At 36.6% G+C, this 141020-nt stretch overlaps 15 protein-coding genes, 3 long non-coding RNA genes, 1 other non-coding gene and 3 pseudogenes across 22 annotated transcripts; 13 read left to right on the top strand and 9 right to left on the bottom strand.

Moving 5' to 3' along the window:
* Positions 1-3212: 3212 nt before the first annotated feature.
* LOC106384306 lies at positions 3213-6820 on the top strand (annotated as a pseudogene).
* A 2725-nt stretch (positions 6821-9545) lies between these two features.
* Positions 9546-12081, bottom strand: LOC106428632. Its single transcript, XM_048754205.1, has 6 exons — positions 11697-12081; positions 10978-11369; positions 10756-10882; positions 10358-10663; positions 10027-10242; positions 9546-9952 (listed from the first exon to the last, which is right to left on the bottom strand). The coding sequence occupies exons 2-6, from the start codon at positions 11367-11369 to the stop codon at positions 9644-9646; spliced, it is 1350 nt and encodes a 449-aa protein (XP_048610162.1). The 5' UTR covers positions 11697-12081; the 3' UTR covers positions 9546-9643.
* A 1316-nt stretch (positions 12082-13397) lies between these two features.
* On the bottom strand, positions 13398-17864 carry LOC106384308. Its single transcript, XM_048754206.1, has 3 exons — positions 14989-17864; positions 14365-14902; positions 13398-14267 (listed from the first exon to the last, which is right to left on the bottom strand). The coding sequence occupies exons 1-3, from the start codon at positions 17147-17149 to the stop codon at positions 14096-14098; spliced, it is 2871 nt and encodes a 956-aa protein (XP_048610163.1). The 5' UTR covers positions 17150-17864; the 3' UTR covers positions 13398-14095.
* Positions 17865-20754: 2890 nt separating this feature from the next.
* Positions 20755-24679, bottom strand: LOC106387093. Its single transcript, XM_013826901.3, has 3 exons — positions 24272-24679; positions 23149-24186; positions 20755-23059 (listed from the first exon to the last, which is right to left on the bottom strand). The coding sequence occupies exons 2-3, from the start codon at positions 23362-23364 to the stop codon at positions 22775-22777; spliced, it is 501 nt and encodes a 166-aa protein (XP_013682355.2). The 5' UTR covers positions 23365-24186; positions 24272-24679; the 3' UTR covers positions 20755-22774.
* Positions 21566-22578, top strand: LOC106385913 (ADP,ATP carrier protein ER-ANT1-like). The gene is made up of 3 exons (XM_048755850.1): positions 21566-21770; positions 21877-22220; positions 22294-22578. Exons 1-3 carry the CDS (start codon positions 21566-21568, stop codon positions 22576-22578), a joined length of 834 nt encoding a protein of 277 aa, XP_048611807.1.
* A 1439-nt stretch (positions 24680-26118) lies between the features above and the next one.
* On the top strand, positions 26119-27863 carry LOC106384310 (late embryogenesis abundant protein At3g53040-like). Its single transcript, XM_013824298.3, has 3 exons — positions 26119-27139; positions 27207-27364; positions 27440-27863. The coding sequence occupies exons 1-3, from the start codon at positions 26216-26218 to the stop codon at positions 27714-27716; spliced, it is 1359 nt and encodes a 452-aa protein (XP_013679752.2). The 5' UTR covers positions 26119-26215; the 3' UTR covers positions 27717-27863.
* Positions 27864-27900: 37 nt separating this feature from the next.
* Positions 27901-31591, bottom strand: LOC106384311 (annotated as a pseudogene).
* A 5492-nt stretch (positions 31592-37083) lies between these two features.
* On the top strand, positions 37084-38587 carry LOC106389137 (60S ribosomal protein L24-2). The gene is made up of 5 exons (XM_013829329.3): positions 37084-37265; positions 37643-37718; positions 37803-37904; positions 38005-38153; positions 38243-38587. The coding sequence occupies exons 1-5, from the start codon at positions 37255-37257 to the stop codon at positions 38391-38393; spliced, it is 489 nt and encodes a 162-aa protein (XP_013684783.1). The 5' UTR covers positions 37084-37254; the 3' UTR covers positions 38394-38587.
* Positions 38588-42254: 3667 nt separating this feature from the next.
* On the top strand, positions 42255-44336 carry LOC106385778 (probable carbohydrate esterase At4g34215). The gene is made up of 2 exons (XM_013825680.3): positions 42255-43036; positions 43987-44336. The coding sequence occupies exons 1-2, from the start codon at positions 42440-42442 to the stop codon at positions 44194-44196; spliced, it is 807 nt and encodes a 268-aa protein (XP_013681134.1). The 5' UTR covers positions 42255-42439; the 3' UTR covers positions 44197-44336.
* Positions 44337-45799: 1463 nt separating this feature from the next.
* On the bottom strand, positions 45800-49524 carry LOC106389138 (pyruvate kinase 1, cytosolic). The gene is made up of 15 exons (XM_013829331.3): positions 49313-49524; positions 49042-49236; positions 48801-48956; positions 48620-48697; positions 48393-48524; positions 48202-48282; positions 48008-48079; positions 47811-47900; positions 47577-47721; positions 47365-47453; positions 47180-47275; positions 47019-47086; positions 46826-46925; positions 46448-46507; positions 45800-46201 (listed from the first exon to the last, which is right to left on the bottom strand). The coding sequence occupies exons 1-15, from the start codon at positions 49379-49381 to the stop codon at positions 46049-46051; spliced, it is 1584 nt and encodes a 527-aa protein (XP_013684785.1). The 5' UTR covers positions 49382-49524; the 3' UTR covers positions 45800-46048.
* A 9428-nt stretch (positions 49525-58952) lies between these two features.
* LOC106385779 lies at positions 58953-61188 on the top strand. Of its 2 annotated transcripts, XR_001277270.3 has the most exons (3): positions 58964-60505; positions 60660-60750; positions 60831-61188. It is a non-coding gene; the product is annotated as an uncharacterized LOC106385779 (long non-coding RNA). The 2 variants fall into 2 exon arrangements; XR_002657804.2 differs by having other exon boundaries at positions 58953-60505; positions 60660-61188.
* Positions 61189-61266: 78 nt separating this feature from the next.
* On the bottom strand, positions 61267-64395 carry LOC125585326. The gene is made up of 2 exons (XR_007322245.1): positions 62449-64395; positions 61267-62338 (listed from the first exon to the last, which is right to left on the bottom strand). It is a non-coding gene; the product is annotated as an uncharacterized LOC125585326 (long non-coding RNA).
* Positions 64396-64883: 488 nt separating this feature from the next.
* LOC106389139 (cytochrome P450 76A1) lies at positions 64884-75649 on the top strand. The gene is made up of 3 exons (XM_013829332.3): positions 64884-65559; positions 74233-74645; positions 74771-75649. Exons 1-3 carry the CDS (start codon positions 65049-65051, stop codon positions 75395-75397), a joined length of 1551 nt encoding a protein of 516 aa, XP_013684786.1. The 5' UTR covers positions 64884-65048; the 3' UTR covers positions 75398-75649.
* A 518-nt stretch (positions 75650-76167) lies between these two features.
* On the bottom strand, positions 76168-76967 carry LOC106385780 (peroxiredoxin-2E, chloroplastic). Its single transcript, XM_013825681.3, has one exon. It carries the CDS (start codon positions 76806-76808, stop codon positions 76314-76316), a length of 495 nt encoding a protein of 164 aa, XP_013681135.1. The 5' UTR covers positions 76809-76967; the 3' UTR covers positions 76168-76313.
* A 287-nt stretch (positions 76968-77254) lies between these two features.
* On the top strand, positions 77255-79667 carry LOC106385781 (annotated as a pseudogene).
* On the top strand, positions 79089-79161 carry TRNAF-GAA. Its single transcript has one exon. It is a non-coding gene; the product is annotated as a tRNA-Phe (tRNA).
* A 436-nt stretch (positions 79668-80103) lies between the features above and the next one.
* LOC106389140 (delta(14)-sterol reductase-like) lies at positions 80104-82946 on the top strand. The gene is made up of 13 exons (XM_013829333.3): positions 80104-80294; positions 80405-80522; positions 80598-80668; positions 80786-80842; positions 80917-81008; positions 81373-81420; positions 81556-81676; positions 81764-81810; positions 81936-82017; positions 82102-82178; positions 82255-82374; positions 82507-82581; positions 82661-82946. Exons 1-13 carry the CDS (start codon positions 80121-80123, stop codon positions 82812-82814), a joined length of 1236 nt encoding a protein of 411 aa, XP_013684787.2. The 5' UTR covers positions 80104-80120; the 3' UTR covers positions 82815-82946.
* Positions 82947-87272: 4326 nt separating this feature from the next.
* On the top strand, positions 87273-89204 carry LOC106389141 (fructose-bisphosphate aldolase 8, cytosolic). Its single transcript, XM_013829335.3, has 3 exons — positions 87273-87457; positions 87852-88079; positions 88160-89204. The coding sequence occupies exons 1-3, from the start codon at positions 87430-87432 to the stop codon at positions 88978-88980; spliced, it is 1077 nt and encodes a 358-aa protein (XP_013684789.1). The 5' UTR covers positions 87273-87429; the 3' UTR covers positions 88981-89204.
* Positions 89205-89419: 215 nt separating this feature from the next.
* Positions 89420-94887, top strand: LOC106386272 (growth-regulating factor 4-like). The gene is made up of 4 exons (XM_013826141.3): positions 89420-92597; positions 92693-92884; positions 93135-93429; positions 94140-94887. The coding sequence occupies exons 1-4, from the start codon at positions 92387-92389 to the stop codon at positions 94567-94569; spliced, it is 1128 nt and encodes a 375-aa protein (XP_013681595.1). The 5' UTR covers positions 89420-92386; the 3' UTR covers positions 94570-94887.
* A 175-nt stretch (positions 94888-95062) lies between these two features.
* LOC106385782 (putative pre-16S rRNA nuclease) lies at positions 95063-96824 on the top strand. 3 transcript variants are annotated; one of them, XM_022700963.2, is made up of 7 exons: positions 95063-95367; positions 95445-95596; positions 95693-95750; positions 96009-96077; positions 96168-96263; positions 96395-96444; positions 96539-96824. In XM_022700963.2, the coding sequence occupies exons 2-6, from the start codon at positions 95448-95450 to the stop codon at positions 96431-96433; spliced, it is 411 nt and encodes a 136-aa protein (XP_022556684.1). In that variant the 5' UTR covers positions 95063-95367; positions 95445-95447; the 3' UTR covers positions 96434-96444; positions 96539-96824. The 3 variants fall into 3 exon arrangements, with proteins under 3 accessions (XP_022556684.1, XP_048610164.1, XP_013681136.1); XM_048754207.1 differs by having other exon boundaries at positions 95189-95315; positions 96355-96444; XM_013825682.3 differs by having other exon boundaries at positions 95193-95367; positions 96355-96444.
* Positions 96825-98197: 1373 nt separating this feature from the next.
* On the bottom strand, positions 98198-100287 carry LOC106389143. Its single transcript, XR_001277976.3, has 2 exons — positions 98808-100287; positions 98198-98592 (listed from the first exon to the last, which is right to left on the bottom strand). It is a non-coding gene; the product is annotated as an uncharacterized LOC106389143 (long non-coding RNA).
* A 15002-nt stretch (positions 100288-115289) lies between these two features.
* On the bottom strand, positions 115290-116653 carry LOC111205323 (serine/threonine-protein kinase KIPK1-like). Its single transcript, XM_048755851.1, has 2 exons — positions 115615-116653; positions 115290-115573 (listed from the first exon to the last, which is right to left on the bottom strand). Exons 1-2 carry the CDS (start codon positions 116651-116653, stop codon positions 115290-115292), a joined length of 1323 nt encoding a protein of 440 aa, XP_048611808.1.
* Positions 116654-141020: the final 24367 nt, after the last annotated feature.

The raw sequence follows: 141020 nt of genomic DNA on the forward strand, positions 1-141020 counted from the left end.
CCACATTCCTAGTACCACATTTAATATTAAGTAGTTTATATTTTGTATATTTCAATATTTGATACAATAACTGAGAGTTTTTTATTATCAATCAAACATTTAGAGTTTTATATTTTTAGTTTAGGGTAAAGTAGACTTACAATAAAGTCTACTTCATTTTAGACTTTTTTTAGTCTACTATAATTGATTATTACAAAAATATCATTCTTTTTAAAATTAAATTTAGATCTTTATGAATAAAAATGTGAAATCATATATTATAACTATTAAAAATTAAAAAAAGAAAATCAGTGAATCATATATTATTATTAAAACAATATAGGAAAAAAGAACAAAAAAAATAAAAATCATTGTAGACTTACAAAGAAGTCTATGCACTCGTAGCAATTAAACATAACAGGATTTAACTAAGTTAATTTTAACCTACCGAATTTAAACCAAACTTTTTAACCTAACCAGAAAACTTACACATTCTATGAATACAATGTTATTTACCAAATTAAATAAAATTTATATTGAGCGATTTGCAAGTAAAATATAGAAAGATTCAATACTTTGCGCGCATGGAAAAACTGGTAGCCCAAACGCTAGGCCAGCTTCTTCCAGTGAGAAAATAATTTGATGCCCCTATACCTTCTTTCTTTAATGTTACGAAGTGGGGGTTGAGTAATGATTACATTCATGTAATCATGAGTAAAGCTATACACACACAACCGTTTGAATTTGTGTATCTTTAACACATTCTTGTTTATCTCTTTCTTCTTTGCATGTCCAATTCTCAGCCTTTTTTTTGTAAAAGAAATTCAATAAAATCCAAAAAAATTTGTCTCTCCTCGAAGTGTCCACATTCGTAGTACGAAAACTAGTTTTTTTTTCTAATGGATCACATGCACGAAGGACATGTTAGTTTTGAATGTGTTTGCACGGCGGCGCGTATGTGGACTCGTCTTTGGAAAAAGCGGGTGAGCCATTTCTGTTTCCACATGCAAGGGCTGTTCCCAAGAGAAACAATCAATGATCGCTTGGGATCATGAACTTAGAACCCGTTGTCTCTTCCACTGCTCTCCATCAGATTTTTTTAGGTTTATGGTAAAACAAAACTCTTTCTCACTTCATGTTCCAACAAATGCTTACTTTCTAACCATCACCATCCATCGCCGCCTCCGCTACATTACTGTCCCCAAGTACCATCTCCGGTGGGTCAGTTCAGAAGACAGAGTTGGTTAAGGGTAAAGTACTCGAGTCGTGTTCTTCTTCTTAGTTGTTACCGTAGTTACTGAAAAAAAATCACTTTTCATGTAATTTGTGAAATTACTGGTTAATGGATTTTACTTATCATTTTTTGTTATAGTTAGCCGGTTGCGAAAACACACATGAAATATCATAATACCAAATGCAATGTATTTATTTGGCTACATTGTATACCTAACTTATAATGTATACCGGTTATCTCAAGTAGTTGCTGGTTATTTAAGTTAGTAGTCGGTTATCTTTTGTCTCCAATAATATAACACATATGTGTCTCTATTGATATATCTATAAACATACAATTATTCGGTTATTTTCAATAGTTGCTGGTTATTTAAGTTAGTAGTCGGTTAATTCTAATAGTTGATGGTTATTTAAGTTAGTGGTTGGTTATCTTTTATTTGTAATAATATAACATGTATTTGTCTCTATTGATATGACACATGTGTATTTATAATAGTTGTAGTTATCTAATGATTGTTGGTTATTATCCGGTTATCCCAGATAACATACGTATTGGACGATCACTATTAAATTATACTTGAATGATATAACATGTATGTTTCACAAAATCATGTTGTTCATACCCAATAAGTTAGGTAGTATATACTAATTATCTGGATATCAATACTCTTAGCTAGTGTTTTAATCAATGGCTGGTTAACACTATAAACCCAAAACAAAAGATTTTTCGAGTAATTAATGTAGTGTTTATTGCTTCACTCAAATAAAAAAAATACATTTAGCGCAATATAGTTATCCGGCTATAATCATATATCAAACACAAAATTAATTACTTTTCCGATTATAGTTATTCGGCTACATATGGTTTCTCGACTATAGTTATCCGTTCACATATGTTTTTCGATATAGTAAACAGACAGACCATTCGTCCGTCGTCGTCTCCGGGAACCTCATTTCTTCTCTTCTTCCTCTTCATACTCTCTCATCTTTTTATTTTTTTTCTCTCATCTTTTTCTTCTTCTTCCTATATAGTATCCTATATCATTCCTCACCAGACTGAAATAAAGGCGAGCTGTTGCAAACGTGAGGTGACGGCGTGACGGTGAGCCTGAGAAGAGGAGAGGTAATTATATTGTGACAGCGAGCTTGAGCAGATGTAGTGGTGTGACGGCGTGACGATGTAACGGTGAGATGGTGCGACGGTGTGACGGCAATAGAAAAGAAGGGAACTTGAAAATTTTGAAGTGAAAAAGAGAGGAGAGATCAAGAGATATAAAAAAATTTAAGAAACTTTAAAGAAAGAGATAAAATGAGAGAAGTGGGATCTGTGGACATAGTAGAAAGAGATAAGAGAGGAGAAAAGAAAGAGGAGGGAGAGAGATGGGATAGAAGGGAGATAAGCTTTAGGTTGTAGTATTCGAAGAATAGGGGTAGAAGAGTGATTAAAAAAACACATAAGCAGAAAAAGCAAAAGTACATAAATGCAAATTACGTAGTTGTTTGTATATGGACTGCAATTTCTCTTTTGTTAACTTTATGAGAATACATAACATTAGGTGTGGGCATCATAACCCAAACCCGAACCGAAGTAAACAGTTCGGTTCGGGTTGTGACAAATATCTGATCGGTTATCATTTTTACCATTTTCGGATAACCAAACCCGATAGATTATTACCCGATAACCGAACCCACCAGAACATAACCAAAACTATATTAGCCTAAGACCACGTCCAACGGAGGGGCTTAAAGGAGGCTCTTAAAAAACCCAAAATAAATAAATGAAAAGAGGAAAAATCAAGAGAACGGGTGTCATACATGTCCTCTTTCTATTGGTCATCTCTCTCTCTTTGTTGGTTTTGTTTTTCTGTCCGAGAACTCGTTGTCGTCGTTGCTCTCGTTCTCCCAAATCCGTCCGTGAAATCACCTTGAAGCCTCGTCACCGTCTCTGTTTCTTTCTGATGACGGCGCCGTTAAATTCCGTTAGGCGATCGTCGGAGAATATGGAAGGTACCGCAAGCTGGGACGTGATCGAATGGAGTAAACTCGGTGTAATGCTCTTTTAACTTTCGCCTTGGGTCCCCAAAATTTTTGAAAATTTTTATATGTAAATAGGCCCCCAATTTGTAAAAAAAGAATTTTTAAGCCCCCAAATTTTTGAAGTCTTTAGTAAATGGTCTTGGGCCTCCAAACTCTCAAGGCCGGCCCTGTCGAATGGAGTAAACTCGGTGTAATGCTCTTTTAACTTGTCAAATTCTAGCTTCTCTACCGCGTATTTCTTTACCGAATTGAGCAATTAACATGATAACATCTTCTTTGTTGTTGTTCTTGTTTGTTATTGGGTAAATCGATTGAAGCCTAATGATATACTATTCTCTGTTTTTGTTGGAGGATCAGCCAGCTTCTTGGTCAAGTTATTTTTCAAACCTGGATTGCTTGCTGGAATCTGAGAGTATCACATTCGAGACATGTGACTTTGGTCTTGTAAACGATGTAGGTGACCAATGATATATTCACCAAAGAGGACAGTGAGTTTCTGGTGAAGCATGGGGCTCTTCGATCAGGGCTGTTGAAACCGGTGGATGTCCACACGCTGCCATACGTGAAGACATCAGTATCAATCTAGGTCCTCTTGAGGAGTTATCAAACTTATTCAAGACTGATTTGCTTCTTTGTGAATCGGGTGGAGGTGCGGTTCAGATTTATATCCCATAGGTTTCTGTTTTCTGAAGGATCAAATGAGATTGAATAGATTTAGTGTTGTGTGTTGCAGATAACTTAGCTGCTAATTTCAGCAGAGAGCTAGCTGACTATATCATCTACATCATCGATGTATCTGCTGGTGATAAAATACCACGTAAAGGTGGTCCTGGCATCACTCAAGCTGATCTTCTGGTAAAATTTATGTCTGTTTAGACTCTTTGCTTGCAGTGATGAAGTCTATATAGTAAGGTGATATAAGCTCTCTTGTGGATTTTTGAAACTGCAGGTGATAAACAAGACAGACCTTGCAGCAGCTGTTGGGGCTGACTTATCTGTCATGGAAAGGGATGCACTACGCATGCGTGATGGAGGGCCATTCGTCTTTGCTCAGGTAGTATGTTTACATCACTTACATAACCCATAGCTTAGTGTTAACAAAAGGAGCCTTTTGTCTGATTACTAAACTATTTTTCCCGGTGAAGCATGGTCGTGGGGTCGAGGAAATTGTCAACCATGTCATGAACTCGTGGGAACAAGCAACCAGGAACAAGCGCCACTAATGGGTTCTTAAGACCCAAAAACTGAATAAAACTCTTAATTACTTATCTCGAACTCGGTTTATGTTATGAAGCTTATGTATCTGTTTGTTGTTGTTGTACTCAAAAGACAGTAAGAGAAATAAGTGTTTTAGAGCATGTGAGACTCATTACATTGTGGTTTTATCACTTTCTTTAGAATCTTTTAGTCTTTTCTTCTGATCTGGGTTTTCTTCTCTCTGTTAACTTTAGCTGTTTGGTTGCAGAAACTCTATATTGCTTAATGTTGAGTTTGGATGTTAATGGTTAATGCTTCTGCTTTTGCTGTCTCTATATTGCTTAATGTTGAGTTTGGATGTTATTGGTTAATGGTTAATGCTTCTGTTGTTTTCTTGGTCTGCCCCTGCAAGCAAGCAAATGTGTGTTTGAAGTCTTTGTTGGTCTTGGTTTGTTGTCTTTGTGTCTGATCTTTTTTTTTTGCAGGTGGAAGAAGAATACATGTGAGACAAGAAGACATGAGAGTAGACACAAGAAGATATGGGAGTAGACACAAGAAGACATGTGACTACTGATCAGTACTCTGATTTGTTTGAAATTTGAATCATGCACAACGCCTTTGTATAACTGTATATCGTAAGTTGTGATTGCATTATATGAGTACACTTGTGACACAAGAAGACGCAAATAAATGTATGTATCCGAACCTTAATCATTATGAATGCAAATACAAGTCTTCCAGTAATGCAAATACAAGTCTACATATGTGATTACACAAGAAGACACTTGTGATTCAAATACAAGTACAAATAGTTTTCGCACAACCGGAATCAAACCAAAGTTTACAAGTGGATTTTACGTTTCGTACAGATATGCCTTCAAATTTCGGCAATATGATGAGCATTCGGAAACGAGTTCGTGATAAAACAAAACATCAACAATTGAAAGCTGATTTGGTTGTGAATATATGACAAAAAATTGGAACAAACCAAGATTTCAACTAATCGGTTTTTTCTTGTTTACGATTTGTATTTGTATTTTTTAATATGTTGTTATGTCTTTTTTATTTAAATTTTTATGTTCTTTCATGTTATGAAATTCAATCATTCAACTTAAAAAAAAAAAAAAAATTAAGAACCTCAATGAAGTTCTCCAATTGAACAATGAGAAATTAAAGTAGACTAACAAAGGTTCTAAAACTTCCAAATCACTAAATTTATCCCCTAATGTTTTATCCCCTTTCCTTTCTTAAAATCATCAAATCTGGAAACCCTATATACTCTGCCCTTTTCAACAAGAAGGCAATCACAGGTAAATTTCAACTTTTTTTTTTAATTTATCTGTTTGATAAAGTTTTTTTTTGAAAACCGTTTTATTGTTCAGTTTGATTCTCAATTTTTTTTTTATTTCTTAAGTTAGCTTATGTTTGTACGATGATTAGAAGTTAAAGTTAGGGAGATTCGATGGTAAACACTAAACAAGTTAAAGTTAGAGTTAGATAATTCAATGCTAAACAAGTTAAAGTTAGTGTACAGTGTCGAAGATTGAGTTCCATGTTTCGATGATTATCATGTCCATGTTGATTTACTTGTGATATCGATGAGCAGAGAAGTTAATATGATTTCTTTCTTCCTTGCTTTGATCCATCATCACAAGTTTGTTTTTGTAACCACGTTTTTGGTTCTCGATGAACAGATGGGTTCATCATCAACTCCCAATGAAGAAAAAGTTAACCGAGTCACATGAAAATGAAGATGAGTTCATGACTCATGATAGTGATCAAAGAGGCAAAAGGAAACAGAGTGGTTCAGCTGACACTATGTCTTCCGAGGTGAGCCCATGAAAATGAAACCCATCTCTTTCCATATGTATTGTAAAATCCCATGGTAATTAATTATTTTGTCCTCTCTTTTTTATGTGTGGTTGACTCAGTACACTGTTTGTGTTGTGGAGGGTACGTAAACGAGATAGTCCAAAGACAGGTACAAGTATGGGTAGTTTTACCTTTGCTCAATGAAGTCAAAGCCTTTAAGATTGGTGTAAGATCAGTGCTCGGTTCTGAGGATCAGGGCCATGTTTGCATCGATCTGATGTTCCCAGTGATATTGAATGGGGAATCATATTGGGATAAGTATAGGTAAAGCCTTTGGATTTGCCATATTGGTCGATACTCTGCTGGTGTTTTAAAAAAAGAATAATGTGTTACTTGGCTGACTGTTTTTCTTTACATGTGTATATTATCTGTATATGGACATAGAGCTCGACTCATCCTAGCTTTGTATTTTACATATAAATGATCATTGTGTGTGTATGTGAATGCTGTTGTTTCGTAATCTTTTATTTGCGAGTATGATATATCAGTTAAAGTTTTTTTAGTTAAGACCGACCAGTGATGCGTGTGTGTGTTTGTAAGGCTACCGACACCTTTGTTATTGATCATTTTATCTTATTTGTTTGGATTCACATTGTGAATCAGAACGTGAAACAAAATAGCATATCAACGTAAATATCAATACCACAAATTCTCAAGGATTCTGCTAATGAGAAACCATGCTAAATATGAACATGAGTCTCATTCAAATATTTCTGATGTTTTTCTCAGGGTACCTAGAAACAATTTTATCTATCACTCTTCCATAAACTTCTTAACATTTTTCAGATGTCTATATCCATTAGCTAACAACATAGTCAAATCAAATTTTGATAGTTGCATAATTATAACAAATTATATTTTTAAAATCATTCCAGATCATTAGAATTAATGGATCTTGAAAAAACTTAATGAATAATATACAAAATTACTTTTAATAGATTTTTCTACATAGACTCTATATTCATTCTACAAAATAGTAGACTTCCTTTTCAATTTATATATGTAAACTATTATATAGATCTACACTTTGAGTTTAGCTTAGCAATTGCAAAATTCATGGGTTAGTTTCTGTATTTTAAATAGTTTTGATTTTATACGTGTGGACTTCTTTTATAATCTATAGTTTGAAAATTTTAGTATTGCAATTGACCCTAATTGACACAGGATTTGACTTTCAAAAGTAAACTTCAAATACAGTCTACATTTTTAGATTTTTTTTTGGAAGAGATTAGTTTTGCAATTGACCCGAATTGACCAAAGATTTGGCTTTCAAAAGTAGACTTCAAATGCAGTCTACATTTTTAGATTTCTTTTTTGAATAATTTAGTTTTGTAATTAACCAAGTTTGACTTTATACGAGTAGATTTAAATGGAGGTCTATGAATTGGTACAAGTCTACTATCAAATCTGATGGGTTAGTTTTGTGTTTGACCAAAATAAAATAGTAAACTTCATATACCGTTTACTTTTTTTCTTCTAAGATTAGTAGACTGCATATGAAATCTACCGGTCTTTTACATTTTAGTCAAACACAAAAGTAACCTATTCAACGAAGTCAAAGTTTTGGTCAAATGAAAATCTTGCATTTTGTAGACTTCCCGGGAAATTTACATAATGTAAACTTCCGATGAAGTCTACTATAAAAAGTCAAAAGTTCGGTCAAATGAAAAATTTACCTCTTTTACGTAGACTTCTTAGTAAGTCTACCTAATTTTTTTTTCTGTTTTCAAAGATAAAGACGTAGACTTCTAGGAAAGTCTGCGTTACAAAAAAAATAAGTTTGGTCTATTGGAAAACTAAGATGTGTGTGACAAGTAGACCACATCGTAAGTCTATACATATGCGTAGACATACAAACAGTGTACTATTGCGACACAGATCTGAAAAATTACGAAAACCATGTAAATAGTTTTTTCCGGTGTAAAGCTTGTTTTCAATCTTTTCCACCGTCCAAACTCCAAATATGAACAAAAAGAAGCACCTTTGACGGTTTTTTATTGAAAAAACTTGAAAATATGAAGTTTGTGTTTATGAAAATGAAAGTTATAATAGTTTTTAGATAAATACTATTACACAAGTACGATTCTTATCAATGCATTTCAAATCTAATTCGTTAACTAGCTAAATTAACTAAACAATGAAATAATTAATAACAATGTAAAAGAACAATTATGAACGTATGGTAATGACATTGAGTTTTCTGAAAACAATAAAGACCATATATCATTACAAATATTTGGGTAAGCTAATTTTTGTTAAACAAAATCAAAATTTTGTTTCTCATGAAACAGGAGCTGTGTACAAGATTACACGATCATCAGTAATGTTAAAGTTAGTTGTCGCAAGATGAGTTGGAAAGCTACGTCGAAGGTAAACATTCATATCTTGAGTTTTGTTGGATATTGAGACTTATATTTACTTATACTAACCTAAAATACAAGTAATCGAATTCATTCATAACAGAACACTGAAACAAAATTAATACTCGTTTGTGTAAATTTTGTATCGACCTATCTCTTCTTAACTTTTCTTCTTTTTAACTTTCTTGATATGTACATGGTGTTTAGGTAACTTAGTATACAGTAATTTAAATCGGAGTCTGTAATTTAACAATTTGAATTATATTAAAATTATATCATTTTCAATATAATTTTTGACTTAGACTTCAATTGCAGTTTACATTTCACTACAAGAAAACACGTCATTTGCAAGGGAAAAATGCATTGCAATTCCGTTGCAAATCGTCATTTGCGAGCTATTTGCGAGGAAACACATTCCCTTGCAAATCCTTAGTCGCAAATTGAATTCGCTTGCAAAACGCTCGCAAATTTGCAACGGAATGACTTTCGTCGCAAATTTGCAACGAAAAAATAATCGTCGCACTTTGCAACGGAAACGACGTCGCTTGCAAAACACGCGCAAATTTGCGAGGAAATGTTTCCATTGCAGATTTGCAACGGAACCTTTTCCTCGCTAATTTGCGAGCGTTTTGTTTTCATCGCAAATTTGCAAGCAATATTTTCGTTGCAAATTTGCAACGGTATTCCTTTCCTCGCAAATTTGCAAGCAATATTTTCGTTGCAAATTTGCAACGGTATTTTGTTTCCTTGCAAATTTGCGTGTTCTTTTCCGTTGCACTTTTGCAAGCGTTTTGCGAGTATTTGTTTTTTCTAGCAAAATCTAAAACAATTTTTTTTTTAGAAAAAATTATAAAAAAAATTATTAAATTATCGAAAATATTACTGAAATAGAAAAAATTCAAGATTCGATACAAAGAAATACAAACACACAAAGTTTTAACATTCATAACAAAGATAGCAACAAACTAAATAGCATCAGATTCATCATCTCTAGAGTCATGAGACATGCCCTCGGAGTTGTGGGAAGAAGGCACATCTTCGGACTGAAGAATGTTCGCCAAGGTAGAATCTTTGGTAGCTAGATAACGAACAGCAGCACTCAGCCTCCCGATTTCATTTCCCTGGCTCTGAATCACAAGAGCTTGTTCCTTGATGATCTTCTTCAAAGACTGGTCCTCAGAACTGCTAGAAGAAGGAAAAGATGCAGAAACGGATCCTACAGATTGATTTAGAGAACCCACTCCATAAATTCGTCCCTTTTTGCGGGGAGCAAGCTACATAATAAAATCAGAGATCAATATCAAAGAAGACTTAAAAAAAATTGAGATTGACAGCAATAAAAAATTACCTCACAATAAATCTTGTTCTTTTCTGCTGGAGTGAGACCAACAGAACCGGTGCTCTCGGGATCAGCACTAGCTGCCTGAGATAACTCCTGAAATTTAGATGTCACGTCATTGTAGAGCTGCTCAGATTTGCCGTCAACGAAAGACCCATCCGGCTTTCGTTTAGTGATCTCGAGAACCCCAAGCAAATCAGGAATAGACTCTCCTGTTTCTTCAGCCTAAAATTAAAAAGATTAAGTCAAATCATTAAAAATTGAGATCACAACTTAAGAGATAATAGGCAACTTCACATCGCAACTTAAATGAACCAAGAAAAAAAAAGGGAGAACTTACAATAATTCGCGCACGGGCCTTGTAAGAAGTCTGACCTGAACGATGCTTAGACGGCCCATGTCCATCGGGGTCAGAGTAACGGGCTGCCCGACTATTGCAACTCCGGACTTCAGTGCCTGGATCTAGCCAATAAGTGACGAGACCAGCCCAAACATTTGGGTCAAACCAAACAGGCATAGCTGCATCACCTTTTACCCGCCACACTTTCTTTCTCCGACAAATTTGGCGATTCATTTGGACTTTCAATTTGGCCTCGAAAGAATCGCGAACCAGGCTAGTGAAACCAGAATCCCAATGATACATTTGCTGACATAAAAAAAAAATTAATAGACATTAGTAGTGAACATAAAAAGATTATTTTACAGAATTTTAAACTTTGAAAAAATTAAATGAATTACCGCAAAGGATTCAAACCAACGTCTCACGACATTCCCAGGGGTTTGCTTCCAACTAGCATGCGGTTCTTTGAAATCTCTTTCAAAGATTTGACGAACCGATGCAGCAACGCTCCCATCTTCATCAAACCTATCACAGAAAATTAAAGGCAATTGAGAGAATTAAATTATAAAAGTGAAAATATTATAATTAATTACAATGAAATATAATTAAAAAAAACTTACCAAACCGTATTTGGAGGGCGATTTGGATGCAGGTGAGGAAGAAGATGATGTCCAGGACTAGCCAGAATCATATTGATTGCCGCTAAATCTTCCAACGTCATTGCGGCAGCATTGGGAGCTGGAGGTGGAGGAGCTTGAGCAGGAGCGGGAGCTGGAGGAGCTTGAGAGGGAGCGGGAGCTGGAGGAGCTTGAGCAGGAGCAGGAGCAGGAGGGGAAGCTTGAGCGGGAGCTGGAGGGGAAGGTTGTGTCTGGCTGTTAGGTACAGCCGAGCTCTCAGCCATCTGAGAATTAGAAGAACTTCCCGGATTGCTACGACGGGATGAACTCTTCTTACTGCCATAACTCTTCCTACTACCAGCAGACAGATATCGGGTATAATCATTTCCTGACATCTGCAAAGAAATAAATATAAAGATTAATACAATAATTTAAAATTTTTAGTAACTGTAATTAATCAAAAAAATTAAATTCTAACAAGGACAGAATCAACACAAAAAAACAATAACCTAAAGTGATAACCAAAAACCACAAAAATACTTAGCATAACACTAAATAATCAAACCCTAACCACAGAATCACAATGTAAATAATTCAAACCCTAACCACAGAATCATAACCTAAAAAATTGAAAACCCTAACCACAGAATCATCATCACAAATCCATAACCTAAACTATAATTAAAACCTAAAAAAATAATAATGAAGTCAGATAGAGCAACCTTGAGGAGAGAGATCCGGCAAGGCTGAGGCGAAGATCCGGCGAGGCAGCGGCGAGAAGGAGAGGCGGAGAGAGAGAATACACGGCGAGGGAGAGGCGGAGGAGAGAGGGCACGGCAAGGGAGAGGCAGGGAGGAGCGACCACGGGGAGAAGGAGAGGCGGGGAGAGGCGGGGAGCGGCGGAGAGAGAGAATACACGGCGAGGGAGAGGCGGAGGAGAGAGGACACGGCAAGGGAGAGGCGGAGGGGAGAGACCACGGGAAGAAGGAGAGGCGGGGAGAGGGCGGAGAGAGGCTGGACACGGCGAGGGAGAGGCGGAGAGGAGAGACCACAGGGAGAAAGAGAGGAGAGGCGGGAGACAGAGAGGAGATCGGATCAGAGAGGTTTTCTTTTTATTTTTTCTTTGACGGCAGAGTGAAATGGAGAGGAAAGGTTAAGTGTGTTTATATATTAACCTAATTTCCGTCACAAAATCCTTGCAATTTGCAAGCGAATTGCAACGGTTATCCCTTGCAAAATTGCAAGTGTTTTGCGAGAGACTTATCGTGTTTCATCGCAAATCCGTTGCAAAATCTTTTTTTAATGTCTTTAGGTTTCGTTTGAGGTTTAGACAGGGGTTTCGAAGTGTTCTCGCAAGTTCCTTGCAATATTGCGAGGCTTTTGCGATGAAACCCTTGCAAATCCCTTGCAAAAAGTTTAATTTAGTGGGTTTTAGGGATTCATTTAGGGTTTGGCAAGTGTTCCGGAGAGTTTAACGCATATCCTATATTCTGATATTGAAAATTGTTAACGGAAATACTATATCTAATTTTTTTTATCAGATATTGTTAACGTATTTCGTAAATTTAGTTTCGATATTAAGTGTTTCAAATGTTAATGGTATATGTTTTCCATAATATTAGTTCAAATCTCCGAAATTGGGATTTTATAGATTTACTCTTTTATATACTTTCTCGAGTAAATCTATAAAATTATTTGTCGTACTACATTTAAAATGTCTAATGTTTCTATTAAGAGTGTTATATAACACTAAAAAGTTGATGAAACCCTAAAAAGCTAACACCGTTGCAAATTGCAACGACATTGCGAGCAAATAAGTGCGTACCGTTGCAAAGTCGTTGCAAATTGCAATGCTATTGCGAGGACTCACTTTCACACCATTGCAAAACCGTTGCAATAACTATATCTATCTTTTTTTGTATCGGATTATTATTAACGTATTTCGTAAGTTTAGTTTTGATATTAAGTGTTTCCAATGTTAATGGTATATGTTTTCCGTATCATTAGTTCAAATCTCCGAAATTGGGATTTTATATACTTTCTCAAGTAAATCTATTAAATTATTTGTCGTACTACATTTAAAATATCTAATGTTTCTATTAAAAGTGTTATATAACACTAAAAGGTTGATGAAACCCTACAAAGCTAAAACCGTTGCAAAAAACCGTTGCACATTGCAACGACCTTGCGAGCAAATAAGTGGATACCGTTGCAAAGTCGTTGCAAATTGCAGTGCAATTGCGAGGACTCACTTTCATACCATTGCAAAACCGTTGCACATTTGCGAGCACTTTGCGAGATTTTATGTTTTTTCTTGCATTTCGCTCGCAATTCCGTTGCAAAATCATATTCTAAAGAAAAAAAATATATAAGAAATTACAGCATACATGCGACATTTTATTTAATCAGACTCAAATTCCAGATACATTTTCACTATCACTAGTTTCAGCCTCATCGTTTGTGGTGTCATCTTCCTCAGTTTCAGCATCAAACTCATCTTCTTCCGAAACAGACCCTTCTGTGGAATCATCAACAATGACTTCTACTTCTTGGTTGTTTGGATCAATGTGTATGATATTCTCTGTTGATTCAGTTGGGACGGACATTTCAACAACTCTTTCGCCCTGCATTGCGACATCTTCAATTTCTCCGACAAATATACGTCCACGCGGATTCACTTTAATCACTGATAACCACATTTCACGTCTTTCTCTAATCCTAGGATATTGAAGAAAACACACTTGATTTGCTTGTGATGCAAGGCAATAGGGTTCGAATTTTGCATAGCTTCTATTTGCATTGACATCGATCACCCCAAGGTTATTTGTTCGGACTCCTCGGCCATTCGCTGGATCATACCAATCACACTTAAATAATACGCATTTTAAGTTGATGGTTCCCGGATAAGTGATTTCTATGATCTGTTGCAATACACCGTAGAAGTCAGTTTCACCTTGGACTTGGATTCCAAAATTTGCCGTTGATCTCTTCGAGCCGTGTGTGGAAGTATGAAAAGTGTATCCACGAGTAAAGTACATTGGAGCAGTAGTGATCTTAGCAACCGGTTCGTCAACAAATTCATACAACCATCGTGGAATTGGTTTGTCATGACATCCATTTTTCACCTGCTCAAAATATATAAATATTTTAAATAATTTATCTTAATATTTAAAAGACTAAAGGTTGTACGTACATAGTATTGTAACCACCTAGGATAATCTCGTTCGTTCAACTGCTCATAATCCTTTTCTTCTAAATCAGGATAGTGTTCTCGAATTTGTAAGTTGAATATACTGCAAATAAGAATGGTTATTTGTTAGGCGTATATGTAAATATAAAACCAAAGTAACCAACAACATATATATATATATGTTCAATTTGTATAAGTACCTTTCAAACTCATGCAAGTAGTCAATGTTTCGCATAATATAAACATGAGCCGCACGAGCATGTGCATGATCTTCCCACCAAACTTCTTTCATTTTGCCACCAAGTCTTCCAATCTGACAAAATATGTCAGGAATGTCTTTAACAAGATATGAAGGTGCAACTCCTCCATCGTCGTATCGTCTAGGAGCGGTCTTCTTCGTTATAACGGTTGGGCTAAAGTAGTAGGATGTGAAGTGTGAAGTTTCCACCGTAAGACTTCCTGCAACTATCGAACCCTCGACTCTGGCAAGATTTTTGGCAAACTTTTTGAGAAATCCCATGAATCTTTCAAATACATACATCCATCGGAATTGTACAGGACCCCCAAGAGCCGCTTCAAGAGGTAGATGAATCATGAGATGTACCATAACGTCAAATAGAGATGGGGGGAAGACTTTTTCCAGATTGCAAAGCAAAACAGGAATATTCTTGGCTAACAAATCGATCCCATCCTTTGTTAATGTTCGGGTGCATAGATCCCTGAAAAATGCTCCAATTCCTACAAATTCATCATCAAACAAAAATATTATTTCAATTAACACATACAATAAATTTATATACAATTTTAAAAGTCACTTTTATTACCCGCTATTGCTTCATGGACGTGTTTTAGTAATAGCTCCGTCATTGCGAATGGTAGGAGTCGTTGCATGAAAACGTGACAATCGTGACTCTTCATACCAGAAAATTTTTGTCCATTCTCGATGCATCTCGAGAATTTTGACACATAACCATCTGGGAATTTCACATCTGAATTTACCCATTCGAACAACTTTTGCTTTGCCACCCCAGACAATCTAAAATCCGGAACTGGTAATTTTCCTTCTCTTGTCACATGCAGCTCTGGTCTTGCACATAAATCCGGCAAATCTAACCTCGATTTCAAATTATCTTTACTCTTTCCCTTCACATTCAAAAGAGTGTTCATGATACTCTCAAAAACATTCTTCTCTATGTGCATCACATCAAGATTGTGCCTTAAGAGATGATCTTTCCAATATGGAAGTTGCCAAAATATGCTCTTCTTATGCCAATTATGAGATGTCGTATACCCGTCTGGCATGTTAGCTGGAATGTGCCAATTTCCCCCAACTTTACATGTCTCGTTAGCACCATAATAGTCAATTTCCTCTAACAAAGATGCTCCTGATTGCATTATTGGGGGAGGAGCATGGACCACCTTGTTTTTCCTAAACAATTTCTTGTTCTTACGATATGTATGATGCGGCGGAAGAAACCTACGGTGACAATCAAACCAACATGACTTCCTCCCATTTTTCAGCTGAAAAGCATCTGTCTTCTCCATACAATATGGACATGATAATCTTCCATGTGTGGTCCAACCCGATAACATTCCATATGCGGGGAAGTCACTTATGGTCCACATAAGCACTGCACGCATATTGAAGTTCTGCTGCTGCGAATAATCCCATGTCTCCTCGCCAAAATGCCACAACAGCTTCAGCTCATGGATCAAAGGTTGCAAAAATACATCAAGTGCTCGCTTTGGATGTTTTGGACCAGGCACTAGAATACTCAAGAACAAAAATTCTCTTTGCATGCACATATCCGGAGGGAGATTGTATGGCGTCAAGATGACAGGCCATAAAGAGTATTGCCTTCCAGACATACCAAATGGACTAAATCCATCCGTGCATAGACCAAGATAAACGTTTCTACACTCACTCGCAAAGTCGGGATATACGGTTTGAAAGTGTTTCCATGCCTTAGCATCTGAGGGATGTGTAATCTCGCCATCTTTCACCGAATGTTGGGCATGCCATCTCATCCACGCGGCTGTCCTTTCTGAGTGATATAAACGCTTCAATCTATCTGTGATCGGTAAGTACCACATACGTTTGTAAGGCACACAATTCCTTCCTGTGGTTTCTTGATATCTTGGCTTTTTACAAAATCGGCATCCCTCCAGATTTTCATCATCTTTCCAGAAAATCATGCAGTTGTCAACGCACACATCAATTGTTTCAGATGGTAGACCAAGACCCGCAACTAGCTTCTGAATTTCATAAAAATTATCGGCAGCAAGATTACCTTCCGGTAAATACTCATTAATGAGTTGAGCCCACGAATCCATGCACTTCTCATTTAGAGAATGATCACTTTTAATTGTCATCATCCTAGATGCTAGTGATAATCTAGAAAGCCCTTCTCTACATCCTTCGTAGATAGGTTCATTGGCAGCATCTAACATATTATAAAACCTTTGTGCGTCTATGTTAGGTTCTTCCCTACTACTATCAGGAATAGCAGCTTCATGCAATGCATCTGTAACCATATTGTGATATCTATTTCCATGTTGCTCATACCTATCTCCCGCATTATTTTCAAACATATTTTGCTCATACCCATCACCCGCATTATTTCCAAACATATTTGACTCACGAGGATCATAATAATTAGCATTATAACTTGGTAGTTCAAATCCCTGACCCGTACTACTACTTGATGCACCTTTCCCATGCAAAAACCATATGTAGTACTGTGGTCTAAATCCTCTATTATATAGATGCTTCTTCACAGTATCAATTTCTAAATATGGTTCGTTCTTGCATTTTACACAGGGACAGAATATTTTACCATTTTCCCTTGCAAATGGTTGGTTAGTTGCCTGTTGTAAGAAACCCCGTAGCCCCGCCCGATATTCTCTCGTCACTTCACCGGTATCCGGATCTCTATGATTGTACGTCCATGCCCGTAACGCATATATATCATTTCTGGACGCCATTTTTCTCTCAATTTTTTTTCTTTTTTCTTTCTTAATATATTTTTCTCTCAACTCTTTTTTTTTTTTTTTTTTAAATTCCTTCTTTGTACAACTTTTTTTTGTTTTTTTTTCTTCTATGTTTTACTAACTGATCACAGCTGCTATATATAGACATTTAAAAGATAATTGCAAGGTTTTTGCAAGGGATTTGCGAGTGAATTGCAACAGATATTGCAACGGTTTTGCAATGCTTAACAAATTTGCAAGGGATTAGCGAGGGAATTCTAACAACTTTGCAAGGGATTAACGTGGGCATTCTTTCCCTTGCAAAAATTAGTTACACATATAGAAAACGTATATCACCAACTTATCCGTTTTGCGACGGAATTTGCGAGGTTAATAAATTAGTTACACGAAAAAAAAAACGTGTATTATAAAACCTATCTGTTTTGCAACGAAATTGCAAGGAGAATAATTTGAAATGCACTTCGAATGCAAAATCCTCGCAAATTTGCAACGGTTTTGCGACAAGACTTTTCATCGCAAATTTGCGTCGGCTTTGCGTCGGTTTGTCATATTTCCCTCGCAAACTGGTCGCAAATTTGCGAGGAACTTATTTCGTTGCAAATTTGCAAGCGTTTTGCGAGGGTATTGTTTCTCGTCGCTATTCACTCGTAGTTCCGTTGCAATTTTGCGAGGGAATATTTCTGTTGCAAATTTCTGTTGCAATAGGCATGTTTTCTTGTAGTGTTTATAGATTGTCAGAAAAGTCTACACTTATTAGCTAACAACATAGTCAAACCAAAAATTTGATAATTCCATAATTACACATCTTATCTTTTGGTACTTATTCAAGACAATTATGATTACTTAACACACACTATGTAACAATAAAATCGTAAAAAACCTTAATGAATAGTACACAAATTCACTTTTAATAGAATTTTCTATGTAGACTTCATATGAAGTATACAACATAGTAGACTTTCGTTTCAATCTACTTATGTAGACCATAGACGTCTAATCTTTGGGTTGGTTTTTGCAATGACAAAATTCGCAAATTATTTTTTGCAATGACGTCTAATCTTTGGGTTATTTGAAAAAAGTTGTGATTTATACAAGTAGACTTTATAGGCAGTCTACTTCATAGACAATCTTCATTCTAAAAACGGTTAGTTTTGCAATTGCTAGAATTCACCCAGTATTTGACTTTCAATAGTAGATTTCATATGCAGTGTACATTTTAAATTTTTTAAAAAGTTCAGTTTTGCAATTGACCAAATTTGACTTTCGACGAGTAGATTTCAATGGAAGTCTATCAAGTTTACTCTCCAATTTGGCGGCTTATTTTTGTGTTTGACTAAAATAAAATAGTAGACTTCATATACAGTTTACATTTTTTCCTAAGAATAGTAGAAACATTTATTAATTTTTGGTCAAATTTTTATAATTTTAGTCAAAAACAAAACATGCTTTTGTAGAGTAGGCTTCATAAGAAGTCTAATAAAAGAGTCAAAGTTTTGGTCAAATGCAAAATTGACCTCTTGCAGATTTCCAGTGCAGCCTGCTTGATGCAGACTTTTAAGACTTTCGTTGAAGTCAACTATTAAAAGTCAAAAGTTCGGTCAAATGCAAATCTAACCTCTTAGTTTTTCGTAAGTCTGCCAAAAATAAATTTTGTTCTCAAAGATAAAGACGTAGACTTCTAGTGAAGCTTGCGTCACAAACAATATAAATTTTGTCAATTGCAAAACTAACATATTCGTTGAAAATTAGACCACATAATAAGTCTACACATATACGTAGACATACAAAATAGTCTACTATCGCGAGATCTGAATACTGACGAAAAACTGTTTAAATAGTTACCCTTTTCGGTGTAAGCTCGTTTCCAACCTTTTCCACCGTCCAAATTCCAAATTTGAGCAAAAGAAGTTGTTTTCACCATTCTTTACTGAAGAATCCCGAAATATGAATTTTGTGTCTATGAAAATGAAAGTTATGAAAGTTTTTAGATGAAAGTGGAGAGGAAATGAAGATTTGTTGGTGTAGAATGAGAAAAAAGTAGATAGAAAATGAATGCTTGAACTTTAAGACCTCAAACATAGTTTTTCATGGTGGTTGGAAAAAATTGATAAGAGTGCCATTGTTGTAAATAAGAAGAAATTTTTAGAGTTTTTTTGGTTTTTTTTCGAAAATAAAAGGAATTAAATTATAATAGCATTTTTGTAAATATTGAGAAAAGTTAAGGAGGGCATGGGAAGGTTGTGGTAAATATTGTTGACATTAAAATGATGTTAGTTTTGCATTTGACTTCAATTTTGGGTCATTTTTGTAAAATCACCTTATTTTTAATTCTAATCATATAACTTTTAATCATAAATTCTATAAAATTTCCTTATATATATATATATGTGAATGAATGTACGCGTCCAACACATACCAGCTTCCTAATTTTTTTTTAAAAATCTTGCTTTTGAGCTTCCATTCATTATGATTTCGCGTACCCGCTTTCGATTCCATGTAATTCTTGAAAACACCCTTGAAAACACGGCCAAGACTCTAAAGCATGTATTGCATAACTTACAACTATCTAAGAATTAGCTAACCTAATAAACCAAAACTTTGAATAATTACTAAGTATATATAAATATATATATATATATATATATAGCCAGAGTAATGAAATTTTGCAATATTTTCGCCGTACTCACTTGAATATATGCATGCATTCAATTGGTGAACCAATCATGAGAATGGAACAAAGTTTAGTAAATATAGTACAATGTTGACACAGAAATTGGATCGCTAATGCGCTGCAGCAATTTTTTGTTCAGGTTCTTCTTTCTGTTGAACTTAACCTCAACTACACTTCTGAATCTCTATAAACACCCCGTTATGCCACACGTGCCTGATGCTAATTGATCTAGAACAATCCAGAAAAAGATCTTGGTGCCGTTGGATATATCTCTCTCATATTTCACGTACATCTAGCTTTGTTAAATATATAAGTATATTCTGAGAGCTATTCATGTTTCAATTTGAGAGGTTGAATCAGTCCAGGAGGAAAAATTGTTTTCCAAATTTGTGTTTCATTTTCGGGAAACAGTTTTCTGAGGTGATTTTTTGGCAAACCAGAGAGAACTAGATATCTTGTAAGGTGTTTTTAGAAATGAGAACTAGATACTCCTTCCGTTTCTGAATAAGTGTCACTTTGATATTTTTCACACAGACTAATAAATTAATGAAAATATATGTAAGTTGTCATTAATTACATCTTTCTCACCAATAGTATTTGAGATAAATAAAATTATTTATAAAACCAATGCAGTTTACAATTAATTTTTAGCTGAAAGTAAGTATAATTTGCATTGAAATTGTAAAGTGACATTTTTTGTGTAACAAAAAAAAACTAGAATGACACTTATTATGAAACAGAGGGAGTATCTAGTAAGCTGTTTTTAGAAATAATATATTGCAGTGAACTAATTGAAACAACGGTTTTTTATTATAATTTATGAGTTTCAAGATGGGGTTTTGGGAGAGAGTTTGGAGTTAGTCTGTGATAATTGATTGTTCTAGAAAACACTAAATGCAAGGATACGCTGGATTAAACATCACTGCAGTCAAAGATTAGTTAAGAATCCGAATGCACATTATTTTTTATTACTTGGATAATTCTTACAAATTCAATGATACAAAATGAAAAAAAAAAGGTGAAAGTATTTATAGACTCCAGAATATAAAAAAATTTCTCAAATATTTTAATCATAATTAGCTAGACAATTCTATAAAATATATAGATTTTTTACCTTAAAGAAATATAAGATTTCTGGTGCACAGAAAAAAAAAAAAAAAAAAAAAAAGGAAATAGAAGATTTCTTTAGAAATTGGCTTAAGTTTGGACCAACACATGATTTTAAGTTTGGACCAACACATGATTACTGAATTGTTAACCCAATAATGTTATCCAAATCAAATTTACTTTTCAACAGTGTTCTTATAGAGTAAAAGTCGTCTTGATGTCTAGTTACTCTGGTTATTATGCGTTAATTATTAGCGCTAGTTACTCTATTTATGATGTGACACAGCCTTTGACTTCTTCTTTCTTTCACTTATTCTCCTTCAGTCAAAAGATACAATTCTAAAATCTTAAAAAACTCAAGTGGTTAAGAGCATGAGAGCATGATTATTGCAGTTTCTTAAGAGGGTTTTTAAACAAATGACATCATTTAATTAAATCAAAATTAAATGAAACTGCAATAACCGATCCTTAATATGGGTTTTTGGTGACCGATCATTAAGCTTTGAAAGATCACACGTGTCATTTAACCATCAATTTTATTTTTTTTTTTTTTTTTTTTTCTCTCTCTTTTCTTTTTCTCGGTTATTGTTCGTCTTCTCGTCTTCTTCAGAATCTTCTCTACGGATTTCATGATGGGAGGTTCTGCAGCCATTGTCGCCAAATCCGCAGCTGCTCCAATCGAAAGGGTGAAGATTTTACTCCAAAACCAAGGCGAAATGATCAAAACAGGACATCTCACAAGATCCTACACCGGTCTAGGTAACTGCTTCGTCAGAATCGTCAGAGAAGAAGGTGTTTTATCCTTCTGGAGAGGACATCTCACAAGACCCTACACAGGTTTGATTAAAAGAGAGAGCTTAATCTTTAGACACTTTTGAGTATTGTTTTGTGTGTTAAGAGACTCTTTTAAATTCCTCTTAGACTTCCAACTTTTCCTTTAAAGGTTACTTCAAGACCCGTCTCAGATGTTCTAAAGAGAAGGACGGCTACTTGAAGTGGTTCGCTGGAAACGTAGCCTCTGGAAGCGCTGCTGGAGCTACAACGTCGTTGTTTTTGTATCATCTTGATTACGCAAGGACTCGTTTAGGCACTGATGCGAAAGAATGTTCAGTTAGCGGCAGGAGACAGTTTAAAGGGATGCTCGATGTGTACCGCAAAACTCTCTCAAGTGACGGTGTTAAAGGCCTTTGCTTTGGCGTGTCGATACTAGGGATCACTCTTTACCGGGGGATGTATTTTGGAATGTATGATACTATCAAACCCATTGTTTTAGTTGGTTCCTTAGAGGTATGTTATCATTGCTTAATCTAAGAGTAAGAGTAAACAGTGGTTATAAATGGTTGCTTTGAGTTTGTGACAGGAAAACTTCTTGGCTAGCTTTTTGTTAGGTTGGAGCATTACTACCTCTGCAGGCGTCATTGCTTACCCTTTTGACACAATTAGGAGGAGAATGATGCTTACATCAGGACAGCCTGTTAAATACAGGAATGCCATTCACGCATTGAGAGAGATAATGAAGTATGAAGGGCTCTTTGCGCTGTATAGAGGAGTTACTGCCAACATGCTTCTTGGTGTAGCAGGAGCAAGAGTGCTTGCGGGGTATGATCAGCTTCACCGTATTTCTTATAAGCATTGGCTTCAGTAGTCTCACTTGCATTCCAATGTGTTGTGTTTATTAACAGAATCATTTTTAAACAATTGAGGATAGGGAAAAATTGTTGGTAATTCTTGTGCAGATACATTTGTTATTTTAATAATCCATTGAAGAATGAGAATTTATTTCAAAGATTTTGATGATACAAACACAAAATAAAGGATGAAAAGCTTGCAGGTTGGTGTTCTTAAGCGAGAAGCCAGAAGTTTTTGTGGCGTTTGGTGGTGATTAAGTAACCACCATGCTTGCGCTTCTTTGGTTTAACAGCTATGGTCATGCAAGAAGCGTTTTCGAGACAGTATTTGAGAACACCGGCATGTCCACGGCGTCTCTTCCAAGCCCATCTCTTCAGTAGCCTCCATACAGGAGGTTTCTTCTCTTGTCCAACTACTAAAAGAGTCACTTGTTGTTTCTTTGCTTCTTCAACGATCTTTGCTCCTTTCTTTTTGTCTTTTCCTTCTAGCCTCCTTATCTGCACTTCTATTCTGTCATTATATACACAAATCTAACACTATCTCTAACTCCTCATATATATAACAAACAATGGAGAGTGAAACTCACCCCTGTTCGTTTTGTTTGGGACAGTTTCTTCAGAGTGTGGACTAGTTCATCAGTTTTCACCTCGCGTTTTCGGTTCTTCCTTTTGCCTAAAACCAAAAATTTAATAAGCCAAAACAAACGAACATTAAACAAGAAGATGAATATAAGAAGAAGAAGAAGAACCTGTCCCAAACAAGATAAAGTCAAAATTGAGAAGATTATTAGAGCATGTATCATACTCCATAATATGATAGTAGAAGACGAACGAGTTGGATACACTCAATTTGATGTTTCCGAGTTCCAACAAGGAGAAGACAACGGAAGTTCAGATGTGGATCTCACTTATTCTACAAATATCTCTACAAACATCGTCAATATGATGGGTGTTCGAATTAGAATTTGTGATAGACAAATGCATCAACAACTGAAAGCTTATTTGGTTGAACATATATGGCGTAAATTTGGACGTGATGAAGACAACAACTGAGCTCGGATGCTTCTTTCAAATTATTCTCGTTTATTTTATTAATCTTTGTTTTAATTTTTTTATTTTAAAATCTATTTTGAAAATGTTATCTTTTAATATGTTTTATTTAATAAATAAATTTTATCTTTAATAAAACAATGTTTAATACTTTTTTTTAAGAACCCTTTATTAAGAAACTACCATTAGAGCAAAAAATCTAATAGTTTCTTAACTAGAGTTCTCAAGTACATTTATTTACTTAAATAAACATCAAGAAACCCTAATAAGGTTTCTTGGGTTAATCATGCTCGTTTACGCTGGGTGCATCGACGTCAATAGGTGTTGCAAAATAACAAATAGAATAGATAACTTATGTCGGACATTCCTTTAATAATCAACAAGAGCTTGATCATTACAAGAAAATAAACCATGCAACCATTTTCTTAAAGACCTTATTAATTAAGGAGCAACTAAGAAACTTAAGCTTTTGTACAAGTGACTTGAACAAAGAACTTAGCCTCTTTTTTGCAGTGACTTGTACCAAACATCTCGTCCGACACCTTAAACACACACTGGTGTTTTCCAAGACAATTCTGCATAAATTATATTTCACATTAATGTTCATTGCGATATTTACTGTTCACTGATCCACAAAATATATCGTTAATTTTTGCTAACCTTTTTGGCGACTTCCATAGTAGTTTTTGCACCGCAATTTCCGTGTCTATAATGTTCACACTTACCCGAAGGATTTCCATAATCAGCAAAATTGATCCTTGTAAAAACTTCTTTAGATTTATTGCAAGAAATCATCCATGGAATGTCCATATTAGATTCTGTACACATAATATATTTGTTGCCCATGTCTGTGCCCCATTCAGTGGAAGTACTTTGAGATTCAAAGAAACTGTCGGTTTTGTTGCCGCTTGTATCATTAGAAATACTCATATTGGAAGCTAAACCAAACGCAGAGGAATAAGATAGAACCAGAAGCAAGATGTAGCCTCGACGACAGCTGTGTGTAGTATCCATTTTGTTGTCTTCGTAATCAAAAGTAAAAAAAGAATGTATTAAGCACTACTTATGAAAGTAGTTATATATAGTTTAACTTGGATTAATTTGCAACGGGAAATTCGTCTGTTGGTGTGGCCATGCAGATTTCTCTCAGTTTACCGCTCTATTTTCAATTCTCTTTTTTTTTTCTTTGTTTTTGGGGGTGGGGAATAACATTCCTTTGACTTTTCCACGGTGACTTGGTAATAGATTTTTTATTTTGGGTGAAAAAATATTTTAGGTCCATTTTAAATTTATAAAATCACATTTAAAACGCATATATGTTTATTGAAAGCCAAAATATTTAAATTAAAGTTTAATTCTAGAAACTAGTTTACATAATGTTTTAATTCAAATAATATCATCTACCTATAGATATAATCCAAATGTCAACCCTAATTTTGGCAATTTTGCACTTTCTAGTCTGGGTTGGTGAAAGTCATAAATTTTAGAATTTTTGTGAGATTAAGGTTTTGTGAAGTGTGGTAACAAAATGATCATTTGTACTACAGGTTTCGTGCTCTAGAACCACATACAGGATAACACATGCACATGATGAGGTAAATAACAAAAAAAAAATCAATGAAGGTGAGCTTTAACCTTATAATCATTTCTTTTATATTAATGTAAAGGTATTTCAAACCAATGTAAGAATCCAAACTAATCTTTAAATAGAGGTGGAACTCATGGATAGACTCTATTCATCACACAATTCAACTTGGTACACAAATAATAGTTAACTAGCTAAATTAACTAAACAACGAAACAATAAATAACAATGTAAAAGAACAATTATGAACGTATGGTAATGAAATTAAGTTTTCTGAAAACAAAAAGACCATATATTATTACAAAAATTTGGGTAAGCTAATTTTTGTTAAACAAAATCAAAATCTTGTTTCTCTTGAAAACAGGAGCTGTGAACAAAGATTACTCGGATCATGAGTATTGCTAAAGTTAGTTGTCGCAAGATGAGTTGGAAAGCTACGTCGAAAGTAAACATTGTGTTGGATATTGACACTTATATTTACTTATATTAAACTATAAAAATACAAGTAATCGAATTCATTCATAACAAAACACTGAAACAAAACTACTCGTTTGTGCGAAGATTGTATCGAGCTCTCTTAACTTTCCTGATTAAATTGGTACACATAGTAATTTTAATTGGAGTCTGTGATTTAACAATTTGAATTAGTATTGTTGTTGTTATTATTTTATAACCGACCACAACTACTTGCTTATACGTTAAGTCAAAAGGCGCCGTTGCATGAAGAGATCACGTGGCATGGTTCCTGAGTTCAGCTATCTTCTCAGATACGTGTCGCCGCACAAGGCTACTTGTAAGATAAAAAAGGCAAAAAATGAGATCAGTAAACTACACGTGGCAGTTATAAATCTACGGAGAGCATTGCATGGCATCTCAATAGAACCAAGCTGCTTGCTATAAAACCAACGAAGCAGCTCTAAGTAGACAATTAACAAGATAAATAAATTGAAAGAAAAGCAAGCATTCATCATAAGCTTTCTTGTGTTTCAAGCAAAAAAAAAAAAAAAACCAAACAAATCATGGCGTCAGGACAACGAGAGGCAGAGAAAGCAGCCAAGGCGGAGAGAGCTGAGGCCGCGGCGAGGCTCGCGGCTGACGACTTGAGAGACGTCAACGAAGGAGGTGTAACGTATAAGGTGACTGAGAAGACAACAACAACTGAGCATCCTTCGGCGGTGGTGGAGGAAACTGAAAGACCCGGGATTATAGGCTCAGTGATGAAGGCGGTGCAGGGAACTAAAGATGCGGTGATTGGTAAAAGCCACGATGCTGCAGAGTCGACGAAGGAGGGATCCGAGGTTGCATCGGGGAAGGCAGGGGAGGTGAAAGACGCCACCGCAGAAAAGGCCGGAGAGGTTAAAGATAGGACTGCTAATAAGACAAAGGAGACAGCAGATTACACTGCTGAGAAGGCGAAAGAGGCTAAGGACAAGACAGCTGAGAAGGTGGGGGAGTATAAAGACTACACCGCAGAGAAGGCTAAAGAGGCCAAGGATAGAACAGCTGAGAAGACAAAGGAAACTGCGGATTACACCGCAGATAAAGCAAAGGAAGCAAAAGACAAGACCGCTGAGAAGGTGGGCGAGTATAAAGACTACACGGCAGATAAGGCGAGAGAGGCGGCTGAGAAGGTAGGCGAGTATAAAGACTACACTGCGGAGAAGGCTAAAGAAGCCAAAGATAAAACAGCTGAGAAGACAAAGGAAACAGCGGGTTACACGGCAGATAAGGCAAAAGAAGCAAAAGATAAGACGCCTGAGAAATTGGGCGAGTATAAGGACTATACGGCGGAGAAGGCAACAGAAGGTAAAGATGCTGGAGTGAGCAAGATTGGTGAACTGAAGGATAGTGCTGTGGATACGGCGAAGAGGGCCATGGGATTCTTGTCGGGCAAGACAGAGGAAACAAAACAAAAAACCGTTGAGACTAAAGAAACCGCCAAGGTAATTAGCTTAGCTCTTTCTATGTCCAAGATATATACTAAAAAAATATTTTGGTGTTGATTAATAGGAGAAAATGAACGAGGCAGGAGAAGAAGCTAGGCGTAAAATGGAAGAGATGAGACTTGAGGGTAAAGAACTTGAAGAGGAGGCTTCTAAGAAGACCCAAGAGAGAACCGAATCAGCCGCTGATAAAGCTCGTGAGACTAAAGACTCAGTCTCTCAAAGGTATGGAGATTGCAAGGACGGAATGGTCTTAATATATAGTGGCGGAAGCCTTCATTTTTTTTAATTGTTTTGTAGAGGTGAAGAAGGGAGAGGGACGATAATGGGTGCATTAGGGAACATGACAGGAGCGATAAAGAGCAAGCTGACAGGTACGACACCCTCTGGTGATGACGATCTCTCGGGGAAGACGACTGTGACAGTTGACGTAGTAGAAGACACGAGGCCTGGACAAGTTGCGACGAAGCTGAAAGCAGCGGATCAGATGACTGGTCAAACTTTTAACGACGTTGGAGAGATGGATGAAGAGGATAGGAAGGTTAATGTCACGGTGGGAGATAAAGGGAAGCTGTAATAAAGCAAAACAGGAAGAAAAGCTCTGCGGTTTATACCTTTATGCTTTGAACTTTGTTTTTCTTTGTGTTCTGGTCAATGTCTTCAAGTCTTGTCTTGTAAAATAATAAACAGCTTCTGTTTCTTATAAGTACACAAACGGTATATCAATCTGCACATGTGAAGTAGTCGAGAGCTCACTATAATTACGGTTTGGATTCTGAGGATGATATGGCAACGTTTCTCATTTTAATTTCCACAGTTTCTTGCTCCTCGTTCTCTCTCTTATTTCTCTCTGTATCGAGCTTTGCTTCAGGTTTGGGTGAAGGAGAAGGTTGTAGAGAGCGATGACCAGAGTTGATCCAGGAATGTAAGAGACACTGAGCTCATAGGCCAGAAACGGAGTCTTCTGATGTGTCCAAGATCACCGTGCCTGTTGAATAGATCTCTGGAGTAACGGCCTCCTAAAGCTATCTGCAAGACACAACAGAGAAAGAGTTGGAGTTTAGACGGTCTAGAATGGTTGGAAGTAGTTCAACAAAAGCCTGCTAATGATTCTATTACCTTGCGTGGCATCATTCCTAGAAGCTCCATCATCAAAGGCAAGTGCTCCTGTTAGACGCAACAAGTGAATTAGCTCACAAGCAACAGCATATAGCTACAATAATGTATTCAAAAATACGGTCTACGACGGCAGCTAACCGTACTGTTTATTCAAAAATACGGTCTACGACACTGTTTTTATATTATACAGTGTTTTATGCGGATTTATATAATTTTGACGAATAATAGCGTTTAGGCGGATATTACGCGGACTCCTAGGTGGATTTTAAACATTAATATTTTAAAAAATAAACTATTAATATTATTATTATATTTTATTAATGTTATTATTTATATTATTTTTACTTATTTTATGTATTTATATGATTGTAGATATTAGTATAATTGTTGCAAAATAATTTAAATTTATCATTTTTATATATTTAAAATGGCTTTAATTTTTATAATTTAAAACTATTTATATATGTTAAACTATATACTTATACATAAAAGTGGAATTGAAATATATTTATATTTAGTTTTTTCAAAAATAATATATATATATATATATATATGTTAATCTTATACTTATATTTCGTGTAAAAGTATATATCCGTATATACCTTGTTTAGGCGTCCGCCTATACGGCTAGACACTATACAGTCATCTAACGCGTAATGAACGCCTAGTGTATTTTAAAACACTGGAATCAAGAAACCAAACCACAGTTACCTCATCTCTATCATAGTTGTCTCCGCTATGGGGATCGAACAGTACATCTCCAGTGGCAAGTTCAAAACATATACACGTAAACGACCAGAATCAGCCGATGTGGTATACTTAGATCCAGTGTTCTAAAACGCGATAGGCATTCATTACGCGTGAGATGACTGTATAGCACATAGCCGTATAGGCGGACGCCTAAACGAGTTATATACGGATATATACTTTTACATGAAATATAAGTATACGATTAATATATATACATTATTTCTGAAAAAACTGAACATAAATATATTTTAAATCCACTTTTATGTATAACTATATAGTTTTACATATATAAATAGTTTTAAATTATAAAAATTAAAGCCATTTTAAATATATAAATATGATAAATTTAAAATTATTTTGTAACAATTATACTAATATCTACAATCATATAAATACATAAAATAAGTAAAAGTAATATAAATAATAACATTAATAAAATAAAATAATAATATTAACATTTTATTTTTTCTGAATATTAATGATTAAAATCCGCTTAAGCGTCCGCGTAGACCGCATAATGTCCGCCTAAACGCTATTATTCGCTCGAATTATATAAATTCGCATAAAACACTGTATAATATAAAAACAGTACGGTTGGCTACTGTATAGCGTCTAAACGCCGCCTAGGCGGACACCTATACCGTATTTTAGAACACTGCTTAGATCCAAGGATTACTTACGGACCCCTCTACTGTCTCGCTTGAATGTTGCTTGTGAACTGTTTGTAAGTCCAACACGCGTTTCCAAAGTCAACAAGTTTACACTTCTACTCGATCAAATGCCACACGGTCACTTCTACTCGATCGACTCCCTTTCTTACCTCCTTGCTTCACTTCTAATCCACTAGATGCAGAAGTAGAAGGACAGTCTTCTTCACTCGAGTTTAGTGGTTTTCCATTAACAGCTGATCCCACTCCATGAGCTTTGTCATATTCAATAATGCTCTTCGCACATCTTTCTTTTGATTCTTGACGAAGTCTCCATTGGAGTCAACTGTTTTATCCTTATTACTAGGGAGAACAAGAGTCACACCTGACTTCCTAGGAACTTTAGATGGACCAATCATTGATGGTACCAAAACATTCTCAGGCTTCAGATCAGAGTGTACAACAGAAAGCTCTCTTTGCAAGTAGTCTAACCAAAACCAACATGTGATAACAAATCTCCTTAACCATATGAATATCCAAGCCACGGTAGTCAGAATGGAATACTTAATGAGAATCAACAAATTATCCCCCAAGTATTCGAAAACCATACATATATGCTGCCCTTCAGCACCAGTAGAGGGTGGTATTTTAATTGACGGGAAATTTAGCAAAAATGAACAAAACAACTATACTCTTGACTCCTTAGAATTAAAACCAAAATCATTGTTCATATAGTATAAACAATAATGAAAATTCAGTTTTGTCTTTTTCTTTAAAATACAGTTAATAAAATTAACATTTTACTTTAATGAAATAAAAAATAAAAACTAAAAACTAAGAAGTAAAAAAAAAAACAGAACTCTATCTTCGTCTCCTACTCTTCTTTCTCAAACAGACGGACCTATTTCTCTGGCCCGTCTAAGTTCGTCTGAAAGCTTCAACTCGTTGTGTCACATCTCTCTGTCGTCCTCCTTCTTTTATTTTTCCTCTTTGAAAACCACCGATTACAATCACTTTGTAATCTCCGCCGATTATAATCGGAGTTGTTCAATCTTCTTAGTTCTTTCTTAGGGTTTTGATTTGGGGGATATTTAGGTTTGAGCTTCGATTTGTCTTGACTATCTGTTTCTGTGTCTAGGGTTTTGATTTTGGCCATTACCTTGCAAGACGAAAAATGGAAGCAAGAAAGGACAAGGAGACCGACACTTGGACACGGTTGAAAAACATAAGAAACTCAGTGACCGATTCAAACTTCTTATGCCCACAGAGAAAGACACCACATGACAGGAGTAAAGAAAAATTGGTGCCTGATACACTGCCTTCTGCAAAAATAAACAACAAAGCAAGGCACCACGGAAAAGAGGTAAGGAGCTTCGAAGACTAGCGAGGATCCGACCCCACACAAACTTCATTTCTAAGAACTAGAGAGTGGTCCATTTAACACTACGATAGAAAACCAAGTGGTGGTAGCCTAGTGGCAATTTTTTGGGGCTTGGTGTGTACCCACATCAGTCCTGAGTTCGATTCCCCCCTGGGAACTAAATTATCATCACTTGGCCAGTTTGAGCTTGGGCTTCGGCCCAAGTGGTTTACATGGTAGATCGTAACAGATGATCGGTTCACCTATTGGCATTAGTCGGAAGGTATTTCAAACTCGGGTTAGGCAGTGTGGTAGCCAGTCTACTTTGTAGCACTAAGTGTGTTCCTCCCGAGGCCGACCGGATCAGCCGATAGAGTTTATCAAAAAAAAAAACACTACCATAGAAGAAGCTGGTGACAGATCGGAGCCGCAAACGAGTTAAAACAAACCCGTGAAGAACACAAACCAATACATGCGCAAGTCCGGTTTGAGTTCACCATACGCCAGAGCCATAGAACGGAGGAGACAAGGAACGGAGAGGATGAACGGAGCTGATGACCCCGGAGCATTATACATCTCCACACGCCAGACCAAAACCGGAGATCCTCATGCGCCAATGAGGAGTTGTACTTGTTTGTAACCAGTAATATGAAACTCTTAATCTTTTTCTATGGAAAACAAAGAAAATATTGACTTTTAAGTTATAGCCACCACAAACCACATACTCTTCACACGTGAAATTTTTTAACTTCAAAGGTCATTCTCACCAACAATTCAGTCTCATCTATTTGAACTCAGACAAAGAAAATTATAAAAATAAAGCGTGACCTGCGAGTTAAAGATAAAGGCCGATACGTGTGAACAAATTGGCCAAGAGCACCATCATGTGGCGGAGGGAGAGAAGGAGGAAGGGGGGCAGCTGCCACCTATGAAATATTCAAATCATTTTTATTTTCATTAGGTGATTTTCTCGTGCTTATGCACGGATATAAATATTTCTAAAATAAATATATTATAATAATTAATTGCTACTTACTTTTAATTTCAAATTAATTTATAATTTATATGCATCATTTATATTAATAATATTATATTACTTTAATTATACATATGATTTTATATATGTTATATCTAATCAGTTTTGTTTTTTTTTCAGCCAATTTGGTTATCATTCGGGTAAATTGGATTGCATCTATGAATTCAATTGTAATATTTTTTATTGTATATATTAAAACTTTGATTAATTTCTTATTTGCATTTAGGTAGTTGTTGTCTTAGATATGTAAATATATTTTATGAAGATTATGTATAACTTAAAATATATTGTGATTAGAATAAAATATAAAATAAACTAAAATGTCTGATTCCAAATTAAATAAATTAATATAACGAAAAGATAATGTTCTGAAGTCTCATGCATATATATAAATTTTACAAAATAACTAAATTGTAACAATTGGTTAATATTTTATTTTCATTTTTAATATGTTTTGAGTTGTCCTATGATTTATATTTATAAAATAAATTACAATTTTTATAAAATTATATATTCTTATCGTAGTTAATCTATGATTTTAGATATAAAATTATATATTCTTTCAAATTCAAAATGAAGTATTATTATTTTTTATTATAATTAAGTCAAATGTGCATGTATTTTCATAATATTTATCAAATTATATGTTGATATTTTTTTAAAAAATATTAGAAAATAAAGTGATGATCAATAGGAAGTTACATGCGTAAGTAGCTGATACATTTTTGAAAGCTTATGAATACATATCAATATTTACAATAATTAAAATATTTTATAAATTATAAATAACTTTATACCTTTGATTTATTGAATGGAAACTAAAATTTATTTTAAATAATCTTAAAAATGAGAATTCAGATTGGCTTTGGTATTTTGATTATGGTTCTATTAAGTTCCACAAACATAAAAACATAAAATTTAAAAGCAAATTTAATATTAAGAAAAAAATAACTTTAATAATGATAAAATATAATATATCTACCTCAATTAAACTATTTTGTAACTATTTGATCAAGCGATGTTTATTTAATTTTTTTTTTAATATCTTTTAAAAATAAGCAGTAAAAAAATTGTGATTGTATTTAAAAATAATATTATATACGTAAAATATAATTTATCGATATTTTTTGCTGTAATTGAAAGATATTATAGTCAACTAAATATATGAAAAATAAATAAAACATTTCAATATTACTAATTATAAACTATTTTTAGACAATTAAACATATATAAGTTTATGTTACTTAATTATTTTATGTAATCATCTAAGAAAATATATAGATATATAAAATTATTTTTATTACTTTGAATTTTTTTGTATTTTTTAAAATTATGTTTTAAAAGAAATAATATTTCTTTTTCTAATATAAAGATTATCTGTGTAAATTGTTTTTAATGAAATCACATTATATAGAAAATTATAATTTTCATCTAAGATAATACAGATATAAAGAAATTATTTTTTTACTTCAAAATTGTATTTTATGTTATTTAAAATAATTTTTTTAATGTAATATTACTATTTTGTGAACTTTCCCTTTTTTATGAAATAATATTATATATACATATATTTTCGTTTTTAAATTCTTTTTTTAACTCTATAAAAAAATTCCTTTTTTATTATATCTGTATATTTTTCAGAAATTTTTTAAAAGGAAACTGAATAAAAAAATAAATAATAGTATTTTAAATGTAAATTAATTCATTAGAGGTATCAGTATAATCAACCATCGTGAGAGTTAGCGTGATAGCGACACATAGGAAACTGACTTCTCAAATCATATTATAGAGATTGATTATTTGAGAATTCTGTGATTTAAGTGGTAAAATTCTTCACATGCCCCCTATGGATTTAACTTGAAATATTACATTGCCCTGGGTTATAATGTGTGTCAACTAAATGGAGTTCCCCTTTTTCCCCTGGATATGCATATGTATAGTTGATCAATATTAGGTAAAATATATAAACCTCCCGGTCAAACTACCACCATTGCAATACATCAAATGCCTCCTCTTCCACTAATCCTTCGCCAGTCACTTAATCGCGGTCCAACTTTTACAAGTTACAATAACATTGCACATTCTTTAATCCAAATGATAGTTCATCAAATAAACAACAACAATATTATCCCATAACAAGTACATAATCATAAAAAACCAACCAAATAAACAATCACTTGCAGTTATAGATAATACTTGAACTCAAATAGTGAGATCACACGTCTGAAACAAAAAAATAATACATAAATACTTATATTCTATAACAAATATAAAATATTAGACTTAACAAATACCAAACATCTCGCGCCACCACTGATTTATAAATAAATTGTAAAAAAAATTACTTTCTGGTACGTTTAAAATTGTTTGTTATTCTAGTTAAAACATTATTTAATACTCTTGAATTATGTGCCGAACCTTCTCATCCACTAAAAACATATATAAACTCCAAATCAAAGTTACATATAGCTAACGTATTTTATGATATTGCTCCTTTCATTTACAATAACTTGTCACCTCACATCCAACTACTTCTGCAAGTCTATGTGTACCGTCTAGTGTCCCCACACAATTCTGAGATAAATCCAGAAGAAATGTTAATTAGATACGTGACAACGTGGAGAGATATGAGTTACAAATAAAAATCAGAGAAATAGACTCATAAATGCATTTATTCTTTACATTTTTACAATACATTTTCCATTAAATATTTTTGAAATAACATTATTACAAAATCTACCAAATACTGAATTATACTAGAATTTAAAATAACTAGAAAATTGATTACAAATATTTAATTCAATAACCCAAAATTTAAAAGAATAGATGGAATACACAATTGACTAACAGTAGAATTTAGTGAAATCTATAATTCTTTCAAATTCCATCAACTTCTAAATTAGAACCTCTATAAATTAATACTCGATAAATTAATAATCTCTATAAATTAATAAATGACACCGGTCCCAATTTGGACCGGTTCAAACTTTGACACGAATCGATAAAATAATAAGATAATAATTTTTTAGAAAATTCTATATAAATAGATGGTCCCGCTAAAATTATAAATTAAGAATTATATGTATACATATTTTAAATAAGAACCTATTGTTATATTGTTTGTTTTATATTCACAATTGAATTATCTTTATATTTTCTTGACATTTAATATTTTTTATGAGATTTAGTAATATTATATCTAAAACCACATTTAAGTTCTATTCAATATATATTATATGCACCAAATAATATAATAAAATTAATATAAATTTCAAATTTCAAAAATTAACAATTAATGTCTATACACTAAAATCAAATATTTTTCTTATCTTAAAATACATATATCTTTAAAAAAAATCTAAATAAGGAAACTTTTGTAAACTAATATCCTTATAAATTAATAAAATTTTAAAGTCCCAACATTATTAATTTACAGAAGTTTTACTGTAGATCTAATACATCCACCTATAGGAAATTGAAATTCTGGGCCGAGAGTTTAAATAAATTTAAAGTGTGGGCTAACAAATTTAAATATATATATATATACACAACTACTTGCAAGGACAAGACAAGTATCAAGTATCGTTTTATTTTTTGGTACTCGTCTCCTTACTCGTTACTTGTTACTCGTTCTATAAAATACTTGTTACTTGCTAAATAATACTTGCTACTTGCAAAAAAAATTTGGAACATCGAAATAAAATAGAAGAACAAAATGGAGGAACATTGAGTTTCATATGGTCTTTCGATATTTTGAACGCTTATTTTCATTTTTGTCTATTTTTTTGAAAATTAATGTGACTTTTGGATGTTAAAAATTTAGAATATGTATCTTTTTGTATGTAATCAAGACACAATTACTTGGTTTAACAAGTAATAAGGCAAGACAAATTACTTGCAAGTATCAATTTTTTTTCCAAGTACTTGATAAAACAAGTACTGGTTTCAAGCAAGTCAAGTATCGAGTCGTAAAAAAAATGAACAAAACTTAGGTTCACCCCTTATGGTGAACCTTTAAATTCACTCCACCCTTTATGACCAATCAAAGTGACACATATATTATTAATTAAAAAAATTTAAATTAAATAAAAAATAACTACAAAAAATAAAAACGCTAATTTTAACGACGCTAACGCTTCCAGCGAAACCCTAAATCTTAAATTCTAAACTCTATACCCTAAATTCTAAACCCAAATCCAAACCCCTAAACCCAAACCCTATACCCTAAACCCTAATCCTAGACCCTAAACCCAAATTATATACCTTAAACCCAAAAATAGACTATAAACCTAAACCCTATACCCTAAACCCAAGTCTTAGACCCTAAACCCAAACCGTAAACTTTAACCCAAATCCTATAGCATCTAAGTTTGGGGTTTGGGTTTAGGGTTTACCGTTTGAGTTTTAGGTCTAGGATTTGGGTTTAGGGTATAGGTTTTGGGTTTAGGATTTACGGTTTGGACTTATGGTTAAGGTTTTGGGTTTAGGGTATATAATTTGGGTTTAAGGTTTACGATTTGGATTTAGGGTCTAGGACTTGGGTTTAGGGTATAAAGTTTAGGTTTATAATCTAGTTTTTGGGTTTACGGTATATAATTTGGGTTTAGGGTCTAGGATTAGGATATAGGGTTTGGGTTCAGGAGTTTGGATTTGGGTTTAAAATTGAGGGTATAAGATTTAGAATTTAAGATTCAGGGTTTAAGATTTAGGTGGAAGCGTTAGCGTCGTTAAAATTAGCGTTTTTATTTTTTGTAACTATTTTTTATTTAATTTAATATTTTTTAATTAATAATCTATGTGTCACTTTGATCAGTGCTAAAGGATGGCGTGAATTTTAAAAAAAGATTATTCGGATAAGCAAGTCAAATAGCAGGTAGCAAGTAAAGATTCACCACCTGAGTTCCGTCCAAAAAAAGATTATTCGGATAAGCAAGTCAAATAGCAGGTAACAAAAAATCAGCAAGTGCGTGCCCACCCCTGGTATCGATTGGATTAGGGTGATTGAGGAGAAGCTGCTGTCGATAAAAATGTATGGGCCGAAAAACAATGGGCTTTAAAGTGTGGGCTAATAAAATTAACAATATTGACACGAAAATGTCTTTTGCAATCTCGTTGTAGCCTCTTATATAAACAAAACGATTGAACTAGGGTTTCGGCAGCAGCTTAAGGAGGAAGAAGAGGAGCAGGAGCAGCAACAGCAACCATGGTTCTCAAGTAAATCAAATCTCCCAGTTCTCTCTTGATCTGTGCCTTGTTTTTTCATCTAATTGATTCGTTATTTCATTATCGTAGCGATAGATTTAGTAAAACTGGGATGTTAGTCGCATTTTGTGATTGTTCTTTGCTGTCTCGTTAGTTTGGTAGTAAAAAAAATCTGGATACTTTATGCACGAGGATGGTGTGATTATGTTAAGCTGTAAATAGATCTGGTTCTGCTACCATGTCTCTCTGATGCTTCTGTAATGAGTTGCGTTGTGTGAGTCTCAAAACATATATGTTAGTGGTCTCAATTTGGTACTGGATGACTCATTTCTAGCATGTTAGTCTTAGATGTTTCAACCCTAAGCTGTGTCTCATTCTTTGGGATGCAGGACGGAGCTTTGTCGTTTCAGTGGCCACAAGATTTACCCAGGAAGGGGTATCAGATTCATCCGATCTGACTCTCAGGTATTTATTAATCTTTTAGAGCTGCTCAAATTGATGTTTTTAGTCTCTAACCTTATGTCTGATACCGTTTCCATGATTCATAAGGTGTTCTTGTTCATCAACTCTAAGTGCAAGCACTACTTTCACAATAAACTGAAGCCTTCCAAGCTCGCATGGACTACCATGTACAGGAAGCAGCACAAGAAGGTACCAAAATAATCTTTAGTTTGGTTATATAGTTTTTGTGAAAGTCCATATGCCTTGGATTATTACAGTGGCCTTGTTTTGAAAATTATGTTCTTTATAGGACGCAGCTCAAGAAGCTGTTAAGAAGAGGAGACGTGCTACCAAGAAGCCCTACTCAAGGTCTATTGTTGGTGCTACCTTGGAGGTGATTCAGAAGAAGAGAGCTGAGAAGCCCGAAGTTCGTGACGCCGCTAGAGAAGCTGCTCTTCGGTCAGTCTATCAATCTCGATTCATTCAATTATAACAACTTTTTAAGATTTCAAATAAGAGTACAGATTGAATTTGTGAATTTCCTACAGTGATATCAAGGAGAGAATCAAGAAGACCAAGGATGAGAAGAAGGCAAAGAAAGCTGAATTTGCCTCAAAGCAACAGAAGATTCAGGCTAAGATCCCCAAGGCTGCTGCCAAGGGTGGTCCTAAGTTGGGAGGTGGTGGTGGCAAACGCTGAAGAGCCCAAAACCATTTCTTCTCACTCTCTGTTCTCTGCTAGTGGGGGTCTACTTTTGTTAGTTAATGTTGAACTCGGAATATTCTGCAGAACGTAAAACTTTTGTTATTGCCGTTTGTCTTCTTTTACCTTTTGCAACTTTCTATATCTCAGACTTAAGAATTTTGGTGCTCATCAACTTCATTTCACTAAAAGTCTCCTCATCTGTCTAAACGTGAGTGTATAGTATGTTTGCTCAAACCTTATCACTGTGATTTGTCTATAGGCACTGATTTTGAATAAGTACACTTGGTACGAGTGCAGCTCTGTTTTCGTGTTGAATTTTTGTTGTGGAGGATATGGTGATTGCAATTCACATCAACACGAGAATGGATATTAAAATGTTACGGAATGCATCATAGTTTCAGTGTGAGGACATGATCCTCCATACCTCAAGAACATCCTTCCATGCAGTCGTTAGAAACTTTATGTTCCTTTTTGTTGTACGATAGTGTAAAATAAAACAATAAAGAAACAAAAACAAGATAGTTGGCCATGCAGTTTGTTTGAATTTAATCAAAATAATATAAATTAAAAAATGAGAAATACTATCAAATAGCACTAAAACAACATTTTATCTCAAACTTCATATAATGGGGAAGTTTTCCTAAATAACACTTGTTAAAAGTTATAAAAAGAACTTTTTATATTATTATATTAGGTTTAGAGTTTAGGATTCAATACTTAAATGGTGGGTGGGATTAGGGTTTATAAGTTAGAGTAATTAAGATTTTTCTTGTCAAATGAGTAATATTTTGAAGAAAATTATCATTGATTGATATTTTTGGAATACATATTTAAAAATACTATTTCGAGATTTGCCATAAAAACAATTTTAGTTGATTTAGTTTATTTTTATTTATTTTTTTTTTTGATCAAATAGTTGATTTAGTTTATTATGAAACATTATATAAAGGAAGGAAAGAAGAAGATGTAGAGAGAAAATAAGTCTTACCGCATTACCATTACTTTCTTGATTTCTCTTCCTCTTTGTATTCTCCATCAACTAATGGACTTCGCAAACTTTCTATTGTATCTCAATAGAGTGGTGAGATTTCCAAAATTCTCTCTGTTCTTTTGAGATCATGGGAAGCATTTTTTCTAAAATCAAAATTCGAAGTGTACCTACCTATCAGAGGTTCATGTGGGAGTTGCAATTACTTAATATAATGCCTCCGTCTGACAAACAACCTTTGAGTGTCGATTTTCTTTTAGAACTCAATGAAGTAAACAAGAGCCAAGGAATTTTTCTTCTAAAACTATAAAGGCTGTCTTGAATGGATTCATTACTCTCTTTATTTACTTCTTCTAGCAACTAAAATATTAACCCATGTTACAAAAGAACTAACATATTAGCCCTAACATCCCCAACTAATGCTTTCTCTATTGTTCAGGGGTTTGTAAACTCTTTATCTTTGGCATATAAATGCTCATCATCTTTTGATCAAAAAAAAAAAATTTTGATCAAAAAAAAATAATGCTCATCATCTTTTTCTCAAAATAATTATTTTTCTCATTTAGACACCTACAATACTTTAATTTGATCAAGTATGTGGGGACCACAAGAGAGTAAAGTCAAGTAAGTCGCAGAGAACACAAAAAATATACAAAAAAATAGATTTAATAGGTTAGAAAAATATTAATCTATACATTATAGACTCGCTACTCTACTATTTCTTTTTTGATATCTGAGTGTCATGGCCCAACAAAAGTGGTCCAGACTAGAGACCGAAAGTGACCAAGGACCTAGCTTGCGCTGCGCTGGTCACCATGTGGGTCACCGTGAACGGTATTCGGTCTCGGGCGCTGGAGTTCCGCATGTGAATTCCCTAGTGGATTGGATTCGAACCCGAGTGGCGGAACTCACAGCTGTGAATCCTTTAACACCAGAGCTAAAAGTCCCGGTTAAAACTGTAAAAGTTGAATTTTTTATAGTGACTGTGCTCACTCCGAAAGACCACCTCACCAGAAATCCCCAAAGCGTACCCGAGAAACCCAATAGGCCATCTGCGAGCACATAATTTTTTTTATTACCAAAGTACTACCTTGCCAACAGAGAGTCGAACCCGCTACTCTGCAACTTATTTGACTTTACTCCCCTGTGATCGCCAGATACTTGGTCAAAGTATCGTAGTCGGTTTAGATGAGAAAAATAATTCGAAGAGAAAAAGATGACGAGCATATATGCCAAAGATAAGTTTACAAACCCATGATCAAACTATTTATTAGTTAGTTTTGGGTTTGATTTTCACATAGTTGGGTTTTCAGAATCATGAACGATGTAAAAATCCTAATAAACTTCCAATATACTGTTTTTTTTTGGGCAAAACTTCCAATAGACTATAATTTTCAATTTTTGAATGGAAAATTTGGTTTAAGGTTTGCGAACATTAGAATCATTCCTATTGGTTTGAGTGAGATTACGTCATTATGTTATGAATTTTTATTTTATGTCACAGTTTATTGTTATACTCCAGCTCCGGATTTGAAATTAGTGAAATAAATATTTTTATGTTAAATCTTAATACAAAAATTATTTAACAATAGTTATAGGACGTATGTATAATATATTTAAAAATGAGAAATTAACACAAATACCACATTCATAGTACCACTTTTCATGTTTACGCTAACCGCTTTTACCCTCACTTTTAATGAAGGGTAAAAGACACTTATACCCCTAGGGTTAACTAATCTATACTTAAGGTTTAGAGTTGAGAGGTCAGGTAGGATTTTTAGAATGCGAAATTTAGAATTTTAATAAATATATAAATAAATGCTTAAAAAAAGTTTTAAAAAAATTTAAAAATAGTTTCAAACATAATGTTCGATTTTCAAAAATAAATTTTGAAAATTTTTTTTTGAAAAAAGAAATAAAAAAAAATTATAAAAAAGTTCGAATTTGAAAAAGTATAAATCGAAAACATAAAAAAAAAATTATTTTATTATTATTATTTATTTATTTAAATAATAATTTATTATATATATAGATAGCAAGGGTATACAAGTCTTTTGCCACTTAATGAAAAATGTATTTTTGAAAATGTCCCTTCAGTGGTGGTAAAGATGAAAAGTGGTACCATGAAAGTGGTAAATATAAAATTTCCCCTTTAAAAATTTGGAAGCCAAAATTAAGGGTTTGATTAGTTGAAGCTGGAGCTTTCTATTTTTTGCTCTAAGATTTAGGCTTTTAATTTTTAGTTTTGGCTTTCATTTAGTTTGTTGTAGAAAATTTTTCAGAGCACTAAATAAAAGCTCTAAAGAAAGTGCTTTCTAGAGCTAACATATTTTCTATTTTAATGTTTTGGCTTTGGATTCAATTTTAAAAATAAAAACATGATTGCTTTTAAAAATGGCCGTAGAAATTAAAAGTTTGTCTACAACTTCTGAAATAAAAGCATGATTGCTTTAAAAGATGACTATAAAAATTAAAAAGGTTGTCCACAGCTTCTACCGTCACTACCAATCACCTCCTAAGGGGATGATTGGTAAGGGATATAGTTTTATATTTTTTGCTGTAGAATTTAATCTGTAGATTTATTTGTTGTAGCTTTCATTGATATAGCTTTCTAAAGCATTAATTTTTTGTTCTGGGAATAAAGTTCTCTACAACCATTTTAAATTTTCTAGAGATTTTTTTTGCCGTAAGTTTTTTAAATAAAAAAAAACTTGATTGGTTGACATATATGACTTTGAACTAAATGTTTGCTTTCTGAAGCATCTACGGCCACGACCAATTATTATTAATTATTCAATGTTTAAAATCATATATGTGTAGGAGTCGAGATATTACAAGATCAAGTTGCGCATGAAAAGATATAAATCGGCCAGACTAATTAGTCTTCTTAATCTGAAAAGAAAAACAAGAACTTTCAACTAAATAGTACTAAGAAAGAGACAAAACAAGAAGACTAAGAAAGTAAACAACATTGTTCTCTCGTGCATCTTACTTCCAACTATGTCTTTAATCTGAATCTCTCGATCTTAGTCTCCTCATTTCGAAAACAATGAACAAGCTATTTTTCTACTTCATCGTTTTTCTTCTTTCTCCACCACGAATCCTTTCCCAAACCATTCCAAGAAACATCAGCATTTTCATATTGGCCGGTCAAAGCAACATGGCGGGTCGAGGCGGCGTTTATAACGACACCACCAAAAACATCATCGTGTGGGACGGCGTAATTCCTCCGGAGTGTCGATCAAACCCTTCAATCCTCCGCCTCACAGCTAAGCTCGAGTGGGAAGAGGCTAAAGAGCCACTCCATGCTGATATTGACGTTAACAAGACTAATGGTGTTGGACCGGGGATGTCATTTGCAAACCGGGTGGTAAACCGGTTTGGTAAGGTAGGTTTGGTTCCTTGCTCTGTAGGTGGGACTAAACTAAGCCAATGGCAAAAGGGCGAGTTTCTTTACGAGGAGACAGTGAAAAGGGCCAAAGCAGCTGTGGCTAGTGGAGGTGGCTCGTACCAAGCGGTTTTGTGGTATCAAGGTGAGTCGGATACGGTGGATGTGGTGGATGCTTCGGATTATAAAAAGAGATTAGTCAAGTTTTTCAATGATCTTCGAAGTGATTTACAACATCCAAATCTTCCGATTATTCAGGTATGTTGATCATAGACTAGATATGATTTGATCAGTACTAATCAATTGTTTTGAAAATCGGACCGACCGGAGCTCGTTTTCTAACGAGTTCTGGATTGTGCTAACAATGGTATTTGAGTTAAACTTGCAAACCGGTTTTGGTCAAACTTGTTAGAGCTGGTGGCCGGTATGATATTAAAATACGTTTTTTTTAAGTTTAAGTTAAAAAAATTAAAAAATGCAAATTTTAAAAAAATCATAGAAAACATATTGTTCTTTTAATTTCTATCTAAATAAACCACTTTTCGTTATATTTTTATATTATTTTTGAAGTTTTCATTTAATTTTTCTATCATTTTTAAATTCTAACAATGATGTAAAGTTTTGTCAAAATAATTTTATAGTTATACAATATATATATATATATATATATTTATTTATTTATTTATTTATTTATCAGTGTTTTGAAAACCGGACCGGACCGGGTTCTGGGTTGGGTTAAAAACCAGCTGAACTGGTTCAACCGGTTCGAACATTGATCCAACTATAATGTCGAGTCAATGTCCGGTCCGATTTTTAAAACATTGGTACTAATTGATGGCCAAAAGAAAATTTAATGCCTTCGAGATAAACTGGAAAAAGACCATTATTTAAAAAATATGATAGATTATCTTGAGATTGATGGCTAAAAAGGTCATGATCTCGATAGAGAGTTTTGGAAAAAAAAATCTCACATTGAACACTTTAAAAACTATAATACAGTATATAAAAAGAATTAGAATCAATCCAATATTTTCACTATTCATAGTAAAGTCTCTGATCAATCCATTTTTTCTTATATACAAGGGATTCCTTGGTTTAGACCGAAAAGGCTTGATAATTGGTTATAAGCTGAAACCCTATAAATTTAACACATTCTTCTAATATATTTTTATGTTTTTCTGATGGTTTGGACAATAAACAACAAAAAGGTGGCTCTTGCTACAGGCGAAGGACCATATCTTGACGTGGTAAGGAAAGCACAACTGGAGACAGATCTTGAGAACGTGAATTGTGTTGATGCAATGGGTTTACCTCTTGAACCGGACGGTTTGCATCTGACAACATCTTCTCAGGTCCGGCTTGGTCAAATGATGGTTGATGCTTTCTTGGCCATTCGGCCCATTCCTAGTTCAGCCTAATTATTCTCTGGCTTGTCCGTCCTTGTTCTATTTCCGTTATTCCTTTTATAGTATTCTTTTGGACCAACAACCTTAACAATTTTGGATACTTCAAGATATATTGTTCCAACTATTAGAGAGAATCTTGGAGTTTTGCTAAACTTGAATAAAAATGGGCATGGGTACAATAGGACATATGATTATCATCCTATGCATATAGATCCCCCCATGATGTTATGATATAAAATATATTGGTCTAACAATTAAAAACAAACTTGAATTATTCGATACAATCTTACACAAACTTAAACATGATAATTTTTTTTGGAGAGTTGTTCCACAGATGGAGGATCATCAGTTTGCATGGATACTATGGTATATATGGAAGAGAAGAAATAATAAAGTCTTTAGTAATCTGGATGTGGATCCGTTGGACACCCTTAAACTGGCTGAAATGGAATCAAAACTCTGGGCTGAAGCACAAATATTGATTGATAACAAGAGGACCCCCACAGGTAGAGGCAACGATTCTTCCGTCAATTCCAGAAAGATGGTGTTTTACGGATGGTTCCTGGAAAGAGAATGATATTTTTTCAGGACAAGGATGGTATAGTACTCTAGAAGGATTTGCGGGTTTGATGGGTGCAAGGAATGTCCGAGTGTCCTTTTCTCCTCTTCATGCAGAAATGGAAGCCTTGTTATGGGCAATGGAATGTATGAAAAACTTAAGACAATTCAAGTTACGTTTGCAACGGATTGTTCTCAATTGGTGAAGATGGTTTCAGCACCAGAAGAATGACCAGCATTTGCAAGTTATTTGGAGGATATAAACAGCCTGAGAGAGTTTTTCCCGAGCAGAGATTATCTATTTACCAAGAACACAGAACAAGAAGGCGGATATCTTAGCCCGCAGTGCTAGGAAGAAAACGTCTTTTGTAGTTCACATGGATCAAGATCTCTCAGTTTGATTCACAGAGTCAATATGAGTCTGTAAAGTTGATGACCAAAAAAAAAAAAAAAAAAAAAAAAAATCTTATACATACCACCTCTCTGATTGAATACGAATTAAGAAAAAGCACACGACAAAATAATTAAAATTAGCCATACACGTAATATTTATACAACCTATAAACATATGTAACAAAATGAGTATGAAGTAGAACAAAACAAAACTCGACGAAATGCACTAAGAAATCAAACATCAGACTTATCATTCAAAGAATCAAAAGTTTTTTGTTGTAATCTTCTTTCTTCAAGTTTTTTCACAGAAGCTTTGTTCCTGTAATTTTTCAAACTATCAATTGATTTAGTGAAGACTGAATCAACATATATCCCCTCTTTCAGAGTATGTGCAGTCAATCTGTTTCATGGACCATTTGATCTCAGTCTATGGTTCCCATCCTGTCACTACGAACTTCCCAACCCTATACTCCATCCAGCAACTGCACTTGTGTTTCCAAGTGCTTTCACTCTCTACATCCTCCAAGTGACATTCACATGATACATCTTGACCATTAGAGATCAAAAAGAGTACCTTAACGGCTTCAAAACACAGCCCATGAGTGTGTTCGAAGTGGCACACATGACTCCCCATAAATTCGTTTTTGTTAAGCTACACAGCAAATACTTTGTTTGTATGTTACATAATCCATTCACTAAATGAAAATTTGTAACATTGTATACTTTTTTACCGTAGCTTAATCTGGAGGCAACCAAATGTATAGCGAAGAAAAAGAAAGGGAATCGTTAGAGACATGAAATCTCCTAAGTACAAAAACCACAAGTCCCGAAGATTGTTATCCTCCGGTACTTAACTCCGGCATTGGATCAAAGCAAAACAAAGTAGGTAGCAGTTTGTTATCCTCCCCATTTATTAATCTTCTAGCTCGATGATCTTCACCACAGATGCATCACCAACTTTCTGACACACCACTACTCTGTCATGCGACTTTATCACTCCTGCTTGTTTCCCATGGTCTAGTGCAACCTTCAGGACTGACTCGTTCGTTGCACTTGTTGATTCCGCCTGACAACAAGGACATAACAGTTTTGCATATGTTAGAATTTGAACCAAAACACTTCCAACTAAAACACTTAAAAGACTTTGAGCCTCTGAGATGTTCAACCAGAGAATCGAACTCTGATATCATGCACAATTCGTAGCAACAACCTTGGTCATAAAGAGTGATATAAGTGTACCACATATGAGACTGTTTCTGAAGTAGAGATAGAGAGATAACATGCAAAAGACAAGACAATAAACATGACTTACCGGGTGACGAGGGTCAGCAAGCATGGGGAAGAGTCCTCTGACAATAAGTGACTGCCTCGCCTGATAAGAGCCACACAAGTTAGTAACCTTAAACTATCACATGCACTGCATATATGTGTACGGTAGAAAAAGAAACCTCCCTAAAATTCTGACATTACAAAGTAAACAATCACAGACAACAATTGATACAACACATTTGAGGAGTCGCATTTCTTGAACCGTGCCCAAAATTGATACAACACATTTAAGTAAGATAAAAAGAAGGCCACAATCAAATGATCAATAGCTATGAATCATGTGTCTTTGATTATCTGAAACTTTACAAGAGAATGACATGGCCGTGGTTTCTAAACTTAAGAGATCAGGAGGCAAACATACCTCAAAGGCTCCACTAAAGCTCCATTTCAGCTGATTTGTTTTAACCCGTGGAATGACAACAGAAATAACCGGCATTGTTGGTCTGTATTTGGCAATCAACCTGCACAAAGATCAAAGGATAGCAATTCATTAGAAAAATATGCACAGAACAAAAAAACGAGGAACAATTTAAGGCTAAACGAATGCTAAGAACCTGGCTGCTCTTCCAGAAGACGTGAAGCAAATAATAACAGATGCCTTAACTTTGATAGCTGCTCGTACCTGTACAAACGTGAATCTTGATTTTAATTTGCGTCTTAAAACCAAAAAGTATAATCCTTTTTTATGTCTCCGCAACACAGAAGACAGACTTACAGCTGAAGAAGCAATGGATTCCAGATGAGTCATCGGTTCTCCAACATACTTGACAGTCTTCTTGAAGTACAAATCTTGATTGAAAACCTTTTCTGCCTATGAAATGTTTAAAAACTATGTAAGAGCAAAACGGATGAAGACACAAGCAACAAAATCACACTAAAGAAATATGTCATAAAGCTTACCTCAGCACAGATCTTTCCGACGATTGAGATAGTCTCAACAGGATACAATCCGCGAAGTGTCTCAGCACCAAGAAGAATTGCATCACTTCCTGCAGTAAGAGTAAATTGGAGTAAGAACCTCCATAATTTCGTAATGGTTACCAAACCAAGAAATTTTTTATATAGAAGTGTTGAAAGCACCACTAAAGAAGCATACTTGAAGATAAACATACCATCTAAAACAGCATTAGCAACATCGGTTGCCTCTGCACGAGTTGGTCGCAAGTTGTCAGTCATACTATCAACCACACGAGTAAGAACGGCTGGCTTTCCAGCCATGTTGCACTTGTAAAGAGCCGCCTTTTGAAACAAAAACACCTGCACAAGAACCCACCAAGATAATATTATAACAGAATGTATAAGTTAAGTGCCCGAAAAAATCAAACTGAATGACCAAACCAATATACCTTTTCTGGGGGTAGATCTATACCCAAATTCCCACGAGAAAGAATAATTCCATCGGCTTCTTGTAGAATCTCATCAAAGTGGGTTAGTCCCTAAATTAAGTACAAATATAATTAGCTTTCTCCTTACAGAAAAAAGAAAGAAAAAGTAACAGAGACATAGTATAAAGCAAAAAGTCAATACATTGCATTGCACTTACCTCTACATTCTCAATCTTGGCAAATATTTGTGTTTGAGAGAGGTCACCCAGCTTTTTAAGCATTTCGCGAGTCTGTGTTATGAAACAATATTTGGTTATTGTTCAAATAAGTACATAAGAAGCTCATAATTAATGTAATAGTGCGTATACAAAGAAGTAGGACACAACAAGCCGTATAGCGTAATCATACAGACCTGGCGAACATCCTCCGCATGTCGACAATAGGACAGTGAGAGAAAATCAATTTTGTTTTGAACTCCCCATGTGCTTATAACCTATCGGTCAACCAAATAAAAACAACCTGGTCAGACACTCGAACTAAAAACCCACGAATGTATGACAAAAAGCAATCAATGGCTTTGTAGATGAGAAGCAACTCTCTGACCTCCTTATCTTTCTCGGTAAGAGTTGGCAGATCGATGTGAACTTGGGAGGCGTGCAAAGTGAAGAGAGCACCAGCAAGAGTAGCAGCATTCCTTGACAGGCAAATGACATCATCTCCTTTAATTTCATCGACCTGCAGGTTCGTTTGGTAAGTTGGTCATACAAGACATGTAACTGTCTAAAACTTCAACATAGAGAAACCACCAAAGCTCTAATTTGTAAGCTTACCTCAAGCCAAACAGAAGTTGTTTCACTACCAGTGAACAGGTACTGCCCCACAAAGATAGTATCTCCTTTCTTCACTGCCTGAAAACATGAAACAAAAACTCCCATCAGACAGCTACACATTTAAACGCTAAACCATTGACTAGACGTATAAAGTCATCTCATTTCTATATAGAGAACGAACCTTGGCAAGCCCATCAAAGTTAATGGGAAGGACTTCAGAAGAAGCTTCCTGGTCTTGATTAGGCGTCAAAGTAACAAGTCCATCGGCTTTAAGAGTAATAGCTTTCTCAGACTTGTTGATAACTTGCAGCTCAGGTCCCACGGTATCAAGCATAACCTAATGAACAAAAACAAAAGGCATCTCATTTTAACACAAAGCATATGCAAAAAAAAAACATCAAATCAAATGATTCACAACATACGGCACAAAGCTTCTTAGTGCTCTTGACAGCAACTTTGAGATTATCAAGCGTCTCCTGGTGATACTCAGCGTCACCCCAAGAGAAATCGAATCGAGCCACTGACATGCCGGATTTGAGACAGCCGGAGAGAGTCTCGACGGATCGGGATTTCGGACCCAGAGTCCCGACGATCTTAGTCAATGCCGGGAAGAAACTCTGAGACAATACATCACGTTAGCAGTCCATCCATGGAATATCGCAAATCGAAATGAGAGAGAGAGAGAGAGCTTACAGATTTGGATGGCTCGAGGATTGAAGCCATCCTGATGGGCTCCTCGAGGAGAAGATGGCTCGAATGCATCTTTAGTGACAAGAGAGTAGAAGAGAGATCTCAGATGTTCGCCGCCTGAGAATTCGATCGGAGAGAGGAAAACAAAAGTGTGAGAGGTTTTGGGGAAAGTTTTAAGCAATTGAGATTGGGAAAATGTACAAAATAGCACCTTCTATCACAAAAATAGGACTCAAAAACTAAAATGACCAAAAAAACACATTTCTAAGTTTATATCTTATCCCCAAAACCTCATTTCTCAATTCTAAACTCTAAATCCTAAACTCTAAACCCTAAACTCTAAACTCTAAACCCTAAATCCTAAACCCTAAACCCTAAACCCTAAACCCTAAACCCTAAACTCTAAACCCTAAACCCTAAACCCTAAATTCTAAATCTTAAACCCCAACTTTTAACTCTAAACCCTAAGTTTGTGACTTTTGATAAAACATTAAATGCTATTTTTGTGACTTTTGACTTTGAGTGCTAGTTCGAGAACAAAAACATGATTTAGTGCTATTTTTATCTTTTTCTCATTGAGATTTGACCTAACAAGTCCTCGTTTTTTCTTTTCTGTTTTAATCCACATATTCTTAATTTAATGCAAATTCTACCCTTTATTTTTACATAGCAACTCTTAACCCCCATGCTACTTTACGTGAACAACAAGTCAACAACATAGTATATACAGACAGCTAGCCCAAGGTTTTTTTAATCAACCAAAACACCATATAGTCATTCATCATGGTTTCTAAATCCGTATAATCCAAAACCATCAAACGAGTATGCCCTGCATGAAAAAAGTATTAGGTGATGATTGTTTCCATTAGTTTTTGGTTTTAGCTTTTGGTTTTTAGATTTTGGTTTTTGGTTTTTAACTTTTAGATTTTGGTTTTTGATTTTCAGCTTTTGGTTTTGGTTTTTAGTTTTTAGATTTTGGTTTTGCTGTATTTTTAGTTTTTTTTATAAAATAAGCAATACATTGTTTTTAAATAATAATTTCAAAAAAAATTACCATTAAAATTTATCAAAATATAGTGGCTGTTATTTAAAATAAAAACAGTACCATGTTTTTAATTATTTTGTTTTTAAGTGTTATACTTAAATATAATTAATAAAATATCTATAAATTATAAAAATTAAATATTTTGAAATTTTGAAACTATTTATAAATTTTCTTACCTGAAATATTTTTCGTTTTTTAGAACTTGAATGGCTATTTTTCAAATTAATATAATATATTTATTAATAAAATATTTTAAATTTTATAATTTTTAGTTGTCGTTTAATATGTATAATAAAATTATTCAATAATTTATTTATAGATATATATAATTAATTGGTTACAACTAATACTAAAATTATCTATATTTATTTACATATATGGAACACATAAATTATTTTACATTAATGTTAAATGATAAAAAAAATTGTATGGGAATTTTATCTTTATGAAAATATTATTTACTTAATTATTAATTAATTAAAATATAGTATTTTATACAAAATAAACAAAATTCGTTTTTATATTGAAAACTCACAAAAGTTGGTTTTTGGCTTTTCTTCACAAATTAGTTGGAATTTTGAAAAACTAGTTTCCCTAAATTTTAGGGAATCTATTTGTTAAAAAACTTGATTGGCAAGTGAAATGGTTTTTACAAAAACAAAAACTAAAAGCTAAAACTTGATTGGATAAAAAATGGTTTTTACAAAAGCAAAAACCAAAAACTAAAACAAAAACTACAAACAATCAACCTCTTAATTATTTGGGCTTTTAAAGCAAATGGATAATCAGACGGACGGTGTAAAACCATCCATTTTAGATTCAATTTGTTATTTAAAAAAAAGTTGTTCAATTTTTTTTTTTTATCATCAACTTATTCAGACTCATACTGACTATGTGAACCAAACCGGGAGATCTTGATCTATATGAACGACGAAAGACGGTTGCTTCCTAACACTCCGTGCTAGACTATCCGCCCTCAAATTTTGCGTCCTTAGTACATAGATGATATCTGATCCGAGAAAACCTTCCTTCAGGATCCTGATGTCTTCTAAATAACTTGAAAAACTGGCAATTCTTCTGGTTCCAAAACCATTTTCACCAATTGAGAGCAATTCAGGCAAACGTAACCTGAAATTGACGTAAGTTTCTCATACATTTCATTGTCCAATTAAAGCTTCTATCTCCGCATGTAAAGCAGATAAACAAGCCCGGACATTTCTCGTCCCCAATAAACCATCAAATCCTTCTAGAGTGCTAAACCAATGTAGGTTTGAATTTTTATTGTAAAAAAATTGTTGTTATTTGGTCAATGTAGGTTTGAATTTCGCTCCTGCCAGTTTACGTATAAGTATAACACTCATTTTGTTTCAAAATATACAATTCAGTCTTTCCGTTTCAAAATACACGATGGTTTAGAAAGTTTTTGATGTTTCAAAATATAAGATGTTTTTATATTTCGGTGTAACTTTTGCTTTTGTATAAATTTTGTACTCTATTTTATACTGTAATTAGTTGAATAAATTTTAAGCCATATTTTAATAAGATTTTTAGGTAAAAACAAGTGTTTTAATAATTGTGCAATAGCCTAAAATTTTATGTATATTGGAACGGTGGAGTAATAGATTATCTGGCTATCTTTTACATTAGTCAAAAAACACTTGAAACTCAAATCAGACAATATAATAGCTAATTAATTATGTATATTAAGTGTGCGTATTTTTTGTACCGACAGAGAATATCAATAAAAAAGAACAAGATCTAAAGTACAAATCTCGAACTAGCTAATGTCACAAACATATTCAGTCTCTATCTTGAACGATAGACATTCCACGAGATCTTCAATCATTTTTCGTAAATCCTTGTTCCGAAAGAATGTCATTGTCCAAATCAATTTGTCCATTTTCACATGTAAATCTGATAAATTTATCTTGTAACTTTGGTATCCAAAAGATTCACATCTTATATTATTCCGTAGACCCCACATAAGTTCATTAACTAGTATTTTCAGTCAAAGAAACTATTCACGTTGACATTAAGCTTTGGTTATATCTTCAATTGTAAGGAATTCATATGATTTAAATTAATGATAATATTGACACCGACTTAGATAAAATCTTCTTAATAAGAATTTACCATTTTGATTAACAATTTAAAATATGATTGACAAATAAGAATTTAAAATCACGCATTCCATTAGAGAATCAAAATAGGGTTTGAGGACACCATCTTTTGGAATGCACTGCTCAACCTTCATGTCGCCAACAGTAGTCACAGCTAGCACATCAGTTGTATTTGATGTTGTTATGTTATCCATGATGAGGTAACAAAAACTGTCAAATCATCGGTTTACTGGTTCTTACACTACAAGAAAACAGTGGTATTCTGACGGACATTCCGACGGAAAATGAAATCCTCGGAATATCCCGAGGAATTTCCGAGGAAACACATAATTTGGTTTCCTCGGAATATACCGACGGAATTCCGAGGAAATATTAATCCGTCAGAATATTCTTATGGCATACCGAGGAAAAACGTATTCCTCGGAAAAAACCGATGAATTCTGAGGATATATTATAGCCGTTAGAGAGCCGTTGGGGGATTTTAAAAATTCCGAGGAAATTCCGACGAACTAGCCGTTTCCGTCGGAATTCCGTCGGAATTTCCTCGGTCTGTCGGCAAGATTTCAACTATAAATACAAGCACCCCTCTTCCTCTTCATTCACTCCATATCTCCATCCTCCCTCTTACTCTCTTTACACACGAATTTGATTCATAAAAAACATATCTTCTTCAAATTATTTTCGTTCTTGGATCGATCGACCTCATTTGGATCCGAACACGAGATTGCTTACGGAAGAATACCAACGAGGTATAACCGAATTCATGGGGTTAGTTCACCGACAACCGGAAGCAAAAACAGGTATGTTAAGATGTCTTTGCTTTAATTGTAAAAATAGAAAGGTTATTAAAGAGTGAGATGTTTGGACTCATCTACATTTGAGTGGGTTTACACGAAGTTACAAAATTTGGTATCATCATGGGGAAACTGATTATGAACATGGTAGTACTAGTGAACCTCAGCCAGCGGTTAGATTAGAAGAACCAATTAGAACGGATGTAGATTATGGTGTAGGTACTGAGCAGATGGTAAATGATCATTTTAGAGGGGAAGATTTACCCAATGCACAAGCTAGGAGATTTTATGATATGTTGGATGCTGGAAAGCAACCATTGTACGAAGGTTGCAGAGATGGTCATTCAGCTTTATCATCTGCTACAAGATTGATGGGCATTAAAACAGATTATAATTTGGCTGAAGACTGTGTGGATGCGATTGCTGATTTTGTAAAAGGTATTCTACGCGAGGATAATGTAGCTTCTGGTTCATACTACGAGGTTCAGAAACTCGTAGCTGGTCTTGGTTTATCGTATCAGGTAATAGATGTATGCAGCGACAACTGCATGATTTATTGGAGGGCGGATGAACAACAGGTTACATGCAAATTTTGTGGAAAGCCTCGTTATAAAGATACGAGTGGAAGAGTTCCAGTGCCATATAAAAGGATGTGGTATTTGCCTTTGACAGAAAGGTTGCAGAGGTTGTATCTGTCTGAACGCACATCGCAACCAATGAGATGGCATGCGGAGCACTCAACAGATGGTGAGATCAGACATCCTTCAGATGCAAAAGCGTGGAAGCATTTCCAATCAAAGTATCCCGACTTTGCGTATGAGAGAAGAAATGTCTACCTTAGATTATGTATTGATGGTTTCAGCCCGTTTGGCAAGAGTGGAAGACAATATTCTCTATGGCCCGTCATTCTTACACCATACAACCTACCCCCAAACTTGTGCTTGCGACGAGAGTTTTTGTTTCTCTCGATTCTCGTTCCCGGACCAGAGCATCCTAAGAGATCACTTGATGTGTTTCTTCAGCCACTAATATATGAGTTGCAACAACTATGGGCTCAAGGTGCTTAAACATACGATGTTTCGTGTAAAGAAAAATTTCAAATGCGGGTAGTACTAATGTGGACAATAAGTGATTTTCCAGCATATGGTATGTTATCTGGATGGACAACGCATGGAAGGCTATCATGTCCATATTGTCAAGATAACACTGATGCTTTCCAACTAAAACACGGAAGGAAAACGTGTTGGTTTGACTGTCACAGGAGATTCCTACCACCTGATCATCCATATCGTAGGAGTAGGAATTTGTTTACGAAGAACAAGAGGGTGTTTGACAGTCCACCTCCGGAAATTTGTGGGAAAGATTTGAAGACACAACTAAGAGATTTTGGTGCAGAAAGAACACCAGACGTCGGTGGACATGAGCGTTTTCCGGTAGATGCTGTTGGAGACCTACATAACTGGCACAAAAAAGTATTTTCTGGGATCTGCCATACTGGGAGGATCATCTGCTAAGGCATAATTTAGATGTCATGCATATTGAGAAGAACTTTTTTGACAATCTCATGAACACGATCCTTAATGTTCAAGGTAAAACAAAGGATAATTTGAAGTCAAGACTGGATTTAGTCGATATACGTGCTCGTTCAGAACTTCATGTTGATGAGAATGGTAGGGCTCCTTTTCCCATATACCGACTTGATGCAGAGGGAAAAGATGCGTTCTTTGATTGGATTTCAAACGATGTGGAATTTCCAGACGGTTACGCATCTAATTTGCGTAACTGTATCGACATAAAGGAAGAAAAGTTTACTGGCTTGAAAAGCCACGATTGCCATGTAATGATGCAGCGCCTCCTTCCGTTTGCCTTCAAGGAACTATTACCACGAAATGTTCATGAAGCAATTGCAGGGATAAGTGGTTTCTTCCGCGATTTATGCACGAGATCAGTGACTCTTGAAGGTATTGAAAATTTGAAGACTAACATAGCTGTGATTCGGTGCAACCTTGAGAAGATATTTCCTCCCTCATTTTTTGATGTTATGGAGCATCTTGTTATTCACCTGGCAAGAGAATTGGAACTTGGTGGTCTTGTGCAGTATAGATGGATGTATCTGTATGAGCGATATATGTTCCATTTGAAGAAGATGGTGAAAAATTTAAGTAGGGTGGAAGGTTCTATAGTCGCACAGATGATCAATGAAGAAACTTCAAACTTTGCCGAGTACTACTTTCCAGCAGAAGTTCAGACCAAAAACAGAAGACCTGCTCGGCATGATGATAGAGGCGAACGGGCAACATATCATGTTACGGTTCCAGACATTTTCACAGACGTTGGACGACTTAGCGGAAAACCAAAGGACCGTCGACTTACTGAGCAGGAGCGCAGTAATTTGCAAACATATTTGCTCACCAACTACAAAGATGTTCTTCAATATGAGAGGTAAATAAATTAGCTTACAAATTTTTATTTTAACAAGTTGAAATTTTAATCTTAATTAATTACATTATTGTCATCATATGTACATGATTTTCATGGCAGAAAAGCGGTTCGAATATAGATACGCCACATAGGACGAGCTAGAAGAAATGAAGCAGAGAGAATTTTCTGGATGGATGTTTACTTATGTGAGTGCTTTAAACAAATTAAAATATCATTTATCATATATTTATACTAATTCACATTTATTGATATAACATATATATGTGTTATTAATATAGGTGTCTGCTGGTTTGGCCAGAGGTGAAACATTTGACGATTGGATACGCGAGATGGTCGTTGGACCAAAATTTGTTGTGAAGTCATATCCGAGATTTTGTACTCGAGGATATGCATTCACAACTCAGAAGAGGAGACGTTCGAGTACGACTTATGATGCTGGCGTTTGTTCTGCATCAGGAGATGATGTATACTACGGACACATACGTGAGATTTTGGAAATCAAGTATTTGGGCATGGTTGGATTGCGCTGTACTGTTTTCTATTGTGATTGGCACGACAACACTCTAGATCGAGGTGTGAGAACAGATGCATTTGGTGTTACATCAGTAAATTTGAGGCGAAAGCTGCAATATTATGATCCTTTCATTCTTGCTTCTCTGGTCGATCAGGTAATTAAATGTTAATTACTTAGAATGATTCATCATCATGTGTATTAATTTATAATTTTACTAATAATTTTTTAAATGTTACAGGTTTGTTATATCAAGTACCCCCGAGTAAGGAACAGAGATGATCCATGGGTTACTGTTACAAGGCTCAATCCGAGAGGCCGAGTTTAGGGAAGTTCTGAGCTGGAAGACCCACTACAACCAAGCACATCCGGCAACTTAAGTGCAGCAGAAGATTTAGCTGGAGTTGGCCTTGTAGTCGATTTAACCGACTTCGGAGAGGAAGCCGTCGTTCACGTAGAGGATGAACCAGTGATTGGAGAGTTTCACCAAGATCCAGATTCAGATTCATCTGGTGATGATGACTCGGAAACAGACTAGCATCGACTTTTTTTTTAATAGATATTCCGACGGAATTCCGAGGAAGATAAAGGTTTCCTCGGAATTCTCTCGGAATATTCCGAGGAAATTCCGAGGAAATTCCGAGGAAATAGGGTTTTTAAACCAAAAATAACGTTTTGCGATTTGAATAACACTTATATAACCCTTATTAAGTGTCTTAGACTGATTATGAAGTCAAAAAATTGTTCCTTACCCTATAATAAACACTTTTCCGATTGTATGAACGAAATCCCCACATCATAGAAGAAACACTTATACACTTTAATGAACAGTAAAGGAAATACTTTCAATTCGTTTTGAAATTTGTTATTTCATGGTTTATGATCATCTATACAAAGAATCCTCAATGGTATGCATTACAATTGTATAATAAATGAAATACGGCAAAAAAAATTGATGTTTTGAAACCCCAAACACTAGTTCCTCGGTATTTCCTCGGAATATTCCGACGGAATTCCGAGGAAGATAAGGGTTTCCTCGGAATTCCCACGGAATATTCCGAGGAAATTCCGAGGAAATAGGGTTTTTAAACCGAAAACAACATTTTGCGGTTTGAATAACACTTATATAACCCTTATTAAGTGTCTTAGACTGATTATGAAGTCAAAAATTTGTTCCTTACCCTATAATAAACACTTTTCCGATTGTATGAACGAAATCCCCACAACATAAGAGAAACACTTATACACTTTAATGAACAGTAAAGGGAATACTTTCAATTCGTTTTGAAATTTGTTATTTCATGGTTTATGATCATCTATACAAAGAATCCTCAGTGGTATGCATTACAATTGTATAAGAAATGAAATAAGGCAAAAAAATTGATGTTTTGAAACCCCAAACACTAGTTTCTCGGTATTTCCTCGGAATATTCCGACAGAATTCCGAGGAAGATAAGGGTTTCCTCGGAATTCCCTCGGAATATTCCAAGGAAATTCCGAGGAAATTGGGTTTTTAAACCGAAAACAACGTTTTGCGGTTTGAATAACACTTATATAACCCTTATTAAGTGTCTTAGACTGATTATGAAGTCAAAAATTTGTTCCTTACCCTATAATAAATACTTTTCCGATTGTATGAACGAAATCCCCATAACGTAAGAGAAACACTTATACACTTTAATGAACAGTAAAGGGAATACTTTCAATTCGTTTTGAAATTTGTTATTTCATGGTTTATGATCATCTATACAAAGAATCCTCAATGATATGCATTACAATTGTATAAGAAATGAAATACGGCAAAAAAAAATTGATGTTTTGAAACCCCAAACACTAGTTCCTCGGTATTTCCTCGGAATATTCCGAAGGAATTCCGAGGGATATTTAAGTATCCGTCGGAATTTCCTCGGAATATTTTCATTTAACTGGGCAAATATTTTGCGAAAATTGAAATTGGAATTCCGTCGGAACGACGGATACTATCCGTCGGACCCTAGGTTTTATAACCACGAGCCGCTTCTTCTTCCCCATTTCTCTCTTCTTCCTCTGCGCGGCTCCTCTCTCCTCTCCGGCGATTTCCCCCTTCTCTCCGACGATATCTCCGGCGATCTCCCCCTTCTCTTACACAAATCATGTAAGGACCCTATCCCACTCTCTTAGGTTCTCTTAGGTTCTATTTGTTAGGTTTTTGTGTAGATTTGATAGATTTTTGTTAGGGTGATTGGTTAGGATTGTGATTTGGTTGTATAATAGGTTTAGAATTGTGATTTGGTTGAATAATTTGTTTTGTTGAATTGATTTAGAATTTTTTTATAATTTTTTTATTTTTTTTCTATTTATAAACTCGATTTTTGTATATAAATTCGATTTTTGTGTATAAATTCGATTTTTATATTTTACAAAACGATTTTTGTATTTTACAAAACGATTTTTGTATATAAATTCGATTTTTTGGATTTTACAAAACGTTTTTTGTATATAAATTTGATTTTTTGGATTTTACAAAACATTTTTAATATCTACAAAACTTTTTTTGTGATTAAAAACTATTATTTGGGATTTAAAAAAAAAATATATATATACATATGTATATATATATGTAATATAAATTTCTATATTTATTAAACATTTTTAATATTATTAAAACTATTTTTTGTAATTATTAAACTATTTTTTATTTATTAAAACTATTTTTTGTTTATTAGAACTATTTTTATATATTTATTAAACATTTTTAATATCTATAAAACTTTTTTGTGATTAAAAACTATTATTTGAGATTTTTTTTTTTAAATATATATATTTACATTATATAAATTTCTATATTTATTAAACATTTTTAATGTTATTAAAACAGCGACATACCGATGATTTTTTCCCTCAGTATATCGCTGTTTTATTGTAGTGTTAGGTCTAACCAACTTCTTTACAATTGCAGCACCAACTTTGTTGCTCCTAAAAACTTCTTTGACTTGCTGGATAGTTTTTTTTTTCCGGAAGTCTGTATAACTACTGATGTAGAATACCTGTAAGCGGTTATATGTTCTCATAAAGAATATTTGATTGTGCTCTTCAATCTTCATTTGCACTTGAATATGTTCTTCTACCAGTCAGCTTTATAGCTTTCTCCAAAGCTTCCCTCGAGTCTAGACGGACATTAGCTTCCTTCTTATTTGTGACCGAATCGTCAAACAGTCCAATTCCAACAACTCTCACGTTATTACCTTTTAAAAACTTCACAACGTCATCTCGTGTTGTTAATATAGCAAGTCAAGATTTAAAGGATCATTGAAGGATACAATGCAACTAATGGTATCCCGATTCCTTTTCCTCTTATGCCTCTTATCATTCATGGATCTTCAGCTCCATTCCTCCTTTTCACTTAGAACTTTATCGTTTATTATATTTTATATACCAAATGATTTACGAAAAACAGTTTAGGTAGAGGGTAAGAATATTTATCTCACTAGTCACTAGTCTTTTAAATAGAGAAAATTACCTTTCGAGTCGCATTTTGACTTTACAGCTACATAATAAGTCATTTTCTACTCAACACATACATTTTAGTTGTTGAATGTCCATACTATCCTGCAACCAACATCTCTCTCGTTACTTTTTCTTGCTAAACTAAATCTTTGGTTTTCATTATTGATTAAAATTTTTAAATTAAACCCAAGGAAATGTCTTTCCAATTATTTTCCTAATTCAGAAACCCTAATTTGGAAACCCTCCTCTCCATCTACACACCGATAGAGAAGAGAGAGAAAGAGAGAATTCCTTCAACGGAGAATCTGACTTTCGCTGCGATTCCAGCAACTCGAGATGAGTCTTGCTTGAGTCAACTCAGAACTAGATTTTTGTACACTTTTTATGTCATAAGGCCATAAGTAAACCATGTTTTCATCACCTGATAATCAGCTGCGTCACTGGAGATTTTCCGGACGATGGAGCCATAGAAGCATCTTCTTCTCCCTCTACTTCTAGTTCTTGGAAGTGACAAGCAATGGTATTAAAAGCATATGGTTTAGCTTTGATTCGGTCCACAACTTCTCTGTATTTTCAGCCGACGGTGGCTTAGCCGGAGGAGCATCGCTGATGATGTTGCAGTTGGGTTCAGGTGAGGAAGGAGGTCACATGGCTAGGTTAGGAGGAAGTTAGTTTCTTAACCAGATGTTTCCGCTAGGTTTGAGTCTTAAACAAGATGAAGGACATGGCTTTCTTAGACCTGTCGGTGGTCATGGGAGTGAGAAAATTTTCTCTGATGATGTTATGAAACCTGTAACTGTAAGCTAACTTCTCAGCTTTTGTTACTCTATGAGCCAGTGTAGTTGATCTTGTTGTTGTGCTTCAACTGCTTTATATTACAGCTTATGGAATCAGTTCTTAGGTAAATTGTTTTTGTTTTCATCGATTCCTATATGTTTTGTGTTGTTGTAAGGTTTTTCATGGGGAGCCAATGCAACAGCCAGCTCCATCAGCGTCACATCAGCCTACATCAATCGATCCTAGGGTTTGAGAATACCAAAGAGGTAAAGCTTCGACTTTAGTAGATTTTTTTCTCTGTTTGTATTATAAGAATACCAAGAATCTGATTGTGAGTATGTGTTAGGCTCCGGTAACAACGCTGATATTGAAACTTGTGTTGACTATTAATGTTTATGTGCTGGTAAAACCACAATGTGTACCAATCATGCTTATTATCATCAGAAGAAAGTCTACGAACCAGCACAATATATGTGGATACTTTCAGGGCTGTTGCAATCGATCAGCAGAAACAGAATGCCACCAAGACTAGATTCCTTAGTATAGAAGGCATGAAGGTTTCTTATCTTAGTATCAGCTTTCTTCTTGCATGTTTTAGTACCTTTGGTGCTTCTGTTTCCAATATATAGTACGTGTTGGAATGTGTATAAATCAATGGAATTTCCTTTGTGACGGTGAAGTCAAAGTACAACCATAAAAATTCATTAAAGGTTTTGATTTAGGCTCGATGTTTGGTTTAAGACTGTGGCTGCAAAAACCAAACAATTGTCCACAAATAAATGTGATGATTCGAACAGCGGTGTTGCGGGGGTTATCTTGTCTACAAATTACTGTCAACAAATAACCATCCACATTGACATATGGACATGCTTTTTATGCATACTCGTCTACAAATAACTGTCCACAAATATCCATCCACACACACTCAATATGGACTCGTCACCGGACAATAGGAGAATGGATTGCATGGACCACTATGGTGAAGTCTAAGAAAGATGGATGACTAGGTATAAGAGATATTCAGAGCTTTAATGACGCCTTCCTAGCCAAGACCAGTTGGAGAATCCTATCCCCACCCTCATGCTTACTAGCTCGAGTACTCACAGGAAAGTATATACACGATCAATACTTCCTTCAAGCTCCAACTCCATCTTTGTGCTAACATGGTTAGAGAGGGATCCTAATTGGGAGTATCTTTAAAAAGAACACCTAGGATGGGTAATTGTAGATGGCCAAGACGCTAGAATTTGGAGAGAACCATGTCTGTCTTCAAACGCAAGAGTATGCCCTATGGGCCCTGCCACTGAAGCTTCCTCGGAGTTCAAAGTTTCAGAACTATTCAAAGACCAATCTTGAGAAAGGGATATCGAGAAAGTCGAACGGCTATTCCCCTTACTTCGCAGAGATATACTGGTTGAATCACCAACCAGGTTCCTACTCAGTAAAGACAGGTTATTATGCAGCTCTCGAGAATCACCTTTCCTCAGTCTTAGAGACTCTAACACCGGCCCAAAACTGGATAGAAGACGTATGGAAACTACCTATAGCTCCTAAGTTGAAATTACTAATTTGGAAGATTAAGCATGGAGGAATCCCAATCGGAGATATACTGATGAGAAGACATATCCTACCTAACGCAAAGTGCATTCATTGTGACGGATCTGAATCGATTCTACATCTATTTCAATGTCCTTTTGCACAAAAAGTATGGGAATTGGTACCTGTTTTAGGCGGATTTGATCCACTGCCTCTGAGCTCCTTCAATGATTGTTGGAAGTTGGCATTGAAAGCCATTACACTCTCACCTACCGGACTTTATAACTTCCCTTTGGCCACATGGATAATCGCACCAATCTGGACAACAAGGAATTTCAAAACCTTTCAACATCACCACACCCAAGAGGTTATGACGAAAGCGATTACAGATGCTAAGGAGCGGAAATTGGCTCAAGCAAGAGAGATACCTCCTAATCAAAATCCATCCCGGGGCCAGCAATCCTCGGTTACCGAGGTGATTGGTAGGTCAGATGCAGCTTGGAATAAGGAACACATGGCAGATGGAGTGGCGTGGAGCTTCTCCGATAATCGAAATGAGAGACTTTACTCTCACAGTGACTCTATGGCGTACGTAAGCTCGTCTCTCGTGGCAGAAGGACTAGTAGTACAATCGGCGATGGAACATGCAATCGCCTTGCAGCTAAGGAAGGTGATATTTGAATCGGACTCTCTACAGTTAGTGTCAGCAATTGTTGATCGACTCCCCATCTCTGATCTCCATGCAATCCTTGCCGGTATCAATCTTTTATCTGCTCAATTTGATTTGGCTTCCTTTCATTATGTCAATCGATCCTCTCTCTGTTTTGAGGATGGTCTTGCAAAACAAGCTCTCCGAGCTTTTGTAATGAACCCATTTTTAAGTTAAGTGAAATGCAGTAGTTGTGAACAAAAAAAACTTTCTCATCCATATTTCCCTACTCAACAAAACCTTTTTCTATATTCTCTATGTCCCCACGTCTTCTATCCATGTTTTCCATATCCACACTTTTTATGTCCTTAAAACTAGTATTTAACAAATTAAGATTTTATATAATATTAAAGTATATATATATGGATATCAAAATAAAGAAAAAGTATTTTTATTTCATATGGTATATATGATTTTACAATTCGATAACAAAATAATAAAGCAAAAAACATGATGGGGTAAAAAAAACTTTTTTAAATAATTACTATACTTATGTTTTAATGTGAACAGTTTGGATTAACCTTCTGCTTTACGATCTTGTGTCTCTTATAGAAGCCCATTTATCTAGAGATCTAACCTAATTAATGCCTAAAAGCTAAATAAACCTAAATTCCACTTATAACCTAAATTTGTTTTAACGAGTCTCACATTCAGTTTTGTTTCATTAAGGCCAAAAGAGTTCACAACCTTTCTCATTCTTCGTGAATGTGCCTTCTAAATGGAAAGTGACTCAAAATGAAGGAAAACAAACAAAAACGTGGCCGATAGAGTAATGCACTCTTTTTTTTGGTCAATCTTTAAGCTTCATACATAAGCCCAAATAGCTCAACAAATTTAGAGAAACATAAAAAGGAACATGTGTTTTGGTCTTCTTCTTCAATGTAGATGCAATGTGTCCTTCCTGAAAAATGTTGAAATGAGCCGCCATTTCTTCGTCGAGATCTCAACGTCTACTCCTCCGCCAGATGAAAGAGAAACAAAATCATTAAGCAAAGGCTAGATCTTCCAAATTGAAACCACTTGAATGAGGTTGACTTTCACCAAAGTCGTGACTACATAAACATAGAGGTTCTAGTTCACCGGAAAGTACATCAGAGGAAGCATGTGTCAGATTTCAGGTAGACACTTTGTTGGACCGCTACGAAGGTGCCAACTCTTCTGAATCCGCTTCAAATAAGACTCAATAGATCCATCAAACATGATCTTCTTTCATCCAAGATGCTCTACCATAACAGCAAAAAGGGCTGATCAAAGAAAGCAGAGTTTGGTTCTCTTAAGAAAGGGATTCAAGTGAACGGTGGATAAAAACATATGACATATAATCGAATGAGATTAAAATGAAAAATAGAGTGAAATGCTTTGATTTAAAACTTTATTCATTTCAAACTCAATCGAGAATAGAAGATGAGAAAATCTTGAAAACCAACTCGAATGAAGATTGAAAAAGTATTTCAAAATCGTCTAAACGAACATAGAATCCGACTAAGCGGAAGAGAAATCGATCCTAAGGATCGAAGACTTAATTTACAACAAAAGAAAAGAAGAACAAAAATCTCAACTTCCCTTTGAAAGATTTGGGTTTGTAACAAGGAGGAGAGAGCATTTTTCTCTCTTTAAAACGAAGAGAAAGATTTTTATTAACCGTAGAAGAACCTAACTTTTGAATAATGCACTCTTTAAAATATAATAAAAACATTTTCTATATAAAGAATTACAACCCAAAATTGGATTCGAAGAAAACCAGTGCTTTAAAAACTAAACCAGAAGCCGAACCGGAAAATATTTGGGTCACAGTTAAGTATGGTTCGACCGGATCCTGGTTCAATATATTTTAATACTATATAAATATTTGGGTCACGAAACTAGTGGGCCCCCTTCTAGTCTCGGCCTACTCAAATATGCAGTTATCATCGGGTGCTTAAATGGGCCTATAAATTAATGTAACATACATTTTCTACGCGATTTTTTTCTTCTCTTTGGTTTCAAATCGATTATTCGATAAAGATTCCTAACATAGTAGCGACAAACTTGTCAAAACATCAATCAACATTATCAACTTTATAGTATTTTCTAAATGACACAAAATCTGGTCCCTGCATAGCCAAACCGTTTCGTACTACTTTTGATAAAACAAACTAAAAGCAAATGATTAAACAATTAACGAAGAGTACGACTTAATTAATCGGAATTTAATTACATCCATTACCTTCTCCTTGTGTACGTTACCAGTTATCTTCTAAGTGTCACGCGAGAAACCTGATGATGCCTATAAAGCAAAGACGTCTTGTAGTATAAGATTTTCAAAACAAAACAAGAAACATGATCAAACTATTAACCATGCACGAGCTACTCGGAATATTTGCATCCATTGCCCTCCTCATATATGTTGCATGTCTCTTTCACACCAAACGACGTCGTGTGAACCTGCCTCCGGGACCAAATCCATGGCCAGTGATAGGCAGCATGTTTCAGCTATCCGGTTCACCGCCACACCACTCATTGACTAATCTTTCGCAGTGTCACGGACCAATCATGACTTTGCGGCTCGGCTCGATGCTGACGGTTGTGATCTCTTCGAGCGAAGTGGCTCGGGAGATTTTCAAGAAGCACGACGCGGCTTTGGCTGGTCGGAAGATTTATGAGGCGATGAAAGGAGGGAAGAGTAGTGATGGGTCGCTGATCACGGCTCAGTACGGTCCGTATTGGCGGATGCTGCGTCGGCTCTGTACCACTCAGTTCTTTGTCACGCGCCGTCTTGATGCTATGAGTGACGTACGCTCTAGGTGCGTCCATCAGATGCTTAGGTTCGTCGAGGAGGGCGGCCAAAACGGTATGTCCTATTAATTATATCATCAAAGGTTTTTATTACAATTTAGAAATATAGATGGAACACAGTAGTTTTCACAGCTCGGTAGTCTTGTTTCGTTATTACGGTCATCTTCGAATTTGAATTTAGGACGAAGTTTATGAACATGCAAATTATATGACTAATGTTATTGTAAAAAATTTCTATTAAAAGAAATATGAGCAAAATTGTTACGAAAGCAGCCACTTACGTTGAAAATATAAAAAGATGTGGGGTCCACTGCACTATTTTCAGAATACTACTTATTAACTTCTATATAAATGATTGATTCGATAGTTTATAAATCACACCTCAAACACTTCTCTTCTTCCTAATAAGAAATTCTCTCTCTATATATCAGTGTTATTATTTCTATGGGTATAAAATTTCGCCCTTATTTAAATTCCTGCGATACAATAAAATTTCAGTTCTTTTTATAACACGTTATCAGCACGATCGTTCTCTAAATTGGTAAAATTTATTTGTATCATTTATACCCTGCTATAATGGTCGGTATACCGCCTCTACTATTATTTATATCATGTTATAATGGCCGGAATACCGCCTATATTATTTATTAGTAATTTAATTAATTTATTGGTCGGCCGAGCCGCCTTATATTTTGTTTATTATTTATTGGTCGGCCGGCCTTATATTCTGTTTATTATTTATTGGTCGGCCGAGCCGCCTTATATTCTGTTTATTATTAATTGGTCGGCCGAGCCGCCGTATAATTTATTTATTACTCTGCATTGACCGGCTGTGCCGTCGCATGATTTGTTGTCATAAATATTTCATTGCCATAATTTTTTACTTTTATTAATTTTTATAGATTTGATTGACCGTTTAATACGATATTTTCAGACTGATTTTTGGTGCACTCGATTTAACCCCAACAGTCACAAAGAAAAAAATTCAAAAATTTTCCCTTTCTCCAACGGTCATGAACAGTGATTTTCATCTATAAATACAACTCATTTTCACTCTATTTTCTCATCCAAAACATTTCATCTTCTCTCAAATATCTTCAAATCGCTCTCCTCCGATTTTTCATTTCAAAAACGAAGATTCGCGCATTTTTGTTTTTATGTGCCATTTTTATTTGCGTTTCTATTTATGATTTATTCGTTGGAGAATTTACTCCGGGTGAATTTAAAATGAATATCGGTTTACTTTTCTTTACATCGCTTCTCCTTGTAATTGATTGCATGACTAATGTAAACGGTTCCTTTTAATATTAATAATATTCTAATAATTTTTATTTATGTGCTTTAGAATACAAATGGCAAAAATCGAGAAACTTCAGTTTCCGGCCTTGGAAGTAACTGGGAAAAACTATACAGCATGAGTTACAAACATGGAGCTTCATCGAGATTCCGAGAAAATACTCGAAACAATAAAAGAAGACAATATATCAACCTCTCATGAAAAGGCTAAGGCCGTGATATTTCTGAGAAGGCATGTAGATGAAAATCTTACGCATGATTATGCGAGAACCAAAGATCTCTTAGATCTTTGGAAAGCTCTGAAGGAGAGGTTTGATAACCAAAAGAAAATTACTCTCCCCCATGCACTCGATGAGTGAAAAAATCTACGATTTCAAGATTTTAAAAAAGTGGAAACGTACAATTCCGCTATATTGAGAATAGCGGCGCAATTAGATTATTGCGGTAAGCTTGTGTCGGAAGCAGAAATGCTCGAGAAAACTTACCAAACGTTCCACAAAAATCATTATGTTCTACAAGAACAATATAGAAATTGTGGGTATACGAGGTTCTTTAAACTCGTTGTGGCGCTTATGATAGCGGAGAGAAATAATGAACTCCTCATTAAAAACCACAATGCCCGACGCACGGGAACCAAAGCATTTCCTGAGGTAAATGCAACGGATATAAAAAATCCAGAAAAAGGAAATTATTCCTATCGTGGGCGTGGTCGTGGCCGTGGTCATAATCGTGGTTTTGGTCGTGGTCGTGGTTATCGATTTAACCGCAACCATGAAAGGAGTAACAACCCAAGAGGAAGGGGATCCAACACATGGAATCGATCTGATCGTGTAAAAGGGAAAGAAACCCAAGAAAACCCTACTCATAAAAATGGGAACGTCTGTTACAGATGTGGATCGAAGGGACACTGGTCTCAAGTGTGTCGAACTCCTCGGCATCTATGCCAATTGTACCATGAATCTATTAAAGGCAAGGCAAAGGAAGTAAATCTCAATGAACACCTTGTGGGTACAACATCGACATACCTCGAATCCTCTGACTTTATGGGAGATTTTGACGAGGCCACTCATCAAAATAATTGAAGTGCTTGTACTGATCAAGCTTAATAATGCCCAGTGATGCCATAAAATATTATATATTTCACTTTCAGAATAATGTTGTATTTCAGAATAACTAATGTATAATTATTGTGTACTTGTTATTGATCCATAATATGTTTACTTATGAAAGTTTATTTTCTTTATTGATATTAACTGTGTGTTACAGAAATGGATAAGAATGCAAATGGAACAACAACTAAGCAAATTGATAGAGAAGTTTGCATACCAGATAGTGACACAACGCACACTATACTGAAATATAAGAGATATTTCTCTACTTTAAAGTCAGTAAAAATGACTGTAAACACAATATCAGGTCCTACAGACCTGATCGAAGGAATTGGCAAGGCAGACTTTATGTTGCCTAATGGAACAAAGTTTTCCATAGATAATGCCTTATATTCTCTAAATTCTAAGAGAAATTTGTTGAGTTTCAAAGATATATACCGTCAAGGGTATAACACTCAGTCTACAACTGAGAATGGAAAAAAGTATTTGTATATAACTTCTGAAAAATCAGGCAAAAGCCTTGTACTGGAAAAATTTCTAGAACTTCCTTCTGGATTGCATCACACTTATATTGATGCTATAGAATCACATCTTGTGATCAAAAGAAATCCAGAAAATTTTAAATTATGGCATGATCGTTTTGGTCACCCATGCACTACAATGATGCGAAAAATCATTGAAAGCTCACATGGTCATTCAATAAAAACCAAAGATATATACCAAAGTAATAAAATGACATGTGATGCGTGTGCTCTTGGAAAATTAATCATAAGACCATCACCAATCAAAATTGACAAAGAATCACCAAAGTTTTTGGAAAAAATACAAGGTGATATTTGTGGACCAATACATCCACCGTGTGGACCATTCTACTACTTTATGGTATTAATCGATGCATCGAGTAGATGGTCACATGTTTGTTTGTTATCATCTCGAAATATGGCATTTGCGAGATTTCTAACTCAGATAATCAAATTAAGAGCACAATTCTCAGATTATCCAATTAAAAGAGTTAGATTAGATAATGCTGGTGAATTCACATCCCAAGCTTTTAATAATTATTGTATGGTATCAGGGATTGAAGTAGAGCATTCTGTTGCTCATGTTCATACACAAAATGGTTTGGCAGAATCATTAATTAAACGGCTTCAACTAATTGCAAGGCCATTGATCATGAGATCAAAACTCCCAACCTCTATATGGGGACATGCTATTTTGCATGCAGAAGCACTAATTCGGATAAGACCAAGTGCATACCATAGATATTCTCCATTACAGTTAGCATTTGGAAAAGAACCAAATATCTCTCATCTAAAAATCTTTGGTTGTGCGGTTTATATTCCAATAGCACCACCGCAACGTACAAAGATGGGACCGCAAAGACGGTTTGGAATATATATTGGCTATGATTCTCCATCAATAATAAGATACCTAGAACCACAAACTTGTGATGTGTTTACGGCACGATTTGCCGATTGTCATTTCAATGAGAAAGAATTCCCAACTCTAGGGGGAGACAATAAGCAAATAGGAAGAGAAATCAAATAGAGTGTAACATCGTTATTATACCTTGATCCTCCTACGAAACAGTTAGAACTAGAAGTTCGACGTATCATGCATTTACAAAATATAGCAAATCAGCTACCTGATGCATTTGCTGATACCAAAATGGTAACTAAATCACATATACCCGCTGCAAATCCTCCTGCTCGTATTGAAATACCACAAAACGGTGGAATGGCAGTTGACACACATGAATCAGGAACACGTTTAAAGCGCAGTAGACCTATTGGTTCAAAGGATAAACTTCATAGAAAACGTAAGGAATGTGAAAAGCATGATACTCCCAAAATAACAGAAAATATTTTGGACGAAGAAAATTGTGAATCTAACGATAATATAGAGCATCATGAATCTGAAGGAAATCGCGAGATTTCTATCAATTACATCCATAATGGAAAGATATGGAAACGAAATGAGATGAATGATATTGATGATGTTTTCTCATACCTTTTAGCAAAGGAAATAAATGAAGAAAACGAAGATCCAGAGCCAAAGTCTGTATATGAATGTCAAAAGAGACATAACTAGATAAAATGGAAAGATGCGATTCAAGTCGAACTAGATTCGCTTAACAAACGGAACGTATTCGGACCTATTGTGCTCACACCCAAAGATATAAAACCTGTTGGGTACAAATGGGTGTTTGTCCAGAAAAGAAATGAGAAAAACGAGATTACAAGATACAAAGCTCGTCTTGTAGTCCAAAGTTTCTCTCAAAGGCCAGGAATTGATTATGAGGAAACTTATTCTCCTGTTATGGACACAATCATATTTAGATTCCTGATGAGCCTAGCGGCCAATGAAAATTTAGAAATGCGTCTCATGGATGTCGTTACGGCATATTTATATGGATCATTAGATACTGATATCTATATGAGAATCCCAGATGGATTTAAAATGCCAGAAACGTTAAGTTCCAAACCTAAAGAGTTATGTGCAATAAAATTGCAAAGATCATTATATGGGTTAAAACAATCTGGACGAATGTGGTATAATCGTCTCAGCGAACACTTAACAAAAGAAGGATACACGAATGATCCTATATGCCCTTGCGTTTTCATAAAGAAAACAACATCCAGATTTGTGATAATCGCAGTGTACGTTGATGATCTTAATATTATTGGAACTCAAAACGAAATCCAAAAGGCATCAAACTATCTGAAAGGAGAATTTGAGATGAAAGATCTCGGGCAGACAAAATATTGTCTAGGATTACAAATTGAGCATTCTCAAAAGGGTATATTTGTACACCAGTCTACATATACCAAACGAGTATTAAAACACTTTAACATGGATAAAGCAACTCCTCTTAGCACCCCGATGGTCGTTAGATCACTAAATGTTGAAAATGATCTGTTTCGACCATCTGAGGAAAATGAAGAAATACTTGGTCCTGAAACTCTATATTTAAGTGCAGTTGGAGCTCTTATGTATCTTGCAAATTGTACTCGACCTGACATATCTTTTGCCATTAATCTTTTAGCGAGATTCAGTTCGTCTCCTACGCGAAGACATTGGAATGAAATTAAACATGTCTTTCGTTACCTTCAAGGAACAACTGATTTAGGCTTGTTTTATCCTAAAAGTTCAAAAGGTCAAATGATTGGTTTTGCAGATGCAGGTTATTTGTCAGATCCACACAAAGCTCGATCCCAGACAGGATATGTTTTTACAATTGGAGGCACCACCATATCTTGGCGTTCTCAGAAGCAGACACTTGTTGCTACTTCTTCAAATCACGCTGAGATCATTGCACTCCATGAATCAAGTAGAGAATGTGTATGGCTAAGATCAATAAGCCGACACATCTGTTCAAGCAGTGGGATTGATGAAAATACGGAGCCAGCTATTCTATATGAAGATAACGCGGCATGTGTTGCTCAAACGAAGGAAGGATATATCAAAAGCGATAGAACCAAACATATACCTCCGAAGTTCTTCTCATACACGCAAGAGCTCGAGAAGAATAAAGAGATTGAAGTAAGAGATGTTCGATCATGCGACAATGCATCCGACCTCTTCACAAAATCACTCCCTACCTCAGTATTCAGAAAACACATCCATAACGTTGGAATGTGTCATCAGAAGGATCTATGACTGTTTATTCAAGGGGGAGCTTACGTGGTTGTACTCTTTTTACCTTACTATGGTTTTTCCCATTGGGTTTTACGAGAAAGGTTTTTAACGAGGCAACAAAGACGTTAAGCGAGAATGGATAGTGACACCGGTCCGTAGAAAATATAAAAAGATGTGGGGCTCGTTGCACTATTTGCATAGTGAATACTACTTTTTAACTTTTATATAAACTATCGATTCGATCGTTTATAAATCACACCTCAAACACTTCTCTTCTCCCTAATAAGAAACTCTCTCTCTCTATATCAGTGTTATTATTTATACGGATATAAAATTTCGCCTTTATTTAAATTCCTGCGATACAATAAAATTACAGTTCTTTTTATAACAAAAATCTTCTTTTCACCCATGTGCAAAGTTAACTCGTAGATATATATATATATATATATATATATATTATATATATATATATATATATATATATATATATATATATATATTATATACGTGGTCGTCGGCTAGTAGTATGCGTAATTGGTGGATTTAAGAGCATCAGCATTAGTGAACCCCATCAAAAGGGTTCACAAAGTATTTTTTTTTATTATTTTTTTCTGTTTGATTTTTGTTTTAAAAAAAAAAAAATTTATTAATCGGACCAATCGCAGGCCGCCACGTGTCGTGGGGCCCGCGCTACAGTAATGATCCGGGTTCAGTGCAGTGAACTCCCAAGAGGCAGGTTCATTGATTTTGTTTATTTTAATATTTTTATTTTTTCGAAAACTGAGTGAATTCCATGGGGAGTTTACTGATGCTGATGCTCTAATGCTCTAACATGGCCCATAGTTTGAGACGGTGATAAGCCGACAATTGGATGTGGTGTTTGTTGAAAAAAAAAAAAAAAGACTCATGTGGTGTTTATTTGTTTTAGCTACGTTAGGGTGCAGTAGTACGATACATCAAGTATTACTATTTTACGTTGTATAGAGTCACATCTACGACAACAAAATATTATATATTCACCCATATATAGACTTAAGTCTAATTCAAGTGATCGTTGATAGGATTTCAAGGTTTCAAAACTTTGGTAACAAACCTAAAATATTAAAAGTTTTGATCATGAAACTAATAATAACGTGTACTATACACAATTTACATATATACCAAGTAATTCTATTTTACATTCTATAGAGTCAATCCAATACAAGAAAATGTTATATTCACCTATATATAAAGTTTAAAGTTTAATTGAAAGCCCAAATATTTCTCAAAAAAAAAAAAGAAAACCCAAATATTTTCATGAAACTAATAATAAAATGTCTACTTATATAATTTACATACTAGGAGTTTTTGTGCGCGATACGCAGAAATAATAATTTTAAATATAATTTTGTTTTAATTTAAAAAGAATGGTTGGTTTACATTTTAATATTATTATTTATATATTTTAATTTTATGAATTTGAAAAAATCATAAATGTAATTACATGTAGTCTTGTTTCTTTTTATTTAGTTTCATTATTTTAATTTTATTTTATTTAAACTTCAATATAATTAAATTTATATTTTCTAAGAATAACATTTTATTTATATGATAAAAATATTTAATTAAATATGTGAATTATCCCCTAGGTTTATAATTATATATTTAGATATATATATATATATAGGGCATATAAATTTTAATCAATTTTGAATTTTTTATTTTATTAGAATTTTTTAAACGAGTAAAAATAAATTTGTTAATTTACTTAATGAACCGATAAATTTAATAAAATTTTAGATAAGTAACTATTAATAAAAAAATTATTTGATTTTTTTTTTTTTAGTTTTATATTTGTAAGGCACACTTACAAATAATTTTGTAAAATATATATATTTATACCAAATATTAGATATATAAATAAAAGTTAGTCATTACTATATTTCAAAAAAAAAAAACATGACAATTTTTGTAAGAAAAATTTACTTTAATGATTGATGTACGAGTTATTATTTATTCGTATTATCATATTTATTTTTTGCTAAATATATAAATATTTATAAAGGAAATTATACATATCACAATTAAGTGATGCCATATCAAAATATTTTCAAAGTTATGTCAATCTTTTTGGTGAGAATGAAAAAATGATTAAACTAAGGGGGTCATTAAATTAAACTCTTATTTATAATAAATAATAATTATATAATATCATTTGCTAATAATTTATATTCTTAAATAATGTCTAGAGAGGATATGAAGTAATTCTATTTTACACTGTATCGAGTCCCATTTGCTTCAAGAAAATATTATATTTAACTATATAGTTTTTTAGTTTGAGTGATAGAATAGGTTTTTGATGTCAAAAGTAATAATATTTCAAGTGATCTCTTGGTAGGATTTTAAGGTTTCAAAAGTTTAGAAAAGAAACCCCAAAATATTCAATTTTTTTTATCATGAAACTAATAATAAAATACTATTCATAATTTACATATATCAAGTAATACTATTTTACATTGTATAGAGTCACATTCACTTCAAGAAAATATGATATTCAACTATGTAGATTTTTAGTCAAATTCAAGTGATTTCTTGATAGGATTTTATTGTTTCAAAAGTTTAGTAAAGAAACCCCAAAACATTCAAATATTCATCATGAAACTAATAGGAAAACGTGGACCATTCATATTTTACATATGTATCAGGTACAAAAACTATCGACGTAGGGAGATATTTCTTCGTGATGGCATTTAACCTCATAGGAAACCTTATGTTCTCAAGAGATTTGCTTGATCCCGATTCAAAAAGAGGCTCCGAGTTTTTATACCACACCGGAAAAGTGATGGAGTTCGCTGGAAAACCCAACGTTGCCGATTTCTTTCCACTCCTAAGGTTTATTGACCCACAAGGCATCAGAAGAAAAACGCAGTTTCACGTGGAACGCGCGTTTGAGATCGCCGGAGAGTTTATCAAAGAAAGAACTGAGGTTAGGGAGAGAGAAAGGAGCGACGAGAAGACCAAGGATTACTTAGATGTTCTTCTCGAGTTTCGCGGTGGCGATGGAGTTGACGAAGAACCTGCTAGGTTCTCTGCAAGAGATATCAACGTTACTGTTTTCGTAAGTATATATTTTTACTTCTAACGGTTATTCTATTATTTTAAATTTGTTTTCGTAAGTAATATATTCATATTTTGTTTAATGTGTGACTAAACGTAACGTTTATTCAATCTTTGAATGGATAGGAAATGTTTACGGCGGGGACGGACACAACAACGAGCACGTTGGAGTGGGCATTAGCTGAGCTACTACACAACCCAAGAACCCTAACCAAACTTCAAAACCTACTCCGAACCTACTTCAAGTCCCCGAACCAGAAACTCCAAGAGGAAGACCTCCCGAACCTTCCGTATCTCTCGGCTGTCATCATGGAAACCCTAAGGCTACATCCACCTCTTCCTTTCCTGGTCCCACACAAGGCCATGTCCACTTGTCACATCTTCGACAAATACACTATCCCTAAAGAAACACAAGTCTTGGTCAATGTTTGGGCCATTGGTCGTGACCCTGCAACATGGGTGGACCCCAATATGTTCAAACCCGAGAGATTTATAACCGACCCGAATCCAAGAGACTTCAAAGGACAAGATTACGAGTTCTTACCGTTCGGGTCGGGACGAAGGATGTGTCCGGCTTTGCCTTTGGCGTCACGGGTGTTGCCGTTGGCGATTGGGTCTATGGTGAGATCGTTTGATTGGGCCTTGGCTGATGGCCTCAAGGGAGAAGAAATGGATATGGGAGAAAAGATTGGTATTACATTGAAGAAAGCTGTTCCTTTGGAAGCGATTCCCATTCCTTATCGAGGGGATTAGATTTGGGCATGCTTCTAGCGATGTATAGTTAACACTTCAATCATCAAAACCGGATCCAATATGAGCATATACTCCCAATAAAACGGATCTAAAATGTGAGTAGTAATTAAGTTTGTTTTGGAGAATTTGATTGACGATGTGGGTTCACCCGACATAGTTGATCTAGTGGTTAAGTTGATCACATTTGGCGTTATCTTGTCTTTTTTTTTTTGTTGGTTGGAAATAAAAACTAAATATTTTTTTTTTAAAAAATAGCTATTGTGCTTACATGAATACGTAGCAAGCAATTACTACAATGTATGTATGCAAACGTGACATGTAATTAGCTACCAACCCATCGTCCCTTCCAAAAGTCAGAACCTTTTGGCTCTCTCATCTCCAATCACCACTTTAAAATAAAAGAAAACAGTTTAAAAACAAAATAGCCTCACCCAAGAACACACTCGAACTGAAAGTTGTTTCTTAATATTTATTTTGCTCAAATAAAAATACATAATGACTGACTGAAGCCATTGTTTTTGAAAAGTAGATTACAGCAAGATGTGAAGTTTATGAAAACGATGAGCTAATTTCTAGACAGAAACCTCTGTCACGATTTTTTTTGTCAACTTTAAGTAGAAATAGAATAGCCAGTACTACTAGTGCCACTATTTTCTCAAGAACTTCCCCTTGAGATATAAACATTCTCGATTGTCATTGGACAATAATGTCGATTCACCAATAACCTTAAATCAACCAAAGTAAAACTCAAAGCATATAACAAAACTAACTAACACACACAAAGTAGCTATAACTCGAAACAAACATACGGTCTAAACATTCCGATTTGTTATTACATTAACCGATGATATATATAGAATCTGAAAGCTCCAAGTCCAACACATGAGAAGACAGTAAAAACAGAACACAAACAGAATCAAAGAGCTTTAAGCATATCTTCAGCACTACTGTTCGTAAAAGCGCCTCCTTCTTCAAGATTCAGAACCTTCACAACACCATCCTCCGCCAGAATCGCGTATCTCCTCGACCTAACTCCGAGTCCCACCGGCTTATCCCTCAAATCCAACTCCACACCAAGCTTCCCCGTGAACTCTCCGTTACCATCCGAGAGAAGCATCACCTCGTCGTTGATTCCGAGGTCCTTCCTCCACGCTTCCATCACGAACGCGTCGTTCACGGAGACGCACGCGATGACGTCGACGCCTTTGGATCTGAGCTCTGCGGCTTTGGAGACGAATCCGGGGACGTGTTTCTGCGAGCAGGTGGGTGTGAAGGCTCCCGGGACGGCGAAGAGGATGGTTTTCTTCCCGGCGGTTAGGGAGGAGACGGTGACTGTTTTGACGTCGTTGCTAGTGGGGTCAAGAGACGATTTCTTATATTTGGCTAAAAAATCTACCATAAAAATTTCCATTAATCATGGTCTTAAGCATCTGTATTTATTAAATCAAGTAGAAGTATCCAAAAGAAAATATGCCAATAGAATATGCGTTAACTTTAACTGGTTGGTAGCTGCGATTGATTTTCCACTTGTCCTTAAGGTTATGTTTTTGTTACATTAGACCACCTCCATTGGTGGTTCCAAGGAGAGGTTCCAAAGTGAAAAAGCAAAAAAAATAAATAAAAAATGCTAAAATCAGAGAGAACCGCTGCCTAATTAAGAGGAAGTAGAGTTGTTAAAAACCATGTGTCATTTTATTATTGGCTTTTCTTTTTTTGCATTCTCTCTCTTCCTCTTCGTTGTCTCTTCGTCTTCGTTCTTTGTTTTTTTTGTTCTGAGAAATCGATGGGGACAACAAATCGAGTGGGGATCGTTTTCGGTGGTGTAGATGGAACGTGGTTGCTATCAAGGAGATCGCCATGGAGATCGCGATGTCGGGGATTTTCATCTCGAGGAAGATCAATCACCCCAACATCATCCGCTTCATCGACATGATCGAGGTTCGTCTTCTTTTGATCTTCTTGACATGATTGAGGATGTTGTTAGGACGTATAAAGCTCCCATCTTTCTTGGACCAGCTTCACCACAACAGGTTTGGCTCTCAATGCTCTGTTTTCTCTTTTATGACCTTTGGTTCCTTTGCTTTCTGAGACAATTAGTGTTTGATTCTAATAAATAGGAATTTGACATTTAGAACCTCCATCTCCATGTAATGACGATGTTGGTCAACTTGTTGCATGCATAAGCTTTGATCTGTTCTGTTTCACTTAACCAATTGATAAGAAAAAAAATTGTTTTTGGGTTCTTTCTAGATTTGGCTCTGTTCTTGGTTATGAGCTCACCTATTTTGTATCATCTTATACACAGAAGCTTATGATGCACTTGATCCAACTGGAAACATCACCATAAAATGGGATATCATTAGCTGGACTGCTGATGGCTATGTGGTAAAAAATATTTATAACTTCATCCTTCAATACCACTTATTATATAATCAAATTCTTGTGTTCATAGTTGCCATACTAACCAACTCATAATATTTTCTTCTATCTTCAGGCTGTTGTATCAATATTCAATTTTCAACAATACCGTAACATTCAAGCCCCGGGTTGGCAACTAGGATGGAGTTGGTATAAAATAGGAAGTGATATGGAGTATGGTTGGTGCACAAGCCACAGAACAAGGAGATTGTTCTAAGTTCAAAGGCAACATACCTCATTGCTGCAAGAAAACCCCCACCGTCGTTGACTTGTTACCGGGAACTCCATACAACCAACAGATATCAAACTGTTGTCGAGGCGGTGTGATTAGCTCCTGGGCACAAGACCCCGCAACAGCCGTGGGAAGAACAACCTCCAGCTGCTCTTGCAATGTACACAGCATATGTGTCCCATCAGAGTTCATTGGCATGTGAAAACTAACTACAAAGAGTACTGGCATGTGAAGGTCACAATCACAAACTTCAACTACAATATGAATTACTCGCAGTGGAATTTGGTTGTTCAGCATCCCAACTTCGACAATATCACTCAGCTTTTCAGCTTTACACTCCCACAACGTTAGATTCAAATCTTGTACGCTTTGAGCTGGTCATTAAGGTATATATGTTCAAAAACACTTCTCACCCTGACCTGGATTTTGATTCTAGTGTCCTAGTGTTTGTCTAGTTTTTGTGTCAAATTCTATAGGAAGTTTTACTTTGTTTCTTTCATGTTTGTTTAAAAATTTTAATTATAAATTTGTATTTCTATTTTTAATATGTTCTATGTCATATTTGTTTTAATTTTATGAAATCCAATAATTTATAAATTTTGTTAAATTTAAATTTAATAATTCAACTTTAAAAAAAATATATATATTTAAGAACCTCAAAAAGGTTCTCTCATTGGACCATGAAAAATTTAATTGAACTAACAAGGGTTCTAAACTTTTCAAATCACAAAATTAATTACTAATTTATTCATTAGAGTCCATAAGGGTCTCTAACCAATGGACTTGCTCTTACATGCACAATTTGCACATACACCTTTTGCTCTCCCAACTCTAAACATTAGACATTTACCTTTGTCATACAATTTTTTTACTTTATATATCTGTATAAACCTATGTATATTTGTGGAACTGGGATGTCATAATGAGTTATGGAGTTAAACCTAATTACTATACACATCACGCTTGATTTTGTGAATTTTGTAGTATAAGCCATCACATATTATGTATTTATAATGTTTTATTGTACACAATTAACAACTTGCGGGGATAGCTCAGTTGGGAGAGCGTCAGACTGAAGATCTGAAGGTCGCGTGTTCGATCCACGCTCACCGCAATCAATTTTTTATATATTTCTTTTAACTTTTACGACGTCGTTTGAATTAATAAAAACACTAAAAACTGGGGTTTAACAAGAACGGGTCCGACAAAGCTCTTTCCCAAGCCCATAACGCATCTCATTTACCCTGTTAAAAATATCCAGATTTATGTTAAGTCCGTGTCTCTTCTTTACATGTGAAAAGTCTAAAAGCAAAAAAAAAAAAATTGTAGGCTGTGGTTTTCGAACCCACGCCCATTAATGTGCAGAAGAAGTTAAGTTTTGCCCCTTTACCGCAATCGATTTTTTATATATTTCTTTTAACTTTTACGACGTCGTTTGAGTTAATAAAAACACTAAAAACTGGGGTTTAACAAGAACGGGTCCGACAAAGCTCTTTCCCAAGCCCATAACGCATCTCATTTACCCTGGTAAAAATATCCAGATTTATGTTAAGTCCGTGTCTCCTCTTTACATGTGAAAAGTCTAAAAGCAAAAAAAAAAAAATTGCAGGCTGTGGTTTTCGAACCCACGCCCATTAATGTGCGGAAGAAGTTAAGTTTTGCCCCTTTACCGCAATCGATTTTTTATATATTTCTTTTAACTTTTACGACGTCGTTTGAATTAATAAAAACACTAAAAACTGGGGTTTAACAAGAACGGGTCCGACAAAGCTCTTTCCCAAGCCCATAACGCATCTCATTTACCCTGGTAAAAATATTCAGATTTATGTTAAGTCCGTGTCTCCTCTTTACATGTGAAAAGTCTAAAAGGAAAAAAAAAAAATTGCAGGCTGTGGTTTTCGAACCCACGCCCATTAATGTGCGGAAGAAGTTTTTTTGCCCCTTTACCTCTCGGGCAAACCTGCTAACGTTGATATTTATTCACATGTTGAATATAATTTCATATTCTAGTCGTGATTCAAACTGATGACAACAATCTTGAGTAAAGATTTACTAAAAACAATTATTGAGTATATGATCGTTTCCTATGAAATTAAGAGTTTAAGGGTTGTTTTGAAAATTTACTTAATTAAACAAGTGAACTCCTCGGAGTCAGTCCACTCGAGTTTCGAATGCTTCGTTGAATCCACAATGCTTGAAATGGATCTCCGTCTTCTCCTACCATCTCTCGTTCCCTCATCGCAATCCGTAAGCCATATCCCTCTGTACCTTTTGATTCAACGTCATTGTTCTTAAGCGATTTTTAGTGCTCTTCTGATCAAATTGCGTATCCTTGTGGGGGTTTATCCGAGATTTAGGTTTACGTGCTGGTGTTCTACTTCGTCTACTTAGCCGTCGCCGGAGAAATCCTTCCCGGAAAAGTTATCCGCGGCGTCGTTTTATCAGATGGCTCTCAGCTTCGGTACCGATGCAATGGTTACTTCATCTGATTCTACTCTCTATAGAGATTACCTGAGCTCGAAAGTTTAATTTCTCTCAAAACATGTTTAGGTCTATTCGCACTGTCATTGCTGGTTGCTATTTTGGGAATCTCTGCAAAACTCGGCGTTTTGTCACCTCTTGTAAGTGTTACTTGTTACCATGATCTTATCAAGACGAGTGTTAAGATTTGAAGTGTGTTTCTACGAATCTGTTGTGATATATACTTTACTCATAGCATCGAGATTTTATTTGATTAGGTGGTTGCTGATAGAGGGCTTGAGTTGCTCTCAGCTACTTTTATCTTCTGTGTTTTGGTAAGATTGATTTAATCTGCAATTTCGTTTGTTTTTATCTTATTCTTCAGATTTGTGCCTCTTAATGTGCTCAGGTGACACTGGTATTGTACATTACTGGGCGCACTTCTTCGGATAAGAGTTCTTCCCTAAAACCTCACGTCTCAGGAAATCTTTTACACGACTGGTACTGTCATAATACATTTGTAGATATACATGCTTTCGTATTCCACAAACCGTTATTTTAGATTTATATTTTTTGTTTTTACTTGGGCAAGAGCAAAACTAAGGGAGAATCCATAGTCTGCTGTACGCTATGAGTGTGAAATAACGATTTGGAGGAAATGATTCTATAGAAGCATGCAGAATGTTGAGTTGTTTCTCCTAGGAAGACTAAAGATTGCTCTTTATTCTTATCAATTAGCAGTGACGTAGCTTTTGTACTTAGTCACTGAAACCAAAGTTATGGTTTTCTTTGTCTTCACTTGCTACTTCCAAACAGCTGCTTTGACTTTTTTGTTTGTTCTCATCTTGTTTGTTTCATGTGATAGGTGGTTTGGAATACAGCTGAATCCTCAGTTTATTGGCATTGATCTCAAGTAACCCGTCTTTCCTTTTTTGTTTTTTCCTTCTATGTGTATGCCCGGGCAGGATCGCTGCTTCGATTTGCTTCAGGATCACTGATTCATTTACACATGTTTCTGATGATAGGAATTATTACGTGTGTTGTGTAGGTTTTTCTTTGTCAGAGCCGGGATGATGGGATGGCTGCTTATCAATCTCTCTATTCTGGCAAAAAGTTTTCAGGATGGTTCCTTGAGTCAGTCCATGATTCTTTACCAGATTTTCTGTGCGGTACATTTGGTTTTACTTACAGCTCCTGCTTCTGAAATTCTCTGATTATTCGTGTTTTGTTAGTTTTGATTAAATTTGTAAATGCAGTTATATATATTGGACTACTTTGTTCATGAAGAATATATGACCTCTACGTAAGTTCATGGTGTCTTGAGCAAACTTTTTTTTGTCTTACCACAGTATGATAATTTCCAGTATCTCATTTAGTCGTGTCTTTTTAAGTACTGTTTGTCGATTTTTATTTCATTTTTTTTCACAGATGGGACATAATTGCAGAGAGGTTGGGCTTCATGCTGGTGTTTGGAGATCTCCTGTGGATTCCTTTCACTTTTAGCATCCAGGCATGTAAACAGTTGTTATAGGAAACAGCAACATTCTTGAATGCTTGATCACTTTGTGAGTGGACTGTCTTCTACTTGTTACAGGGATGGTGGCTTTTGCACAACAAAGTAGAACTAACAGTTCCTGCTATTGTAGCCAATTGCTTTGTGTTCTTGATAGGGTAAGTTCTGTACCATTGGGTGATATTACATTCTTAGAAACTAAACTAAGAAACCCACATTTCTTTTTTCTGGCAGGTACATGGTTTTTAGAGGGGCTAACAAACAAAAACATATCTTTAAGAAGAGCCCTAAAACACCTATATGGGGTAAGCCTCCAGTGGTGGTTGGTGGAAAGTTGCTTGCTTCAGGCTATTGGTATGGTCCTTTTTCTCATCTTCTAGTTTCTTTGTTTGGTTTCACCGTCTATGTATTTGATTGTCTATCATGTTGGGAATGGTGAACAATGCTACATTTCGATAACTTAGATGCTGTTTTAAAACAATACAGGGGAATCGCAAGACACTGTAATTACCTTGGCGACTTGATGCTTGCTCTGTCCTTCAGTTTACCGTGTGGAATAAGGTAACTTGTTCTGCTTGACTGCATCTAACAACTACCAAGTTCTCCGGTTCTATAATGTTGTTTTTGTTTATTGTCTCAGCTCCCCGGTTCCATATTTCTACCCGATATACCTCCTGATACTGTTGATATGGAGAGAGCGAAGAGACGAGGAACGATGTGCAGAGAAGTACAAGGAGATTTGGGCTGAGTATCTTAGACTGGTCCCCTATAGAATCCTTCCTTATGTCTATTAATTAATGATAGTGCAATGTCATGGATCCTTTGAAATCCATTCATCCTCTTGTGTCTTTCTTTCATTTTCTTGTTTCTGATCTGACAGTAGAATCTATACTATCTATACTATTAAAGCAGAATCATTCTTAGTATTATGCCCCTGATTTTTTCAATTAATTACAAAAATTGCTATTACCTTTTCGAAAATTTTAAACGGTTTTCGGCCACATTACACCGGTCAGAAACAAGTATTTAAAAACCAATTTACAAGCCTATTTTGGCAGTAAAAAAAAGCTGAGATTTTCAAGCCCATTTCGACTTTATTAGAAACCCAATCAGATTATAATTATTTTTACGTATACTTCAAAGATCTATCATCTATACTAAAATTGATTTATGACATATATGTTATTTACATTGTATTAACACTTTAGCCATGCCAAAAATCTGAATATAATCTTTTATCATTATTTTCCGTTTCTTTTTTTTGTAAGACCGTCGAAGAAGTTGGATTACTCTTGGGTGGATTTCACGAATTTATAGACCGAAGTTCATTTAAATACTTGATTTTTATTGACAAAAAAAAATTAGAAAACCCATTTTAAAACAGTAAAACATAAAAATGGATTCAAATTTTGTTTGTATTTCTTTTAATCACCTTTTAAAATATGCTACGAAAAGGATATTTGGGATTTAATAGTTTACAATAAACTAAAAATATTAATACAAAGAACTCTTTTTAAAAACAACTCTTCGGAATTACTTTGTATGACTATTAAACATCAACACTATTAAAAAAATTAGTTATCAAATAACACATAAGGTTACAATTAACAAATATTTAATTTTCAAAAGAAACAAATCCCGTGCTTTTAAAATGCGAGTCATTATATATATTATTATATTTATATCTCAATACATATCATCCTAAATATATAAAACAACTACTACACATATAACAAAAAAAACAATTATAAAAATATAAATGTTCTAAATATAATATGTTATAAAATAATATATTTAAGAAATAGATAATTCCGCGCTTTGAAAACGCGGATCAAAATCTAGTATTCCATTATAGCTTTTACACATCGCAAATCCTTTTTTCCTATATTAAACTATTATTTTCATGTTTTCTCTTATTTACAACCATAAATCAAATATTTACTTGCAAGGCTCGAGATTCTCATGCACGCCTCGCCAAGCTCTACGTATGGCACAAGAGCCACGATTAGCAAGAATAAGCATATGACTAGTGAAAAGACGTAAATGATTTGGATGATGCTAGGACTGGCCTTCTTCTTCAACCATCTCGCAGTTCCATCTCTGAAAATTTAAGTTTTTAGCCAATCAAACACCGACAATGTTGTAATTGAACAATGATTTATATTGATGGCGAACAGTTGAAATAACAAATCAGATGTAATTAATAAATCCAAGATCACACATGTCATGTATTCATAATTGACCTTCCGAGCTTCATAAACATCCATAATTCTCAAAAAAGTTATTCACCGGAGGTCCGGATTCATAATTGAATTTCTTCAGAGTTCATGATCCATAACAACTCTATATGCACGTAAGAACAGTAATTACTAGATGAAAAATAAGTAACTTACTATTAGTATGGTCATTATTTGCTTCTTTTTTTATCACCAAAATATTCTGAATTGAAGCCTAATTTTTACAGGTCCAAAATCATAGACAAAGCACCATCTCCATTATCTAAATCTAAAATTATGTATCAGAGTAAAATTTCGGACATTTCTCTGATGTAGATGTCAATACTTTATGGAAATGAAAAACAAGAAATTGTTGAATATTGATGCATACCAAAAAGGCAAAAAAATAAATAAAACAGGGTGTCTTTTTCTTGGTCATCGATGACGAAGTTTAGGAATTGTATAAAGAGAATAAAGGGAACTCATAAAAAAGGTTTTAAAGGTGAAATACACCACATTATAAGTCAAAACATTATTTTATTTTCTTAATAATTTGCTTCCATTCATAATAATTTGCAGTACATACCACAATCTAATCCAATATAGAAAAGGACATGTATGATTTAAATCCAAAAGCCCAAAGGAATGAAAATACAATCTGTAATTAGAGATCCATACAAGACACTTGTAAAACCTACGAAAACAAGTTGTATACTACGGTCATGTCGGTAGAAAAGTAAATGAGTTTGATATCTTGATTGATGCTGATGATACATGTAAACGAAGAGTAGCGGTTGTTTCGGTTGATCTGTCTCTGTCTAAATCTCGGGATCTAATTTTCTATGTAGAGAGATATCAAAGTCGCATTTTTCCTGCAAATCTAGAAAAAACATAGAGAGACTTACATATAAAGACACATTATGAATTTTCTTTTCTCTTAAAGACACATTGTTTGTTTGGCACACTTTGTGTGGACAGGTGTTTTTTCAGGACATAAATGCCCTTGGTTTTGTGTAAGTAGAAAAATGTTCTTTTCAAGAAACCAACAGCAAAGCTAACTAAATTTTCGTGTGGTTGCAATAAATGCAACATTTATTATTAAAAAGGTTGGTATATAGATTTATGTGAATTGTGTTAATTTGGCCATCGGTTCCGTTTCGAAAAAAAAGATTTAATGGTGGTTGTGAAGTTCTGGGTTTGAAGTTTTGTTAATTTAGTTTAAGAGTTTTAACATTTATCTGATAGATCTTTCTTCTGGTTTCTAAACAAAAAGTATATGAGGAAAATATATTTGTACACTACAGAAAGAAACATCAACGTTTGCAAAATGCAGAAACTATCATCTTATATGAATCTCGTTATTTACCAGAGTATAAAAAACACATATAGGATCTTTACTGTTATCCATATCTCATCTGACCATTTCGCACTTGACCCCAAGTCTCATGACCACAACGACCACATCCACATAACTGTCGTCCACACCAATCACACCCACACATCCTTTGTCCACATTACGAGAGCTCGATGTAATGTTGTCCTCTCCACACCAAAACTCGGACCTGCTCACCATCGTTGTCCCTACCTCTCGTCCAGCTTCTTCCTCCCTCTCCCAAAACATATAAATCTTGTAAATAACCAGAGCATGGAAGATACATGTGGAATCTTCACTGTTATCCATATCTCATTTGACCACCTCTTATCTAGCCACTTCGCACTTGATTCCAAGTCTCATGTCCACAATGACCACATCCATACAGCTGCCGTCCACACCGATCACATCCACACATCCTCTGTCTGCATCACGAGAGCTCGATGTCGTCGTCCTCTCCACATTGGAGATCGGACCTGCTCACCATCGTTGTCCCTACCTCTCGTCCAGCTTCTTCCTCCCTCTCCCAAGACATATGAATCTCGTAAATAACCAGAGCATAGAAGACACATGTGGAATCTTCACTGTTATCCATATCTCATCTGACCACCTCTTATCTGACCACTTCGCACTTGATTCCAAGTCTCATGTCCACAATGACCACATCCATACAACTTTCGTCCACATCCACACATCCTCTGTCTGCATCACGAGAGCTCGATGTCGTCGTCCTCTCCACATTGAAGGTCGGACCTGCTCACCATCGTCTTCCCTACTTCTCCTCCAGCTTCTTCCTCCCTCTCCCAAGACACTCGCCACTGAAACTGCGGCGTCAACGACGTAAATCCTTGTCGTGTCCTTTTTCGATTCTTCTCAGAATCTCGCTTCTCGTACGCGCCACTGAAGCGATGACAGAGGTGGTGCAGAGCTTCATCAGTGTCCATCTCCATCACAGAGATCCGTCATCATCCATATCCATGGCAAAGTTGATATCTTTTATCACGAAAGAACACGGCGGTGAACACGACTCTCTCAGAAAGTGACAGAGAAGACAACGGTGCTTTGGTTCAATTGTACTTATCCAAGATGATAGATGAATATGAAAGATTGTTTTTAGGATTAGGTTAAGAGAAAGGGGATCTGGAGATTTTGAGTTATCGATGCAAAATATATAAAAAATTAATGTTTTTATAATTCATTATTTATTCAAACACGTTGATATCTAGTTCAAGGACAAATTGGACAAAGTGACTTGGGAAAGTGTCTTCCAAACCCAAAGTGTCTAAATTGGTAATTGGAAACACAAAATATGTCCTTGAAGGTAAACTTTTCAAAAACATATTGTTCTAGAAAACAATATTCTATGGAATTTCGAAGTCAAAACTGTCTAAATGCTTAATATGATGATGCAATAGAGTTGAAAAGAAGTTGTATATTACACAAACTAGTTTACAATTCGTTTGACGGTTTGGAGCTAGAGAAGGTTTATTTTTGGGCCGTCCATGGTGCGGTCGGAGTCATGCATTTCCAAAACCAATACTTCTAAGTTACCAAATGACCCCCGTAAGAAGTTCTTTATAGTATAAGGTAAGAAAGGGTAAAAACGAGAATAAAGACAAAAACTGCCAACTCTAAACCACGTGAGAAATCCAACGGCTGAAAAACTGTTTATTGGAGAAGATGCCACAGATCTAAACCCTTAATCAACCTCTCATCTGCATCTATAAATACCAAAGCCTTCCTTCTGGTGGTCCACCAACTCACATCTCTCTCGTCTGCTTTATTCCGCATCTTTCTCTCGATCAAAATCCGTCACAAGCCATGTCTGCCTTCACCAGCAAATACGCCGGTATGCTCTTTCTCCATCGTATTCACTTGTAATCGCTTCGTGTTCACGTTGTTAACTATCTAGATCTGGATTGTATTTGTTACTGTTGCCTGTTCTGGGGATTGAAATGGATCTCTCGATGAAACTAGCGTAGATCTGACTCTGTTTATCAATTTCAAACATCCGTAGTGAACGATCTACTCAAATTATTTTCAATATCGTAGTGATTTGTTCCGTTTAGTGATTGTTTGTGCGTTACTGTTGCTTGCTCTGTGGATTGAAACTGAATCTCTAGATGAAAATTAGCGTAGATCTGACTCTGTTCACCAGTCTAGAACGATAGAATCAAATTGTATTCTCGATCTGAAGGTTTTCATTTTTTTTTCTCGTACTGATTTGTTCCGTTTGTGTACAGATGAGTTGATCGCTAACGCTGCTTACATCGGCACACCCGGGAAGGGTATTCTCGCCGCCGATGAGTCCACCGGTACCATCGGAAAGCGTCTTGCCAGCATCAACGTCGAGAACGTTGAGACCAACAGACGTGCTCTCCGCGAGCTTCTCTTCACCGCCCCTGGTGCTCTCCCTTGCCTCAGTGGTGTCATCCTCTTCGAGGAAACTCTTTACCAAAAGAGTTCCGATGGTATAAAATCGATTCTTGTTGTGTTTGTTCACTGTAGATAAGTGTTGGAGAGGGTTTCTGATTGTTTTTGTATTACGCAGGCAAGCTTTTCGTTGATATCTTGAAGGAAGGAGGAGTTCTTCCAGGTATCAAAGTCGACAAGGGTACCGTCGAGCTAGCCGGAACCAACGGTGAGACCACCACTCAGGGTCTCGACGGTCTCGGTGAGCGTTGCAAGAAGTACTACGAAGCTGGTGCCCGTTTCGCCAAGTGGCGTGCGGTCCTCAAGATCGGCGAGAACGAGCCATCAGAGCACTCCATCCACGAGAACGCTTACGGATTGGCTAGATACGCTGTTATCTGCCAGGAGAATGGTCTTGTGCCCATTGTTGAGCCTGAGATCCTCGTCGACGGATCCCATGACATCCACAAGTGTGCTGCCGTCACTGAGCGTGTCCTTGCTGCTTGCTACAAGGCTCTTAGCGACCACCACGTCTTGCTTGAGGGAACTTTGTTGAAGCCCAACATGGTCACCCCTGGTTCCGACAGTGCCAAGGTTGCTCCAGAGGTTATCGCTGAGCACACCGTCCGTGCTCTTCAGAGAACCGTCCCACCAGCTGTTCCAGCTATCGTGTTCTTGTCCGGAGGACAGAGCGAGGAGGAGGCGACTAAGAACTTGAACGCGATGAACCAGTTGAAGACCAAGAAGCCATGGTCATTGTCTTTCTCTTTCGGACGTGCGTTGCAGCAGAGCACTTTGAAGACATGGGCGGGTAAAGAGGAGAACGTCAAGGCCGCTCAAGAGGCCTTGTACGTGAGGTGCAAGGCTAACTCTGAAGCCACACTAGGAACATACAAAGGTGATGCTAAGCTTGGTGATGGAGCCGCGGAGAGCCTTCACGTGAAGGACTACAAGTACTGAGGAGCGTCGTTGTTGTGACGTACTCATCACCCTCGATATATTTCTAAGGGTTTATTCTACATTTTTTTTTGCTTGACAATATCGGATTAACGATGCTTTTTTCGATTTTTGTTTTCAATTTCTTTTCGATTTGTGTTTGATTTTCGTTGGATGTTGTTTAAAATGGTGAGTGTTTGAGAAAAAAACGCACAAATAAAAAGGCCATGCGAGGTTATTTCTGTTGAGCTTATATGAACAAGAAGTAAATTAGGCCTACTCTTTGAATGGTGTATTATTAAGTTCTCCACTAAATATCATTGAAGCATTTGTCATATTCGACCAAAATGTTATGGTTTATTAGCACGTTTATCTCTGTTTGTAGGATCAAATTTAAGCAAACAGAAACATTCATTCCCCGGCCCACCGGAAACGAATGTAAATGGCATAGTCCGTAAATATAGTGTGGCTTTTGTGGGTACCGGGTAGACAGGTATTTAACTATTTATGAACCCACACATAATTTCTTTGGTATCCTTCACTTATTTGGTCTCCGTCTCTCACTTTATATAGTGGGACCCTTGTCTGCTCCCTCGTCGGAAACTAGAGCGTTCGTTGTCCGGTTCGACTCGGCTCGGCTCACTTGATTTTTCAAATCCGCTAGAAATCGAGCAAAGTCGATGAGCTTGGACCGGGTCGTTCTTTTTTCTTGGTCCACAACAACAATTCTAAAAAAAGTTCTTTCGGTTCTATACAAGCATATGGAACACTCAAAGCAAATAAGAATGTGATGGTTATCATAGTATATTTTCCATACTTTTTTTTTTGATAACTATGGATAGTTTTGAGCGGTTCAAATAAAACTTTCTTTGTTTGGTGAGTGACTCAAGGTATTTTGTTTGTTTCAAGCTTTCACACTTAGTTTCCTTCAGATTTCATTATTTTTACACAGCTGCCTTTTATTTGTTTTCCCCTATAGTCAAGATGCAAGAAGTGCCAAAAGCTGTTACTTAGTGCACATGACTCATAAGTCATAACGTAACAAAAAAACTTACTTGACAATATTCGAAGATCCATATTTTAACACAGACATTCAAACAAAAGTTTATATAGAGATACTGAACGTACTCGATGATATAACTGACTAAGAGCAGCCGGGTCCCGCCTCTAATAAATTAGTATTCTGATATTTGTTTCTTATGGAAGAGCAGCAACGTTACGGCCTTACGGGTTTGGGTTATTTTAGAGTAGTGCATATAAATGCCGCCGAAACTGGTGCGGAATGAATAGAAGAAACTCAAAGGAATCTCTCTCTCTCTCTCTCATCAGAGTTTCTCTTCTTGGCTAGCTCACTCATATATGAACTATGGTTGTCATCCTTTTACTCATGTTCATTACTTTATTTCCTAAAAACTACTATCGTGGCATCACCAAAGAACAAGACTTAGGTTTACCCTAGGGTGAGTTTTTAAGTTCACCTCTCTTCTTATTACCCTAGGGTGAAATAAAAATACTTTGAAATTAATGAATGTTTTTTGTATTTATTCAGCCAAGTGAAGAAATAAATGAATGTTTCTTACTTCATTTTAATAGATGTTTCTAAGTTTTACTTTGCATATACTATTACTGACCTCTATGGCTCGATCATATCTCTCCAAGTCTAGAAACGCTTAGAAATAATACATTTTTAAGATGTAAACAAGTTTCAATTTCTTTGAAAATACAAAAATCGCATAAATTTTATAAAAATAAACTAATCGCCACCAATCCACCACACAGTTAGTGTTAGCCATGTTAGTATATAAGTAAAAATGTTACTAGTAATTAAAAACTTCCAAATGCATAGACGACGTTACACATTGTTTTTATGAATAAAAATGTTAAAAGTAAAGACGGTTACAAATGTAATTAAATAAATTAAATAGTTTACTAGCTAAAAACAAAATAGTTACGACCGATATCTGTAGTTTTAGTGATTTGTGTCACTATCCAAATTCAAACCTACATATTGCATGACAAAAGAAATGAACATAATTAAATCAGTAGAAATGCAAAATTTTAAAATAGTGATATGGTAAATTACAACGCTAAATCCTAAAGATAAATCAAGCAATTCATTGTATTAGAAAATCATGGTTAGCTAACCAACGTCTAATTTGATAGAATCTAGAGACCTTGATACTGCAGCTCTCTCCAAGTGCAGTTTACAATAACATTTAAAGGACATCAGTTGACTATGGAGTTAGTAAAATCCAAAGTGATTATTCTCAGAATCTGATACTGCATTTGTAACACAATCTCTGAAACAAATGACATCTGTATCACATAAATTGAAGGTTACTCACTTACTCTACATCACATTGAATGAATCTTAATTACACTATCTTAATAGGGTTCTCACTTCTCTTTTATCTTTAAGCTACTACATATGGAATATTAAAATGAGATTACAAAGGAAGTGATATTTCCAAGGCAGGTAGCCATAAACACTGCAGGTTACTATCACTACATCTTGCAGTGCTTTCTTTCTTAGATTTCTGACATACATAATTTTATGTTAAATAAAGAGGGAAACTATTTTCACTCAAGAACACCAGGGCTGGGAATTTTAGCAGAACCGAACCGAATCGAAAAATTCGGTTTCGGTAATTCCCAATAACGAAAGTTTCGTAAGGGGACTAAAGCAGGCTACCAATCCAATTTTTACAATGTGCTGGTTGGCTGTTCATGGACTTTTTTTTGGTTTTTTATTGGGTTCGGTACGGTAATTGGTTAGTTCGGTTTTCTAACAAAAAATTCGAGCAGTACCAATCTTAACCAAAATTCCAAACTGAACTAGCCGAAATTCTAAACCGAAATAGCATAACTTACCGAATAAGCGAACTAACCAAAATTTGAACATAAATAACTGAACTAACCGAATAAGCAAACTAACTGAAATTAACCAAATTTTTTTTTGAATTTTATTTATTTTAAACCAAAATTTAACCAAACTAACCAAAAAACGAAAACTTTGGTAAATTTTTTTAAAACCGAAACTTGAAACGAACCAAACTTTTTTCGGTTTACTTCGGTGAGGTTTCAACTGATCCGAACTAACCAATTCCGAACTAACCGAATAAACCAAACCCCGCATGTCTAAAGAACACTATCAAATATTATATTTAAACACTCATTTACTTTAATTTTAGTTTTCGCCTCAGGCCTCAACTGTCTTATCTCAGTCTTTTTTTATCACTTTCTCTAGCAACTGCCTGCAGTGAACAAAGAGAGTTTTTCTCTTTTGGGGGGGTCATAAGCCAAATAAATAAGACCTTTGTTTGGGTATCTTTGCTTATTAAGCCAGATTTTCTTAGACACAAAGAAGTGGAGAAATACTATCCCAAAAGCAACCAACACATTTCTCTCTTTTTCTCTGTCTCTCCACTCCATGGACTTGCAACTGAAGCAATGGAGAAGTCAGCAGCAGAATGAGTCAAAAGAACAAAGCTATGCAACTAAGATGTTCAACTCTTTCTCCCATCAGATTCAATCTCAGACTGCAACTTCTGCTACTGCTCTACCTCTCTTTGTCCCTGAACCCACCACTTCTTCATCCTTCTCATGTTTCTCTCCTGATTCTTCCTCGTCTAGGCTGCTCAGTAAGCGTGCAAGGAATTTTTTCCACTTAAAAGTTGAAACTATTGCTCATTTGTTTGTATGGGTTTTGTCTGTCTTTTGTATGTGAATTTTGTAGAGATGGGAAACTTGTTTAGCTTGGCACAGTGGCAAGAACTTGAGCTACAAGCACTGATATACAGATACATGTTGGCTGGTGCTTCTGTTCCTCAAGAGCTCCTCTTACCCATCAAGAAAAGTCTCTTCCATCAATCTCATTTGAACTTCCTTCACTATCCTCTGCAACATAACTTCCCCCATCACCAACCCTGTGAGTCTCTCTCTCTCCCTTGTCTATACGTCTAATTTTGATATAATCTTTAAGATATATAAACTATAATTTATAAGCTCGCTAAACAATAAAGTAAATATATTATATATGGGGCTACTTTGAAATCCTGTTTCTAGAAGACCTATGAGCAACATAGAAGACAAACTTGATGTCATGAGTACGTTTTTCGTTGGTTGTTAGTATGTTAGTAACAACATGTTACTAATGAACACACACTAATATAAAACAGGGTACTGGGGAAGAGGAGCAGTGGATCCTGAGCCAGGGAGGTGCAAGAGAACGGACGGGAAGAAATGGAGATGTTCGAGGAATGTTGTAGGCAGTTACAAGTATTGCGACCGCCATATCCACCGTGGTCGAAACCGTTCAAGAAAGCCTGTGGAAACCACCACAAATGCTGCCACAAATGCCGCATCTTCTTTTGCCTTAGGCGAGAAGCTTGGTCAGGGACCAGACAATCTTTTCTTCTCCTCTAGCTCTTCTCATTCTTCAACTCAGCATCTCCACCTTAATAGTCATCAAAGGTACCAAAAACACTTTGTTTAATTCAAGTCATTGGTAGGTTTGGTCATAAATTTTTTGCATAATGCCAGAAGACTAATTATTTCAGTTACAAAAAGACAGAAGACTAACTACAAAGAATTGAATACATATATTTTGGTAGAAAAAAAAAATAGTTTTTGGTAGATGTGTTGAAGTTGTTATAACTCTTGTTGTCTGGGATCTGTCAATAGTTATTTCACTGTGAAGTAATGCTGTAAGGAAAGGTGTAATGTTGGCAATTGGGTGACAGAGAGTTATTATCATCATTCTGTGAACAAAATAAAAACTTATATTCTTCTTTTACTTTTTTTGTTGAATAATATTGATAACAGTTGGATATGATAGAATCTATTATTTTGCTAGTTGGGTGAGACTTTTCAATCACAGAAATATAAAGAGAGATGTATTTGAAATAATGAGATGGTAGGGCCTGAGTGAAAGCTGACCAAACCTACATAGCAGAAAAAAAGCTCTCAGATTCTGCAACCACTTCCCCTTGAAAACACATATGAGAAAAATCTCTCATATTCTAACCAAGTCTCTTTGATAGTGGTAGAATTAGTAGGACTTGGTTATTGAATTAATCAGTCTTTACTCTCTACTTAAATAAAAAATATGAAACTCTCTTGTTTGGATCTCCGTTTGAAAATGTTCATGTCTTGTTGTAATCACAAAAGTTTGTCTCTCACAGTTGTTCTTCAGATATGAAACAAGAAAGGAACAACAACAAGAGGCCATATGAAGCTCACAATGGAAGAACAAACGATGGTCACATCCTGAGGCATTTCTTTGAGGATTGGCCACAATCATCAGACTCCACCTCACGTCGAATGAGCTCATCGACTTGTCATCTTTCCATCTCCATGCCCACTAACGCTTCATCAGATGTTTCTCTAAAACTTTCCACATGCAATGAAGAAGAAGAAGAAGCAAACATGAGAAACAACAACAACAATGAGAAGGAGCATCAACAAAGCATGATTTGCTGGAGCAGTGGAGAGAACCACCACAATATGGGTGGACCATTGGCTGAAGCCTTGAGATCAGCCTCTCCGACTTCCGGTCTTCTTCATCAGATGGGAATCTCAACTCAAGTCTTTTCATTGAAGAAAATGTTATAAATTATCAGACCAAGTCCTCTTCAGCACCTTTGAGTGTGCCTTTCTGCAGATGTGGTTCTATGAATTATTTCCTATTTCGATGCAGAAATATATGTCTTTGTATAAGAAATGGAACTTAGTTTTACAATCAAGATTAGTATCATCCTCTACAAGTATCATGAATGAGAGATTTTATGCATACAAGCTGCTTATCAGTCCTTTCTTTTAAAGTTTTTCTTGAATTTTGCTGGTTATAGAAAAGATTGTAGTTACAATGTGAATGATTGGGAGTCATTCTAACTGAAAATCATATATAAAGTGAATCAAGCAGGGAACATTTGATTCTCTCCCTAGTAATCTGTGAAGCAAAACATATAATACTGAACAAGGGAGTTATCAGCATAAACTCTAGTAACTCTGATGTAAGAGTAGAAATCAGCAAACTTTATAATTGGTACGAGAAAGTTGTAAATCCGGTTTAAGGTAAACCGAGAAAATGTCACAAAACCAGTCAAACATCACAAACTATACCGAAAGGGTTTGAAGGAAACACTCCGTTCTAGCTGGAGGGTTTAAGATTCTTCAGGCGCTTCTTCCTTCACGTTCGAACTGTACAGAGGCGAACCGAACCGGAATAAACCTTAACCGGCCCATCCCTAAACCTTCCATCATCTCGCTCGACCTCCCTAGTATGCATTTCGTGCTCCCACGCCCGAAAGTTTTCGCCTTTCAATCCCAACATCAATTTAAAGTTCCAACCTTTATTCGTATAAAGCTCTAAAACCCTTGTCAAACACTTGTTTCATTGTCTAATTGAAGGTTTCTAATACAGCAACCCTCAAAGCTCTGCACTTTATTCACAGATATATGATTTTTTGAGTCTCAATTTTGTACAGGAAATGAAGTATGTGAAGCCACTGAGGTTACTGGGTGATGCGTTGAAGACAAAAGTGTCAGTACCTGGTCGGTTTCTCGGGTTAGATGTTGGTGATAAGTATGTTGGATTAGCTGTTTCAGACCCTTCTAATATGATTGCGTCTCCTTTGAGGTACACATGATCCTTCTAATATATATATATATATATATATGTATTAAACTTGATTCAATCATTGAAGCTGTTGCTATGCTTTTACTTGTGTTTCAGTGTTCTGCTAAGGAAGAAAACAAACATTGACTTGATGGCTACAGATTTTCAGAATCTGGTAGGTGCTTGCTTTCTTCATGTACTCTCAACTAGAGTCTAGACTTGATCTTAAACAGAATTCAGAGCTTTTAGATCTTGTTAAAAAGTGGAGGAACATGTATAGCTTGATAGTTTAGATCAGTGTGTACTAAGATTGTTATGGTTGATCAATACTTAACTTATACCCCTCACGAGTCATTGCCATTGTAGATAATCTATTAACACTACTTATGAACTCTGTTCTAGTGCACCAATCACTTGCTTTTTACTCATGCAGGTCAAATCATTTTCTGTGTCAGGCTTAGTTGTTGGTTATCCTTTTGGCAAACTGAACAACGTAGAAGACGTAAGTTTTCTTCTTACCGACAGTGTTGTTCCACTGCTCTTTACTTGCACTTATAGACCATAAAAAAGAAGATTTTTCAACTTGGAATAGGTCGTCACTGTGAATCTTTTCATTGAGGAACTTCGTAAAACCGAAAAACTCAAGGATGTGAAGTACACTTATTGGGACGAGCGTTTATCATCAAAGGTATAGATTTTCTTTTACAGATTTTCAAAAATCTTGCAAGCCATTGTATATAGTATAGAAGCCTTTGGATCTCATGTAATGGTGGCCACAGACCGTTGAACTGATGTTGAAGCCTTTGAAACTGCATCCAGTTCAAGAGAAGACAATGTTGGACAAGTTTGCCGCTGTAGTTATACTTCAGGTACGGTCACTCATTTCTGCATTGGTTACAGACTCATGAAACCTGCCTCCTTTCTTACTCGGAAACCTCTGTTATGTTTGATTGTTACTTGCAGGAGTATTTAGATTACGCAAACAGGTATGTAAACACTGAGCCAGAAGAGTGAAAGAGAAAGGGGCAATAACAAGTTAGATTGGATAGATGAGTATGATTTGTTGCAATATCCTATAATTAGCTATAAGAGTTAGTTTTGGATAAATGAGTTTTTTTTTGGGTGAAATTTATCTCTGTGTACAGACATATTGCATCAAACACAGTACTAGCTCTTACTTTTCTTTTGGCAGTGATCATATCTATTTAAACTTTAGGCAAATAAAAGGCCTTTATGTTACTATGCGAAACAGAGCAGCTGTTGAACTTTTTTCATTAACAGTCATCTTCTTCCTCTTGATCTCTTTTTGGGGCTTAAAATCTCTACACCGCCACTTTTCATCTCTTCTCCTTCCATAGCAGGAGCAGCTCCTGAATTATTGCTACTCATTTTTGTCTTTTTTTATTATTACAACAAGTCTCTTATGCCTCTCCCACTATCTATGTACTTTTAAGTGTCTTATGAGTTTCGTTTAGGGGACAAATGTATATGATTATGATGTCTCAGAAGAGACTAAAATTTACATATTTGACTTGAGGACTATGCTAACTTACAACAACGTGTACTCTGAATACTTATACCAGAAAATTTTCTCATCTTGCTTAAAAGACACTTAACTTAGAACAATTCAAACTCAAGATGATCACCTATGGCTTTACATTCAAGATACCTATCATCATTACCTCCAGGTGAACCTGCAGCCTCTGGTCCACCGCCTAACTCATAGAAATCCGGCAGCTCAGGCGGTATTGCACACCGGATTAGAGCCCAATTCAATCCTTCAAAGAAAGGATGTCTTTTAATCTCTGCAGAGCCTCTCTCTGACCCGAGCCAGTTCTCTGGCTCCTTAACCAGAAGCCCTCTGATCAAATCCTTTGCCTGGAAGCTCACAAGCGGGCTATCAGGAAACATGAGGTTCTGCAACAAAACATTGGCCAAAGTCTCGTCGTTGTTGTAACCTTTAAAAGGTGTTTTCCCATATAAAAGCTCGTAAAGAAGAACTCCAAAAGTCCACCAGTCAACCGCAGCGCCGTGTCCTTCTCTTCTGATGATCTCTGGAGCTAAGTACTCGTGTGTTCCCACAAAAGGAATTGGACCTTGCTTCCGTTGGTTCAGCCACCAGCTGAGGCAAGTGTTGTTGAGCTCTTTTTGGTTTTTGGACTTGTTGTTGGTCTGAAGAGAGCCTTGGGCTAAAACATGAAGCCTGGCAAGATGGTTCCATGATACAAAATGGTTGCACTACGAGAAAAATCGGCATTAGTAGCACCCGAAAAACGCTATCATAGGGTTTTCGTAGCGTTTTTGTAAACGCTCTGACAGCCGCAGCTATGGTAGATCCCCCCATTATCGTAGCGTATTTTCGTGTGCTACAAAAAATAGATATATTGTAGCGTTTATCATGTACTATATTAAACTGTTTTAATAGCACCTTGTTTTGGCTATTACATTATTTTTTATGGCGTTATTATTTTGTAATAACATAATTTATAATGACATATTTTCAGTGCTATGAATATTGATCGCTGACAAATAAAATTGATTATTATTATTAATTTTGAGGTTTAATCTGGTTTAATATTAAAAATGGGTTTACAACTGATTTCGATATATAAATTAAACCGGTTTATAAATTATTTCGGTTTATATTAAAAAATCGGTTTACAATTGATTTCAGTTTATAAGTAAACCAGATTACAAATATTTTTGGTTTACAAATTAAACCGGTTTACATACAAACCGGTTTAAAAACTAAATCTGAAAAAAAAACCTAACTCTTTCGCACCCACCGCCTCCGCCGCATAACATCCATCTATGAAACCCAGTTTTCCAAAAACCTAACTTTAAGCCGTTACTCTCTCCTCCTTTCATGGTTGTCATAGCCGCCATCTCCATCACTACAGAGCTCCGATTTCGCCTTAGCTCCTCCTCCTTTAAGCTCCTATGCCTTGTTCACCTTCTTATTCCTCTGCCTACGCCCCTTCTCTCTGTCTCCTGATATTCTTCATCTTCTGTTTATCCTGAAATCCAGATTTCAAAACACAAACATAAAAAGATTTAAACTTTCATGGCAAATCCTTTCCATCAACTTTCTATACCAAAAACACCAAAAACAGTGACAAAACCAGAATCGAGAGAGAGAGAGAGAGAGAGAGAGAGAGAGTGAGAGAGAGAGAGAGAGAGAGAGAGAGAGAGAGAGAGAGAGATGAAAGAGATGCGTAGGAGATATAGAGACCTGTTTCTGATTTAGGTTTTTGGGGTATCTCAGAATCTAGGAGGTGACTTGGTGGAGCCATCGCGTGATTCACCTCTTCTTCCTCTCATCCTTCGACATGGTCTTCTTCGGCTGCATCGCTGTAGTTGTCTCTCTCGTGTGGTCCCTTCCAAACAACGCCGTGAGGGTCTCAGATACAGATTCGTTTGTGGTTATTGTTTGTGGTTAAGGTGATGGTGGTGGTTGAGAGAGATTTTTTTAGAGGGATGGAGAAGAAGATGAGAGACGGAGACAAAGAAAGTGAAAGAAAAGAATCAGAGGATACGCGGGTGAGACGAGAGAGAGAAACAAACACGTCTTTTTCAATGCATTTTTGTGCATTGGATGTATCTTAATCAACGGTTGTGATTGAAATATAGTGTAATCCTAGTGCTTGCACATTATTAGTTACTTTACTATGACCAATCATATATTTTGTAACTATTTCTTGTTTTATTTTTGTTTTAATACACAAAACAATTAGTGGTGACTTTTAATGTACAAAAATTATTTTAAGACATAATTCAAAGAATTAGGTTTCACAATTTAAAATTTAAAAATTTAATTTTAATTTTAGTTTAAAATTTAAAATTTAAAAATTTAAATTTGTAATTGATGTTTGGGATATATGAATTGGAATTATGGTTTATGTCTTTATGATATAGGTTAGTGTGAGGTATGTAGTTTAGGGTTAAGAGTTTTAATTTATAACTGAGTATATGGTTTGAGTTTTAGAATATAACTGGAGTTTAAGTTTAAAGTTTATATATAAGTTTGAAAAGATTAGATTTATGACTTTGTATGCAAGGTTTAAGTTTAGGGTTTAGGGTATTACATTTAGGGTATTAGATTTAGGGTATAGTGTTTGAGGTTTAGAATTTAAATATATTTTTAAAATGATTGAATTTTGAACTTAAATTTAAGGTCGAAGCTATATTATGAAAATATTGAATTTTAAAGTTTATGTTTAGGGTATAAAACATATATAGGGTTTAGGGTTAGATTTTTTTTTTAAAAAAATTACAAAATACAAATGAGTTATAGAAATTGTTTTTAAAGTTTAGGGTTTTGGAGGATTGAGAAATAAAAGTATCATTAACTTAATAAACATAAATGATAATCTAATTTTTAAACATAACCTTGATAATGTATATTGCAATAATATTAATAAATATGTTACGAAAGACAAAAGATAAGATGAGCCGTTTTCGTTGAATATATATAAAGATGTGGGGCCCGCTGCACTATTTGCACAGTGAATCCTACTTTTTCATGTCTATATAAACGAACGTTTGTGTTCGACGAAAGACACCATCTCTTCTCCTTCTTAATAACAAATTCTCTATTGTTATCAGTGTTATCTCCTATCTACGGGTATAAAATTTTCCCTTATTTAAATTCCTGCGATATAATAAAATTCCAGTTCTTTTTATAACACGTTATCAGCACGATCACTCTGCGATTCGGTAAAATTTATTTGTATCATTTATACCCTGTTATAATGGTCGGTATACCGCCTCTACTATTTTTTTTATATCATGTTATAATGGCCGGAATACCGCCTATATTATTTACTAGTAATTTAATTTATTTATTGGTCGGCAGAGCCGCCTCATATTCTGTTTATTATTTATTGGTCGGCTGAGCCGCCTTATATTCTGTTTATTATTAATTGGTCGGCCGAGCCGCCGTATAATTTATTTATTACTCTGCATTGATCGGCTGAGCCGTCGCATGATTTGTTGTCATAACATAAATATTTTATTGTCATATTTTTTTACTTTTATGAAATTTTATAGATTTGATTGACCGTTTAATACGATATTTTCAGACTAATTTTTGGTGCACTCGATTTAACCCCAACGGTCACAAAGAAATTTTTTCAAAAATTTTCCCTTTCTCCAACGGTTATGAACAGTGTTTTTCACCTATAAATACAACTCATTTTCACTCCATTTCATCATCCAAAACATTTCATCTTCTCTCAAAAATTTCAAATCGCTCTCCTCCGATTTTCCATTTCAAGAAAGATGATTCGCGCACTTTTGTTTTTATGTGCCATTTTTATTTGTGTTTCTATTTATGGTTTATTCGTTGGAGAATTTACTCCGAGTGAATTTAAGATGAATATCGGTTTAATTTTCTTTACATCGCTTCTCCTTGTAATTGCTTGTATGATTAATGTAAACGGTTTTTAAATTATGAAGTTCTAATAAAATTATTATTTTGTGTTTTAGAAATACAAATGGCAAACATCGAGAAACTCCAGTTCCCGGCTCTGAAAGTAACCGGCGAAAATTATGTCAGATGGGTCACAAATGTGAAACCTTATCTTGTAATAAAAAAGATAACCGAAGCGATAGAAGTCGGTAACAAATCGCCACCCGAGCATATAGCCGAAGCGATTATCTTCCTGAAGAAGCATTTAGATGAGAATCTAACTCACGACTATGGAGACGTTGAGGACCCAGCCGTACTATGGCAAGCCTTGAAAGATAGGTTCGATAATCAAAAGGAAATCAATCTCCCTCACGCTCTTGAAGAGTGGAAAACCCTGAGGTTTCAGGATTTCCAAAGGGTTAGAGATTACAATTCCACTATCTTGAGGATAGTTGCACAATTAAAATATTGTGGTAACCCTGTCACCGAAGCAGAAATGCTTGACAAGACATATAATACTTTCCACAAAGAACACAACGTCTTATCCCGAATTTACAGAAAATGTGGGTACACCAAATTTTCTGAATTGATGGTAACACTCATGTTGGCTGAAAAGAACGATGAGTTACTAATCAAAAACCATAATTCCCGACCTACGGGAGCCAAGGCATTTCCCGAAGTGAATGCTACGGCGGTAGAATATTCGGGAAGGAGAAACCAGACCAACCGAGGTCGTGGTCGGCGTTTCAACAACAAACGTGGAAAGCCTTACTATCCTAAAAGTATTAGATCTAACAAATGGGTTAGATCTGAACAACCTCCTAAAGGCAAAGAAACCGAAGAGGATACCACAAAGAAAAGTGAGACTGTATGTTACAGATGTGGATGTAAGGGACATTGGTCCCGTACCTGTCGTACTCCCCCACATTTGTGCAAGTTATATCAAGAGTCCATAAAAGGAAAGGCTAAAGAGGTGAACCTCACAGAAAATGTTGAAGGGACTTCATACCTTGAATCCTCCGACTTCGCTAATGAGCTGGACTAGATTACTCCTGAAGAGAATCGAAATGCCTATGATAAGAGTATTGAATAGTTTTCAGTATTACCATGTATAATTATTACATTTCTTGTTTTAAACAAATAATGATGTTTTAACATCACCTTAATGTATAATTATTGTGTTTTTCCTTATATGAATGAATTTTATGTTTCCTTTTATATTTATGACAATTTCAGAAATGGATCAGAATGGTAATGAAGCAAAATCCAAGAAACGGATTCGTGAAATATGCATACCAGATAGTGGAACAACGCACACTATTCTGAGACAAAAGAGATATTTCTCTGATATAAAACCAACAAGAATTGTCGTCAATACAATATCAGGTCCTGCAGACGTGATTGAAGGAACTGGTAAAGCAAACTTTACTTTACCGAATGGAACAAAATTTTCCATAAATAATGCTCTATATTCTCCAAGTTCTAAAAGGAATTTGTTGAGTTTTAAAGACATATATCTTCACGGATATGATACTCAGTCTGCAACTGAGGATGGAAAGAAATACATGTATGTAACTTCTGAGAAATGTGGCAGAAAACACATATTGGAAAAGTTTCCAGAGCTTCCTTCGGGGTTACATCATACTTATATCGATGAGATCGAATCAAATCTTGTAGTAGAACGGAACCCAGAAGAGTTCACGTTATGGCATGATCGCCTTGGCCACCCAGGAACTACAATGATGCGTAAAATCATAGAAAGTTCACATGGTCATCCACTGAAAATCCAGGAGATTTCTCAAGGGAATAAAATGACATGTGTTGCATGTTCTCTAGGAAAATTGATCGTAAGGCCATCGCCAACCAAAATCGATAAAGAATCACCAAAGTTCCTTGAAAGAATTCAAGGCGATATATGTGGACCTATACACCCACCTTGTGGACCATTCCACTATTTTATGGTATTAATTGACGCATCCAGTAGATGGTCACACGTTTGTCTATTATCATCTCGAAATGTGGCATTTGCGAGATTTCTAACTCAGATAATCAAACTGCGAGCACAGTTTCCTGATTATACTATTAAAAGAGTTAGACTAGACAACGCTGGTGAATTCACATCCCAAGCATTCAATGACTATTGTATGGTAATGGGAATTGAAGTTGAACATTCGGTTGCTCATGTTCATACGCAAAATGGTTTGGCTGAATCTTTAATTAAGCGTCTGCAATTGATTGCAAGACCATTGATCATGAGATCAAAACTTCCAACCTCTGTATGGGGACATGCCATTTTGCATGCAGAAGCACTCATTCGGATCAGACCGAGTGCATACCATAAGTATTCCCCACTACAGTTAGCGTTTGGTCGAGAACCAAACATTTCCCACTTTAGAATCTTTGGTTGTGCGGTATATGTGCCTGTAGCACCACCACAACGTACAAAGATGGGACCACAAAGAAGATTGGGAATATATGTTGGTTTTGATTCCCCATCAATTATAAGATACCTAGAACCACAGACTGGTGACGTCTTTACAGCACGTTTTGCTGATTGTCATTTTGACGAAAATGTATTCCCAGTTCTAGGGGGAGAAAACAAAAATGTTGGAAGTGATATAAAATGGAGTGTACCATCATTGTTATATCTTGATCCTCCTACTAAAGAGTCAGAACTAGAAGTTCGACGAATTATGCATTTACAGAGTATAGCTAACCAGCTACCTGATGCATTTGTAGATACCAAGACGGTAACTAAATCTCATATACCAGCTGCAAATGCTCCTGCTCGTATCAAAATGCCAAATGAACAAGAAAAGGAGGATGACACACGAGAGCCAAAAACACGCCTGAAGCGTGGTAGACCTGTTGGTTCTAAGGATAAGAATCCTAGGAAACAGAAGAAAGCTGAAATATATGATGCACCCAAAATAGCAGAAAATATTTTGGAAGAAATAAATGATAAGGATTCTGATGAATCAGAGCATCATGAATCGAAAGATAATCATGAGATTTCTATTAATTACATCCATAATAAAAGGATATGGAATAGAAATAAACAAAATGACCTTGATGATGCTTTCTCATATATTGTGTCAAGTGAAATAAATGAAGAAATCGATGATCCAGAACCAAAATCTGTCTATGAATGTCAAAAAGACATGATTGGGAACAATGGAAAAATGCAATACAAGCTGAACTTGATTCGCTTAATAAACGAAAAGTATTTGGATCTATTGTGCTCACACCTGCAGATGTGAGACCAGTTGGGTACAAATGGGTTTTCGTTCGAAAGCGAAATGAGAAAAATGAGATTACGAGATACAAAGCTCGTCTAGTGGCTCAAGGTTTTTCTCAAAGACCTGGAATCGATTATGAAGAAACGTATTCTCCAGTTATGGATGCCATTACATTTAGATTCTTGATGAGTCTAGCAGCTGATAAAAATCTAGAGATGCGTCTCATGGATGTTGTTACAGCTTATCTATATGGATCATTAGATACTGATATCTACATGAAAGTTCCTGATGGATTTAAAATGCCAGAAGCATTAAGTTCCAAACCTAAAGATGTATGTGCAATAAAATTGCAAAGATCATTATATGGGTTAAAGCAATCTGGACGTATGTGGTATAATCGTCTCAGTGATCATTTAACAAAAGAAGGATATGTGAATGATCCTATATGCCCATGTGTTTTCATCAAGAAAACAATATCCGGATTTGTAATAATCGCGGTATATGTTGATGATCTTAACATCATCGGAACTCAAAAGGAAATACAAAAGGCATCAGACTATCTCAAAGGAGAATTTGAGATGAAAGATCTTGGACAGACACAGTATTGTCTTGGCCTACAAATAGAACATTCACAAAATGGTATATTTGTGCATCAATCCACATACACTAAAAGAGTGTTGAAACGATTTAACATGGATAAATCAACTCCTCTTAGCACCCCGATGGTCGTTAGGTCACTTAATATTGAAAGTGATCCATTTAGACCACCTGAGGAGAAAGAAGAGATACTTGGTCCAGAAGTACCATATCTAAGTGCAATTGGAGCGCTGATGTACCTTGCAAATTGTACACGGCCTGATATATCATTTGCTGTGAATCTTTTGGCAAGATTCAGCTCATCTCCAACTCGAAGACATTGGAATGGGATTAAACATGTTTTTCGTTACCTCCAAGGGACCATTGATTTGGGCTTATTTTATCCTAAAAGTTCAAAAGGTCAAATGGTTGGTTTTGCAGATGCAGGATATCTTTCAGATCCACACAAAGCCCGATCGCAAACAGGATACGTTTTTACGATCGGAGGCACTGCTATATCTTGGCGTTCCCAGAAACAAACGCTCGTGGCTACTTCTTCAAATCATGCTGAGATAATTGCACTCCATGAAGCAAGTAGAGAATGTGTATGGCTGAGATCAATGAGCCGACACATCTGTTCAAGCAGCGGGATTGGCGAAAATACGGAGCCAACTATTCTATATGAAGATAACGCGGCATGTGTTGCTCAAACGAAGGAAGGATATATCAAAAGCGATAGAACGAAGCATATTCATCCGAAGTTCTTCTCATACACTCAAGAGCTCGTGAAAAGGAAAGAGATTGAAGTAAGATATGTCCAATCATGCGACAATGAAGCTGACCTCTTCACAAAATCACTCCCTACCTCGGTATTCAGAAAACACATCCATAACATTGGGATGCGCCATCAGAAGGATCTATGACTGTTCATTCGAGGGGGAGCTTACGTAGTTGTACTCTTTTTACCTTACTATGGTTTTTCCCATTGGGTTTTCCTGGAATGGTTTTTAACGAGGCAACAAAGACGTTAAGCGAGAGCGGATAGTGACACCGGCCCCCAAGGGGAAGTGTTACGAAAGACAAAAGATAAGATGAGCCATTTTCGTTGAATATATATAAAGATGTGGGGCCCGCTGCACTATTTGCACAGTGAATCCTACTTTTTCATGTCTATATAAACGAACGTTTGTGTTCGACGAAAGACACCATCTCTTCTCCTTCTTAATAACAAATTCTCTATTGTTATCAGTGTTATCTCCTATCTACGGGTATAAAATTTTCCCTTATTTAAATTCCTGCGATATAATAAAATTCCAGTTCTTTTTATAACAAAATATAAATTATTCTAATAAAACACAAGTAAATCAAAAACTAGCATGTAATTTACCATTAAATTTTTTAAACATACAAAGTCAATACATGAAAACATGAACTCAAAGCAAAAGACAGTTGACAAACTCAACGATGAGTTTGGATATTAAGTTGCAGAGACTGCAAAGCATCACAAGAATACAAAAACCAAGTTCAATTTCATAGTTTCTCTTGCTTCTCCGAACCAATGCCTCAGCAAGCTTTAACAAATTACCTCCAGATACGGACAACCCTTGAGAATTTGCAGGTAAGGATCAACAACAAATCAGAACCAATGGACAAAACTTTGGCTTTTCATCATATCTGATTTCAAGTACTGTCTTGAAACTCAGTAGCCATCTTATATTGTGAGGTTTTTGGAGCCTGCACATAACTCATCATGAACATGGTTACTTGGTCCCCTCAGGAGCTGTAGCTATTCTTGGTATAAGCATCAGTAAACATGAACACAACATGAGGATACCATTTTGAGTTCCACAGATAACTTTACAGCCATTCTAAAATTCAATCAGGTCAGAGGAAACAGCAATACATATTAGATTGGTAGTAACACTGTGGAGAATCAGCGTATCCATCAAATCAGGTTCAACATCACGCAAAATTCTATTCTATCATTTGACAAAGAATTAGAACCTGCCTTTTCATCATCGGATTTGCAAGTTTAGCAGCAGACATGGACTTCTTAGCATCAACTACAGGAGATGGAGGGAGATGACCTCCACAAGGTGCTGGAGATTTCTCTTTATCTTTTTCTAATCTTCTACTCTCTAGTGACTTTAACCAAACTCAAGTAACCTGCAAAATGATCATTACGCAAATCAGATCACAAAAGAATATTTCCAAACTCTAAAACTAACAACAGTGAAGTAATCCTAGTAGAGCACAAGTTTTTATGCTAGCCCTGAATCAAAAGAGGACAACTTTAGTTGAAATTAGATCAAAAGAAACGATTTTGTGAAGTACATAGCAAAGACAAAAACTTTAGTCAAGTGTTCTTCATGACCAAAACAGACAAGAAATAGAGTAAAGACATAACCTATATCCATGTTTAGAAAGCTTAGTAACAAAACAGAGTGCCTCAAGAGTGTCAACCAATACAATGAGAAGCAAAACAAAATCAAAATCAAATGACAAACAAACCGAGTCTTTACTTGTTTCAAGCTGGAAGTGCCGAATCCAGAATATGAAGACAACATGAGTAGTTGAACAAGTGACCATTTCTCTTTAACCAGAGAAACTGCAAGAGGCTCCAAGTAACTGAAAACAAGATGCTTCATCAATCAAACACTGCACAATCCTTGCTGTATTCCATTCCCACCTGACACAACACAATTAACTGTAATAAAGAACAAAACTTCCAATTGAAAAATCCGAGTGTACTCACCACTCAGTCTGATACAGGGAAGGACACATTTCCATCTTAAGCAAACTCGAAATCGAGTTTCTCCTACTCTCCAAAAGCGCAAATGAGGACGCAGATTCATAAGCAATCCTTCGCCACTGTGCGTCGCCGATCTCGCCGTCCTCACCGCTAAGCCTCACGTTTACAGTCTTCCATCTCAGAGGTAGCAAGAAGCTCCCTTGTGAACTTATATCCTCTTCTGCCATTGAAGACTAGCAGGTCTTCTTCCCCTCCAACATCTAAGGTTTCGCAGAAGCAGAGAGAACATATAGGGTTTGGGATTGTCGGAGCGTAGCTGGATTGAGAACGGAAGAGGTGGGGAAACTCGCCGGAGTTGTGCCGAATCTGGGTTTGAGATCATCGAGTTGAAAAGAATTGATTTTTTTTCTAGACATGAATGAACGAAAATTTGTTGTCTAGAGGAAGAAAGGACTTATCAAAAAAAAGAAATTCCCAAAAACAAAAAGTTTTGGTGTCAAAAATCAAAATTTCCGCAAGTGTGTTGGCGGTTTAAAGTGTTACAAAAAAAAAGTGGGTACTAAAATGGGTTTTTGTTAGACATACTTTTTACTTACCTATTTACATCCACACATACTTTCAGCATGTGAGGTACTTCTTCTTTGTAAATTTTCCAAAGAACCCTTGTTGTAACAATTGTGAGAAGAAACAGATGCGGAAACAGATGAATAAAAGCGATGTAACAACGACACAGAGATTTAACGTGGTTCACCAACTTGGCTACGTCCACGGGCAGAGAGAGATCTTATTATTGGAGGCGATATTGAGTTTACAAAGTGCAAGTTTAGGGTTACTTCGAATACAAGATATATATATAGTAACATCTCGCATCTAAAACCCTAGACTAAACGGACTCATGGGCTTAAGCCCACGATCAGATATAACATCCATAATAACTTGATTTGATGCAACGCTCTTGATGCAACCGAGTCGGTATGATGTACGTGATGTAACATCCAGATTCAAGGCATATCAACAATTCTCCACCTTGACTTGAATCCTCTCAATAACAGATGTACCAGATGCACCTTCAAGTGCCAAATGTACCAGATGCGCTTCTCTACGCTAGATGTACCATCGCTCTCTTTGCCTCAGATGTCCCTTCGGACCAGATGTGCTGCTTAGACGAACAGACGCCATTTAACGGCCAGATGCTCAACTAGAGCCAGACGTTCGTTATCAGCCAGATGTCCCAATAGACCAGACGTCCTTACGGACCAGACGTCCTTGCGGACCAGATGCCCCGACGGGCCAGATGCCCCAACGGGCCAGATGTCCTTGCGGACCAGATGCCCCTTCGGGCCAGATGTCCTTGCGGACCAGATGTCCTTGCGGGCCAGATGTCCTTGCGGACCAGATGCCCCTTCGGTCCATATGCCCCTTAGGGCCATACTAACAGTTTGAGATGTTTAGCAAGTCTAAGCAATGCTTAAACTTGCTGTGAGGAACCGGCTTTGTGAACATGTCATCATGATTATCTGCAGTTCCTACTTTCTTCACTTCAATTCGCTTCTCATCTCTCAAGAAGTGATACCTCACATCAATATGCTTCGTTCTCTCATGATGAACCTGATCCTTGGCTAAGCATATAGCGCTCACAATACACAGTAGCCTGATCTTGATGTAAACCGAGATCATTAACCAATCCTCTAAGCCATATTCCTTCCTTCGCAGCTTCTGTCAGCGCCATATACTCTGCCTCAGTAGTAGACAATGTCACTATAGACTGTAAAGTCGCCTTCCAGCTAACCACATAGCCGCCAAAGGTGAACACATAACCGGTCATAGATCTTCTGCAGTCTACATCTCCAGCATAATCAGAATCGGAATAGCCTGTTACCAATTGCGGATTGTCGCATCCATAGATGAGACCAACATCAGATGTACCCTTCAGATACCGGAAAATCCGCTTCACAGCTGCCCAATGCTCCTTCCCAGGTTGTCCCATAAACCTGGTAACCACACTGACTGCATGTGCCAGATCTGGTCTTGTCCGGACCATTGCATACATCAAGCTTCCTACAGCACTAGCATAAGGAACTCGAGACATATACTCTGCCTCTTCTTCAGACTGAACCTCATACATGGTAAGATGAAGATTTGATGCACACGGAGTACTAATAGGTTTACATGAAGACATTTCGAACCTTGTCAATACCTTATTAATGTAGGCCTTCTGTGACAAGAACAACTTCTTCTTCCCCCTATCTCTGAAGATCTCCATCCCTAGAATCTTCTTTGCTGCACCCAAATCCTTCATCTCAAATTCAGAACTCAGAAGCTCCTTCAGCTTCTTGATGTCACACATCTTCTCTGCAGCTATCAGCATGTCATTCACGTAGAGCACCAAATAGATGAATGTGTCATCTTTTAATTTTCTCATGTAGACACAACAATCATAAGGACTTTTGATGTAGCCCAACTTGATCATATAGCTGTCGAATCTCTTGTACCATTGTCTAGGAGACTGCTTAAGTCCATAAAGGGACTTCCGAAGCTTACACACATAGTCTTCTTTTCCAGGAACTCGGAAACCATCCAGCTGAGTCATGTATATCTCCTCCTCAAGCTCTCCATGAAGAAACGCAGTCTTCACATCGAGTTGCTCAAGCTCCAAGTCCTGACGTGCTACCAGCGCTAGCAACACTCTGATGGAAGTATGTCTGACCACTGGTGAAAATATATCTCATTGTAGTCTACTCCCTCTCTCTGACTAAAACCTCTTGCAACAACCCGAGATTTATACTTAACTCCTTCTGTCGGCGATGCTCCATCCTTAATCTTGTAGATCCACTTGCATGTAACAACTCTTCTCCCTGGTGGTAATTTGACCAAATCCCATGTATGATTCTTCTCATGAGACTCCATTTCGTCTCCCATTGCTGCATGCCATTTCTCATACTCGGGACAAGAAACAGCTTCCATGTAAGTGGATGGTTCATACGTATCCATTTCCTCTGCAACCTGAAGTGCATAACCCACCATCTCATCAAAACGATATCTCTCTGGTGGTCTGACATCAACCCTTCTTGGTCGATCCTTCGCGATGCTATGCTTCGTAGCATCAGGCGGTTGAGTCTCCGTAGACTCCAACTGAACTTCTTCTACACGCTCCTCTTGATTTTCTGTGTGTTCATGCACATTGATCACATCATGATCATCTCGCAGCTCCACCTGTTTATCAGTGCTACCTTTCTCTGCTTCAGAACTGGACCATGAGCTTCTAACCATAGATGCTTCATCGAAAACAGCATTCCTGCTTAGAATCACTCGGTTTTCTGATGGAGACCAGACCCTGTATCCCTTGACTCCATCGCCGTAGCCCATAAAAACTCCCTTCCTTGCTCTCGGCTCTAGTTTACCTTCACTTACATGATAGTAAACAGTGCAACCGAACACTCTTAGAAGTGAATAATCAGCAGATCTACCTGACCACACTTCAGAAGGTATCCTGCACTCGATGCCTGTGTGGGGACCGAGATTTATCAAGTAACAAGCCGTGTTGACTGCTTCAGCCCAAAACCGCTTCTCCAGACCAGCATTCGAGAGCATGCACCTTGCTCTCTCTAGCAATGTCTGGTTCATTCGTTCTGCTACACCATTTTGTTGTGGTGTTTCTCTGACTGTAAGATGCCTTGCAATCCCCGCATCCTTACAAAACTGATTGAACTCTGCTGAGCAGAATTCCAGACCGTTATCAGTACGATGTCGCTTCACCTTCTTCTCTGTTTGATTCTCCACCAATATTTTCCACTCCTTGAAGCTACTGAACGCTTCACTTTTGTGCTTCATAAAAATTATCCAAGTCTTCCTCGAATAATCATCAATCATAGACACAAAATATCTGTGACCTTTCAGTGACTCTACTCTGGATGGACCCCAACAGTCTGAATGGATGTAATCGAGTGTGCCTTTTGTTCTATGAATTGGCTTGCAAAAGCTCTTTCGATGCAGCTTCCCAAATACGCAGTGCTCACAGAACTCTAGACTCTTGGTCTTGTGACCACAGAGAAGACCTTGCTTCGACAGAAGTTGCATCCCACGTTCACCCATATGTCCAAGCCTCATATGCCACAACTTAGTCATATCTTCCTCTGAGATCTCTGGTGATGCAACATTTGCTGAACCTGTAACGGTAGTACCCTTCAGCAAATATAGAGTACCTTTCATGAAACCCTTCAGAATCACATCAGAACCCTTGCAGACATTCAGAACTCCATCACCACCCGAATATTTGAACCCTCTACTGTCCAGAAGACTCATGGATATCAAATTCTTCGTCATTGATGGAACATGCCTAACCTCGTTCAATGTGCAAAATCTACCATCATGTGTCCTGAGCTTGATTGAGCCGATCCCAGCAATCTTGCAGACAAAATCATTTGCCATCTTAATCTTGCCGTCAAGTACCTCTGTGTACTTCGAAAACCACTCTCTCCTCGGTGTCATATGGTAGGATGCTCCTGTATCCAGAACCCACACATCAGAAGAGTGTGTGTGTCCGTGCACAACAAGAGCGATGTCACTATTAGACTTGGCTTCATCCTCAGCTACTGCAGCAGATCCAGACTGTTGCTCCTTCTTCTTCTTGGGACAGTCTGACTTCCAATGTCCCTTCTCTTTGCAATAGTTGCAAATATCAGTTGGCTTAGGACCTCTTGGAAATGATTTTCTGTCTTTCGACTTCCTTTTGTTCCCATGTCCCTTCACACCACTGACAAACAATCCCGAAGCTTGATTGTCTGTCCCTGAGCTGGATGCCTTATGGCGTAATTCCCGACTGTGAAGCGCCGACCTAAATTCTTCCAGTCTCACTGTATCTTTGCCAACAATGAACGATTGCACGAAGTTCTCGAAAGAGTTCGGCAAAGATACCAGCAGGATTAGAGCAGCGTCTTCATCCTCCACCTTAACATCGATGTTACGCAGCTCCAGTAATATCAAATTTAACTTGTCAAGATGGTCGCGAAGCTCAATACCTTCTTGCATACGCAAGGCAAAGAGACATTGCTTTAGAAGTAGCTTGTTCGTTAGAGATTTTGTCATGTACAAGCTCTCCAACTTCTGCCACAAACTAGCAGCAGTTTTCTCATCTGACACTTCGATGATGATCTCGTCTGCTAGACACAACAAAATTGTTGAGAACGCCTTCTCTTCTAGAGTCTCCAAATCAGCTGCTTCAGATTTCTTCTCTGACAATGGTTCTCAGATGCCTTGTTGCTTCAACAACGCCTGCATCTTAATCTGCCAAAGACTGAAGCTATATCTCCCATCAAACTTGTCGATCTTCGCTCTTATTCCAGACATCTTCTCACTAGATCACAACCCGAAGCTCTGATACCAGTTTGTTGTAACAATTGTGAGAAGAAACAGATGCGGAAACAGATGAATAAAAGCGATGTAACAACGACACAGAGATTTAACGTGGTTCACCAACTTGGCTACATCCACGGGCAAAGAGAGATCTTATTATTGGAGGCGATATTGAGTTTACAAAGTGCAAGTTTAGGGTTACTTCGAATACAAGATATATATATAGTAACATCTCGCATCTAAAACCCTAGACTAAACGGACTCATGGGCTTAAAGCCCACGATCAGATGTAACATCCATAATAACTTGATGCAACGCTCTTGATGCAACCGAGTCGGTATGATGTACGTGATGTAACATCCAGATTCAAGGCATATCAACAGCCCTTATAACCTAAAATCTATTTTTCCATTGACTCATCAAATTTTAATCTGCATCTACTCTCTTCTCCGATGATTACAATTTTCATAGCCGACGTTTTACACAATATAATAAGGGCCGTTAATGGAAGAGGAAAAGCTGGAGGTGGAGATGCTAGTGGAGAAGAAAAGGTGGAGACATGGTTGGCAACGGTAGAGGTCGGGTCTTATGTGGTGGTGAAGGAGGAAGAGCTGGACGTGGAGCCGTGGATGTGGATCAAAAGTTGGAAGGTATGGAGGAGGTGACGGTGGAGGAACTAATGGTTTAAGTGGAACTTGTGTAATTGGATATGAAAATTGTGGTGGTGAAAGAAGTGGTTAGCAGTCATGGAGCCGGTGGAGGGTCTTATCGTGGTAGTGCTTACGTAGGCAGGTAATGGAGGAGCTTATGGCATAGGAGGAGGAGCTAATGGCGTCAGTGGAGCTTGCAGATGTGGATATAAAAGTTGTGGTTGCGAAAGAAGTGGTTAGCAGTGATGGAGCCGGTGGAGGGTCTTATCGTGGTAGTGCTTACGTAGGCAGGTAATGGAGGAGCTTATGGCAGAGGAGGAGGAGCTAATGGCGTCAGTGGAGCTTGCAGATGTGGATATGAAAGTTGTGGTTGCGAAAGAAGTGGTTAGCGGTCATGGAGGCGGTTGAAGGTTTTATGGTGTTGGTTTTTACGAAGGCTGAAGGAAGAGGAACCAGAGGCGGGGAAAGATTAACAGTTTTACCCTCTGGTGGCAGTAGAGGAAGTGGTGATGGAGAAGCTTATGGCGGAGGTGGAGTTTATAGCGGGATAGTTATGGAAGTGGTAGTGGTGAAGGAGGTGGTATGGTGGTACAAAAGAAAGATACCTCAGTGGTGGTTAAGGAGGTAGTTATGGATAGTCCACAATTTGAAATCGGTTTCATGACCACACTTTCTCTGACCACATGAACGAAATTAAATGAAGGTTATAATAGACATTTTACTCCACCTTTTCCTGCACAAAGTATACCTCCAGCTTGAAGTATGTCAAAGTGTAATACAACACCTTTAAAGTATGTCAGAATAAAGCTTTATGTGACTTCCCGCTTAGTGAGAATTCTGCATAGCGTTGATTTAATGCTACGATAGAATTGCAATCCGACTTTTGACCTTTTTAGTAGCAGTTGGTGAATTTGTGCTACCGTGAACTGCTACCAATATTCATATTTATTGTAGTGTTGTATGCAGCTGGATGTGTTGTATGGACCTGAAGTTCTTGCGGGATCGTTCCCGGAAGGTGAAGTTGATCTGAGAAGAGTTGGGTTCACTGCGCATCGAAGTGAGAGGTCGAAATCTGTAAGCATAATGTGTCCATCTTCACGGACTAGAATGTTTTCTGGCTTCAGGTCTCGGTATATAATACCAAGCATGCGTAAGTACTCCAGTGCAAGTAGAATCTCCGCAACATAGAACCTGAAAACAATTTTTTATCATCACTTTTAGTAACTATTAAATTAGCCCTGCGGATTTTGTCCCAGCCAAACCCAAATTTTCAGTTTTCGGTTTGGTTACAGTTTTGAGTTTGATTTAGTTTGGAAAGCTTTCAAAATATTTTGGTTTCTCGGTTCGGTTTCTGGTGAGTTTGGATTTTTTCTAAAAAAAGAAACGGAAAAACGAAAATTACTTAACCGAATTAACTAAACTAACCAAAATAACCGAATCAACCGAAAATATCCAAATTTAACCGGAACTATCCGAGTTTCTTAAAAAATTATACCGAAATCTAACCAAAGTCCAAAATTGGTTATTTTCGGGAAAATATAAAACCAAAATTAACCAAACCAATTCTTTTGGTTTACTTTGGCGAAATTCAAAAATTGGTTATTTTCAGAAAAATATGAACCAAACCAATTTGTTTTGGTTTACTTCAGTGGGATTGTGGCCGAACCTAATGACCCGAGACCAAAAATATCCAAACCGAATTAAACCGAAACCGCAGGCCTACTATGAATGATCATTACCTTGCTGCAGGTTCAGGGAAACACCGGCCTAGCTGCTTCTGTCTGAGGACATGAAGATCTCTTCCAGGACAATACTCCATGACCAGACAAGACAAATGATCCGAAGTAAACTGAGCGTACAACGTAGGAAGAAAAGGATGGTCCAACATTTTAAGTATGTCCCGTTCCGCTTGTGCCCTTGGACTCTTCTTCCTTCTCGCCAAGAACTCGTTGTCCATGACCTTTATGGCAAACAAACAGTTGGTACCAATCAGCTCAGCGAGATAGACTGTTCCTATATCTTCACAACCGAGTTTCTTCAAGAGGTTAAAGTGTCTTAACCCCAAAGAGCCGTATTGCAACTTGGCGTGTTTAACCGCTTCCTCACGTCCATGGACATGTGAGGCTTGTTACCGCAGCTAAACCTGGTAAGATTGCTCTCCTCGCTCATGCTTGTGCTCCTGCTGTAATCATCCCCAAGAATGTCTTTTGAGCTCAAGGAGAAGCCGAATTTGTTACCACTGTCATTGCTCGAGGAAACATTTTGTTTCATGACGACAATCTCAGCTTCAGAGTGTTGGCTAACATTACAAGAACTAGAGGAGTTCTCACTGGCTACTTGATGAGCTTCTTTACCAACATTATTCAAAATGGAGCTCAAACTGTCTGTGCAAATCTCATGGTTATCTATGCTGGTGCTCTTCAAGGAACAGTGACATCTTTGGCAGAGGAGTTTAGTTGCACTAGAATCTAATGAAACATCAGTTTCTTCATCTTTTTTAGCTACAGAAACGATGCCAATCTTTAGCTTCTTCTTTAGCAGAATCTTCTTTTTAGGCTTCTGTCTGGGACGTGGAATCGATCTTGCTACCTTTTTGCTCTTCTCTGTTCCTGAGGTAGCTGTGTTGTTATTCAACGTCTCTTTCTGCTCCAAATCCAGAGTGGATGAGAGAATTTTCTTCTCAAGCTCCGTTGCATTGTCTCTCTTGCTAAAATCAGAAGGTGGTGAGGTAACATGTTTGTCTACTTCTTTCACATCATCTACAACAAACGCTAGAGCAGAAGTAGATGCAACGTTTTCATCTAACTCTACCTCCAGTATTTGATCTCTCACTCTGTGTGATCCCAATCTGGTTCCAGCTTGAGATGGCTCATGAATGGGGTTAGGAGGCTGGGGTACACTCCTAGAAGTGCTTTCTTTATCGACATCGTTTACAGGCATCAAAGATCTCTGAACCAAGCTTCCTTTACCCTTGTCCACAGACCTGTTATTGGAAACTTGGTTATACAAACTCTTGATCCTGTCTGCTTCAGAGACTCTCGGAGACGCAGCTTCAAAAACTCTAGGTGACTGAGGGGTAGTCCTCGTGGCCCTTCTCATTGAAGGGATGCTTGGACCTGCACTGGCGCTAGTCTCAAGGTTACGGAAAGAAGAGGTTATTAGCCTTGTGACAGATATAGACTGAAAAAGCTTGTAGATGTCATACTCGAGAGTGTTGGATCAATTTAAACCAAATGGGTTTAATTAAAGTGTGAAAAGAAATGGGCCAATGGGCCAATGTAATGAAAGCCTAATGGCATAAGTTAATGAAGGATTAGGAAACATCCCACGTCGCTTACAAGAGCTGAGGATGAGTTGTATAGATAAGCTATTACACTTACCTTGTTTCAAACGGATTAGAGGAAGAGACGGCTCCCCACGTGCGCGCCGCCGCCGCCGTCCGGGCGGCTCGTCTTGGGTCTTGGGTCTTAGTGGAGGGCCTCCGGCTCAATAAGAATATTTTTTTTGGACCAAGTTAATCTCAACGTTTTGCCATTTAATTCGAAAAAAACGATATGCATTTTTATTTAAAAAGACAAGTAGTTTGTTTAGAAAATAAAAACGTCATGCATTTTATCCTCTCAAAAGTTTTAAACGAGATAAGAGAGAGTCTTGAGGAAGAAGTTTCAGAACTCAACTTTCCTCGATTTCCTCGAGATTCTCGCCCACGTGCAGCAGCTGTTGCGGGAAGTGGGTCTTCTCCGTCTCTTTAAATATCGTCTCTCCTCTTCCTTCATTGTTGAACTTTTTTCACATCGAAACCAACAGCAAAAATCCCTTACCGTAAGTCATAAATACGAGAGTGTTTTGTAGATTTTATAGTTCGATATGGTGATCACGAGTGAGGCGTGATTCATCTGCCATGGTTGTATCCTGGGACTCTATATTCGTACAGTCCCGTCTCACTAACGGAGCGAATATTTTGAGTTAAGGAAAGATATCATATCTCGACTCCATGTCTGTTTACGAATATAATTTCTTATCGTTCTTGTCTTCGTTCTTACATTCGTCTATTTTCCTTAACATCGCTTATATTTTATTGTTTATGTCATTTCGGTTTACCGGCGTCTACAATCTTAACTCAAAATCGCTTTACGTTTAAAGCTCTAATCGGGTTGAAAAAACGATTAATAAAAACGGGTTTTGGAACCGTGTTTGCGATTTGCTTTCTAGCACTTCCGCGAAATGTTTGTTCTTATCTTATAACCGGGTTTCTGATTTGCTTTCTAGCACTTCCGCGAAACATTTCTTTGTTCTTTTGAAAACGAGTTTGCGATTTGCTTTATAGCCCTTCCGCGAAACGTTTTTTTATTTGTTTCATACCGCTTTGCGGATTGCTTTCTAGCATTATCGCGAAACGTTTTTTATACATTATCAACATGTTATTTACATGAATCGTTTCTATAACCGCTTTCTTAAGCGAGTTTGTGAAACATTCTAAGTCTATACAAAACGATTTCTGCGAACTCTTTTAAGCGAGTTTGCAAAACGTTTTTCTCGAGACTTATATCGATATGATTTGGTTCAAACACCAAAAATGAAAATCGATTTTAGACTATTATTTTTTGCTTAAAAATAATATGTTATTTGTTGATTGGAGTACTAATCCGTCTTCATGTTTTCTCTACAGAAAAAATGACGAACGATAACAACACCCCCATTGATGTCACAACAACTCCACTCAACGTTGCAGTCACTGATGCAACTGTGACAACCTTTGGAAACATCACAGTGTCAACCGCTGCAGCAACAACAAGCACTATCCTCCCTGCGGGAAATGCTGCTGATGAAACCGCTCGCCGGAGTCTATTCGGTGCTGGTCTTTATCAGACGGTTTCAGTTTCAGCAACTGCAAGTGGTCCGGTGGCAGTTCAAACTCCTCCGGCTGTCCCTAGTGTGTTCACTCAAGGACTGATGCCAAGCAAGTTTGATGGCAAAGGCTTCAAAACGTGGCAGAAGAAGATGATGTTCTTCCTGACAACGATGAAGCTGGACAAGTTCATCCAGGAGGACAAGCCCCTTATGCCTTACGGGATTGATGATGTTCACAGTCTCGCAACTGTTGACATATGGGTGCATTCCGACTTCATCTGCAAAGGTTACATTTTTGGTCGTCTCATTGACCCATTGTACCGTGTCTACTGTGAGATCCCCACGGCGAAAGAGCTATGGGGATCACTGGACAAGAAGTACAGAGGTGAGGACGCTGGCTGCCAGAAGTATGTGGTCTCAAAATTCCACAACTTCAAAATGGTGGATTCAAAACCCATCATGGATCAGGTGGAAGCGCTTCAGCTCATTTGCCATGAAATCGCTGTTGAAGAAATATCCATCTGCGAGACATTCACAACTCTCAGCTTCATTGAAAAGCTTCCTCCAAGCTATGCGGATTTCAAGAACTACTTGAAGCACAAGAAGAAGAAGATGGGGCTCGAGGAGCTCATCATGAGGCTTCAGATGGAATCCAGAAACCGAACTGCTGACAAGGTCACTGCTAAGGAGCACATTGTCAACATGGCTGAGCACAAAGGCAAAGGAAAGGCACACGCTAATTCTCCTGCCAAGCCTTCCAAAACTGCTGCAGCCTTGAAGGCTTCTGGAAGAAACTTCAAGAACAAAGGTATTGAGATCAATGTGAATGTGGAGAAGTTCAAGGGGAAATGTCACTACTGCCACAAAGTGGGGCACAGGACTGATGAGTGTCGCAAAAAGATCAAGGATGAGAAGGCTCAGGCAAATCTCACTGAGGAGGATCTCGTTGCTGTGGTGACTGAAGCCAACATGGTTGAAAGCAACAACCCCAAGGAATGGTGGTATGACACGGGTGTAACCACCCACATTTGCACCAATAGGACGATGTTTAGCACCTATCAGAAAAGCGAGACTCAGGAGAAGCTCAGGATGGGAAACACTGCAGTCTCCAAGATTGAAAGACGCGGCAATGTGATTTTGAAGATGACATCTGGACGTGAGGTCACTCTGACGAATGTGAAGCATGTGCCTGACATGAGGAAGAACCTGGTCTCAGGAACCTTGCTCAGCAAGAATGGATTCACCACAAGTTTTGAGGCGGACAAGCTCGTGATTAGAAAGAATGGGATGTATTTGGGAAGAGGGTATGTTAAGGGTGGACTTGTCAAGTTGAATGTAATGATAGTCCCTTCGAAAGTTGTAGCTCTAAAAGTTTCAATGAATAAGAAAGAGTCAGTTGCTTATTTGGTTGAGTCTTTTAATATATGGCATGAAAGATTAGGCCATGTAAACTACAAATCTATACAAAGATTTATGAATTTAAATCTAATTCATAAATGCAAAACAAGTAAACAAAAATGTGAAGTATGCGTACAGGCTAAGCTCACAAAAACGCCATCACCTCGTGTTGAAAGAACTAATAAACCTCTAGATTTAATTCACACCGATTTATGGGATTTAAAATACATACAAACTAGAGGTGGGAAAAAGTACTTTGTGACCTTCATAGATGACTGCACAAAATATTGCTATGTATATTTATTACATAGCAAAGACGAAACCTTAGAAAAATTTATAGAATTTAAACTCGAGGTCGAAAATCAGCTTAAAACAGTGGATTGCATCTTCATCGGATATGCACATAACAGTAATGCTTATCGATTTCTGGTACATAAATCTGAAATATCAGACATTCATGAAAATACAAACATGGAATCAAGAAATGCATCTTTCTTCGAAAATATTTTTTCATATAAGGAAAAATAAGGTTCAAAACGAACTCGAGAAGAAAGAGACAATGACAAAAACTCAGAAACTGAGACAAACGTCGAGATTTCTATAAATGATATTTCAAAAAATGAAGAAAAAGATGAACCTCGAATGAGAAAAAGAGCTCGAAAGGAAAAATCTTTTGGAGAAGATTTCCTAATGGCATTTTTAGTAGAAAATGTTCCAAAAACTTTGGCAGAAGCCATGGCTTCACCAGAAGCTCCATTTTGGAACGAAGCTGTTAGGAGTGAATTTGATTTGATCATGCAAAATTATACTTTTTACATAACGGATTTACCACCTGGCTGCAAAGCATTAGGGAATAAATGGATAATGACACGAAAACCTGGTGGTAAATACAAGTCTAGGCTTGTTGTTCAAGGTTTCCGACAAAAGGAAGACCTTGACTATTTTGATACATATTCTCCAGTGACGAGAATAACATCAATAAGATTGATGATAGCAATCGCAGCCTTAAGAGACTTAGAAATCCATCAAATGAATGTAAAAACTGCTTTTCTAAATGGTTATTTAGAAGAGGAAATTTACATGAAACAACCTGAAGGTTTTGTCATTCCTGGAGAGGAAGACAAAGTATGTCGACTTGTAAAGTCACTTTTTGGGCTTAAACAAGCTCCTAAACAATGGCACGAAAAATTTGACAATACAATGATGTCAAATGGTTTCAAAATAAATGAATGTGAAAAATGTATATACTACAAAACTACCAAAAATGCGTATGTTTTGCTATGTCTATATGTAGATGATATGCTCATTATTGGAAGCAATAAAGACATTACCAATCAAACAAAGAACATGCTCAAAGGGACATTTGAGATGAAGGACTTGAGATTAGCAGATGTAATTCTCGGGGTTAAAGTCACAAGAAATTCAAACGGAATTATCTTAACCCAATCTCATTATGCTCAAACAATATTAGAGAGATTTAAAAATTACTCTAATAGTACGGCAAAAACTCCGTTAGATCCCCAAATGCACTTGACAAAGAATTCAGGTGAAGCGGTTTCACAAAACGAGTGTGCACGTGTGATCGGAAGTCTCATGTACTTGACCAATTGTACAAGACCAGATCTAGCGCATGCAGTAAACGTACTTAGTCGATATACAAGTAATCCAGGTCATACACACTGGAAAGCTATAACGAGGGTACTCAATTACTTGCGCTACACCAAAGATTTTGGGCTTCACTATGGTAAAGAACCAGCAGTTTTAGAAGGATACAGTGATGCTAACTGGATATCAGATTCTAAAAACTCAAAATCGACGAGTGGATATGTCTTTACACTAGGAGGGGCAGCAATATCATGAAAATCTACCAAACAAACAGTGTTAGCCAGATCAACCATGGAATCTGAGTTCATAGCCTTAGACAAAGCAGCAGAAGAAGCTGAATGGCTTAGAAATTTTTTTTGAAGATATTCTTATGTGGGAGAAACCTGTGCCAGCTATACGCATACACTGTGATAGTCAATCAGCTATAGCTCGGGCTCAGAATAATCTCTACAATGGTAAGTCTCGTCACATCAGAAGACGACATAAAACCATTAGACAACTTATCTCAACTGGTGTAATCACAATAGACTACATCAAATCGACTGACAACCTAGCGGATCCATTTACTAAAGGTTTGCCACGAGATGTTGTTGCTAAATCATCAAAAGGAATGGGTTTAAAGCCTATAACGAATGAGGATGCTTGATTGCAACCCTACCTATCATGACTGGAGATCCCAAGATGTAGGTTCAAAGGGCAAACAAAATCAAGCAGAATCTAACCAAAGCATTTGAGACAAAGTAGTCTCTTCCCAGCTCCTAAGATGATAAAAGTGCTAACAAATGTGTGAAGGATAAGCAAAGCTTTTAATGATTCCATAGCTTCTAAGCGGAGTATTACTCAATACTTTTCATGGTTAATCACCTAATGAGTGTGAAATGAGGCTGTTTCTAGGAGAATGAATGCAAGACTATATTCTCTAAGTTCACTCATGAAAACCAGGAATAGTTCAGGGCCAAAATGAACACAATAGAGAACTAAGTTCTACGAGAAAATGAAGCTGCGTTATGCCTGTTGTCTCGGTTTACATAAAACACCGGTTGGTTCAAGACATCATGTTCACCTTCTCGTAAAGTAAACACGACAGATATTAACTATGAGTGGTTCAAGGCTTAAAAATGCCACCAACTCAAACACAGTGAATTTTTCGCAAACACTCTCGATAAGTCTATCTAGTCTAGTCAGGATTAGAATAAGTATAATTTATAGAGAATATCGAGTCTGCATTTAGTCTGCATATGTTTAGAAGAGTCATTTCTATTCATGTGGGGGATTGTTAGATCAATTTAAACCAAATGGGTTTAATTAAAGTGTGAAAAGTAATGGGCCAATGTAATCAAAGCCTAATGGCATAAGTTAATGAAGGATTGGGAAATCATCCCACATCGCTTACAAGAGCTGAGGATGAGTTGTATATATAAGCTATTACACTTACCTTGTTTCAAACGGCTTAGAGGAAGAGATGGCTCCCCACGAGCGCGCCGCCGCCGTCCGGCTCGGCTTGGGCTTGGGCTTGGGCTTGGGTCTTGGTGGAGGGCCTCAATAAGAATATTCTTTTTGGACCAAGTTAAGCTCAACGTTTTGCCATTTAATTCGAAAAAAATGACATGCATTTTTATTTAAAAGGACAAGTAGTTTGTTTAGAAAATAAAAACGTCATGCATTTTATCCTCTCGAAAGTTTTAAACGAGATAAGAGAGAGTCTTGAGGAAGAAGTTTCGGAACTCAACTTCCCTCGATCTCCGCGAGATTCTCGCCCACGTGCAGCAGCTGTTGCGGGAAGTGGGTCTTCTCCGTCTCTTTAAATATCGTCTCTCCTCTTTCTTCATTGTTGAACTTTTTTCACATCGAAACCAACATCAAAAATCCCTTAGTGTAAGTCATAAATACGAGAGTGTTTCGTAGAGTTTATAGTTCGATTGGGCGATCACGAGTGAGGCGTGATTCGTATGCCATGGTTGTATCCTGGGACTCTATATTCGTATAGTCCCGTCTCACTAACGGAGCGAATATTTTGAGTTAAGGAAAGAGATCATATCTCGACTCCATGTCTGTTTGCGAATGCAATTTCTTATCGTTCTTGTATTCGTTCTTACATTCGTCTATTTTTCTTAACATCGCTTTTATTTTATCGTTTTTGTCATTCCGGTTTACCGGCGTCTACAAAGAGAACCATGATACTCTCTCTGCTCCACATTGTTCTCTTCCACAATTTCACAGGAACCTCCCATTGCTTGCAGATTCTTTGTTCCACAGTAACTAACTCTCTATGGTTTGTATCCGAATACAAGATCCTGCATCAATCATAGTTACCCTGTAAAAAGAACCATCACACAAAATTGGTAAGAGAACAATGTGTCTATTGAATGATAAATGTAAGATGAAGCGTAACAGATCTACAACAAATGCAAAGTAAGTAGCTTTAGGCCATTATAGCGTTTGCAGACTCGATCATGAACCCTACACCAAGTACAGATACCCACAAAAATTAAAAGAGTAAAAAAAAGAAAACATTTTTTTTTTAAAAAAAGGCAAAAATTCTTTGAAAGTAAAATTAGCTTTGAGTAAAATCAAACCACGCCTAAGCAGAAAGGCCTCTCAGATCTATTGAAACTTAAATACATTAGAACAGGAGTAGCTGAAGCAGGAGTGAGGAGGATTCGATTTAATCCAATTAAATGCTAATAATTTCCATAATGTTGTGAAACTTAGGATTTAGAGCTATAAGTTTCTGTCTGTTTTATTAATTATAAAGTGTTTCCTTTATATAGGGGATTACAAGATAGATAAAAGGAAAGATTACAAATCATAAACATAAAGGAAAAGAGAAATCCTAATCATACAAGGAAAAGAAAATTGGGTTTCCTTTTCTCCCAAACCATATAGCCGTCTCTCTCTCTAAGTCTCGCGGCCGCCGCCTCTCTCTCTCTAAGTCTCGCAGCCGCCGCCTCTTTCTCTAGGGTTGGGCCGTCTCTCTCTCTAAGTGTATGGGCCGGTTATGGACCGGGCCGGTTATGGACCGGGCCGGTTATGGACATCCATCAATTGATTTATAACACTCCCCTCTGGATGCCATAACCATACAGGGATTGTAATACGCTTAATGTTGCCTCATTAAAACCTTATCAGGAAAACCCAGTGGGACAAAACCATGATTCCCCCTGATGTGAATCTCAGTGGAGGTCTTTCAGCCTATGCATTCCAATCTGATGCGTGAGTTTCCTGAACGTGCAGGTCGGAAGTGCTTTGGTGAATAGGTCAGCTGAATTGTCACTTGATTGTACTTGGACGACCTGGACCTCGCCGGCTTTCTGAAGCTCGTGAGTAAAGAAGAACTTAGGCAATATGTGCTTCGTCCTATCACCTTTTATGTAACCGTCCTTGAGCTGAGCAATGCACGCAGCATTGTCCTCATACATCACGGTTGTCTCTTTGCTCTCGGCCATCCCGTAATCAGCTCGGACGTGTTGGGTCATCGACCTCAACCAAACACACTCGCGGCTGGCCTCATGTATGGCAAAGATTTCCGAGTGATTGGATGATGTGGCCGCGATGGTTTGTTTCATGGAGCGCCATGATATGGCCATACCTCCATGTGTAAAGACATATTCTGTATGTGATCGAGCATGATGTGGATCTGATAGATATCCTGCATCAGCAAAGCCAACTAAACCATCTTTGTTATGGTTAGTATAATATAGACCCAAGTCTTTCGTTCCTTGCAGGTAACGAAGAACATGTTTAATCCCGTTTCAGTGCCTCTGGGTCGGACAGGAGCTAAACCTAGATAGTAGGTTCACGACAAAGGCTATATCAGGCCGTGTGTGAGTTGCCAAGTACATTAAAGCTCCTGTGGCACTGAGATATGGCATTTCGGGACCAATGACATCCTCATCGTCCACCTTGGGATGGAAGGGATCAGTGTCCAGGCCGAGGGATCTCACGACCATGGGACTGGTCAGTGGATGGCAATCAGCTATATTAAACCTCTTGAGTACCTTTTCAGTGTATGCCATCTGATGCACAATGATCCCATCATTTATGTACTAAATCTGAAATCCCAAACAGAATTTTATTTTCCCGAGATCTTTCATCTCAAATTTTTTCTTAAGGTATTCAACCGTTTGGAAAATCTCTACAGAGGTTTCGAGGATGTTCAGATCATCAACATACACTGCTATGATCACGAATCCTTTATTTTCGAATTTTTTATTTAAAATACATGGACTGATAGGGTCATTTCTATATCCCTCTTTCACTAGGTACTCATTTAGTCTATTGTACCACATCCGTCCGGATTGTTTCAGTCCATAAAGAGATTTATTCAACTTAATACAATGTTGTTCTCGAGAACTCTCTTTGTTTTTCAATCCGATACCTTCTGGGACTTTCATATAGATTTCATTATCCAGTAGACCATATAGGTATGCGGTTACAACATCCATTAACCGTAAATTCAGACCCTCTCTCACGGCCAGACTCATTAGGAATCTGAAGGTCGTAGCATCCACCACAGGGGAGTATGTCTCCTCATAGTCTATTCCAGGTCTTTGTGAGAATCCTTGTGCAACAAGTCGTGCTTTGTATCTCACAACTTTGCCTTTCTCATTTCTGTTTCTCACAAAGACCCATTTGTATCCCACTGGTTTGATATCATGAGGTGTCCGGATTATTGGACTAAATACACCTCTTTTTCTCAGTGATTCTAACTCCACGTTTATGGCTTCTTTCCATTTAAGCCAATCTGATCTTTGCATTCATGCATATATAGATGTGGGTTCTTAATCCTCATTATCCATAAGTTCAAGTGCTACTTCATAAGCAAATACATGTCGACATGTTTTCTGTTCCACTGTTTCCCAGACAAGACATAGTTTATTGATATCTCATTATTATATATCCCATCAGTACCATGAAGCAAGGCGTCCCAAGCAACATTATTTGGCACATCAGGGCCGGCCACATCAGTGGCATCAGGTCCGGCCATGTCTAAAGCCGGGTCGGACGCGGCCACATCACGGGCTTGATCGGCCGCGGCCGTGTCTGGTGTCTTATGAACCTCGGTTGCATCTTTCTTTATTTTCCGAGGGTTCTTATCTTTGGAACTTATTGGTCTACCACGTTTCACACATTGGCTAGACTCTGTAACAACTTGATTGTGTGCCTCTTGAACATCAATTCTTATTGGTGCATTAGCAGCTGGTATATATGACTTTGTCACTCTTTTCGGGTCAGCAAAGGAATCTGACAATTGATTAGCTAGCTTTTGTAAATTAATTATCTTTTGAACTTCTAGATCACATTCTTAAGTTCGAGGATCTTGCCAAGAAATGGATGTTTGATTCCATGAAATTTCTTTTACCATTTTACTGCTATCTCCCCCTAATGTTGGATGTTCGGATTCATTAAAATGACAATCCGCGTATCTGGCCTTAAACAAATCACCCGTAGTTGGCTCAAGATACTTTAAAATCATGGGGGAATCAAATCCAACATATATCCCCATCCTCCTTTGAGGTCCCATCTTTGTTCTCAGTGGTGGAGCTATTGGTACATAAACAACACAGCCGAATGTCCTAAGATGGGATACGTCTGGCTCATGACCCGTAAGTAATTTTAATAGGGAATACTTATGTTCACTTGATGGCCTGATGCGTATGAGCTCGGCCGCGTGAAGGACCGCATGTCCCCACGCTGAGACCGGAAGTCTCGACCTCATGAGTAATGGTCGAGCTATGAGCTGTATGCGTTTTATAAATGATTCGGCTAAGCCGTTCTGTATATGTACATGTGCCACGGAGTGTTCCACACTTACCCCCATGGACATACAATAATCATTAAACGCTTGGGAAGTGAACTCACCAGCATTATCAAGACGTATAGTCTTTAAAGGAAAATCTGGAAAATGGGCTCGTAATCGAATTATCTGAGCAAGCAACCTGGCAAATGCCAAGTTTCTAGTCGACAGGAGACAAACATGCGACCATCTAGTGGACGCATCAATGAGGACCATGAAATATCGAAATGTCCCACAAGGTGGGTGAATTGGTCCACAGATGTCTCCTTGAATTATTTCCAGAAAGTTTATAGTCTCTTTAGTGACTTTAACTGGTGATGGCCTAGAAATGAGTTTCCCTTGGGAACAAGCAACACACAATGGGTGCTTAGGGATAATTCGTTTCTCTTTAAGAGAATGGCCGTTTGAGTTCAGGATTAGTTTACGCATCATGGTCGAACCGGGATGGCCAAGCCGGTCGTGCCATAGAGTGAAATTTTCGATTGCCTCTTTATTAAAAGTGGCATTGGCCTCGATCATACTGCCTTTAGTATGGTAAATACCAGTAGATAGTGCGGGTATGGATTCTATTTCTTATTGCCATGGACGATTTCAAAGATTTGAAGAGATTCTTTATTTCCTTCGTCCTTGGTTTCAATATGATATCCATTCATTCGAATGTCTTTAAAACTTAATAGACTTCTCTTAGAATTGGGTAAATACAAGGCATCTGATATCTCAAGATGTGTACCCATAGGCAACAGGATATTGGCCTGGTTGTGCCCCTCTATGAGACTAGCAATACCGCAATGGTGGAAATGGTGGCATTTTTCAGAGTTAGGTTTATGAAGTATCTCATGTCTTTTAGAATCGTGTGAGTTGACCCACTGTCCACAACGAGTACATCCTTGTTCTCGTTCATTTCTAAACAAGATTCAAAAGGATGCTACTTAGAGACTTCATATATATAAAATCATTTCATTTCTTATTAAGTTTTCAAGTTCATAGAGACAACATAGAAATGAAAAACACCAAAACATAGAATTTAGATTACAAATGTCGAAATCACACTTCAGTCTTTGAGACAATCTGAAGTTTCATAATCCATAAGATCGTCCTTGTCATAATCGAAGTCTTTTTCATTGTCTTGATAAACCATATGGGCTCCAGGATTCTTCCCTTTCAAACTCTCTTGATAGAGATCAACAAGATGCTTGGGAGTCCTACAAGTCTTAGCCCAATGATTGCCCATACCACATCTATGGCACACTGATTTACTTGAGTTGGTCGAGTGTTGAGGTTTGAACGAAAATCCATGGCCGCGACCATGGCCTCTTCCAAATGAGCCACGATCACGCCCATGATCTCGTCCATTTTGATTCCCTCGTCCGTGGCCAAAGGAACTTCGGCCATGGACACGTTCGTTTCTATTTCCTCGACCACGGCCATGATAGCCGTTTCTTTGGACATGGTGGGTCTCTTTATTGTCCTCAGTGATGTGTGCTTCAGGTGGTGCTGCTGAGCCAACATGTCTCATCTCACTGTTTCTCATTAATAATTCATTATTCTGCTCAGCAAGCAAGAGACAAGAAATAAGATCAGCATAGGTCTTAAAACCTTTCTCACGGTATTGTTGTTGTAACAGCACATTGCTTGTGTGGAAAGTGGAAAAGGTTTTCTCAAGCATATCCTCATCTGTAATACTTTCACCACACAGTTTCAACTTTGAAACGATCTTAAACATGGCCGAGTTGTACTCGTCCACGGACTTATAGTCTTGGATTCTTAGATCTCTCCAATCAGACCGAGCCTTAGGTAAGATCACCGTTCTCTGGTGGTCATATCTCGATTTCAATTCGTTCCAAAGATCTAGTAGATTCTCAATGGTTAGATATTGATCCTTGAGACTCTCAGCTAGATGATGACGAATGATAATGATGGCTATGTAATGATCCTTCTCATTAGGATTACTGCTCTTGGTGATACATTCACCGAGACCCTTGGATTTCAAGATGATCTTAGCATCAAGAGCCCACTGAAGGTAATTGTCTCCAGATAGATTAAGGGCAGCAAAATCAAGGTTGTTGATTTTCGACAACTGAAATCAGAGTTTATAATATAGGTCTTTAGAATAGGGTTTAAACAAATAGGGTTTTAGGTTTAAACAATCAAGTAAGCCTAATGGCCAAGGTTTATGCCTTACGGCCAAGGTAGACAACAAGCCGCACGGCTACTAGTTTTTAATTCAGAGTTAATGCATATAGTTTGTTGTGTAATTGCAATCCTAGTATAGATGAATTCTTATCTGTTCATACAATGCAATCATAACAAACAAACATTCGGCCAAGCAAAAGAACACGGCTATTTGATTTGATTCAATGTCAATCCTAGAATAAGTTCTAAGTGTAATTGCAATCAATCAATGTGATCAAGTTATGGTATGAATGCAACAAGGCCACACGGCCACAGGTTATGATCTAGAACAATTGACCTAGAATGTATCAAGGCCACACGGTCACAATCCAAATTCGATTTCAAAATAATCAAGACTAGGTTATTTAGGGTTTCAGTTTAAACAAGACAAATTCAGATTCAAGTTTAAACAATCCTAATCAATAGTTCTAGGTGATCAATCAATGTTCAAATTCCAAACAATACAAAACGATTTTTTTTTTCAGATTAGGGTTTTTTGAATTTGATTTGATCTTAGATCAAAGGAGTTTAATTTTGACATTCAAAACCTTCAAGGTTCTGATTTTAATTGATCAATGGATCAAATCTCGATTTTAGGGTTTGGGGATCGAACTTATAGAGCTTCGATTTCTCATCGAACTTTTAGAGCTTCGATTTACTCATCTAGGGTTTTGATCTATTGTCCTATGGCTTTATCTTAGAGATTATATTTTAGGGTTTCATTCTTTACAATCAACCAGATTCGATTCATGTTTTCAGAATTCGAATTACCTTTAGGTTTTGAAGATTGTAGAACCAGAATTCGAATCCCGGACAGCTACAGCTTGGACGCGAGCTGGAAAGGACGCATGCTGAGGCGCGAGCTGTCTCCTTCCTATCGGGTCGCGAACGGGATCTGTAGCTGTCCGGGATGCAAGCTGAGAATGGATGGAGCTGAGGCTGAGTTCGTCTAGTATCAGAAACGCCTTAGGGCTGGGGCTGATCGGATGAACACGAGCTGGAACACTTGCAAGAACAGATTAGGGTTCGTCGGGTTAGGGTTTAAGGTCGCCGGCTAGGATTAGGGTTTAGGTGTTTTCGATTAGATTTTTTAGGCTCAGGGTGTTTAGGGACTATCGTGCTGATAACGTGTTGTGAAACTTAAGATTTAGAGCTGTAAGTTTCTGTCTGTTTTATTAATCATAAAGTGTTTCCTTATGTTCCTTTTATATAGGGGATTACAAGATAGATAAAAAGAAAGATTAAAAATCATAAACATAAAGGAAAAAATAAATTCTAATCATACAAGGAAAATGAAATTGGGTTTCCTTTTCTCCTAAACCATGTAGCCGTCTCTCTCTCTCTAAGTCTCGCGGCCACCGTCTCTCTCTCTAGGGTTGGGCCGTCTCTCTCTCTAAATGTATGGGCCGGTTATGGACCGGGCCGGTTATGGACATCCATCAATTGATTTATAACACATAATCTTTTCTTTTTCTTTTTAATTTAGAAAACAACACAGAAGCAATCTGAGAGAACCAAGTGGTTTCAAAAGCTAAGTTTTTTTTTTGCTTTTAAAAATAAGCTAATTACAAAATGAAAGTGAGACCAGTTATTACAGAAAATGAAAGGTCAGAAGACAAAAAATGAAAAACCCTCCTGAAACACGGTCCCCAGAATCTCTTGGAAACAAAGAAAAATTAAATCAAAAGAGAGTTGCAGAATAAAAGTAACAATAAATATATAAAGCTCGCGAACAAAATAAAAGGAAGAGGGCTTACCGAGAAAAGAGCTAAGCTTTGCTGAGTAGCTAAAGAAAAGTTCGAGTGAATGATGAAGCTTAGATAAACCCTGAATGGCCTTTAGCTTGAAGAGTATCCACAGAGATAGAGATGAGGAGGAGAAAGTCCAAGCTTTTATTTTATTTTCTTAATTTCTGGGTTTTGGTTGTGTTTCTTTGCTTGGAGGGAAGAAATCACGAACTTTCAAATTTGGTCGAAAAAACATGAATTTTTCCGTGGACCATCTAAACCATTCATCTATCGTGACTAGCCATTTAAGGTCTCAACTAATTTTGACTAAGGCAATTTTAAAAAATCGTTAGTTCGGTTAACATATGGGGTTAAATCTCCGTCACTATCTATGTTAAACACAAAACGACGTCATTTCTAAAATAGAAAAACCCTAAATCGATTCTTCCTGAAATCGAAACCTTGATTCTAAACAAATCAGAACCAAATAAAAAACGAACACTTTCTTTTCAAATATGTGCGAGAATGATAAGGGAAGAAACAATTTGGGGTTTTTTTCTCTTCGAATCAAAATCAACATGGCTCTTTGCAAAAGGTCGAGATTGATTCTCAAACTGACAAAGAAAGAGATGGTTTCAGAGATTTGGAGAATACAATCTGGGTTTAAGTGATGAGCAATGTGGGCGAAGCCTAAGGTTGTGAGAAAAAAGGAAAGCAAGTCATTTTTGCACAGATTTGAAGAGAAAGTGTTTGATTTTGATTTGATTCTGATTTTCTAAGAATTAGAATTTTGACTAGGGTTTCAATTTGGGTAAATAAACGATTTGGGGTTTTTTTATTTATTTTGAAAAACGACACTGTTTTGTTTTGTTTTTAATAGGGATTCTAACGGATATTAACTTAGTCTAATCGATCTGTTAACCGAATTAACGACGTCTTAAAATTGGCTTAGTCAACATTAGTTGAGGCCTTAAATGGCTAGTCAAGATAATTGATGCTTTAAATGGTCCATCAGAAAGTTCGTGCTTTTTTTTTCAACCAAATTTGAAAATTCATGATTTAAATGACCATTTTAAATTTGAATAGCGTTAAGAGATGACCAACTTGAAAACACGGTGGACCCCATACCTCATGACATTTCATATCTTATTGTATGGTCATATAATAAAAATTATTCTTTGATTCTAACCCCTGAGTTTACCACTAACATAATAGTTAATAAAAATTTGATAAGTCATATTATATTTTTAAAAAGTAAAAGTTATAAAAAAATAAATATAGTAGTAATTGCCGAGAAGGGATTTTTTTTATATTGTTAACAGTAGCGGATTTAGAATTTCTTTTAAATGGGGACATACATTAATTAATATATTTATTTAATAATATTATATAAATCTAACTTTCTTATTTTTCAGTAATAATAAAATTCTAAAGAAAAATAAATTAATATCACTAAAAACTTAATAAACAAAAAGAGTGAATTTACTCACAAAATAATATTACTGGAACTGAAAATATTTGAAAACAAGGTTTTTGAAACGAAAAGAACTCGAAAGTGGGGGGGGGGGGGGAGAGAAGGTTTTATCCAACTGGGCCGTAAAATACTTGATAATCCTAACGTAATTAAATTAACTTATAAATTTTACTCGAGGCAGCTGCACTCCTGCTGAATAACGTAGATCCACCCCTGATTGTTAACATTGTCAGTAAAATTCTAAATCCGAAACATTTAAACCCTAATTCATAAACATTAAATCCTAAATCCCCAACTCTTGGATAAATCCTAATAGGATAAATCTCAGAACACCTATTAGGTTTATGATTTACCCAAAGATTTAGGATTAGCTAATGATTTATAATTTACTCAAGGGTTTATGGTTTGGTATTTAAGGTTTGGAGTTTAGTGTTTAGAATTTAGGGTTTTACTGACAATGTTAACAATGTTAATATTTTTTTTGGTAATTTTAACTATTTTTTATTCGTTATTTTCTTTTTTTTTAAAAATGACTGGCACATTTTTATTGGTTATTATGTTAATGGTAACTAGGAGGTGAACCCAAGGATAATTCTTATTTTTCTGCCTACATACAAAGTTAGAAAATACCATATGAATCATAGTTATATTTCTTACATAAATTTTCCGTGGTTCGTTTCTCAACAACACGGAATGGACCTTGGTTTATTATAGGTGATTTCAATAAAATTACTAATCATAGCGAAAAAGTGGGAGGAAGAAAACGCTCTGATAGCTCTTTTTTGCTTGTCAAGCAGATGCTGAGTGATTGTGGCATGTTGGAATTTCCATTTACTGGGAACATGCTTTATTGGGTTGGAAAAAGATCAGGAGGTAAAATTGTTAGATGCCGACTGGATAGAGCAGTGGGGAATGAAGACTGGCGTGAAAAGTTTCCTCATTCAGTTGTTAAGTATCTCAGGCTTTGGAGCTCAGATCATTGTCCGGTCCTAGCAGACATTCTCACAAATCCAATTAAGACGACTAAAAAATTTAAATTTGATAAACGCTGGTTGGATAATGAGGAATTAAGGCAAGTCATTCTTGATGGATGTAAATCAAATGATTTGCCTCCTGAAGCGAATATAATGAAACATATTGCTAGTTGTCAAAAAGCCTTGAACCAATGAAGGAGGCAGAACAACCTGCATTCAGAAAAGCTAGTGGAAGAGCTCAAGGAGAAGGTAGAGAATCTCTATTCGAATGATGATGCTATTCCAGAGGAAATAACAAAGGCTCTAAAAGAAATATCTACTGCTCTTCAAGCAGAAGAGATGTTTCGGAGACATAAAAATAGGGTTCTATGGTTAAGAGAAGGCGATAGGAACTCAAAATATTTCCATGCGCTAAAGAAGCAAAGAAGAACGAAAAATATGATCACACAACTTTTAGACGAAAATGGAAATATGGTAGAGGATGAAGAGGGCCTTGTAGCCATTGCTACTAGCTATTTTAGGAAAATATTTGAGTCATCCAAACCAGAGGATATAGCAAATGCGTTAGCTGAGGTCTCGACAACGATCACTAGGGCAATAAATGAAGATCTTACAGCACCGGTAACTGAGTGGGAGGTTAAACTAATGCTTTTCGCTATGCATCCAGAAAAAGCCCCAGGACGAGATGGAATGACATCCCACTTCTACCAGAAATTTTGTGATATTGTAAAAGAAGATTTAACTCGTATGGTTAATCAATTTCTTTTTGAGGGAACAATGGCTCAAGGGCTAAATGATACCAATATCTGCCTAATCCTTAAGACGACTAAGCCAAATGAGATGACAAAGTTTAGACCTATTAGTCTATGCAATGTCAACTACAAAATAATATATAAGATCTTATGCCACAGATTGAAGAAGATCCTCCCACAAAGGATATCTGAAATCCAGTCAGCCTTTGTTGCTGGAAGACAAATTACAGAACCAAGCCAGGTGGAAGAATGACCATAAAAACGGATATGAGTAAATCATACAATAGGATGGAATGGTCATTCATTGAGGTAGTCATGCGAAAATGGTTTTTTTTTCCAGAGAAATGGATTGACTGGATTATGATATGCATCACCTCGGTCAAATACAAGGTTGTTATAAATGGAGAGCCAAGGGGAAACATTGTCCCGGAAAGAAGTTTACTTCAAGGAGATCCTTTGTCTCTTTTCATATTTATTCTATGCTCGGAAGCGCTAGTTAGCTTTCTTAATCATGCAGAGAATCAAGGGAAGATAACAGGGATGTGGGTTTCACGCGCTAGCCCCTCGGTATCTCACCTTCTCTTTGCTGATGATAGCCTTTTCTTCTGTAAGGCGGAGCCCGTGAATATGAAGAAGTTATGAAAGTTGTCAGGAAATATGGACAAGCATCAGGTCAATGTATCAACTTTGACAAATCCTCTTTATTCTTTGGTAAGAGGATTCCAACAAATGATCGGCGACAGATTAAAGATAGACTTGGAATCCAAAATGAAGGCGAAATAGGTTCCTACTTAGGAATTCCAGAGGATATTAATGGGTCCAAATGTAAACTATTTGCTTTCTTAAAGGAAAAACTACTACGGCCTTGATTGGTAAAGCATTAGCATTAGCAGTAGCAATATGCTATAGAAGCAGTATGTTGCAGGAGCTGTATGCTTTTGCTAAACTGTTTAATAAGATGATTGGTATAGCAGTATGAGTATGCTATTTAAAATTATTATAAAAATTAGTATATAACGTATAATATATTTATTTTAATGAATATATTTCTAATGTATCTATAAATATATTAACATATAAATTAAAAATATATTTTCTGGATATAAAAATAATTTTATGATATTATTAAATAAAATAAATGAATTAATTATATATTTTCTTTAATTTTATAAATTATAAATGCAAATTCTCTTCTAAAGCTTCATATGTGAGCATTGACCAGAGAGCATTTGGAGAGCATTAGCATTTAGTAAATGGTTCTCTAAATGTTTTTCTGACAATTGTTGATTGGATAATGTAGAGCATAATGCTAATGCTAATGTTCTACCAATCAAGGTCATAGTGAATGGTTGTACTGGTAGATGGTTATCAAAAGGAGGGAAGAAGGTACTAATCAAATCTATTTTGTTAGCTCTTCCGCCATATGTCATGTCCAGTTTCTTGCTTCCACTAGAGATATGTGAAAACCTTGCAAGTGCTATTGCACAATTTTGGTGGAGCTCAAATCCACCAAAAAAATGAATTCACTGGGCAAAATGGGAAAAGTTGTGTGTACTTAAAGAGGAGGGAGGAATTGGTTTCCGTATGATCCATGAATTCAACCTAGCACTTCTAGCAAAGCAGCTTTGGCATCTTATTCAATTTCCAGATTTACTAGTGGCGAGAGTATTACAGAGAAAATACTATCGTAAGAGCTCGCCTTTGCGAATAGGCTCAGTGGACGACCCATCTTATGTGTGAACGAGTATTATTGCGGCAAAGAAGTTATTACTTCCTGGTATCAGATACAAAGTGCATTCAAGATACAAAATTAATGTATGGGAGGATCCATGGATTTCCTCAACACCAGCCAGGCCGGCTCGACCCATGGCCCCAGTTGTACATACGAAAATAACCGTCAGTGGCCTTATTAATTTTGAATCAAAGGAATGGGATGTTCAACTACTAGAACAATATGTAGATCATGAGGATATACTGATGATTCGGAGGTTGGCTATAAGCCCTACTCATCGCCGTGATACTTTCTGCTGGAGTTACACAAAAATGGTCAATATACAGTCAAGTCTAGATACTGGGTGGCTAGAAATATACTTAAAGATGATGATGAAAATGAAGTTATCGAGCCCAGTATAACCAAAATCCAAGCCGTTGCTTGGCAAGTAAATGCACCTCAGAAGATATATCATCTTATATGGCAATTAATTACAGGGCATGTAGCGTTCACAAAGAATCTGGTCCGCTGCAATATGCGATGTGATAACTATTGTCCAAGATGTGGAGAACCAGAAGAAACTATTATTCATGCGATGAATGCCCACCGGCCTTACAGGCATGGTCATTATCATCAACTCCGTCAAGCCCGCAAACATTTCTTATCTCGAGTATCTATGCCAATATGGACTACCGTTTTTGGAGGAAGAACAATATTCTGGAGTTGGAACATGATAGAGATCATAATTCTTTGATAATCTGGTATATTTGGAAGGATAGGAATGATAAGCTATTCAGAGGTATAGATAGGGAGCCATTGGAGCTTGTCAGGTATGCAGAGAGTGAGTGTCAGACTTGGTACAATGAAAAAGAGACAATACCTGCTCCCCCACATGCACATATCGTCGAAGAACCACAAGTCTCAAGCTTGGATAATATTTGTATGGTGAATGGTTCATGGACCTTTACAGCTCAATTCAGTGGAAGTGGATGAGTATGGAAGGATAGTATGAGAAAGATCCAACTTATGGGGACACGAAACTTAAGTAGCCGCGAGTCGGCATTGCACTCAGAACTAGAAGCGCTAAGATAGGCAATGGAGAGCATGTAAATGATAAATGACCCACAAGCTTGGCCAAACTACGTACTCAACAGAGCTGGAAATTGCTCGCTCATTTCACAAATATCCTTGTTTTATTGGTTGTTCTATTCCGGTCTAGTTACCTAGACGAGCTCAAGTTTGAGTAATAATATAGCTATTTGTTGGAAAAAAAAACTTCTCTATAGTTTAATTTAATTTTATATTTTTATAATTTTAATGTTGTGGGAACCAAAATTGGCACTGTCGATTTCCGTTTAAATTAGGAAACGAGGAAAACCCTAGTTTTCCAGAGGTCCCGGAGATCTGTTAATACCACACGCCAAGCAATCAGAACACGAGATAACAACGAAAAAGTATAAGAAATCGTAAAAAGAGAGAAAAGAGAAGTCTTATTCCGAATTTGCGTATGAGCGTTTACAACAAGGTATAAGCCTGGGCTCGAGAGCTGTCGGCGAGATTCCTAGTTCTAAAAACCCTAAGACGGCTAAACCTAATTGAGTCGCAGCTTGAAATAACAAAAACGGAAAGTTGCCTAATTGCTATAAGTGCTAAGTTTTCTGTGTCAAAAATCCTTTTTTTCATGCCTCTCGCCTAGGACTCCTTATATACTGACTCCTAGGTTGGTTTACGCTTTTCCTCTTTTGCCATTAAGCCATCATAGCATAAAAATGGAGATATTCCATTTTTTCCGATCTTCGTAATTATCTTCAAAATTTCGTATTTATCCGCGGAAACTTGACATTTATCTTTCCTTGCGAACCAAGCGTAAACCGTCATGCGTCTTACGGGCTGTTGGTTAAGAAATCGTAAGTTGGGCCTCGAGTCATGTCTTAGGTCCCTTTGGGCCGTCTTCTGACTCGAAGCGTTTATTACGGCTTCTTTCGATAAAGAACAAACTTTCTGCGGTTTTTACCGTAAATTTTGATCGATGAATTAGAATGGCGGGAAACATGAAATGGGTTCGATACGGTCTTCGGGAGATAGCATCGAAAGGTAGACGTGAATGCATGGACTAATGTCGTATCAATGTTTCGGAAGAGCTCGATCGCTACGTAGCGACCGAGCGGAACACGCGTTCGGTCGGTGCGTAGCGACCTTTTTCGAGCTCTTGTCCGATGTCTCGTGTTTTCTCCACAAAGCTTTTCGTAAGAAAGAATCTATTTCGAAAAAGTATTTGTCGAAGAAAGTTCTCATTTTCTTCTTTGGACGTTTTTAATGTTAACTTCGTCGTAACCGTTTTTGACCCTAACAGTTAGCCCCCCAGCTCTTTAGAGTCGAGATTCTAGCGTGCAGTTTGACGATTTCGGTAAAGTTAGGCGTATTGGACGAAGTGTGCTTTAAACTCCGCGGAAGAAAATTCTTGAGAAAGTATATATTAAAAATATGAAATTCCGAGCCCATACTTCTATAAGTAGTGACCTCTTGTCATTCATTTGCTTCACACCTTCCCTTCTTCAAAACCTCCAAAACCTCTCTAGCTCCAAATCTTTTGCCTCCAACATGTCTTCTTCCCACGGTGACAAAAGAAGTTCCGATGTTGAGATTGGCGAGGCCACCTCTCCGGCTCCGATTCCGACTTCTCCGGTTGAAGCGCCGGCTTGCGTTGCTGACCATCTCTCCTTTCGAGAGAGACTAGTTCGTCGCCAAGCCGAGAAGGAACAGGTTCGAGCTGGCGCCGAGTTCCCATCCTCTTCTGCACTGGCCATTGCTCCGGGTCACGGGACCGAGGTCGTAACTCCGCGAGACGCGGGATCTCATGCAGGCTCGGACATTCCGAAAGCTTCGGCTCTACCTGCCGGATCGTCCACGACTCCGATTCTCGTCGAGGATAAGGAGAGGGCTGCTGACTCTATGCCTCCTCCTCCGGCCAGGAATGAGATCGTTCTAGCTCTGCATGCTCCTAGTGTTGTTCCGGTTGCTCAGCCTAAGGGACGGAAGAGGAAGTTTATCAAGGGCGGTGACGGGGAATCTTCGCAGCAAGGAGGCTCAAGCATAGCGTCGGGGCTTCGCGGAAAGGTTTGTCGCTCACTTAATCTCTTGATTGTTATATATTTTTCTAAAAGACAAAAAATCCCTAACTTTCTTCTCGTTTCGCAGTACATGTCGTTGATCAATGGGATGATCAGCGAGTGCGGTTCTGAGACCAGTCGTCTTGCCGGGGAGTTGTTGGAGCTGCAGGGTAGATGGACTGAAACCAAGGCCATGCTGACGGCTTTCAAGGATTCTCACTCCGTGAAAGTGTCAAAATTTGAGGTCGCGATAGGGGAGCTCGAGAGGGACCTCGGAAAGACGGCGAGTTCACTGCTTAAGGAGAAGAAAGCCAGGAAGGCCAAATCTTCGGAGGTGCATCGGCTTCAGCGTCAGATCGAGGGTGATGCAGGATTAGCGAGCCGCAGGATCCGAGAGGCCACAGACGCTCTTCGTTCTGAGTTTTAGGCTCGCTTGGCGAAGATCTCTGCCTTTCTGGGCTCCCTCGAGTGCATCCGGAACAGAGATTTATCCTTGGTGAGGATTGAGGGCGGGGTGGCCGTGGTTCAGTCGTTCTAGAGTGAGACTCCTCCGACCTTAGAGGTCGAAGAGGCCCGACTGTCCTGCTGCAAGGGAGATTTGGCAGTCGTGGATGGAGATTTCGATCTCATCCTAGCTGACCTGAAATCCTCGTGGTTTCTTCCGACGTGTTCAGAAGGCCCAAATGGGAAAGATCCGGTGCTCGGAGAAAGCGGAGGGGATGCGGCTCCAGGCTTGGACGAAGCGACGGGTGAAGAGGGAGCGTGAGTTCTGAGGATGACTTTGGTCAGATCTCTTGCGAGAGATTTTTTTTATGTTTGATGTTTCGGCCTTAAATGGCCTTATTTCATATTTCGGGACTGGCCGTATGTGGCTTTGAATCCCTGCCGCTCTGCGGCTTTCTTTATATGACAAGATGATCAAGTTGCATTTTTCATAAGTTTACGTATGGCGTGGAAGGAGGGTGATGAGTTGTCGTCTCATATCCTTCTTCGATGTGAAATGTTTTTTTCGAGATCTGTTTCGAGAGTTTTTCCGCGAGATATAGACTTCGCGGGATATCTGAAGATGTCGAATATAAACATAGAGGCATGGTTTTGGGATCTCGTATCTTTTGGATATCATGCCTTGAGATGTTAGAGACCAGTGCGCTGGGTTTAGGGCAAGACCTAGGTTTACTTTCGGTTTTAAGATTTTATGCTGTGACTAGCCGGCTATCGATTTATCTGTCGCGATTTTAACCTGATTCGTACGCATTTAAAGTCTGCGATAGGTTCTCGGCTTACATGACTTGTTAGATATGAATCGAGCATCTCTCCGGAGACAATTTTTAAGCTAACCGGAAGTGCTGGACCAAAATTCCGGGTTTTTTATAGCGCTATTATCCTCGTGTCGGATGTACGAGAGTCATCTTCGTGAGATGGCCATGTCTGTTTAGGACGTTCGAGAGTTCGATGTGATCAGCACCGGACTTGGCGGCAGATGCCGTCGTTGGGAGTTTTTGCGCAAAATATGTGTTAAAATGTTCATCTTTTTTTTGACGGAGTGTCCATTTTCGTCGTTCGGAAGAAGTAACTCTCGAGGCATCTCTTGCGACGTCGCGCGATGCCAAAGGCTGCTTCTCCCTAACGGCTGATTTATTTCCGAACATCGAAAATGTTTTGCGGATAAAAAATAATTTGCTTGGTTAAGATATGTCGGAAACATCGAAGGCGTGGTCGGATGTTTTCGAATTTGAGAGTATACGAGTATACGTATCCACTCCCCCCCCCCCCTTATTAATGAGGGGGGACTGCTGAATTTGCCTTTCGACAAACTGCCTACGTACTCCTTATGGAGATCAAGCCGTCTCGTAGTTCGGTCATTGCGAGTTGGTTTGTTTAGTGATAGTATTTTT

Source organism: Brassica napus, chromosome C4 (genome assembly GCF_020379485.1).
Source record: "Brassica napus cultivar Da-Ae chromosome C4, Da-Ae, whole genome shotgun sequence".
NCBI classification, from domain to species: Eukaryota; Viridiplantae; Streptophyta; class Magnoliopsida; order Brassicales; family Brassicaceae; genus Brassica; species Brassica napus.

Excerpts from the sequence above, each read along its gene's own strand:
- LOC106385778 (XM_013825680.3), top strand. The coding sequence starts at position 42,440 with ATGAACAAGCTATTTTTCTACTTCATCGTTTTTCTTCTTTCTCCACCA. Across the intron at positions 43,037-43,986 it reads CAAATCTTCCGATTATTCAG|GTGGCTCTTGCTACAGGCGA; the intron begins GTATGTTGATCA and ends AACAACAAAAAG.
- LOC106387093 (XM_013826901.3), bottom strand. The coding sequence starts at position 23,364 with ATGATACATGCTCTAATAATCTTCTCAATTTTGACTTTATCTTGTTTG. Across the intron at positions 23,060-23,148 it reads CCCAAACAAAACGAACAGGG|ATAAGGAGGCTAGAAGGAAA; the intron begins GTGAGTTTCACT and ends ATAGAAGTGCAG.
- LOC106428632 (XM_048754205.1), bottom strand. The coding sequence starts at position 11,369 with ATGTCAGGAAATGATTATACCCGATATCTGTCTGCTGGTAGTAGGAAG. Across the intron at positions 10,664-10,755 it reads GTTGGTTTGAATCCTTTGCG|CAAATGTATCATTGGGATTC; the intron begins GTAATTCATTTA and ends TTTTTATGTCAG. Across the intron at positions 10,243-10,357 it reads AGGCCCGTGCGCGAATTATT|GCTGAAGAAACAGGAGAGTC; the intron begins GTAAGTTCTCCC and ends TTTTAATTTTAG.
- LOC111205323 (XM_048755851.1), bottom strand. The coding sequence starts at position 116,653 with ATGAGAAGGGCCACGAGGACTACCCCTCAGTCACCTAGAGTTTTTGAA. Across the intron at positions 115,574-115,614 it reads TTGCAATACGGCTCTTTGGG|ATATAGGAACAGTCTATCTC; the intron begins GTTAAGACACTT and ends TCGGTTGTGAAG.
- LOC106385913 (XM_048755850.1), top strand. The coding sequence starts at position 21,566 with ATGGGAGGTTCTGCAGCCATTGTCGCCAAATCCGCAGCTGCTCCAATC. Across the intron at positions 21,771-21,876 it reads TCTCACAAGACCCTACACAG|GTTACTTCAAGACCCGTCTC; the intron begins GTTTGATTAAAA and ends TTTCCTTTAAAG. Across the intron at positions 22,221-22,293 it reads TTTTAGTTGGTTCCTTAGAG|GAAAACTTCTTGGCTAGCTT; the intron begins GTATGTTATCAT and ends AGTTTGTGACAG.
- LOC106385782 (XM_048754207.1), top strand. The coding sequence starts at position 95,448 with ATGAAGTATGTGAAGCCACTGAGGTTACTGGGTGATGCGTTGAAGACA. Across the intron at positions 95,597-95,692 it reads ATGATTGCGTCTCCTTTGAG|TGTTCTGCTAAGGAAGAAAA; the intron begins GTACACATGATC and ends CTTGTGTTTCAG. Across the intron at positions 96,445-96,538 it reads CCGCTGTAGTTATACTTCAG|GAGTATTTAGATTACGCAAA; the intron begins GTACGGTCACTC and ends TGTTACTTGCAG.
- LOC106385780 (XM_013825681.3), bottom strand. The coding sequence starts at position 76,808 with ATGGAAATTTTTATGGTAGATTTTTTAGCCAAATATAAGAAATCGTCT.
- LOC106389138 (XM_013829331.3), bottom strand. The coding sequence starts at position 49,381 with ATGCATTCGAGCCATCTTCTCCTCGAGGAGCCCATCAGGATGGCTTCA. Across the intron at positions 49,237-49,312 it reads TCCTCGAGCCATCCAAATCT|AGTTTCTTCCCGGCATTGAC; the intron begins GTAAGCTCTCTC and ends GTATTGTCTCAG. Across the intron at positions 48,957-49,041 it reads GCACTAAGAAGCTTTGTGCC|GTTATGCTTGATACCGTGGG; the intron begins GTATGTTGTGAA and ends TTTGTTCATTAG.
- LOC106386272 (XM_013826141.3), top strand. The coding sequence starts at position 92,387 with ATGGACTTGCAACTGAAGCAATGGAGAAGTCAGCAGCAGAATGAGTCA. Across the intron at positions 92,598-92,692 it reads TTCCTCGTCTAGGCTGCTCA|AGATGGGAAACTTGTTTAGC; the intron begins GTAAGCGTGCAA and ends TGAATTTTGTAG. Across the intron at positions 92,885-93,134 it reads CTTCCCCCATCACCAACCCT|GGTACTGGGGAAGAGGAGCA; the intron begins GTGAGTCTCTCT and ends AATATAAAACAG.
- LOC106384310 (XM_013824298.3), top strand. The coding sequence starts at position 26,216 with ATGGCGTCAGGACAACGAGAGGCAGAGAAAGCAGCCAAGGCGGAGAGA. Across the intron at positions 27,140-27,206 it reads AGACTAAAGAAACCGCCAAG|GAGAAAATGAACGAGGCAGG; the intron begins GTAATTAGCTTA and ends GTTGATTAATAG. Across the intron at positions 27,365-27,439 it reads AAAGACTCAGTCTCTCAAAG|AGGTGAAGAAGGGAGAGGGA; the intron begins GTATGGAGATTG and ends ATTGTTTTGTAG.
- LOC106389141 (XM_013829335.3), top strand. The coding sequence starts at position 87,430 with ATGTCTGCCTTCACCAGCAAATACGCCG. Across the intron at positions 87,458-87,851 it reads CTTCACCAGCAAATACGCCG|ATGAGTTGATCGCTAACGCT; the intron begins GTATGCTCTTTC and ends GTTTGTGTACAG. Across the intron at positions 88,080-88,159 it reads TTACCAAAAGAGTTCCGATG|GCAAGCTTTTCGTTGATATC; the intron begins GTATAAAATCGA and ends TGTATTACGCAG.
- LOC106389139 (XM_013829332.3), top strand. The coding sequence starts at position 65,049 with ATGATCAAACTATTAACCATGCACGAGCTACTCGGAATATTTGCATCC. Across the intron at positions 65,560-74,232 it reads CGAGGAGGGCGGCCAAAACG|GTACAAAAACTATCGACGTA; the intron begins GTATGTCCTATT and ends CATATGTATCAG. Across the intron at positions 74,646-74,770 it reads ATATCAACGTTACTGTTTTC|GAAATGTTTACGGCGGGGAC; the intron begins GTAAGTATATAT and ends TTGAATGGATAG.
- LOC106389137 (XM_013829329.3), top strand. Across the intron at positions 37,719-37,802 it reads TCATCCGATCTGACTCTCAG|GTGTTCTTGTTCATCAACTC; the intron begins GTATTTATTAAT and ends ATGATTCATAAG. Across the intron at positions 38,154-38,242 it reads GCTAGAGAAGCTGCTCTTCG|TGATATCAAGGAGAGAATCA; the intron begins GTCAGTCTATCA and ends AATTTCCTACAG.
- LOC106384308 (XM_048754206.1), bottom strand. The coding sequence starts at position 17,149 with ATGGCGTCCAGAAATGATATATATGCGTTACGGGCATGGACGTACAAT. Across the intron at positions 14,903-14,988 it reads CGTCCATGAAGCAATAGCGG|GAATTGGAGCATTTTTCAGG; the intron begins GTAATAAAAGTG and ends ATGAATTTGTAG. Across the intron at positions 14,268-14,364 it reads TACTTGCATGAGTTTGAAAG|TATATTCAACTTACAAATTC; the intron begins GTACTTATACAA and ends TCTTATTTGCAG.
- LOC106389140 (XM_013829333.3), top strand. The coding sequence starts at position 80,121 with ATGATCGTTTCCTATGAAATTAAGAGTTTAAGGGTTGTTTTGAAAATT. Across the intron at positions 80,669-80,785 it reads TCGGCGTTTTGTCACCTCTT|GTGGTTGCTGATAGAGGGCT; the intron begins GTAAGTGTTACT and ends TTATTTGATTAG. Across the intron at positions 82,375-82,506 it reads TTGCTTGCTTCAGGCTATTG|GGGAATCGCAAGACACTGTA; the intron begins GTATGGTCCTTT and ends AAAACAATACAG.